Here is a 144179-nt window from a genome sequence, read left to right on the forward strand (position 1 = left end):
GATCTTGCATGGTGCACCAGACCTAGGGAGACTGACACTTGTTTTGTGTTTCTTCCATTTGTGAATGATTGCACCAACTGTTGTCACCTTCTCACCAAGCTGCTTGGTCATAGTTTGGTAGCCCAGTCCAGCCTTGTGTAGGTCTACCATCTTGTCCCTGACATCCTTGGACAGCTCTTTGGTCTTTGCCATGGTGGAGAGTTTGGAATCTGATTGTTTGATTGCTCCTGTGGACAGGTGTCTTTTATACAGGTAACACAATGAGATTAGCAGCACTCCCTTTAAGAGACTGCTTCTAATCTCAGCTTGTTACCTGTATGAGAGACACCTGGGAGCCAGAAATCCTGCTGAATGATAGGGGATCAAATCCTTATTGCCCTCCTGAACATGCAGATCAGTCATCATTTGTTAGACGCATTTCTGCTGAATTTGTTGTTGTATTCTGTCTCTCAGTGTTACACCGAACATTCCATTGTTAGACCGATCATTTCTTTGAGTGGGCGAACATTCAACATCAGCAGGGGAGCAAATATGCATTTCCTTCACTGTATTCTGCTACATGTCTTTGGTGAAAATAACCCAAATTAGTATTTATTATTTAGTCTGTAGGACATGTTACATGTTACACTATGACCAAAGTAGTATAATGTCACTAGAGTAACATTGTACTACTTTGGGGAAGTGATAAGTATTTTTTTTTTTTTTACACAATTTGATTGCTTATAGCAAAGAATTTCTTTGCTATAAGCAAGCATTTAACTGAATGAAATCGATTCATTCAGGGTTTATTTGTTGTGAGTAGCTGTGATTTGCCATGGCTAATCACATGACACAGAGGGCCTGTGACTGGCTCAGCCTGTGCATGTGATCGCTGTGACCATTCACAGCTAGACACACTTGTATACAATTGATGGCATGAAAGGAAGCCATCCATTGTATACAACTGTCATGTGACCTGCTGTGATTGGTCACAGCAGGTCACATGGTACTGGCAGTACACAGAACTGTTATCGGCCCTGTCCGAGGTACTCAGCTGGTGACAGGTCTCACCACAGCACGGCCCTGAGGGCATGTGCACATCGCAATCTGGGAAGGACGTCACATGACGTCCTACTGGAGGAATGAGAGGTTCGCCGTCATTTTACTATAGGCCGAATAGGAAGTAGTTAAAGGATATGTTCACCTTTAAAAAAAATGCACATCTTTTTTCAGGTAAAAAAAATGTGCATTTCTTATGTTTGTTTACTAGAAGCCTGTAAAGCATTGCACTCGCGATCAGCAGATCATGGGTGCAATCCAGGACTCCTGCAGGCTTGCCATGTATGTACTCATACATCGTACAGGCACACAGGTACACAATGACAGGAAGAGTCAATGAACTACCTAGAGTGCTCAACATTGCCCTGATAGTTCATTGAGAACTACAAGTCGATGGCCACAAAGGCTGCCGATACTTGAAGTTCATCCATTCAAAGAAATCTGTGAATGAAGGACGCGGCCGTGTGGGCAGAGACCGTGCTCTATTTAAAAATGGTGCCCATGTGCTATATTATAAAATGTTGCAAATAATTCATGTTTCTTCATAAATTTAGGATAACATTTATACTGCGACATTTCTTTGGTAAAACTAGCCAAATCAGTGTATATTATTCAGTCAGAAAGTAAAAGAGTCTACCAGCTATACTACGTAGCATTGACAATGATCAGTCCAGTTGACTGCCTGTCTCAATTCTTGAGGCCCTAAAATTCCAGGAAAGTACAAATACCCCCCAAATGACCCCTTTTTGGAAAGCAGACAGTCCATGGCGAGTTTTTTGTAGTTGGCATTTTTTTCCCACAATTCTTTAGAAAATAAATATTTTTTTCTTTCACAAACATGTCATATTAACAAGTTATTTTCTCACGCACGGCATAAGCATACTTGCAATTACACCCCAAACACATTCTGACATTCCTCCTCCACACGTTTTTGGAGAACATGGAAAGAAAATTTATTGCAATAAACAAATAAGTGTAGCACTGCCCCCTTAGGATTAGCTGAGTTTTTTGGGTCCCTCTAAAGCTCTGCCCAGCCAGGCAACACACATTTTCTTCCACGCTCTGCACACTGGAGTTAGAAAATAGTTTTTGAGCTTGGTTTTGTAATTTTATTTAGGGGTTTAGAACTCGGATGGGGTTGAGGGGTGCATGGCATGCCCAAGGGACAAACTCCTTAGAAACTATGTACAGATGGGGACAAAATAGTTTCTCCTTTAAGAGCATTCCAGCTGTCTATGGTGTACCTCCTCAGACTCAAGATGAATCCTCCTCTTCACCCAGCTGTACTGGGGGTATTCCCTGGGCAAGGGTACCCAGAAGCTGCCAATTTAGCACAACAGATGAGAAGCCAGTTGAGTTTTTCACCTGACTGCCCTCTCCCCTTATGCGGTCCAGGTGGTGTAAGAGTACTCACACTGTCCTCCTGTCAGCCTAGGAGGGTGGTGGCTGCCTTGAGCCCTTTCACTGGGCTGGCTCCTTCCCTGCTGATAAGGATGTCCCTCCTAGAACATGGTGGTGCAGTGGACACTCTCACATCCAGAATCCTGCCCATAGGTGAGCCCTCTTCCCTGGGCCTCCTCCCAGGCTCCACACTCCAGCTCCTCAGTCCATCTTCCACCAGACACTGACCAATTTCCACCCAGCCCTGTAATACTTAAAGTTTGCCTTGGTCACCATGCCCAGCCTCCTGCCAGGGGATTGGTCAGTGTCCCTCAAGTATGCAGATCTGAGCTTCCTCCCCCTCCTCTGCCCCTGTTCCAGAAAGTTCTGTAAGTCTCCATAACGGCGGGAGAGCTCCAGAAGCTCTGACCTTAAGAACCTCCCTAGCCTAGCCCAAGTTGAACTCACAGGTTGATTCATCCCAGGCTGCTACTCAGCCTCTATCTACAAAAAAAACAAAAACAAACCCAGCCTATCTGGCTAACCTGGAGGACATTAGATAACTAATAAAAAATAGTAATAAAAAATATTACACAAAGTTCTGAGTGTATAGTGATTATGCAATGAGCCCAACATTTCAACCTCAGTAACACAAAAACCCCTAACACTGTATAGAAACCAATGTACAGTAATGGTCGCCTCTGTAAGAGTGCTCAGTGAATATAACATAGTGTAGCTTTACCTACAGTAGTTCCTGGTCCTAAAAGCCAAGCAAGCCTAACCTATTGGTACATGGCTGCCCCCATAGTACAATGCTATGTTCACTGGCCAGGAAGTACAGGAGGCTGAACAAGGGGGAAACAAAAGAAAACCTGTAGTTTTAGTAAAGCAATTTTCTGCAGAGAAGAGCATTGGTCCAGGCAGCAGGCAGAGATTGGTCAGCAATAGAGATGAGCGAATCGAACCAGGCGAACCGGAATTCGAGTCGAATTTCAGGAAATATTCGATTTGCGTCGAATCCGAAATTTTGCCTACTTCGGGTGCGCGAATCGAACATTTCCCGATCAGCCGGTAAAAGTGTCCCTGCAGTGAGCTCCGCTATTTCTGACAGTTCTCTGACAGAAGGAACACATGTTTAGCGGTTGAAACATTGTATCTATTAGTTTCCATTTAGGATACAGATGTTTCAACCGCTGTACATGTGAAGAAGCTGTCAGAGAACTGTCAGAAATAGAGGAACTCTGCACATACACTTTTTGCCGGCTTGGAATTATTCTTCTTTTCATCCTACTTCTTCTTCTTCTTCTTCTTCTTCATCCTCATCCTCATCCTCTTCTTCTGAGGATGAGGATGAAGAAGAAGAAGTAGGATGAAAAGAAGAATAATTCCAAGCCGGCAAAAAGTGTATGTGCAGAGTTCCTCTATTCTGCAGATACACTTAGAGGAGCTCTGCAGATACACTTAGAGGAGCTCTGCAGATACACTTAGAGGAGCTCTGCACATACACTTTTTGCCGGCTTGGAATTAATCTTATTTTCATCCTACTTCTTCTTCTTCTTCATCCTCATCCTCAGAAGAAGAAGAAGAGGATGAGGATGAAGAAGAAGAAGTAGGATGAAAATAAGAATAATTCCAAGCCGGCAAAAAGTGTATGTGCAGAGCTCCTCTAAGTGTATCTGCAGAATAGAGGAACTCTGCACATACACTTTTTGCCGGAAACCGCTGTATGGAAGGACAGTCCCAGAACTGTCATTAATAGTCTATTTCTGACAGTTCTATGACATTCCCTCCATACAGCGGTTGAAACCGCTGTATGGAGTGAATGTCCCAGAACTGTCAGAAATAGACAGAAACTGTCACAGAACTGTCCTTCTTCTCATCCTTCTCCTTCTTCTCATCCTTCTCCTTCTTCTCATCCTTCTCCTTCTTCTCATCCTTCTCCTTCTCCTTCTTCTCATCCTTCTCCTTCTTCTCATCCTTCTCCTTCTTCTCATCCTTCTTCTCATCCTTCTCCTTCTTCTCATCCTTCTCCTTCTTCTCATCCTTCTCCTTCTCCTTCTTCTCATCCTTCTCCTTCTCCATCTTTTCATCCTTCTCCTTTTCCTTCTTCTCATCCTTCTCCTTCTGCTTCTCCTTCTCCTTCTTCTCATCCTTCTCCTTCTTCTCATCCTTCTCCTTCTCCTTCTTCTCATCCTTCTCCTTCTTCTCATCCTTCTCCTTCTTCTCATCCTTCTCCTTCTCCTTCTTCTCATCCTTCTCCTTCTTCTCATCCTTCTCCTTCTCCTCATCCTTCTCCTTCTTCTCATCCTTCTCCTTCTCCTTCTTCTCATCCTTCTCCTTCTTCTCATCCTTCTCCTTCTTCTCATCCTTCTCCTTCTTCTCATCCTTCTCCTTCTTCTCATCCTTCTCCTTCTCCTTCTTCTCATCCTTCTCCTTCTCCATCTTCTCATCCTTCTCCTTCTCCTTCTTCTCATCCTTCTCCTTCTCCTTCTCCTTCTCCTTCTTCTCATCCTTCTCCTTCTTCTCATCCTTCTCCTTCTTCTCATCCTTCTCCTTCTTCTCATCCTTCTCCTTCTTCTCATCCTTCTCCTTCTCCTTCTTCTCATCCTTCTCCTTCTTCTCATCCTTCTCCTTCTTCTCATCCTTCTCCTTCTTCTCATCCTTCTCCTTCTTCTCATCCTTCTCCTTCTCCTTCTTCTCATCCTTCTCCTTCTTCTCATCCTTCTCCTTCTCCTTCTTCTCATCCTTCTCCATCTTCTCATCCTTCTCCTTCTCCTTCTTCTCATCCTTCTCCTTCTTCTCATCCTTCTCCTTCTCCTTCTTCTCATCCTTCTCCTTCTCCATCTTCTCATCCTTCTCCTTTTCCTTCTTCTCATCCTTCTCCTTCTGCTTCTCCTTCTCCGTCTCCTTCTTCTCATCCTTCTCCTTCTTCTCATCCTTCTCCTTCTTCTCATCCTTCTCCTTCTCCTTCTTCTCATCCTTCTCCATCTTCTCATCCTTCTCCTTCTCCTTCTTCTCATCCTTCTCCTTCTTCTCATCCTTCTCCTTCTCCTTCTTCTCATCCTTCTCCTTCTCCATCTTCTCATCCTTCTCCTTTTCCTTCTTCTCATCCTTCTCCTTCTGCTTCTCCTTCTCCGTCTCCTTCTTCTCATCCTTCTCCTTCTTCTCATCCTTCTCCTTCTTCTCATCCTTCTCCTTCTCCTTCTTCTCATCCTTCTCCTTCTTCTCATCCTTCTCCTTCTTCTCATCCTTCTCCTTCTCCTTCTTCTCATCCTTCTCCTTCTTCTCATCCTTCTCCTTCTCCTCATCCTTCTCCTTCTCCTTCTTCTCATCCTTCTCCTTCTCCTTCTTCTCATCCTTCTCCTTCTCCTTCTTCTCATCCTTCTCCTTCTCCATCTTCTCATCCTTCTCCTTCTCCTTCTTCTCATCCTTCTCCTTCTCCTTCTTCTCATCCTTCTCCTTCTTCTCATCCTTCTCCTTCTTCTCATCCTTCTCCTTCTCCTCATCCTTCTCCTTCTCCTTCTTCTCATCCTTCTCCTTCTCCTTCTTCTCATCCTTCTCCTTCTCCTTCTTCTCATCCTTCTCCTCATCCTTCTCCTTCTCCTTCTTCTCATCCTTCTCCTTCTCCTTCTTCTCATCCTTCTCCTTCTTCTCATCCTTCTCCTTCTTCTCATCCTTCTCCTTCTCCTTCTTCTCATCCTTCTCCTTCTTCTCATCCTTCTCCTTCTCCATCTTCTCATCCTTCTCCTTCTCCTTCTTCTCATCCTTCTCCTTCTCCTTCTTCTCATCCTTCTCCTTCTCCTTCTTCTCATCCTTCTCCTTCTTCTCATCCTTCTCCTTCTTCTCATCCTTCTCCTTCTCCTCATCCTTCTCCTTCTTCTCATCCTTCTCCTTCTCCTCATCCTTCTCCTTCTTCTCATCCTTCTCCTTCTCCTTCTTCTCATCCTTCTCCTTCTTCTCATCCTTCTCCTTCTTCTCATCCTTCTCCTTCTTCTCATCCTTCTCCTTCTTCTCATCCTTCTCCTTCTTCTCATCCTTCTCCTTCTCCTCATCCTTCTCCTTCTTCTCATCCTTCTCCATCTTCTCATCCTTCTCCTTCTCCTTCTTCTCATCCTTCTCCTTCTCCTTCTTCTCATCCTTCTCCTTCTCCTTCTTCTCATCCTTCTCCTTCTCCTTCTTCTCATCCTTCTCCTTCTTCTCATCCTTCTCCTTCTCCTCATCCTTCTCCTTCTTCTCATCCTTCTCCTTCTCCTTCTTCTCATCCTTCTCCTTCTCCATCTTCTCATCCTTCTCCTTCTTCTCATCCTTCTCCTTCTTCTCATCCTTCTCATTCTCCTTCTTCTCATCCTTCTCCTTCTTCTCATCCTTCTCCTTCTCCTTCTTCTCATCCTTCTCCTTCTTCTCATCCTTCTCCTTCTCCTTCTTCTCATCCTTCTCCTTCTCCTTCTTCTCATCCTTCTCCTTCTTCTCATCCTTCTCCTTCTTCTCATCCTTCTCCTTCTTCTCATCCTTCTCCTTCTCCTTCCTCATCTCCAAGGGCATTTAAATTAAAGGTACAGTGTTCTGCACTAATTTAAAGGCTCTCTGAAGCCTAGAAACCCTTTTTATAAGTCATCTTCGTAGCGAAGAAATTCGCATCGAATCGAATTTCATACTGGAATTCGCCGAATCAGCCGAATCAAATTTTTGAGAAATTCGCTCATCTCTAGTCAGCAACACCCAAAGGAACTGTCCAGGCAGTAGGCAGGGATATGATTCAACAACAAGTCATGGTCAGTACAGGTATACAGTTCAGGGTCAGTACAGGCAGCAGGCAGAGATATGGTCAACACAGCCAAAGTATTGGTCCAGGCAGCAGGCAGGAACATGGTCTATAAACAGTTCAGGGTCAGTACAGGCAGCAGGCAGAGACCTGGTCAGCACAGTAGAAGTATTGGTCCAGGCAGCTATCAGGAACTTCTTCCATAACCGTTTGCTGCCTGCAATGTACAAGAGGACGGGCAGCAGCAAAAGACAAAGCAACCTACAAGTACATCACTCTGGCTGTACCAACACAGAAGGGCGCTGAATGCCCAAACGTGATGGAATACAGATTCTTGTAAATGGGACCTGGAGGTTATGTGATCGCTATGCAATCACATGATCACAATGATAGCAAAGCTGTTATGAATCAATCTGGAGAGCTGTGATTGGCCCTCGGCTCTCACATGGTACATGGGCCAGCACCATGTACCATGTGATCATTTCTAGTCAATCAAAGATCATTATTATTTTGAACTGTCATGAACTTAACCCATTTATGACAGCAAGCTTTGTATTGCAGGATCAATAATCTTTATTGCTCCGGCAAAGCAAAGTGTAATAAAAAAAAATAATCACTGATCACCTCCCCAGAGTAGTACAATGTTACCAACTGCATTAAAACAAAATAAAAAATATAAAAAAAAAAAATACTGTATTGAGAATTTTTTTTTTAAAAATGTAAGGTTTTTTTTTTTTTTTAAAACAACTTGCCAACTGCCTGCCCACAACCTGCGGGCGAGTGGTGGATCTGGGCAAAGCGACGTTCACTTTCGGGGAGCATCTGCACCCTCATTGCCCCCCTCACCCCTGTAGTTCCAGGGAAAGAAGAGAGAACGCCGCACTGTGAGTAAAAGCACTACATTTTACACACATTAGATTAGCACATTTAACCCTTTGATCACCCCTATTAAACCCTTTGATCACCCCATCACCCAGCCAATGCCATTAGTACAGCGTCAGTCTATAGAATTTATCACTGATCACTGTATTACTGCCATTAGCGGCATCAGATAGCATCAGGGTCTGTAAGCTCCCCTCCCAGCCAGGGTCAGCAACAAATGCCAGTCCCCCAATGTATTTCCACTGTCTTTATTGGTTTTATCTCGGTTCAATAAAGTGGATTGTTTGGAGTGCAGGCGATCAGACTTCCTTTGTTCTCATCTATGCAGCACACAAGCTGGGCTAGCACCTACAGGAGGAGTTGTGCTTGGAGATTGGGAGTCCCTCTACCTTGAGCAACAGTAACCACAGCTGCATCCAAGCCTCACATCACCAAGTGCAACAGAAAGCATAGAATGCAGTGGCCCCTTCCTGTTCCAACATGACTGCCCACCAGTACACAAAGCAAGGTCCATAAAGACATGGAGGTGTAAGCCGTGTACCGGGGTGGACTCCCCAGGATACAGTGAAGTCACAAATGAGGAAAGCAATCCCAACACCAGCTTTTGCCACAACAGAATTTTACTTAGATGTGGCAACTAAACACAACCTCAAATGCTGGGAACATACAATATATTTACATACACCCAACCCAAAGGCTGAGACCCTTGTGCTGCACAGCATGGCGCCTCCTGATGGATGAAGGTAGAAAGTGTAGTAATATACCTACTGGGGGCACAACTAAGCTGCCACACCTTACCTGTTATTACCCTACAGAGCAGGAATCAGTGTATGGGTGTATGGTATGGGCTAGCCTGCGGTGCAGCACAACAGCTTACAATCTTACACAAATCTACAGTATCCCCCCCCCCCATAACTGGTCCTGTAGCACGTGCCTGAGTATTCCTTCTGAGCAAAACGCCAGTCTGGCTTGAGTTTGTAGGATGTTATCAGTTCTCCAATGTGAAATGTCACTTTAAGTTGTGGAGTCCTTCCAATGATCAGTAATAACACTTGTGGCCTGACACAAACAGAGACCCTAACTAACTATAGGCCTGGACTCAGTCCTATGGGCGCCAACATTGAAATGAGGTGCGTGCACGATCTTACCAACCCGGGTCTGCTTTGCATCCGCTGATGACTCTGAACAGAACAAATGTCTCTCCAACAGGCATGCAATGTCATCAGCAGTACATGTTGCTTTGCTCCTCTGTCCTCATCAGCTTGCTGGCAACAAATATTCCTTTCTTTGAACAGGGTTAGCATCTTCAACACCATCAGCTTCACTCAATGGGATTCCTGATTCCGGAGGGCCATCATAAACAGCTGGATGGCAACAGATTTTCAAAGTAACTCAGACATCTTCTCTCTCTCCAGCATGGCTGCTCTCCTGTATTTTTCCTGTTCAGTCCCAGTGTCAAACCCCACCCCTTCATGAATATAGAAATCTCTATGCAGTCTGAGGCTGTTAGAATAAACAGTGACATCTTGTGGCCAAACTGCAGAATGTCAGTCAGAACATTTTCAATCTACTTCAATCAGTGTTCAAATAATGAAAACTGTTTCCCCATCTCACAGAGGAGCCAGTTTGGGGTGGAGAAACTGGACTGGCCTGCACAGAGTCCTGACCTCAACCCCATAGAACACCTTTGGGATGAATTAGAGCGGAGACTGCGAGCCAGGCCTCCTCCCCCGACATCAGTGCCTGACCTGACAAATGTGCTTCTGGAAGAATGGTCCAACCTTCCCATAGACACCCTCCTAAACCTTGTGGACGGCCTTCCCAGAAGACTTGAAGCTGTTATAGCTGCAAAAGGCGGGGCCAACTCAATATTGAACCCTACGGACTAAGACTATGATACCATCAGAGTTCATGTGTGTGTGAAGGCTGGTGGCCCAATAATTTTGCCGATATAGTGTAACACCTGTGACCGTATGAAAGGCGAGGTGATCGATGGACGCTGTGTCACCTCGCATGCGATCATAGCTGGGAAGATAAGGTGAAGTCCACTCTGGGTTTTCTGGGCCACAATGGCAGAGGTGGTTCTGGACTGGATTTAGTGGTCCACTGATGAGTACCAGCAGGTGGTATAAATAAGGCAGAGTTGGAGCAATAAGTTGCTCTTGGCCGGGACTCAGAGAGTCATATCTTAGTGAGCTGTGGATGAAAGGTTGAATTGTGCAAGAAAGGAAAAGGTTTTCATACTGGTTTCATTTTGTGGGCGACAGGGAGAAGCCCTTCACCTTTGAGAGAGGAATCTCCTATGTTTAGTCAGTGCCTGGATGGCGAGGGTTTATTTTCTGTTTTGTATGTTTATGATGCTTGCAACCTTTTAAATAAAACTGATCACAAGTCATATTTTGTTTAAGAATATTTATTGGGTTTTAACAAGGTAAAACAAATCAAAGTGGTGAGACAGTTATGACACAATTGCCACATCATATCCAGTCAGAGAGGTAATGGTGCGGCAAATGATATATACTTAGCATAATGAGAGCAGTTGCTAGAAGGCATTCATATAACACCAAGGTCTAAAGTTTGCATAAGTAAGTAATGAGGAAAGTAGTATATGAAAGTGGTGGGAAAATAGCTTATGTGTAGAGAAAGGGTAGATAATAGCCAGTAGAGAGTGTGCGTTCGGGAAGTAAGATGATGATGTGATTTGCCAGTAGTTGCTGTTAGATGTTTAAGATGTCACAGATGTCATCTGCTATCCACCAATAACATACCAAAAGAGAGGAAATGTCCATAAACTTGGGAGCTGGGATTAGATAAGAGGGTAAGGGAGGGGGAGAGAAAGAGGACAAAAAGTGTGAGGGGTGGGAATTAAGAGCAGATGAAATAGTCTGAGTGGTTAACTTTGTTGAGATTGTTGATGAATGATGAAGATATGAGAGCTGAAGAAAGGGAAGAGGAGTAGGGAGGTATTACCCGGGGACCTAGTTAGACTAGAGAGAGATGAGAAGGAGGGTATCAGGGAACGAGAAGATCGCCGCAGCGCATGAATCTGCGCAGGATTCCAACAAGGCATACAGGCAGGCGGGCACTAGGACCCAGGCGCGCCTGTCACCAATGACGGCGCTGAGCCAGCACTAAGACCCAGGTGCGCCTGTCGGCGCTGGGCAGGCTATTTCAAAAGCACCTCGGTGCTGATTCAGTGCTGACTGGTTTTCAGCTCCCCTTGTGTCCTGCTTGCTCCTGAACATTTCCTTGTTGCTGACCCAGCTCGTTCCTGACCCAACTCCGATTACTCTCCTGCTCCTGGTTCCTGACTTCAGCTCTGTTCCTGACTCTGGCTTCTCCTACTGATTCTGTACCTCGCTGCCTGACTGTTGATGACCCTGGCTACTCTATGACCCTGCTCCTGTCCTGTGTCCTGACTCTCTACATTGCCCTGCTGCACATCGGGCATTGCCACGAACCTGCTCTGTCTGCTACTCTGGTACCCAAATCAGAGGATACTCTGCCTATCAAAGTCATCATCTGCAAGAGCCGCAAGCAACCACCACTGGCGCTCTTGTCCCCCTGGTCCCTAGACTCCCTCTGTTCCAACCTCAGCGGGGTCAGGGCTAGTGACACAAGTGAGGCTGACTTGTCAATTCAGTCTCCTATCAGGTACATGACAGAGGGGAAAGGAGAAAAGGAAACCAGTGGTTTTGGGTTCCGCCATAAGTAATGTGGAGGAGATGTCATGCTTCAGTTGCCTAATGTAAGTCTATGTTATAATGATAGTGCCTAGTGGGTATATGATCCTGAGTTGAGAGGTTAAACATAGGGTCAAGATACAGTTGAAAATGGAGGTAGAGAGGAGATGAATGGAAGAAGAGGAGAAGGTCAGTAGAGATAGAACATTGCACTATAATAGCTTAGCAATTGATATCAAAGTCAACTAATCCAGTAGACAATGGCTCCGATACCACAGGATTCTTGGGAGGTTTCAATGGACGACTTAAGAAGCTGGGAGTCTGGAGAAAAAAATGCCTACTCCTGTGCCGAAAGGGATCCTGTGATATAGGATTCCAATTTACAGAAATAATAGGACTCCTTTGAGGAAGTCAGGGAGGTGATTAGATTGAGTCTGTCGAGGCGTAGAAGAGAGTTGAGCTCTTGTTTTTTGTCCGTCAGGGTTAAAGGACAGTTCGAGACCCATTTCCGGAGAATGGCCCGTCTTGCTATTAGGAGGATTGTGAATATCCAGGGTTTGTTATTTCTGAAAGATGACGTTTGAGAGGAGAAGAGACCAATGACTGGCTGCTCCACGTAGCCGAAGAGCAACGGTAGTGGGTCAATGGGTAGTTGGAAGGTAGTGATGACGGTTATGAAGTTGAATACTTGTTTCCAGAGCAGAGCCAGAATCTGTGGTGTAGTGATGGTTTTTGACTTCCACAGAGAGGGCAAGTAGATAGAGCCGGGTCATTTTTTGAGTAGAGACAGGGCATATAGGCACAGTGAAGAATCTTAAGTTGTTGTTCACGCCAGAATTCATTGCGATTGAAGGCACACGTGGAGTTGAAGCCTGATAGTAGTTGGTCAGCTGTAAATGCATTATCGAAATCTTTGACCCAGGATTTCACAGCATTGAATGTCTCAAAAGGTTTGGCATACAGTAGATTCAGAGCTCTGTATATGTTTGATAAGTTATACTTTCGAGAGTTCATCAAGACATCAATGAATGTTGTCTGAAATCTAATAGACTTATTAGGTGCCACGAAGATGACAAAGTTCCTTATTTAAAGAATATAGAAAAAGTGGTGTGCTGGTAATCCGTAGGTTTGTAGGACGCTGTTGAGAGGTTTTGGGGAACCCGTAGAGGTGTCATATAAGTGTTGTACCAAAGTTAATTCTTGAACCAGCCAAGTATCATAAGCATCATAGGATTGCGGGGGAGAAAAAGAAGGGTTATGATGGACAGGAAGAAAACGAGAGAGCCATGGAGAGACCCCCAGTTTATGCCTGACTTCCCTCCATGTAATAAGGGTATCGCGGATAAGCAAACTATGTTTCAAGTGGGGTGGAAGAGAGTTAACATTGGAATGTAGTAAGGCCGAGAGATCATAGGGATGTGCTAATGCATATTCAATGTGGTGATTGGAATATTTGGAAGACTGGGTGACCCAGTCTAGACACATACGGAGCAGACATGAAAGTGTCAGGGATCGCGGCGGCAAGTGACTCCGCGCATGCGCGGAGCACCGATCCATCTGATCCGACGGACTCTGAGACCTGTACGGCAGTGGCCGCGCATGCGCACTCGCGATTGCGGCCGCTCACCCGGCACCAATAGCAGGGCAGGGCGCACTATTTAAACCTGCCCTGCACTAACACCCATTGCCGTATGGTCTCTTCTCTGTGTTCCTGTGATCCTAGATTTGTTGCTGACCCTGCCTGAACCTGACCTCCGCTGACTTCTCCTGCTCTGATCCCCTGGCTAGTCTGACTTCTCTTCTGCATACTCCGTACCTGATCTGAACCCCTGTTGCCGACCCCTGCTAGTGACCTGACTATTCTTCCGCCTGCCGCCTTGTACTACGCTGACCCCACTGCTACTGACCCGGCTCGTTGACCACGCTTACTACTCTGCCATCCATCCATCCCGCTCGGATCCTGTCTTCCACCTCTTCACATCAGGCTCTCTACCTGCACATACCTCTGGTGGGTCCCGCTGCCACAGACAGGGGTACTCAGGGGTCGCGACCTGGTCCTTGTCTGCTCCAAGCCCATCCCCACCATCAGGGGCTCTGGTGAACAAGCAGACTGGGGCTTAGACTCCGCGCCCTGGGGAATCCTGTCCTGTGGACTGCTAGGGACCCCGCTAGGTGGTTTATAACAGAAAGATTATAGGCTCACACGTTTGGGAGACCGGATCCTCCTTCGCTTCGTGGCAGGAATAATTTGGCAAGTGCTATGTGGGAACATTTGCCTTTCCATAAAAATGTTGAAATTGCCCGATTTAGCCTCGTTATGTCACTGTGTTTAATGAGAAGAGGTATGGTCTGGAGTGGATAGAGACGTTTCGGAAAACTCACCATCTTAAAAAGGTGTGATCTGCCCAGGAGTGAGAGCGGTAGATCCTTCCACATTTCTAGTTCCCCAATGATTTTAGTAATCATGGGCACATAATTTAGCTCATATAGAGATGATTTTTTTTTTTACCTATCTTTATGCCTAGATAAGTGATATGCTTGGTAGCAATTTTATTGAATTTTGCGTCCAAGCCGGGAGGCGTAAATGGAATAGCGGAAGCACCTCACTTTTAGAGAAATTTATACGGAGCCCTGAACAAAGGCGGAAAGATGAGAAAATATGTTGAATGTATGGTAGGTCAAAAGAAGGGCACAAGGTAAAAATTAAAATGTTGTCTCCAAACAAAGCAAGTCTCAACTCCTGTTATCTAATTGTGATGCCATGGAGGTCAGAGTGAAATAATAGGAAGTGTGTTAATGGTTGCAGGGCCAAGTTAAAAAGTAAAGGGGATAGAAGGCAGCCCTGTCTAGTGCCCTTGTGAAGTTGGATGGGGTTAGAAATGTGGCCTGCTGCTATGACCTGGACTGTTGGAGATGAATACATGGCTTGGATCAGATGCATAAAAGGGCCCTCAAATCCAAACTTCCGTAGTGCTAAGCAAAACCATTCGAAGTTGACATTGTCCAATGCCTTTTTGGCATCTAATGAGACGATTGCTGCGTCTTGAGGTGTGTCGTTAGAGGCTTGACTCAGGACAGATATCACCTTGCGAATATTTGAAGCCGCCGATCGATCCTGCACCAACCCAGCTTGTGAAGGATGGATAAGAGTAGGTAGTATAGTTGCTAGGCGAGAGGTGGTCATTTTTGACAGGAGTTTTGCGTCGAGGTTTAGTAGGGATATTGGCCGATATGATCCAGGTTCCATCGGGTCTTTGTCTTTTTTGGCAATCAATTTAATGTGGGCTTGAAATCCGGCGGGAAGGTAGTCCCCTCCCCCCTGAATGGATTGGAACACTAATTGTAGGGCAGGGGAAAGGGTTTCGGCCATGAGTTTGTAAAATTCAACTGTATAGCCATCTGGCCCCGGGGCTTTACTGATCGTAAGTGATTTAATGGCTAGGGATATATCTGCCTGAGTGATGGGACCATTCAGAGCTTGTAGTGTGGTTGGGTCTAACTGTGGCAACGAAATAAGATCCAGGAAGGAAGTGGCCTTAGCAGTGTCTATAGGATCCGAGCCATATAGAGTTTGGTAGTAATTTTCGAAAATGGAAATAATGTCTAAAGGGTCGCTTTTTAATGTTCCCTGTGTACAGGGGCGGACTGACAACTCATGGGGCCCCCGGGCAATAGGGTATCATGGGGCCCCTGTGCCCTTGCCCAAACTCAAAAAAGCCTATGAAAAAGGTACCAGGGGCATCTTATGGGGCCCCCTACTGACCCCGGGCCCTCGGGCAGTGCCCAAGTTTCCAAATGGTCAGTCCGCCCCTGCCTGTGTATCCCTCAAAGATGCAAAGAGGGTAGGTGTGAATGGGTCTACATAACTGTGCTAACAGTTTGCCCGGCTTGTTGCCGAATTTATGAAATTGCAGGTCACTATGGGATTGGTGTGTGGCCTCTTGAGCTGCTGCCCATGTATCAAAGTGCTTTTTGGCCTCTGACCATGCTTTCCTAGTTTTGTGAGAGTTGAGACCTGCCAAGTCTTTTTGTGTCTGTCTTAGAGGCTTGCTTCTGTGTAATTTTGGAGAAGGTTTTTCTTGTAGGTGGATGTAAACGCTATGATTCTACCTCGTAAGACCACCTTGCCTGTCTACCAAAAGAGATTGGGGTTTGTTTGGTGCTCTGCATTTGTGTAACAGAACTCGCTCCAGGTGGTATTTAATACACGGAGTAAGTCCTGATTTTTTGCCAGGAAGGAAGGGAAATGCCATGTACGTGAGTGTTGGTTATGCTGTGCGTGTTGTATGGATATAGAAATCGGGGAGTGGTTGGAGATCGCTATGTCGTGTATATTAGAGTCCTTGATGTTTTGGAATAAAATATCGGTGATGAAGAAGTAATCAATCTTGGACAGAGTATGGTGGATGGGCAGGCAGAAGAAAGTAAGTTCTCTTCCTTCTGGATGAGTCAGACACCAAACGTCCGTGAGTTGTAATGCTTCTGTGAAGTTGTTCAATAGCGTGTGTGTTGGGGGGGAATGGGTAATTTGGGATAGAAGGTTTTAATTTATCTTCCTGTGCGTTCATATATTGGTCAAAGTCCCCTCCCAACACCAATGGAAGGTGCATAAAGTTCGATAATTTCGAGAACAGATCTTGGAAGAATGGCTTGGGTGAGGAGTTCGGGGCGTATATGTTAACCAATACCAGTGGGGAGGAGTCTATTTTATTGTGTGCAGCGATGTAACGTCCCTCCTCATCTGTAGCTAGCGTTATAATGTCAGGAGTAAGACGTTTATGTATGAGGAAAATTACTCCTGCTTTGCCACTGGGCGAGGGTGATCCCAGCACCTGTCCCACCCAGTTTTTTCATGAGCGTAAAGTCCGTTTGTTTTAAGTGAGTTTCTCAGAGAAACGCAATATCTGTTTTCATACATTTGAGATGGTGAAGGATAGCCATGCGTTTATGGGGCGATCTCAAACCCTTAACGTTCCATGATACTACACGAGTCATGAGAATGTGAATATGAGGGTGTTCAGAAGAGAATTAAAATCTTCTCTATGTGTTAGCAGTTCTGCGGACTCATCACCGTGGTCCATGTTCTCTCGTTGCATTGTAAGAGAGTAGGGTGTTGTGGGGTCTCCGGGTAAGGGGAGAATAGTGAAAAGAGAGGAAAGAGAGAGAAGGGAGAAGGGGAGAAATACAGATATCAGGGTGACCCAACAGGGTCTATTGTAACAATAAACTGCATAGGCATCATGAACTTCACATTATTCCGCATGTTGTCTCCTATCTTTGGCCTGCGTTACCAAAAATGATAGGGTGTAAATCCTGCACCGTGGGGTTGTATAGCCACGTACAAAGAGAGGAGGGCCCCGATAGTGGCACGGACCACCAGTGAAGGATGAGTCAGCTCACCCTATTATCAACAGCAGCGCAGCAGCCAAAGAATATACACCCTGTTCCAAATTATTATGCAAATTCTATTTAAGTGTCATAAAGATTAAATATTTTGTTTTTCAGTTTAACTCATGGATGGCATTGTGTGTCAGGGCTCTTTTGATCACTGAAAACAATCTGGGACACCTGTGATAATTAGACTGGCCGGTGAGCCCAATTTAAGGAAAATCTCCTAAAGGACGGCATTCCACATTATCAAGCAGAGCGCCATTTTCAAGCAATATGGGGAAGAAAAAGGATCTCTCTGCTGCCGAAAAGAGTGAAATAGCTTGATGTCTTGGACGAGGTATGAAAACATTCGATATTTCACGAAAACATAAGCGTGATCATCTTACTATGAAGAGATTTATGGCTGATTCAGAGCATAGACGGGTTGGTGCAGATAAAGGCACATTGAGGAAGATTTCTGCCAGATCCATGCATCGGATCAAGAGAGCAGCTGCTAAAATCCCATTACATAGCAGCAAACAGATATTTGAAGCTGCTGGTGCCTCTGGAGTCCCACGGACATCAAGGTGTAGAGTCCTCCAGAGTCCTGCAACTGTGCAGAAACCTTCTATTCGGCCACCACTAACCAATGCTCACAAGCAGAAACGGCTGCATTGGACAGAAAAATACATGAAGACTAATTTTCAAACAGTCCTGTTCACTGATGAGTGCCGTGCAACCCTGGATGGTCCAGATGGATGGAGTAGTGGATGGTTAGTGGACGGCCACCCTGTTTCAACAAGGCTGCAACGACTGCAAGGCGGTGGTGGAGTCATGATTTGGGCCAGAATCATGGGAACAGAACTGGTTGGCCCCTTTAGGGTCCCCAAAGGTGTAAAGATAATCTCTGCAAAGTATTTGGAGTTTATGACTGACCACTTTCTTCCCTGGTACAGAAGGAAGAACGATGCTTTCCGTAATAAAATCATCTTCATGCATGACAATGCACCATCTCATGTTGCAAAGAATACCTCTGTGCCAAGTACCTGATAGGTGACTGAATTGACAAGGTCGGCCTCACTTGTGTCACTAGCCCTGACCCCGCTGAGGTTGGAACAGAAGGAGTCTAGGGACCAGGGGGACAAGAGCGCCAGTGTTTGTTGCTTGCGGCTCTTGCATATGATGGCTTGGGAAGGCAGTGTATCCTCTGATTAGAATACTGTAGTAGCAGACAGAGCAGGTTCTGGGTAATGCCGGATGTGCAGCAGAGCAAGTAGGTAGCCAGGACACAGAACAGGAGCAGGGTCAAAGGAAGCCAAGGTCATCAACAGTCGGGCAGCGAGGTACAGAATCGGTAGAGAAGCCAAGGTCATGGGGCAGAGCCGAAGTCAGGAACCAGGAGCAGGAGAGTAATCAGAGTCGGGTCATGAACAAACCGGTTCAGCACCAAAGGAATCGCACAGGAAACAAGAAGGGCACTGGGAGTAGCTGAAGACCAGTCAGCACTGAATCATCACCAAGTTATCCTCTGGTCTGTAACCCTTCCATTTGATGAGGAACTGGGTCTGTCCACCCCTTTTCCTACAGTTCAGAATAGCCTCAACCTCATACTCTTCGTTCCCTTCAACCAGCAATGGCGCAGGCACCTCCGGATTCTGGTTGGGAAACCCACTTGGGATGTGTGATTTCAACAAGGAGCAATGGAATACTGGGTGAATCTTCAAGTTTTTAGGTAATTCTAGTTCAAACGCTACAGGGTTCACCTTTCTCTTGATAGAAAATGGTCCCAGAAACCTTGGACTAAGCTTCCTTGATGGACAACTTAGTTTCAGGTTGGCCATGGATAGCCAGACTTTGTCCCCTTGTTTCAAATCCAGCTTACCCCTTTTTTTCCTATTAAAAATTTTCTTGTTGCTCGCTTGAGCTTTGGAAATGGTCTTTTGTAGGATTTCACCATTCCTCCTGTGAAACTTCATCCTTTCTTGTACTACTGGCACAGCGGCCTCTACTGGTATTTCTGGAAGAAAGGTGGGGTGGTATCCATAGTTAGAGAAAAATGAAGATTGCTTGGTAGCGGAATGGATGGAATTGTTATAGGAAAATTCTGCTTATGGAAGGAGCGAAGCCCAGTCGTCTTGTGAATAGGAGGAGAAGCATCGGAGGTATTGCTCCAGAGTTTGGTTTGTCCTCTCCGTCTGTCCATTTGTTTGAGGATGGTAATCAGAGGAGAAGCATAACCTGATCTCTAATGCCTCACACAGAGCTTTCCAGAAGTTAGGTGTGAACTGCACTCCTCGGTCAGATACAATATTCAGGGGAACGCCATGTAATCTTATGATTTCCTTGATGAAAATGGAGGCAGTTTCTGTGGCCGATGGAGTCCCTTTCAAGGGGATGAAATGAGCCATCTTAGACAGACGATTAATCATTATGAAGATAGTGGTAAATCCTTCAAATGGTGGCAGTTTGATGATAAAATCCATTGAAATCATGCTCCAGGGTTTTTCCGGTACGGGCAAGGATTCCAACAGGCCCCAAGTCTTGGCTTTATCAGATTTATTTCTCAGGCAGACTGTGCAAGATCTCACATAGTCCTGGCAATCCTTCACTGTGTTTGGCCACCAGAAAGAACGGGAAACCAACTCAGAAGTTTTGTGACTCCCGAAATGACCTGCTAGTGGATGGTCATGACATCGCTGGAGAACAAGAGCCTGGAGTTCAGGCACAAAGATCTGCTCCTTGTGGAAGTACAGACCATCCTTAATTGCAAATGCATATTCATGGGTGGTGGATGACTATTCATGGCTTCCTTAATCTGTGTGACAAGGTCCGTCTGAAAGAGTAAGAAGTTTTTGGCAGGCAGGATTGTGTCGGGTTCAGGCTGCACAATTGGGTCGGGGAACATACGGGAGAGGGCATCAGGCTTGCCATTCTTAGATCCAGGATGGTATGTCAGATGGAAGGTGAAACAAGAGAAAAATAGTGCCCATCTAGCTTGTCGTGGCCTGAGACATTTTGCCATTTTCAGGTATTCAAGATTTTTATGGTCTGTGAAGATGAGAATGGGATGAGAAGCACCTTCCAGTAAATAGCGCCTTTCTTCCAATTCTGCCTTAATGGCGAGTAATTCTCTGTCTCCCACGTCATAGTTCCTTTTGGAAACACTCAATTTCTGGGAGAAAATGCAACAGGGTGCAGAAGGGATTTGAGTCCTTGTCTTTGGGATAATATGGCTCCAACTGCGTTCTCCGAAGCGTCAACTTCAAGGACAAAAGCGAAAGCAGGGTCCGGAGGCTTCAGAATGGGTGCGGATGTGAACATAGCCTTTAATTGCTTGAAGGCTGTTTGAGCTTCAGGAGTCCATTTAAAGGGGGTTTGCTGTCCGGTAAGCTGCGTTACTGGTGCGATAATTCCAGAAAAATTCTTGATAAATTTTCTATAAAAGTTAGCCATTCCTATAAAGCGCTGCACTGCTTTCCTGTCTCCTGGGATGGGCCATTCTAAGACGGCGGACACCTTTTGGGGGTCCATAGAGATGTCCTCAGAAGAGATCACTAGCTCAAGGAACTGGATGGATTGCCTCTCAAAATCGCATTTCTCGGCCTTTGCGTATAAGCAATGCTGGGTCAATCTATCCAGAGTCTTCTTTACATGCTCCCAGTGGCTTTCTATAGAATTAGAAAAAAACAGAATGTCATCCAGGTAGACGATAAGGAATAGATCCAGGTAGTCTTGAAAGATATAATTGACCAGGTGTTGGAAAGTTGCCAGGGCACTACAGAGGCCAAAGGGCATCACAAGATATTTAAAGTGTTCGAACCTGGTTCGGAAAGCCGTCTTCCACTCATCACCCTCCCGAATTCTCACCAGATTGTAAGCACCCCTGAGGTCCAGTTTTGTGAAGAAGCATGCTCCTTGCAGCCTTTGAAATAGTTTGGGGATCAACGGAAGGGAGTAACGATTTTTTACCGTTCTCTTGATTAAGTCTCGGTAGTCGATACAGGGTCTGAGAGTATGGTCTTTCTTCTCCAAGAAAAAGATACCGACTCCTGCTGGTGATGTAGAAGGCCAAATAAAGCCCTTTTCCAAGCTCTCATTTATATATTCCCGGAGGACCTCTAATTCAGCCTCGGATAAGGAATAGATTCTGCCGAAAGGGATTTTGGCACCAGGCAGGAGCTCAATAGGACAGTCGTATGAGCGATGGGGAGGAAGGCAGTTGGCACTTTTCTTATTGAAGACGTCCAGATATTCATGGTATGCTGCAGGAACAAGTTTCATGGTCTCAGGATCAGAGTGAATGCAGAGAAGAGGGGTTGCCTCAGTAGTTCCTTTGGGAGTACAGTGATTCAGACAATATTCTGAGGTAAAGGAGATTTCTCCGGTTGGGTTGTGGGGCCTTTACCCAAGGCATGCCGAGAATGACTGGAAAGATCGGAGAGGTAATGATGTCTAAACAGGAATTTCTGGTGTACCGAAGTAGAGTAGCAGAATATTGGCACGGTTTCCTGTGTCACAGGGCCAGAACTGATACCAGATCCATCTGCCAGGTGAACTGCAAGTCTATGTGCTTTGGTACAGAATGGAATCTGGTTTTGTGTAGCGAATTGAGCATCCATAAAGCAGCTACAGACACCTGAGTCTATAATGGCCAGGACCCTGATTGTCCTTTAGGCCAGTTGTAGCTGCAGATGAAAGGAGAGATGTGCTCGATTTGCCCCTTGAGGGTGCATCATGCAGAAACAGTTGGGAGAGGACTTGTGGGATTTGGCCAGACAGGTGGCCACGAAATGACCTGCATCACCACAGTAGAGGCAGAGGTCGGACTTCTGCCGGCGAAGGCGTTCCACTGCGCGATAATTGCGGCCTCCAGAAGCTTCTCCTAGTGGAGTTGGTGGATGATGCTGATGAGGCCACATTTGTAGGAGGCCCTATTTCAGAGCATATCAAAATCTTCCCATTGGACCTCTCGTTCTGCCTTTCCTGAATTCGGATGAATATGTCAATATGAATCGCTAGGTCTATCAGACCCTCCAACCCGGTTGGCACCCTTACTTGAGCCAACTCATCCTTCAGATTTTCTGACAGACTGAGACGGAACTGGTGGCGAAGAGCAGACTCGTTCCACTGGGTATCAGGACACCAGATATGGAAATCAGTGACATAGTCTTCCACAGGTCTCTGGCCTTCCTGTAGCTTACTGAGCATGACTTCAGCAGTTTGGCGCCGGAAGGGATCATCATAGATTTGTGCCATCGCTGTAAAGAATGAGTCCACAGAAGCTAAGGCCGGGTCATGTAGCTCACGGAGGTGGTAGGCCCAGGACTGGGGTTCATTTCTGAGGAGTGTGATAATGAATCCCACCTTAGTGTTAGGTGCCAAGAAGGTCCTGGGGAGCAGGGAAAAATATAACTCACAGGAGTTATGTAAAGTCCTGAACTTCCTGTGATCCCCTGTAAAGAACTCAGGCGTGGGCACCCGGGGTTCCTGCAGAGCAGAAGCTTCAATGGTTATACTGGTCTCTGTTTGTGTGACAGCATCAAAGGTAGTCTTGAGGTCTGTGTCTAAGAGGACATTAGAGTTGGTTCGCAGTTTACTCTCCAAGTGTTCAAAGTTTTTCTGTAACTCATGCATCACATGGGACAAGGTGGTTACTGCTTGGCGAATGTCCCCCAGTTGTGAGGCCTCCCTTTCAGACTCCATCATGGCTGACTGGTACTGTCACGTCCTAATTAAAAGGTATGCGCTAATAACAAACTTATACAAAGGTGTATATCATCATCCAAAAAAAACATTTAGTGTTTTAAATAAATAATCATAGTCTCCAAACATAAATTAGTGTCCAAAAAAAAAATATATTAGTGTCCAAAAATATATATATCTTCAGTGACTTGAACCAATTGTGAAAAATCCACCACCAAAGGAGATTAAATGAACTCACCTGAGCTAATGGCTGGTCAGATTATAAACCAGCAACAACGCTTGTGCTCTGGGAGCAATGAACCCGATGTCCAAACAGATATGGTGATGTTTCAGACAATTCCGGATAATAATAATCACAGACAAACAACTTTGCAGCCCAAGCTCTTATGATGAACTTCTCCACTCTTTCTCATACCTCCATGAGAGCATGCAGTACACTCAGGGACAAAAAAGAGAACATAATGGTGCAATACGTTTTTTTCATTTATCTCTTTAATAAAAAAGGTATAAGGAAACTCACAAACAAGGTGTCCAACAGACACCAGCTTCAATCGCAAACAAAGGTGAGATACAATTACCGCTCACCGCGGATCTCTCCCATACAGCACAGAACAGCAAGGCTCTCTAACGTCCACATCAAGTAGGCCACGCCCAACCGGTTTCGTCACACTGACGTTGGCCTCACTTGTGTCACTAGCCCTGACCCCGCTGAGGTTGGAACAGAGGGAGTCTAGGGACCAGGGGGACAAGAGCGTCAGTGTTTGTTGCTTGCGGCTCTTGCAGATGATGGCCTGGGAAGGCAGTGTATCCTCTGATTAGAATACTGTAGTAGCAGACAGAGCAGGTTCTGGGTAATGCCGGATGTGCAGCAGGGCAAGTAGGTAGCCAGGACACAGAACAGGAACAGGGTCAAAGGAAGCCAAGGTCATCAACAGTCAGGCAGCAAGGTACAGAATCAGTAGAGAAGCCAAGGTCAGGAGTAGAGATGAGCGAATTATTCAAAAATTCGATTCGGCTGATTCGCCGAATTTGCGGAATAAATTCGATTCGGTGCAAATTTATTCGCTGCAGATTTAACTTATTAAAAGAGTGTTTCTAGGCTTCAGAGAGCCTTTATATTAGTGCAGAACACTGTACCTTTAATTTAAATGCCCTTGGAGTCTGCTGGGGAAGAGAAATAATACTGTCAGTCAGTATGACATGCAGATGAGTGCCGTCGATCTTAGAATCACCGCACACTTCACTCATTTGGGCAGTCACGGGGCCAAAACCAGAGTGTGGAGCCACAGTGTGGCGGTGGAGGCAGCAGCAATGGGAGGCCATACAGCACCCTATGACAAAATGGAACCCACCAGCAGTGTGAGGAGACCTGAAAGTGGCACATGGCAGAGTGTGGCGATGGAGACAGCAGCAATGGGAGGCCGTACAGGGACCCATGACACACTCTGGACCTGGCAGCAGCATGAGGAGGCGGTACAGGGGCCCATGGCAGATTAGGGGCCTGGCAGCAGCATGAGGAGGCGGTACAGGGGCCCATGGCAGATTACGGGCCTGGCAGCAGCATGAGGAGGCGGTACAGGGGCCCATGGCAGAGTGGCGGAGCGTAAGCAGCTTAAATTGAAGGCCATACAGAGGCCTATGTTAAAAAGTCCCCCCAGCAGCAGTGTGGGGAGACGACTATCAAGAGTCCAATGGCAGAGTGGTGGAGCAGAAGCAGCTTCAATTGAAGAAGAAGAGGATGAAGAAGAAGAAGAAGAGGATGAAGAAGAAGATGAGGATGATGAAGAAGAAGAAGAAGAAGAAGAAGAGGATGAGGATGAAGAAGAAGATGAGGATGAGGAAGAAGAAGAAGAAGAAGAAGAAGAGGATGAGGATGAAGAAGAAGAAGAAGAAAAAGAGGATGAGGATGAAGAAGAAGAAGAAGAGGATGAGGATGAAGAAGAAGAAGATGAGGATGAAGATGAGGATGAGGATGAAGAAGAAGAGGAAGACGAAGAAGAGGATGAGGATGAAGAAGAAGAAGAGGATGAGGAAGAAGAAGAAGAAGAAGAAGAAGAAGAGGAGGATGAGGATGAAGAAGAAGAGGATGATGAGGATGAAGAAGAAGTAGAAGAATAGGATGAGGATGAAGAAGAAGAAGAAGAAGAGGATGAAGAAGAAGAAGAAGAGGATGAGGATGAAGAGGAAGAAGAAGAGGATGAGGATGAAGAAGAAGATGAGGATGAAGAGGAAGAAGAAGAAGAAGAAGAAGAAGAGGAAGAGGATGAGGATGAAGAAGAAGAAGAAGAAGAAGAGGATGAGGATGAAGAAGAAGAAGAAGAGGATGAGGATGAAGAAGAAGAGGATGAGGATGAAGAAGAGGATGAGGATGAGGATGAAGAAGAGGATGAGGATGAAGAAGAAGAAGAGGAGGATGAAGAAGAAGAGGATGAGGATGAAGAAGAAGAGGATGAGGATGAAGAAGAAGAAGGAAGAAGAGGATGAGGATGAGGAAGAAGAAGAAGAGGATGAGGAAGAAGAAGAAGAAGAAGAGGATGAGGATGAGGAAGAAGAAGAAGAAGAAGATGAAGAAGAAGATGATGAAGAAGAAGATGAGGAAGAAGAAGAAGAGGATGAGGAAGAAGAAGAAGAGAATGAGGATGAAGAAGAGGATGAGGATGAAGAAGAAGAAGAAGAAGAAGAAGAAGAAGATGAAGAAGAAGATGATGAAGAAGAAGATGAGGAAGAAGAAGATGATGAAGAAGAAGAAGAAGAAGATGAGGAAGAAGAAGAAGATGAGGAAGAAGAAGAAGATGAGAAGAAGAAGAAGAGAAGATGAGGAAGATGAGGAAGAAGATGAAGAAGAAGAGAAGAAGATGATGAAGAAGAAGATGAGGAAGAAGAAGAAGAAGAAGAAGAAGAAGAAGAGGATGAGGATGAAGAAGAAGAGGATGAGGATGAAGAAGAAGAAGAAGAGGATGAGGAAGAAGAAGAAGAAGAAGAAGAAGAAGAAGAAGAAGAAGAGGAGGATGAGGATGAAGAAGAAGAGGAGGATGAGGATGAAGAAGAAGAGGAGGATGAGGATGAAGAAGAAGAAGAAGAAGAGGATGAGGATGAGGAAGAAGAAGAAGAAGAAGAAGAAGAGGATGAGGAAGAAGAAGAAGAGGATGAGGAAGAAGAAGAGAATGAGGATGATGAAGAAGAGGATGAGGAAGAAGAAGAAGAAGAAGAAGAAGAAGAAGATGAGGAAGAAGAAGAAGAAGATGAAGAAGTAGAAGAAGAAGAAGAAGAAGAAGAAGAAGAAGAAGAGGATGAGGATGAAGAAGAAGAAGAGGAAGAGGATGAGGATAAAGAAGAAGAAGAAGAAGAAGAGGATGAGGATAAAGAAGAAGAAGAAGAAGAAGAGGATGAAGAAGAAGAAGAGGATGAAGAAGAAGAAGAAGAAGAAGAAGAAGAAGAAGAAGATGAGGATGAAGAAGAAGAGGATGAGGATGAGGAAGAAGAAGAAGAGGATGAGGAAGAAGAAGAAGAAGAGGATGAGGTGAGAAGAAGGAAGAAGAAGAAGGAAGAGGATGAGGATGAAGAAGAAGAAGAGGCTGAGGATGAAGAAGAGGATGAGGATGAGGATGAAGAAGAGGATGAGGATGAGGATGAAGAAGAGGATGAGGATGAGGATGAAGAAGAGGATGAGGATGAAGGAAGAGAGGATGAGGATGAAGAAGAAGAGGATGAGGATGAAGAAGAAGAGGATGAGGATGAAAGAAGAGGATGAGAAGAGAAGAAGAGGCTGAGGATGAAGAAGAAGAAGAAGAGGATGAGGAAGAAGAAGAAGAAGAGGATGAGGATGAGGAAGAAGAAGAAGAGGATGAGGAAGAAGAAGAAGAAGAGGATGAGGAAGAAGAAGAAGAAGAAGAGAAGATGATGAAGAAGAAGATGAGGAAGAAGAAGAAGAGGATGAGGAAGAAGAAGAAGAGAATGAGGATGAAGAAGAGGATGAGGATGAAGAAGAAGAAGAAGAAGATGAAGAAGAAGATGATGAAGAAGAAGATGAGGAAGAAGAAGAAGAAGAAGAAGATGATGAAGAAGAAGAAGAAGATGAGGAAGAAGAAGAAGATGAGGAAGAAGAAGAAGAAGAAGATGAGGAAGATGAGGAAGAAGATGAAGAAGAAGAAGAAGAAGATGATGAAGAAGAAGATGAGGAAGAAGAAGAAGAAGAAGAAGAAGAGGATGAGGATGAAGAAGAAGAGGATGAGGATGAAGAAGAAGAAGAAGAGGATGAGGAAGAAGAAGAAGAAGAAGAAGAAGAAGAAGAAGAGGAGGATGAGGATGAAGAAGAAGAGGAGGATGAGGATGAAGAAGAAGAGGAGGATGAGGATGAAGAAGAAGAAGAAGAGGATGAGGATGAGGAAGAAGAAGAAGAAGAAGAAGAGGATGAGGAAGAAGAAGAAGAGGATGAGGAAGAAGAAGAAGAGAATGAGGATGATGAAGAAGAGGATGAGGAAGAAGAAGAAGAAGAAGAAGAGGAAGAAGAGAAGAAGAAGAAGAAGAAGAAGAAGAAGAAGATGAGGAAGAAGAAGAAGAAGATGAAGAAGAAGAAGTAGAAGAAGAAGAAGAAGAAGAAGAAGAAGAGGATGAGGATGAAGAAGAAGAAGAGGAAGAGGATGAGGATAAAGAAGAAGAAGAAGAGGATGAGGATAAAGAAGAAGAAGAAGAAGAAGAGGATGAAGAAGAAGAAGAGGATGAAGAAGAAGAAGAGGATGAAGAAGAAGAAGAAGAAGAAGAAGAAGAAGAAGAAGATGAGGATGAAGAAGAAGAGGATGAGGATGAGGAAGAAGAAGAAGAGGATGAGGAAGAAGAAGAAGAAGAGGATGAGGATGAAGAAGAAGAAGAAGAGGATGAGGATGAAGAAGAAGAAGAAGAGGATGAGGATGAAGAAGAAGAGGATGAGGATGAAGAAGAGGATGAGGATGAGGATGAAGAAGAGGATGAGGATGAAGAAGAAGAAGAGGAGGATGAAGAAGAAGAGGATGAGGATGAAGAAGAAGAGGATGAGGATGAAGAAGAAGAAGAGGATGAGGATGAGGAAGAAGAAGAGGATGAGGAAGAAGAAGAAGAAGATGATGAGGATGAGGAAGAAGAAGAAGAAGAAGATGAAGAAGAAGATGATGAAGAAGAAGATGAGGAAGAAGAAGAAGAGGATGAGGAAGAAGAAGAAGAGAATGAGGATGAAGAAGAGGATGAGGATGAAGAAGAAGAAGAAGAAGAAGAAGAAGATGAAGAAGAAGATGATGAAGAAGAAGATGAGGAAGAAGAAGAAGAAGAAGAAGATGATGAAGAAGAAGAAGAAGAAGATGAGGAAGAAGAAGAAGATGAGGAAGAAGAAGATGAGGAAGATGAGGAAGAAGAAGAAGAGAATGAGGATGAAGAAGAGGATGAGGATGAAGAAGAAGAAGAAGAAGAAGAAGAAGATGAAGAAGAAGATGATGAAGAAGAAGATGAGGAAGAAGAAGAAGAAGAAGAAGATGATGAAGAAGAAGAAGAAGAAGATGAGGAAGAAGAAGAAGATGAGGAAGAAGAAGATGAGGAAGATGAGGAAGAAGATGAAGAAGAAGAAGAAGAAGAAGATGATGAAGAAGAAGATGAGGAAGAAGAAGAAGAAGAAGAGGATGAGGATGAAGAAGAAGAGGATGAGGATGAAGAAGAAGAAGAAGAGGATGAGGAAGAAGAAGAAGAAGAAGAAGAAGAAGAAGAAGAAGAAGAGGAGGATGAGGATGAAGAAGAAGAGGAGGATGAGGATGAAGAAGAAGAGGAGGATGAGGATGAAGAAGAAGAAGAAGAAGAGGATGAGGATGAGGAAGAAGAAGAAGAAGAGGATGAGGAAGAAGAAGAAGAGGATGAGGAAGAAGAAGAAGAGAATGAGGATGATGAAGAAGAGGATGAGGAAGAAGAAGAAGAAGAAGAAGAAGAAGAAGAAGAAGAGGAAGAAGAAGAAGAAGAAGAAGAAGAAGAAGAAGAAGAAGATGAGGAAGAAGAAGAAGAAGAAGATGAGGAAGAAGAAGAAGAAGAAGTAGAAGAAGAAGAAGAAGAAGAAGAAGAGGATGAGGATGAAGAAGAAGAAGAGGAAGAGGATGAGGATAAAGAAGAAGAAGAAGAAGAGGATGAGGATAAAGAAGAAGAAGAAGAAGAGGATGAAGAAGAAGAAGAGGATGAAGAAGAAGAAGAAGAAGAAGAAGAAGAAGAAGAAGATGAGGATGAAGAAGAAGAGGATGAGGATGAGGAAGAAGAAGAAGAGGATGAGGAAGAAGAAGAAGAAGAAGAAGAAGAAGAAGAAGAGGATGAGGATGAAGAAGAAGAAGAAGAAGAGGATGAGGAAGAAGAAGAAGAAGAAGAAGAAGAAGAAGAAGAAGAAGAAGAAGAAGAAGAAGAAGATGAGGATGAGGAGGAAGAAGAAGAGGATGAGGATGAGGATGAAGAAGAAGAAGAAGAGGAAGAAGAGGATGAGGATGAAGAAGAGAATGAGGATGAAGAAGAAGAGGATGAGGAAGAAGAAGAGGATGAGGAAGAAGAAGAAGAAGAGGATGAGGAAGAAGAAGAAGAAGAGGATGAGGATGAAGAAGAGGAAGAGGAAGAGGATGAGGATAAAGAAGAAGAAGAAGAGGATGAGGATGAAGAAGAAGAAGAAGAGGATGAGGATGAAGAAGAAGAAGAAGAGGATGAGGATGAAGAAGAAGAAGAAGAAGAAGAAGTAGGATGAAAATAAGAAGTATTCCAGTACAGCAAAAAGTGTATCTGCAGAGAGCTCCGCTATTTCTGACAGTTCTCTGACAGTTCCTTCACATTTACAGCGGTTTAAACATTGTATCTATTTGTTTCCGAATAAACATCTGTATCCTAAATGGAAACAAATAGATACAATGTTTCAACCGCTGTACATGTGAAGGAACTGTCAGAGAACTGTCAGAAATAGCGGAGCTCTCTGCAGGGACACTTTTTGCCTGCTGTAGAAGGGATGAAAATCGGCCGATCGGGGAAAATTCGATTCGTGCATCCGAAGTTTGCTAATTTTCGGATTCGGCGCGATTCAAATTTTTCCTAATATTCGAAACGAATTCCACTTCGCCAAGTTCGATTCGCTCATCTCTAGTCAGGAGCAAAGCTGAAGTCAGGAACCAGGAGCAGGAGAGTAATCAGAGTCGGGTGAAGAACAAGCCTGATCTGCACCAAAGGAATCGCACAGGAAACAAGCAGGACACGGGGGGAGGGGGGGTGGGTGGTAAGCTGAAGACCAGTTAGCACTGAATCATCACCGAAGTGATCTTTAAACAGCCCGCCCAGAGCTGACAGGCGCACCTGGGTCCTAGTGCCTGGCCGTTCCGTCATAGGTGACAGCCACGCCTGGGTCCTAGTGCCTGGTTCCCCATATGCCTTGTCGGGATCCTGCGCCTGCGCAGATTCATATGCTGCAGCGATCTTCTTGTTCCCTGACACTCTGCATCAATGGCTGCTATGGGGATAAAAGGAGAGAAAGTCATGGTGTGGCCTCCATCCTCCCCTGACCTCAATCCTATTGAGAACCTTTGGAGCATCCTCAAACAAAATATCTATGAGGGTGGGAAGCAGTTTACATCCAAACAGCAGCTCTGGGAGGCTATTCTGACATCTTGCAAACAAATTCAAGCAGAAACTGTCCAAAAACTCCCAAGTTCAATGGATGCCAGACTTGTGATCTGCTATCAGATAAGGGCTCCTATGTTACAATGTAACGTGACCGCTTCAAATGTTTACAAAGTTACAATGTTGTTAAAAGTTTGATTGAAATAGCTTTTGATTTCAGTAAATTTGCTGCAAACACAACAAATGACAATTTTCAGTTCTTTACAACCTATAAAGTGTTTGGAAACTTCCTGTGCGGAATAATCCGGAACACAAATCCTGTTATCATTAGGAGGTTTGTTCAATAAAATGTGAATTGTTCTCTTATAGTTGATAACATGAGAATTCTGCCGACTGTTATTTACATCAATTATTTAGGAAAATGAGAAAAATATAATTTGCATAATAATTTGGAACACGGTGTAGTAAGGCATTACACATACATCAATTTGTAATAGAAAGAACAAGAACCTGAGAACTTGAGAAATATCTGAACATCTCAGCTGGTTAAGATCAGTATGAGACAATGAAACACTTTAACATAAGGTATTAAATACCAGTAAGAGGGTATTGGAATGAGGTGGGCGTCGGCCGTCAGGATGGTCTTTGCTTTGCTTTGCCTTCTCGCGGGCTGGGGTCTCGTGGTGAATGCTGTGGTTGTTGGGGTCCCATGACATTGGATAGATTGTTTTGAAAGTAAAGAAGGGCTTCCTCTGGGTGTGGGAATGATTTGGGTTCCCCTGCGGATGTAGTAAAGCGGAGTGTAGCAGGGTATGGGAGGGTAAATTTGACCCCTTTTTGAAATAGTGTAGCACAAATTTGTTGGAATGCTTTTCTTTTGCGGGAGACTTCTTATGAATAGTCAGCAAACAGTAATAACTTATGACCGTCTAGCTGCAGGGAATGTGAATTGCGAAACGAATTGAGTATAGCTACCCGGTCCGCGTAGTTGAGATATTTGACGATTGTTGAGCGCGGCGTGCGTCTGTCATTTGAGGGTGCGCCTAAGCGATGTGCCCTCTTGACCTGCCATGATGCCCAGTGCTGCAGGAATGCGTTTAGAGCAGATATCAGATAATAAACCCGAGCTGTATGATTCTGAGAGGTCTACGACACGTAAGTTGTTCCTGCGTGAACGGTTTTCTGAATCATCTAGCTCATCCAATATATTCTGTTGCTCACGTTTGGATTGTGTAGCGCCCACCTGCATAGCTTGAAACTCATCCTCTAGGTCAGAGAGGCGATGTTCAACTTCGGTTATGCGTTTGGAGTTTTCCCCCAAGTCACTTCTGAGCTGCTCTATGCCCTGTGTTACTGCTCCGTCTACTGCCTGAGTAATGGTGGGTAGCAACAGAGAAGCAACAGCCTGTGCAATCTTTTCATATTGGTCCGTGGGACTACTATTGTCAGCATGCCTTACTGAGGGAATGTGGGGTAGCTGTGCTTCTCTCCTACCTGTTTCTGGGTCTGGCTCTGGTTCTGGGTCCTTGCTGGCCATCCTGTGAGTTGAGCTGCTGCTGATTTGAATTGAACTGTTGCTGCTGCCAGCAGCGTGGTCGGCGGCCATCTTGGCTGCAGTAGGGGGAGACCTGTCGCTCAGGGCTCGTGGAGCGGGATCAGGGCCAAGTGTCGCCGGCCGCAAGTACCGATCCATGCGGGATCGGGTGAGGTATGTTCAGGGGGCACTCCCATGCCACTTAGATGAGTCCTCTGGTGCAGGAGACTGAAGTTATATGCTTGGGAGTCCGGAGCCGCGGGATGCCGTCCCTATCTCATGCGGCACCAGAACCGGAAGTCAAGTCATATTTTAAGAAAGCCTGCTGTGTGGAGTACCTTTTTCCCAGGGAAGGTGATCCCCCACCTGGGCTACCCCTACATATGATGGATTTGGCGGCGACTCCGTGAGCAAGTGGGAAGATGGAAGAGGTGATAAGAGCCTTGCTGAAGGTCACTGCAACCCAGCTGGAAACCAATCGCCAGTTCGCAGAGGCGAATCGTCAGTTTGTGGAGGCCCAACAAGCAGACCGAGAGATCCTTAAGGAAGTGGCCCAACACCTGGTGCAATTAAAGAAGGAGCCTGCAGGTCCGCTGCCAGTGGAACAGAAAATGGTGCAGGCCAGTTATTTTTTACAAAAGTTGACACCTGCAGATGATGTGGAAGCCTACCTCACAACTTTTGAAAGAGTTGCTGTTCGGGAAGAGCAATGGGCATGGCTGCTTGCATCATTTTTGACAGGTGAACCATGAAAAGCCTATTATGACCTGGAACCAGATGCTGCCCAGGATTATGAGAAGCTGAAGGCTGAGGTCGTTGCACAACTGGGCGTCACCATTGCAGTCCAGGCTCAACGGGTACATCAGTGGTATTACATTACTGACATGCCACCCTGCTCCCAGATGTTTGACTTGATACATCTCACCAGGAAGTGGCTCCAGCCAGAGGTGTTGTCAGCCCCTCAGGTTGTGGAGCGTGTGGTCATGGACCGATATTTACGTGCGCTCCCTGTCACTTTGAGGAAGTGGGTCAGCCATGGAGACCCTAAGTCTGCAAACGAGCTGGTGGACCTGGTGGAGAGATATACAGCTGCTGAGGACTTGTTGCACTGATCCGTGCCCAACCCCAATGTTGCTAGGGGTGAAAAACTGGATCCAGTAAGACTGTTCCAGGGGTCAAAGGCTCAGGGAAACATTACAGGACTATTGCTCCAGAAAATGAGACTGTGGGCTTAGGACCTGGAGACAAGCCAAATAGCTCAGGAAAGTCCCTGAGGCCATTTAGTGGTCTGGGTGCAGAATCTATAAAGTGTTATCTTTGCCATGCATTAGGTCATATTGCTGCAAACTGAGGATATCCCAAAGATTCTTTTGGCCTGGTTTACATGCAGAGGTCAAAGAATATTGTGAGTCATGCCCAGAGTGTCAGTATGCTGCACCTTTGACCCATTTTCGCAGTCCACTGGTACCTTTACCCATGATTGAAGTGCCGTTTGAAAGAGTGGGCATGGATTTAGAGGGTCCAGTAGTAAAGATGATTATTTCAGTGAGAATAGTAATTTTTGTGCTAATCAGAACTTAATTTTAGGGCTTGTCGGCTTCCTTTTATTAAACCCCAAAGTAAAGGTTCAACAGTAAACTTGCCCTTGCAGGGGTTCTACCATCAAAACTAGTAACACCTGGCTCCCCCTTCAGCAGTACCAACATTCTCCTCACTGTGACTATTTCACCTAGCTCTCCTTGCTCAGTCAGTCTGTAGATAAAGCACCCTGCTGCACAGGCCCACTCCCTGGCCTCTTAATTCAGGATCTCTTGGCACTCCAGGCTCTCTCACTCCTCTCAGACCACCAGATTCCCTCAGTCCTCTGGACTTGTCTAGTCATCCTGGCTTTCCCAGACTTGTTTAGCTGCCTTGACCCCTCAGCCTGATGGGCATGGAATCTCTCTTCCAGAATGGACTGCTCTCTCTTGAGTGGATCACCTCTCCTAACGGGAACCCACACCTGTTCCCTGATAGGCCTACGCCTGTCTCCTGATTCACAGTTCAGGATAGACTTTGTTTAAAGCTAACATTCATGGATGGTGAGCTTCCATTTGGAAATAATGGTGGCACCCGGTGAGGATGCGAAACGACTGACTGATTACTCTATTGAGTTAAAATACTTCCTGTATAGATCTTCCACACACAATGCAATAATGTCGGCAGATGTCCAGATACATACAATTCTGACTGGTGTAATAACAACTACATAAAGGAGACTTCCACAAATGGCACAGCTTATTTTCTTACAGCTCCTTATTGCTGAGCTAATATTTTGGGCACTGGATCCAAAGGCAATTCTAAAAACCTACCAAACGAACATGCTGAGTTCATGCCACCTGGAGTGTTCTCTCATTCAAGCAACTAAACCTGTTAAACAAAACGGTGGACCCAGAAGGATTTGTGGATAATAATCATTGAATTTTCAAGTTGCAATGTTCTGTGAACCCCAATTATTCAGATTTCTGGTGTTCTGATCTGCACTCATTCTGGAAAAGTAAATCTAAAATATTCCACCCAGACTGTACAGAGTCATCTATTGAATACACCATAATACATATGTAGCCCCTTCTAGGCTAGCTAGATAGGATTTTTGTTAGAGAAGCAGCCTGGGATGAGCCAGCCTGGGAATGAGGTAGTGAGTTCACCTCAGGATAAGCTGGGAGGCTCTACAGGTCAGGGCTTCTAGAGCCTTCCCACCCATTCACAAATGTCTGGCACTTTCTGGAAGAGGGGTGGAGGAGGGGAGTAGGCCCGGATTTGCATATTTAGGTAACTTGGCCAATCCCCAGGCAAGAGGCCAGGTAGTGTGGTCAAGGACAGCCCTAAAATGTGGCAGAGCATGAGCAGCAGGGATTATTGTTGGAGTTGAGTCAGGTGGAAGATGGACTGAGAAAAGGTGCTGGAGTGTGTAGCCCAGGAGAAGGCCCCAGGGAGGGGAGCCTACCTACTGGCTGGATGCTGGACAGAAGGATCCCCACTGTGCCACAAGTCTCCTAGGGAGGACAACCTGTCAGCAGGGAAGGAGCTAGCCCAGCATAAGGCTTGAAAGCAGCTACCAACCCACCAAGCTACAGGACAGGACAGTATGAGAACTCCTCCACCCCCTGGGCCACAGAAGGGAGCGGGCGGTCAGGTGCAACACCCAACTCATCTGGGACTACTTAATTGCAGATCTTAGAAAACCTTGCCCAGAGATTCCCTCAGGACAGCCAGGTGCAAGAGGAAGGATTCATCTGGGGTCTGAGGAGGTATCTGGGGTCTGAGGAGATAAAACAAAGGGGACTCCTTAAATTAGCTGTTGCTGATGTTTGTTCCACATTTTGTACAGTGTGTGCTAAGAAGTTGTCCTCAAGTTCTACAGTTCCTTGGGCATCCCACATACCCCTAGACCCCATCCAAGTTGTTGTAGCGCTACACATACATAATATATGGAAGTGATCACTTACCTGTGTATACCGATACAGACTGAGCAATTGGGCCATCGCATTATTCGAATAGAAAGTACTGTCACCAATAAAACCGGCCACTTCTCCGTCTCCCTTACAGTAATAGTTGGGAGCTTCCTTCTCTCCAGACAATATCTTCATGACATATCCCAAAGTTTTCATTGGATCAGAACAAGTATTAAATATATGATAGCCCAGGGTGACATTGGGCAGGAGATCGAGGTTCTGGTTTATCTCATCGACAGCAGTAATCATCGCCAAGATGCTTTTGTACTCTTCAATGTCAACACTGCCAGATAATGAGAGGTTTTAAAAATGAAAATGGTTACTTCTGAGAGTACAGTTTGGTCACAGCCCACAAAACTAAAGCCCCGTATACACAATGAGAATATTGGACGAATGATCATCTGGTTTTTTGGGGGGGTTGCGTCCTAGTCTCATATCAAAAGTGAAGAGGCTGCCAACGTTACGAACATTCTTGTACAACAGAAAGAACATTCGGGAGTGATGTCATGTATTTGTATTGTATTATCTGATGAACACTGTACTGATTAAATCTTATGATCTGATATCATATGAGACACATTTCATCCCTTCATATAGCTGTGTACGGACGATTTGATTATCGTACGATCGCTTAAAAAGCGGGAATTTCCGTACGATTTTCTGATCATGTGTGCTAGGCTGAGCACTTCTTAGACAACCATAAAAAAAGTAATTTGATAGGCAACTGCAGATCACATAAATGACAAACAGCAGACTGCTGAGGATATCCGGTAAACATGTTCCGGTTCCCTGGAGTTGCAGAGTTGAAAAGTGCTGGAAGAGGGGTGCAGAGGGGGGAAGGGGAGCGCAGGGTTGCAAAACGAGTAATTTTGGAAGAGAGTGCATGATGAGCAGTGCTGGATCAGAAGTACTCGAAGAGGATTTTGGGGGGGATGGGATAGTACTGAAGGAGCATTGCAGCTTGTGCAGAGGTGAGAAGTGTTGGAAGTGGATTGCAGGGGGAGCAGTGTGGAATTAGGGCTCCAGGGAGTGCAGAGGTGAGAAGCGTTGGAAGAGGATTGCAGGGGGAGCAGTGTGGAATTAGGGTTCCAGGGAGTGCAGAGGTGAGAAACGTTGGAAGAGGATTGCAGGGGGAGCAGTGAGGAATTAGGGTTCCAGGGGGCGCAGAGGTGAGAAGCGTTGGAAGAGGATTGCAGGGGGAGCAGTGTGGAATTAGGGTTCCAGGGAGTGCAGAGGTGAGAAGTGTTGGAAGAGGATTGCAGGGGGAGCAGTGTGGAATTAGGGTTCCAGGGGGTGCAGAGGTGAGAAACGTTGGAAGAGGATTGCAGGGGGAGCCGTGTGGAATTAGGGTTCCAGGGGGTGCAGAGGTGAGAAGTGTTGGAGGCAGGAGGTACAAGGGTGAGCAGTTTTGCACAGTACATCACCGCTACTATTGTATGTTACATTCAGGTGTACCTCGGTTTACGAATTTAATGCGTTCTCCGGGATGTTTCATTTTGCGAAAAATTCATAAAACGAAACATGGTTCCCATAGGAATGCACTGAAAACCAATTAATCCGTTCTGAAGGTCAGAAAAATTTTTAAAAAAAGTTGCTGTCACTATAGGGCAGTGCCATTTTTTAACCCCTCGCCTACAGGGCACTTATACCCCCTTCCTGCCCAGGCTAATTTCCAGCTTTCAGCGGTGTTGCACTTTGAATGACAATTGCGCGGTCATGCAACACTGTACCCATTTGACATTTTTATAATTTTTTTGTGACAGATAGATTATTCTCCTTCACCGATGTGCACAAATGAGGCTGCAGTAATGGACACTGATAGGTGGCACTGATGGGCACTGATGAGGAGGCAGTGGTAGGTGGCACTGACAAGCATTGACAGGCATCACTGATGGGCACTGAAAAGCAGCACTGATAGGCGGCACTGATAGGCGGCACTGACTGGCATTGATAGGTTGCACCTACTGGCACTGTTAGGCAGCACTTATAGGCTCTGATAGGTGGCACTGACGGGCACTGAAAGGTGGCACTGATGCACACTGATAGGTGGCACTGATGCACACTGATAGGCGGCACTAACTGGCATTGATAGGTGTCACTGACTGGCACTGATGGGTGACACTGAAAGGCAGCTCAGATGGGCACTGATATGTGGCATTGATAAGGCACTGATGGGCACTGGCACGTGGCACTGAGGAGCACTGACAGGTGGCACTGCTGGGGCTACACTGATTATCAGGGCACACTGATCATCAGTGCCCTGATGATCAGTGTACATGTCCCCTCTGAGGAATGCCGATAACCGGCTCCCCTCTCCTCTCCTCTCCTCTGTCAGCGTAACAGCTCAAGAGGAGAGAAATGCCGATAACCGGCATTTCCCTGTTTACATGTGATCAGCTGTGATTGGACACAGCTGGTCACATGACCGAGCCGACATCTTCAGCTCTTTCCGTGATTAGTGATCCGCTGTGTCCGAGGGACACAGTGCACCACCGATCACCGTGCTGCGCGCTCCTGGAGCCGCGCATGCATGGTTAGAATGAGAGGACATCATATGACGTCCCCCCAGAACGAGAGAACCACCTTGCGCCCGTCATATCACTATATGGTGGGCGGGAGGCAGTTAAATGTAATTATCGGCTTTTTTTCTTCATTATAGCTCAGAGAATCAGCTATCACTTTCCCCCCAGATAAAAGAAAGAAAGTTTCCTTTTAGTTTATTTCCCAGAGTTAAAAGAAACAAAGTTTCCTTTAGCTCCTGGGAAAGTGACAGCTAATCCTGGAAGCTATAGTTAAGAGAAAAATAGCCGGCAATTGCATTTAAAAATTGTCACCGACAGACACTTCGCATTGCAAAAAAAAATCGTAAACCGAGGCGTTATTTTCAATGGACTTTCATTCTTAAACTGAAAATTAAGGTAACCGAGGCGTTGGTAAACCGAGGTACACCCGTACTTATATAAATTGTTTGGTATTTTTGCTGCTTCATTATAGACAGGTGTTTTTGGATTTGTTTTTTTCTGAATCGAAATTCAGATGAATTAAGCATTTTTCGGAGATTCAGATGTATCCAAATTTCTGAACTACAATAGTAATGAATTTAAATAAATCCAAAACAACAATTCAAAATTTTTGTCTGAAATTTGAATTCGAAAAACAAAATTGAATTTGAAAACAGGAATAAAATCAAATAGAATAGAGAAGAATATGATAGAAAAGAATGGAGGAAAACAGAGCAGAATAGAACAGAAAATAAAAGAATGTAATGAAACAGAATAGAAAAGAATAGAATAGAACATGAGGCTTCCATTCATTACTTAAATAATTAGTTTTGTTAAATTCGTTTCATTCATTTTTGGAATTTGTTTCATTTATTGATAAGCAGAGACATGACAAATAAACCAAAAACATTCCAAGCTAAAAGCAAAGCAGATTATTGTCAATCTATATGAAGCCAACATTTGTTAATGATTGTCACAAACTCATAAAAACAGCCTAGAGCATCGGCCGCCAATCGATGGTCCATGGACCACTGGTGGTCTGCAGAAAAATATGGACATTATTTGCATGTTTTATGTTTTATCAACCCCTCGCCTACCGGGCACTTCTACCCCCTTCCTGCCTACCGGACACTTCTACCCCCTTCCTGCCTACCAGACACTTCTACCCCCTTTCTGCCTACAGGATACTTCTACCCCCTTCCTGCCTACAGGGCACTTCTACCCCCTTCCTGCCTACCAGACACTTCTACCCCCTTTCTGCCTACAGGATACTTCTACCCCCTTCCTGCCTACCAGACACTTCTACCCCCTTTCTGCCTACAGGATACTTCTACCCCCTTCCTGCCTACAGGATACTTCTACCCCCTTCCTGCTTACAGGGCACTTCTACCCCCTTCCTGCCTACCGGGCACTTCTACCCCCTTCCTGCCTACCGGGCACTTCTACCCCCTTCCTGCTTACAGGGCACTTCTACCTTCTTCCTGCCTACCGGACACTTCTACCCCCTTCCTGTCTACTGGACACTTCTACCCCCTTCCTGCCTACAGGACACTTCTACCCCCTTCCTGCTTACAGGGCACTTCTACCCCCTTCCTGCCTACCGGGCACTTCTACCCCCTTCCTGCCTACCGGGCACTTCTACCCCCTTCCTGCTTACCAGGCACTTCTACCCCCTTCCTGCCTACCGGACACTTCTACCCCCTTCCTGTCTACCGGACACTTCTACCCCCTTCCTGCCTATTGGACACTTCTACCCCCTTCCTGCTTACAGGGCACTTCTACCCCCTTCCTGCCTACCGGACACTTCTACCCCTTTCCTGCCTACAGGGCACTTCTACCCCCTTCCTGCCTACCAGGCACTTCTACCCCCTTCCTGCCTACCGGACACTTCTACCCCCTTCCTGCCTACAGGACACTTCTACCCCCTTCCTGCCTACCGGACACTTCTACCCCCTTCCTGCCTACAGGGCACTTCTACCCCCTTCCTGCCTACCGGACACTTCTACCCCCTTCCTGCCTACCGGGCACTTCTACCCCCTCCCTGCCTACCGGGCACTTCTACCCCCTTCCTGCCCAGGCCAATTTTCAGGTTTCAGCGCTGTTGCATTTTGAATGACAATTGCGCGGTCATGCAACACTGTACTCATATGAAATTTTTATTATTTTTTTCACACAAATAGAGCTTTCTTTTGGTGGTATTTACTCCCCGCTGGGTGTTTTATTTTTTGCGCTATAAACAAAAAGAGAGCAAAAAAAAAAAAATAAAAAAAAAAGTTTCTTTGTTTCTATTATAAAATTTTGCAAACAGGTAACTTTTCTCCTTCACTGCTGTGCGTTAATAAGGCTGCACTGATTGGCAGCACTGATGGTCACTGATAGACAGAACTAATGAGGTGGCACTGATAGGCGGCACTGATAGGTAGCACTGACTGGTGGCACTGCTGGGCACAGGTGGGTGGCACTGATGGGCACTTGTGAGTGGCACTGCTTGGCACTGATCATCAGGACATTGATCATCAGTGTCAATCCCTGCTCTGAAAACTGCAGGTTCTTGGCAGGACTTTCCTCATGCTCTGACAGCATGAAGAAAGTGCAGCCGAGAACCAGCATTTCCTGGTGATCAGCGTGTCATTGGACACGGCTTGATCACGTGGTAAAAGGCTGTTGTGATTGGCCTTTTACAACATCACGTGATCAGCTGTGTCCATAGGACACAGCGATCACGGAGATCGCCGGCGGCACGCAGGAGAGCACGTTCTGGGAGGATGTCATATGACGCCCACCCAGAACTGGCCGGCCGCAGTGTAGTCATCATTCTGCTATCTGTGGTCAGCAACTGGTTTATAATAAAAACAGAAATAATATTGTAAGAAATTCTTATATTCTGAATGACAAGTTTCGCCTTCATATTGCGCTAAATTCACAAACTGTACTAGAGAGGGGGAAACAAGTGAGGCGCAGCATCGCATCAGGGTAGACTTAAATTGCATGAGGCAACCGCTGCCAAGCAGTACACTTCAGTATTGTCGGTACCGGTCTCAGCTTGAAGTAAAAACATCTCTCCGTCTCGCAGTAACGTCATTGCAGCCAAAAATCTGTAAACTTATTTCAATCAAGCAGGAACAAATATCACACCAAAAATGTGTAATACTTTAAATAAGATTCAATTATTATTTTGTAATAATTAAACTAACTTTAAGAATTTTGTTACAATTAAACAACCTTTGAAGATTTTGTTACGATTAAATAAGCATTTATAGTTTTGTTACATTAAAATGCATTTCACATTAATAAAATGGAAGTTCTCTGATCATTATTTTACAAATGTATTTATCTTTTTCAAAAATTCATATTAGTGTCTCTCTCACCTTGCCCGCACCTGCTAAATTCCCACCTGATTCCTGTCACTGGACATTAGAAAAGCTTTCCACACGGTCTCTTGGTCCTTTCTTGATTTTATCCTGCGCCGTTGGGGCTTTGGTCCCCACATCCTGACATGGATTCTTCCTTATACTGTAATCCCTCTGCTCAAGTTCGCTACCTGGGACACAAATCGGCCCCTTTTCCCGATTGCTCGGGGTACTCGCCAGGGTTGCCCGCTTTCGCCAATCCTTTTCGCCCTAGTAAGCGAACCCTAGCCCTTTTGATTAGAGCCGACCCAGATATACAAGGCCTAGAGGTTGGTGGGTCTCACCACAAACTTTGACTTTTTGTAGACGACGTTCTACTTTTCATGACTTTGCCACTTACCTCCACCCCACCTCTACTTCAGTTCCTACATGATTTTGGCCTTATCTCTGATCTTCAAGTCAAGCCCCAAAAATCTATGGTTCTGAATATCTCCCTCTCTCCCCAAGAGTCCCTGCATCTACAACAAGTTCTTCCCTTTTCGTGGTCCCAACATGCTATCCCATACCTAGGCATTAAGTTGACAGCCTCCTTATCTGATCTATATTCCGCTAATTATTTACCAAATGCTCGCTCACCTTACTGGTCTTATGCACATCTGGTCTTCTCTTCCTTTGACGTGGATGGGAAGAATCGTGATTAAAATGTCTATTTTACCAAAGATCCTTTATCTCTTTAGAGTTCTCCCCATACCTGTCCCGGATCACTACCTTCGCACGTTGCAGCGTCGTGCCCACGCATATACCTGGGGTTCTGTCCGCCCTCGAGTTTCCCGTATTACCGTCCACATGCCTAAGTTAAAGGGTGGTCTGGGTCTTCCTGATTTTGCAAAATACTACCAAGCAGCTCACCTAGTGCAGCTCCCTAAATATCATGCATCCCATGAGATCCCATTATGGGTTGCTCTAGAGTCAGTCAGTATTGATCCCTTCTCATTAGCCAACCTGGCTTCGTCCTTCAGATCGTTGCGTGATCCAGAACCCAGTCACCTCACAATTTGTTGCCCTTTGGGATAGACTAAACTCCTGATACCCCCTCCAATCACCACACAGTCCCCTTCTTTCCCATCTCCGCAATCTGGCTTTCCCTCCTGCCTGGTCTTCCCCGAGATCCTTCATACTTTGGTCCTCAGCTAATCTCCTTAGGGCCCATCATTTCTTGACCAACACAGGTATCAAATCCTTCCCATCCCTCTGAGAATCTTACTCCCTACCTGTGTCATAAATCTATCGCTACCTTCAACTTAAGCACTTTTACTCCCCCCTCTCCACTACCTCAAGCTCCGTTAGATCCATGACCCTCTTTGAAAGCGCTTGCAAGAAAAATCTGCACAGGCAGGGACTCGACTCTGTTCTTTACACCCTACTTATGACCCCAGAGTCTTCCCCCAGCCCCTCATATGTCACCAAGTGGGAAAGGGACCTAGGCTCCATGTTGAGCCCAGAAGAATGGGACCACATTTGGCAGGCAACTAAATCCTCCTCACAGAACATGGTAATGGTTGAGACTAATTACAAGGTCCTATCTTGGTGGTACTTAGTCCCGGCTAGGATCGCAAAATATACTCCAAGTTACTCCCCAAACTGCTTTCGGGGCTGCGTGATGACAGGAAAGTATCTTCACATTTGGTGGTCCTGCCCAGTAGTCCATACTTTCGGAGATGGTGTCTTCCACATGCTATATACCCTCTTTCAAAAGCCACTGTCACCTACTCCAGACACCGCTCTACTCAATCTGCGACCTCTTTCGATCTCTAAGCTCCAGTTTAGGCTTTTCTTGCAGATCACAACCGCAGCCAAACACATTATAGCAAAATCTTGGAAATCTCCATCACTATGCATATTGGCGGTTCGGAATAAGGTGACACAGGCCATGATACATGCCAAAGTGGAAGCTACAATCACAGACACAGTCCCCAAATTTAATGTCAGTCTGGTCTCCTTGGATTGATCACTTTCTCCCTCGGGGTTTTGATGAATAGTTGCTTCTTCCTTAATACCCTTCTTTACCAGAAGATTATCCGGTACCTTGGTCCGGTCCCATATCCCCCTTTCTGTCTTGGAAGTCACACACTCTGCCTGTCCCCCCCCTACTCTTTTATTCCTCCTCTTCTCCTCTTCTCCCTCCCTCATTATGGTTCTTTTTTTTCTACATTTGCAATACCCGTACTACTACTATAGGCCCTAAGGCCTCATGTCTTTATCTGTTATCCATATTGCATTTTGCTGTATGTTCCATACCCTTAAAATCCAATAAAATTGTTTGAACAAGAAAAAATTAATTTTAGTGGCCCGCAGGATTTAAAATGATGAATTTAGAAAAGGAAAAAAAAACATTCCCCATAAAGCTCAGTACTTTATACAGAGCACAGTGCTGTGAAAAAATATTTTCTCCCTTTCTGATATTTCTTTTTTGCATATTTGTCACACTTAAATTATTCAGATCATCAAACAAATTTTAATATTACACAAAGATAACCCGAGCAAATACAAAATGCAGTTTTTAAATGATGATTTAATTTATTAAGGGAAAAAAGCCGTCCAATCTTGACTGGCCCTTGCCTGTGAAAAAGTAATTGTCAGCCCCCCTCATATTAAACTATGAATGAACTGGGATTCACCAGATGTTTGGAAAGCTGAGTTACATTTGCCACACCAAGGCCTAATTACTGTCAGACTTGCTGAATCAAGAAATCACTTAAATAGAAGCTATCTGACAAAGTGAAGCACTCTAAAAGATCTCAAAAAAGCAACAAATCAAGCCTTGATCTAAAGATATTCAAGAACAGATGAGAAACAAAGTAAATGGCAGGTATCAGTCTGGAAAGAAATTGTGAGTGGCTTAAAAATAAAACCATTTCTAAGGCTTTGGGACTCCAGCGAACCACAGTGGAAGCCATTATCATAAATGGAGAAAACTTGCAACACTGGTGCCCCTTCCCAGGATTGGTTGGCCTACCAAAATTACTCCAAGTGCACAACGACAAAATATCCAGGAGGTCATAAAAGTGATTTAGTCAAGGACTAAAATTGTCCAGTGCTTATCTATTCCTGTCCTAATTTATGACGCTGGCTTGTTCTGGAATGTGCGCACATAAAGAAACTCACACTGACACGTTTGGTCTGTGAAAACTTCTTCTCTCATTTATTGAAATGAAACCGTGAGTTTATCTAGATTGTAAGCTTGAATCCCGGGCCCTCAATCCCCTCATGTTTTGCATTGTATTGGTATTGTTCTGTCGCATGTTCTGTCTCCCTTTGTAATGTACAGCGCTGAGTGAACTATTGGCGCTTTATAAATACTGTATAATAATCATAATATATGCCAAATGATGCCAACATCACGTGAGAACAGCATAAGCATTATATTAGTCTTTAATTGGTCATTTCCACACAAAAACAATCTCCGTCATGGTATAGGTGTGATCTTCTTCCAAGTCTTACCTATAGAAAAAAAAACATTTCTTTGTCTTCGAAACCACAAGATGGGAGGGGGGATTGGTGCGTGTGAGCAGACATTTCTTAAGCAAGGATTTCTTAAAGTACCACAAAGCCCAGCAGACAGAAAATATACACACAACATATGTATTCATACTAAACATTTAGAAATATGAAGAAAGAAATAGTATTAAAGTATAAAAGTAGATATGTATAAAATGTATAGAAATATGTATATATTCAATAGAAAACGAAATAGGCATTTTACCATATCCATCACAAAAGAACTCAGAACAACGTCTAAAGAACTGCAGGCCTCACTTTCCTCAGGTAAGGTAAGTGTTCATGATTCAACAATAAGAAAGAGACTGGGCAAAAATAGCCTCCATGGGAGAGTTCCAAGGCCAAAGCCAAGTGCTGACCAAAAAAGAACACAAAGGTTCATCTGACATTTGCAAAAAAAAAAATCTTGATTATCACTAAAACTTTGGGGAAAATATTCTGTGGAATGAGGAAGCAAAAGTTGAAATTTTTGGAAGGTGTGCATCCTGTTACATCTGGAGTAAAACAAGCACAGCATTCCATAAAAAGAACATCACACCAACAGTCACACATGGTGGTGGTAGGGTGATGGTCTGGGCCTGCTTTGCAGCTTCAGGACCTGGAAGACTTGCCATAATTGACGGAACCATGAATTCTGTGCTCTACCAGAAAATCCTGAATTACTATGACCAGCCATCAGTTCCTGACCTCATGCTCAAGCGCACTATGCAGTAGGACACGGGTTATGCAGCAGGACAATGATCCGAAACACACCAGCAAGTCCATCTCTGAATGGCTCAAACAAATCAAAATGAAGGTTTTGGAATGGCCTAGCCAAAGTCCGAGCTTAAATCCGATTGAGATGCTGTGGCTCCACCTTAAACAGGCCGGTCATGATAGAAAACTCTCCAGTGTGTCTGAACTAAAACAATTGTGCAATGAAGAGTGGGACAAAGTTCCTCCACAGCGACGTGAAAGACTCATCACCAGGTATCGCAGATGCGTGATTGCAGTTGTTGACACCAATGGTGGCACAGCCAGTTATTAGATTTAAGGGGCAATTACTTTTCACATAGGGCCAGGTGAATTTGGCAGCTTTTTTTTTTTTTATTAAATAAAATCATAATTTAAAACACTGCATTTGTACTTACTTGGGTTATCTTTGTGTAATATTAAAATTAGTTAATTCATTCACATGCTCTGCTGTCTTCTGTGTTCACCTATGGGCATCGCCTGCTCTACTGTGAATTAATATCCCCTTCCCTTCTATCACTTCCTGTCCTGCTACCCCCTGTATATAGGCATGCTCAGTGCAGCTGGCGTTGCCTGAGCGACTTCCTAGTTTCTCTGTGATTCTTATTTCACTTGTATTCTGTGCCTGACTACCCCTGTACTGACCCCAGCTTTGTCTACCATTTTCCTGACTTCGACTTGTCTCCTTGGATCCTCTTCTGTTTCCTTCCATCTGTACTTTGCACATGTGAGTGGTCTCTTCATCAGCTGGGCATACCCGGTTCCAGTTTTCTGCAAGTCCATCCCCACCATCAGGGGCCCTGGTAAAGAAGCAGACTGGGAACCCCGAGTTGGATTTCTACCACTCTACTGCTCACTACCATAGAAACCTGACATTAGCTTTCCAAAATGGGGTCATTCTGTAGGTGTTTCCTCTGTCCTGGTGCTCCAGTGCCTCCACAAATGTGAAAGGCAGTCAGGAAATAACATGCATAGTTTATGTTCCTTTAAGTCCAAAGGTGCTCCTTGGATTTTGAGTGTATTTTTAATAAACAATCTGGTTTTAAGAATTTCAATAGAGAGCACTATGGTTTGTTTGTTTTTTTTTCTTCTGAGTGGCAATGCTGTACATGTTCCCTGGAGCTGGCCCTGATGATAGGGAAGACCTTGTGGAAGATGGATTCAGTTTTTGTTGATGCTGAAGACTTTTAATAGAGTAGTGTGTTTTTTTTTGCACATCCACGTGCACTATTATTTTGCAATAGTATTTATTTTGTTAAAGCATGCACTCCTCTTTAAGTTTGTTCTATTAGACCTCCCCTCATGTGTTTGTTCTACATAACCAGGTATTGTAGAGTAGTGCAGGTTTCTTTGTTTCATACTGATGTACTTCTGCAGTGGACACTATGAGGAGCTGTCAGTTAGTAAGAGGCTCACTACCTCATCATCTGCTTACACAGATTCCAAAATTCTTTCTCTCCTCTTGAAGCCAAGTCAAGGTCAGGCAAACCACGATTGTCACCACAACTGCTAGAAGAATTGTTCAGGATAGAAAGAGAATCTCCCACAGGTGACCTCAGGAGATGGCTGCTCTTGTCATATTGTACTTCTTGGAACAACTACACTGTCTTTTTCCAGAGCAGCCTGTATTTCTCCTGAGACTGTAATTCTCACCCAGTGCTGCCCACTACTAAGCCACTGTGCTGCCCACCACTAAGCCAATGTGCTTCCAACCAGGGGTGAACTGACCATTTGAAAACTTGGGCACTGCCCGAGGGCCCGGGGTCAGTAGAGGGCCCCATGAGATGCCCCTGGTACCTTTTTCAGAGGCTTTTTTGAGTTTGGGCAAGGACACAGGGGCCCCATGATCCCCTATTGCCCGGGGGCCCCATGAGTTGTCAGCCTGCCCCTGCTTCCAACCACTAAGCAACTGAGCTGCCCACCACTAAGCCACTGTGCTTCCAACCACTAAGCCACTGTGCTGCCCACCACTAAGCCACTGTCCTGCCACCCACTAAGCCACTGTGCTGCCACCCACTAATCCACTGTGCTGCCCATCGCTAAGCCACTGTGCTGTCCATCACTAAGCGACTGTGCTGCCACTCACCAAGCCACTGTGCTTCCCCCCACTAAGCCACTGTGCTGCCCACCACTAAGCCACTGTGCTTCCAACCACTAAGCCACTGTGCTGTCCACCACTAAGCCACTGTGTGGCCCACCACTAAGCCACTGTGCTGTCCACCACTAAGCCACTGTGTGGCCCACCACTAAGCCACTGTGCTGCCCACCACTAAGCCGCTGTGCTTCCCCCCCACTAAGCCACTGTGCTGTCCACCATTAAACTACTGTGCTTCCCCCCACTAAGCCTCTGTGTTGCCCACCACTAAGCCACTGTGCTGCCTACCACTAAACTACTGTGCTTCCCACCACTAAGCCTCTGTTTTGCCCACCACTAAGCCTCTGTGTTGCCCACCACTAATTCACTGTGCTGTCCATCACTAATCCACTGTGCTGCCCACCACTAAGCCGCTGTGCTGTCCATCACTAAGCCACTGTGCTTCCCACCACTAAACTACTGTGCTTCCCACCACTAAGCCTCTGTGCTGTCCACCACTAAACTACTGTGCTTCCCACCACTAAGCCACTGTGCTGTCCACCACTAAGCTACTGTGCTTCCCCCCACTAAGCCACTGTGCTTCCCCCCACTAAGCCACTGTGCTGTCCACCATTAAACTACTGTGCTTCCCCCCACTAAGCCACTGTGCTGTCCACCACTAAGCCACTGTGCTGCCCACCATTAAGCCGCTGTGCTTCCCCCCACTAAGCCACTGTGCTGTCCACCATTAAACTACTGTGCTTCCCCCCACTAAGCCACTGTGTTGTTAACCACAAAGCCACTGTGCTGCCCACCACTAAGCCGCTGTGCTTCCCCCCACTAAACCTCTGTGCTTCCCCCCACTAAGCCACTGTGCTGTTCACCACTAAGCCACTGTGCTGCCTACCACTAAGCCACTGTGCTGCCAACCAGGGGCGGACTGACCATTTGAAAACTCGGGCACCGCCCGAGGGCCCGGGGTCAGTAGGGGGCCCCATGAGTTGCCCCTGGTTTTGAGTTTGGGCAAGGACACAGGGGCCCTATGATCCCCTATTGCCCGGGGGCCCCATGAGTTGTCAGCCCACCCCTGCTTCCAACGACTAAGCAACTGTGCTGCCCACCACTAAGCTACTGGGCTTCCAACCACTAAGCCACTGTGCTGCGCACCACTAAGCCACTGTCCTGCCAACCACTAAGCCACTGTGCTGCCACCCACTAAGCCACTGTGCTGCCTATCGCTAAGCCACTGTGCTGTCCATCACTAAGCCACTGTTCTGCCACCCACTAAGCCACTGTGCTTCCCCCCACTAAGTCACTGTGCTGTCCATCACTAAGCCACTGTGCTTCCAACAACTAAGCCACTGTGCTGCCCACCACTAAGCCACCGTGCTTCCAACCACTAAGCCACTGTCCTGCCCACCACTAAGCCACTGTGCTTCCAACCATTAAGCCACTGTTCTTCCAACCACTAAGCCACTGTGCTACCCACCACTAAGTCACTGTGTTGTCCATCACTAAGCCGCTATGCTGTCCATCACTAAACTACTGTGCTTCCCACCACTAAGCCTCTGTGTTGCCCACCACTAAGTCACTGTGCTGCCCACCACTAAACTACTGTGCTTCCCACCACTAAGCCTCTGTGTTGCCCACCACTAAGCCACTGTGCTGTCCACCACTAAACTACTGTGCTTTCCACCACTAAGCCTCTGTGTTGCCCACCACTAAGTCACTGTGCTGCCCACCACTAAGCCGCTATGCTGTCCGTCACTAAGCCACTGTGCTGTCCACCACTAAACTACTGTGCTTTCCACCACTAAGCCTCTGTGTTGCCCACCACTATGCCACTGTGCTGTCCACCACTAAGCCACTGTGTGGCCCACCACTAAGCCACTGTGCTGTTCACCACTAAGCCACTGTGCTGTCCACCAATAAGCCACTGTGTGGCCCACCACTAAGCCACTGTGTGGCCCACCACTAAGCCACTGTGCTGTTCACCACTAAGCCACTGTGCTGTCCACCAATAAGCCACTGTGTGGCCCACCACTAAGCCACTGTGTGGCCCACCACTAAGCCACTGTGCTGTTCACCACTAAGCCACTGTGCTGCCCACCACTAAGCCACTGTACTTCCCCCTACTAAGCCACTGTGCTGCCCACCACTAAGCCACTGTGCTGTCCACCATTAAGCTCCCTGGAGGTATGATTATTTCAGATTTTTGGTGCTGAAAGCGGTACCATTATATTGCATGGAAATATGTATTTTTTTTATTGTCGGCCTGTCATTTTTAGGAATAACTCACTGAAATCTGTCCGAACAAGAGTCTAGTAAACATCCCGGATATGATAAAACTTGAAACACGAAATCATAAATTATAATTTAATAAATAATCATAAAAAATAATAATATAATAATAAATTTAATTCAATAATATAATCAAACCAAAAACACTGAAATGTGAAATAGAGCGCCAAGTTTGCACATCGCTGAGCTCAGTCGCAGAATCGTTTTCAGTGTCTGATGATGAATTTCCCCCACCAATCATTATCACTCAATTCTGCAAGTGGTTCTGATTTACTATCGCTGTTCTCTAGCCGGTCTAAAACCGCGTCTGACCTAAAGGGACGCTTTTTGGACGCCATGGACGTTTCTCAGTTTTCAGGCAGAAAGAACAGTAACAATGCAGGCAGGGCGCCGGACAAAGCACTCGGGACAAAATGTATGTGAAATGGTTGGATACAGCAATGTTTTGCTGTATCCAACCGTAAACATTAAACGTAATATTCGTTTACAAAAAATGACAGCTTTTGCCATTTTTAAATTTGCCGCCGGTTCTGGCCCCCATACGTCCCAACATCACAGGGACCGGAACATGGAAACCAGATGCTGGCATTGGCCGGAGGAGATGGCCGGGGGCGCTGCAGGGACTCCCTGAGCAACGCCGCATGGTAAGCCCGAGTGTAGCTCGGGGTTACCGCTTGTGGTACTGAAACTTTACCCCAAGCTACACTCGGGAATACTGCCAGGGGGGTTAAACTACTGTGCTTCCCACCACTAACCACTGTGATTCCCACTACTAAGCCACTATGCTGTCCATCACTAATCCACTGTGCTTTCCACCACTAATCCACTATGCTGTCCATCACTAATCCACTGTGCTTTCCACCACTAATCCACTATGCTGTCCACCACTAATCCACTATGCTGTCCATCACTAATCCACTGTGCTTTCCACCACTAATCCACTGTGCTGCCCACCACTAATCCATTGTGCTTTCCACCACTAATCCATTGTGCTTTCCACCACTAATCCATTGTGCTTTCCACCACTAATTCATTGTGTTGCCCACAACTAATATATTGTTCTGCCCACCACTAAACCACTGTGCTGTCCACCATTAAACTACTGTGCTGCCCACCACTAATCCATTGTGCTGCCCACCACTAAGCCACTATGTTGCCCATGTTATAGCAAAATATAAAAATGGTTAGATGGTTATAATAATACAAATAAATAAGTGTATAACCACCTCCACCCCAAAATTTCCAAAAAGTCACACTTTCTCCCCAGAAAGCAATTCAATATTATAACCTTTTTGTGATAGAATTACAAAAACATATTAATATTCAAATTACATAATGATAAATACTCAAAAACCAAAAAAAGTCCAATAAAAAAGTGTCCCAATAAAAAACAGTAATGTCCAAAAAATAAGTCCCAAATATTCAAACTTTATCATCCAGTAGGAAGAAATCCTATTTCATCCCGTGGTACCTCAAAAAAACAAAATTGAATAATCTAGTGCATTACCTTTGTAAACAATATATATTCACTCAGTGCAAAAAAACACAAAAAACACAAAAACTGTGCAAAAACTATATATATATATATCTCGTGCACATATGGATTAACTGTGACCACTCCGTGAACACTGCAACACTGTGTATCCACCGACACCAATAGTATTACATACTATTACCCTCTGTATCAATATAACCAGCATCCAGTCAGAGATCTTCTATTTCCTCTCCAAAGAAATTTTTCCAAGGTCCTCAAAAGACAAGAAGGGTCTCAAGGCTCATATTCAAGGTATATATAAAAGGTTTTAATAGCCACTTACATTAAAATTCCACATATCCAGCTCCCAACATGGTTCCTATGCAAGTTCTGCCAAACAAATGCAGTAAGCCATGTGAAAACAACCCACAAAATGGCCGCGGCGACACTTCCGGTCTGCGTGCGTGCGTATCGACGTCACACCCTTAACGCGTTTCGTCACTTCCGGACTTCGTCTGAAGGGATACGGACGTCCCACATCTCTCTCCTTATAAGTTAATGTCTCTTAATGGTATGAGGCCACCGCCGCCATTTTACAAAAGGGAAACCAGGCAATAACGATTCCTCTATCACTCTAATGGGTACACAGAACCAAACATATATCGGTCTGATCAAATTACAATACCCAAAGGGTAACAGAGGACTACAAATTACTAATACATATAATAAAATACAATAATTAAAATGTTTTTAAATATGGGGGTGAGTATAGGTAATATATATATATATATATTTTTAGTATATGGTGTAATGTTTTATTTTATTATATTTTTATTAATTTTCGGCTAATATTAAGGCAAGGATGTATAGAGTTATATTTGTATATTGTATTTTATTATATGTAATAGGAATTTGAAGTCCTCTGTTACCCTTTGGGTATTGTAATTTGATCAGACCGATATATGTTTGGTTCTGTGTACCCATTAGAGTGATAGAGGAATCGTTATTGCCTGGTTTCCCTTTTGTAAAATGGCGGCGGTGGCCTCATACCATTAAGAGACATTAACTTATAAGGAGAGAGATGTGGGACGTCCGTATCCCTTCAGACGAAGTCCGGAAGTGACGAAACGCGTTAAGGGTGTGACGTCGATACGCACGCACGCAGACCGGAAGTGTCGCCGCGGCCATTTTGTGGGTTGTTTTCACATGGCTTACTGCATTTGTTTGGCAGAACTTGCATAGGAACCATGTTGGGAGCTGGATATGTGGAATTTTAATGTAAGTGGCTATTAAAACCTTTTATATATACCTTGAATATGAGCCTTGAGACCCTTCTTGTCTTTTGAGGACCTTGGAAAAATTTCTTTGGAGAGGAAATAGAAGATCTCTGACTGGATGCTGGTTATATTGATACAGAGGGTAATAGTATGTAATACTATTGGTGTCGGTGGATACACAGTGTTGCAGTGTTCACGGAGTGGTCACAGTTAATCCATATGTGCACGAGATATATATATATATAGTTTTTGCACAGTTTTTGTGTTTTTTGTGTTTTTTTGCACTGAGTGAATATATATTGTTTACAAAGGTAATGCACTAGATTATTCAATTTTGTTTTTTTGAGGTACCACGGGATGAAATAGGATTTCTTCCTACTGGATGATAAAGTTTGAATATTTGGGACTTATTTTTTGGACATTACTGTTTTTTATTGGGACACTTTTTTATTGGACTTTTTTTGGTTTTTGAGTATTTATCATTATGTAATTTGAATATTAATATGTTTTTGTAATTCTATCACAAAAAGGTTATAATATTTTTTATAATAATACGTTTGCAGACTTATAGACTTCCTCTGTGGCCTTTGGTTCATGAAACACATTGAGAATCCATCATTTATTTTCATTTTTTCTACAGCATATTGTATATTATATTTGACATATTTGATTACTGTAGTCACATTGCTGGATTGATGCATTATATATATATATATATGGTGGATAAATAGGTATACATATCATTAAGTACACAAGATGTTCCGTGAAAATGGAGGGCATAAAGAATAGTAAATCCCATCATCACCATGCACAGAATCCCACAAACCCAACTATGGACCCAAAACTACACTGAAATCAATGGGAGCCAAATCTGTGAAATGTAAAGTGGCAATGTTCTCGACTAATAGGCAAGGGGATATACAAATAGCATGGGGGAGGGGGACCAATTACCCCACCAAAAAATTATATTAGTGCAGCAGCAGTAATTTTTTAAATGCTGAACCTTTAAAAATGCCCAATTCCATAAGATACCATGCTGGGGGGGTCCTAATCCTTCCTGTGAAGTGACGCATTTTAGTGATGGACAAAAACTGAGACAGCAGCACTGACATTTATTAAGGAAAACAGTGTTAAAGGATAAGTTCCCCTTTTGTAACATGTTACAGCCATATTCAGGGGGTAACATGTAACATGTCATGATCAGACTGGCCCCCGCATGCCTCAATCCCTGCTGTGACAACCAGTAGGGGATCCTCTCCCCCTCGCTAGCTGTCAAATTTAAAAAGCAAACATGCCCATGCGGGGCCCTGCCCACCTGGCCGCATTACTCATTTACAGTCCTCTGTGAAGGAGAGGCTACAAGTCCTAAAATCCTTAGTGGCTGTCGGCTCGTAGTCCTCAATGAACTCACAGCTCCATGGTAGTTCATTCATTCTTCCTGTCAGTATATCTGCTTGTATCTCATACATCCAGTACACCCCGTACATCCAGTACACCCCGTACATCCCATACACCCCCTACATCCCTGTACATCCCATACACCCCGTACATCCCATACACCCATACAACCCGTACATTCAGTACACCCCCTACATCCTGTACATTCCAGTACACCCCATACACCCCCTACATTCTGTACATTCCCGTACACCCCATACAACCCCTACATCCCGTACATTCCCTACATCCCATACACCCCGTACATCCCCATACATCCCATACACCCCCTACATCCTGTACATTCCCGTACACCCCATACACCCCCTACATCCTGTACATTCCCGTACACCCCATACAACCCCTACATCCCGTACATTCCCTACATCCCATACACCCCGTACATCCCCATACATCCCATACACCCCGTACATCCCCATACATCCCATACACCCCCTACATCCCGTACATTCCCATACACCCCGTACATCCCATACATCCTGTACATTATATTACTATTATTATACAGGATTTATATAGCGCCAACAGTTTTCTCAGCACTGTACATTATAAAGGGAGACAATACACGAGACAATACAGTAACAATATTTCATTTCATACACGAGGGGTTTGAGTGCCCTGCTCCTTGGTGCTTACAATCTAGGAGGGAGGGGATAGTGGTACAGGGGGAAATAGCTGTGGGGGATGGAGTGGAGGAGTTCAGTAATTATCTGAGGGCGGGGTAGGCTTCCCTGAAGAAGGGTTCACCTAAAGGTGAGGAGAGTAGGTGACAGTCTGATGGATTGGGGTAGGGAGTTCCAGAGAATGGGGGAGCTCTGGAGAAGTCCTAGAGATGGGCATGGGAGGAGGAGACCAGGGAACTAGAGAGTAGGAGGTCTTGTGAGGAGTGGAGAAGAAGGTTTGGGTGGTATATGGATACCAGATTGTTGATGTAGTTTGGGGCAGTGTTATGAACAGCTTTACACGTCAATGTTAGTAATTTGAATTTGATCCGTTGCAAATCGGAAGCCAGTGGAGAGATTGGCAGAGGGGGGTGGCAGATACGGAGCAATTAGTAAGGTGGATGAGTCTGCCCACAGCATTCAAGATAGACTAAAGCGGGGATAGCCTGCAGTGGGGTAAGCCGATGAGGGAGTTACAATAGTCGAGGAGTGATATAATTAGGGAGTGAATAAATTGCTTAGTGGTTTCCGGGGTTAGGAACGGGCATGTTTTGGAGATGTTGCGGAGGTGAAGTCTGCATGAGTCTGTCAGCGAACGGACTTGGGCCTAGAAGGACAGGTTGGAGTCTAGGATGACACCTAGTATTCTGGCTTGAGGGAAGGGACTGATGGTGGTGTTGATGGTCTTGATGGAGAAGTTGGGGGGGTGTGGGCTGGGGGGAAAACTAGGAGCTCGGTTTTGGACAGATTTAGTTTGAGGAAGTGGAGCGACATCCAGTCCGACATTTTGCTCAGTAGGCTTGTGATACGAGCGGAGACTTAAGGGGTGAGGTGAGGGGTAGAGAGATAGATTTGCGTGTCGTCGGCATAGAGATGGTAGTTGAAGCCGTGAGAGTGTATTAGTTAGCCAAGGGAGGAGGTGTAGATGGAGAAGAGAAGGGGCCCGAGGACAGAACCTTGGGGGACCCCAACAGAGAGGGGGAGAGAGGGGGAGGTGGCAGTATTATAGGTGACAGTGAAGGAGCGCTGGGATAGATAGGAAGAGAGCCAGGAGAGAGTGGAGTCTGTGAGGCCAAAAGAGTATAGTCTTTTGAGGAGGAGGGGGTGGTCGACCGTGTCGAAAGCTGCAGAGAGGTCCAGGAGTAGTAGCGCTGAGTAGTGTCCATTGGCTTTGGCGATTAGCAGGTTGTTGGTGAGTTTGAGTAGGGCGGTTTTGGTGGAGTGTAGCGGGTGGAAGCCAGACTGTAGGGGGTCGAGGAGGTTGTTGTCGGTGAGGTGGGAACACAGGCAATTATAGACTAAGTGCTCTAGGAGTTTGGATGTAAATGGCAGCAGGGAGATGGGTCTAAGGTTGTTCGGGTCGGTGGGATCCAGGGAGGGTTTTTTAAGTATGGGAGTGATGTGCACGTGCTTTAGAAGGGAGGGGAATGTGCCAGTAGAGAGGGAGAGATTAAAGATTAAAAATCCGCGTACATCCCATACATCCCCATACACCCCGATAATTCCTTGTACATCCTGTACATTCCTTACATCCCCGTACATCCCATACATCCCCATACACCCTGTACACCCCATACAGCCCCTACATCCCGTACACCCCATACACCCCGTACAGACTTAACAAGAATATGTGAGAAAATGTATTAAAATTTTAGATCAGGTTGAAAGAAATGTTGCTCACACCTCTCCTTTATCTTTTCAGGAACCAACACACCCTTTCCAAGTGGGAGATGTCGTAGTGGTCCGCCAACTCGCTAAAGACAAGAAGCAAGGCTACTCCTTTGGACCACCTACTACGATGTTACCAGAATGGCTGCTCTGGTGGAGAATTCCCAGTCCTGGATCTATGCTAGTCGAGTGAAGGTGAACCAAACACCTGAGAAACACGAGACTGAATAAGGAGGTGAAGTACAAGCGGAAAATCCGCAAAGAGTGGGTGAAGTAAGTAAAAAAGACTCTGAAGATTACATTCCTTACTGCCCCTCATGGTGCTTTGAAGATCTGGGTCATATTGGTCATACTGACTGTGCTCTTTTTCCTGCCAGTATGGATCTTAACTAACTGTATTTATCACCCTGAGGACTTGGGCCTAATAAAAGGTATCTGTGGTCAAGGACTAAATTTAAATGAGACCCAGATAACCAAAAGTGAAAGAAAGTCAAAAAGAAGTTTTGAAGAGAACAATCCTTTTTCAGGAAAAATGTTGATGATGCAGTTTAAATCTGCTTATGCTCAAAAGTCAGGTTCTGATAAATGTTGGATATGTAGTAAGTTACATCCGAGCACATATGAAATTCCTCTTCTGGCCGCTCCAGTCAAAATATTTTTGTTAATAACAGGGAATGTAAGTATTGGTTTGACCAATATTACTTCTAATGCCACCATATCTTATCCAACTCTGGGAGTCACTCAACTCCCCGATTGGTGTTTTAGACTGGGGAATACTTCCCAAAAGGGAAAGGGAATGTGCTCTCAGTCCATAATAACATATCTGATCCTGGAAGGAGGGATGGAACTTCTTCTGTGAAACTCTGGCAAGTAAATGGTAGAGCCCTGAATGAAAGTTTAGAAGGGATACAAGATAATGTGGGGAAAACTATGTTTGGAAAACGTCTTTTTTATTTCACATTGTTGTCACCCCTGAATTACGCTCTGCAATACAAAAATTGCCAATCTCCTTGGGAAACAATACCTATATTTGTTGTGGTAAGATCTGTTACCCTTGGATACCGAGTATTGTCCAGGGCTGGTGCTATGTAGCCCAATTAGTGCCAATCATGGCAGCTATAGACCAAAAGGAACACCAGGTAAAATCCAGTACATACCCAAAACACCAACTAACTCTGAGACAGAGAAGGGAAACCAAACAAGAAAAGGTAGATCTATTCTCTACAGGTGATAAGGTTTGGTCATGGTTCCCTACCTACACGGGATGGGGAATAACACTTATGAACAAAATAAATAATTACACAAACATTATTGATGAAATACTGGAGAGGAACTCTAAGGACATGGGGTTGCTAAATACCGAGACCAGAGCTATTAGAGAACAGCTGGAGATGCAAGAATTAGTTATTGAATGCATGAGTGCTGCTCTGACAGGTCTGTGTGAGATGACAGAGGATTCTGAATGTTGTACTTGGATATATAATACCACAATGACTGTTCCAGATTATTATGAAATAATAAAGCAACACAGGGAACAGGTAGATGGTTTAATGGAAGAAGCTAGAGCTATAGGAAAAGATGGATGGACTCCTTTTGATTGGTTAGGATCAGGATTTGGTTCTGTCTTTTCATGGATGAAAGGTATCGCTGTAAGCATAGTCATGATATTGCTTTTTGTTTTATTTTTATACCTATGTTTTAAGTGCTTATTATATTGCATTGCTAGAGCTACCAAGCCGCAAAATACAAATGAAGGTTATCTGGCTATGTACAAAAAGATGAATGAGGTAAAGAATTGAGATCATGTTCATGATCTAAGAGGGGATTGAAAGGATCTAGATAACCTCCATTTTGTTAATGTACGCCATTTTAAGTATTAAGTTAGCTTTTTGCAGATATATTAGAAGTTTAATGAAACTGTTTTAGTTGCTCAAGGATGTATAAACAAAAGATAACATGACCATGAAACTTTCTTTGTTCAACTAATTCTCAGAAAGCTAGCAAAAACAATTTATACCAAGAAATGTATATGTCATGTTTCATGTAGTTAGCTCATGATGGAAATTTACAAGTTACAGTTTGAAACTTGCTCCAACCTCTTTTATTTTTTATGTATTCTATATAATCTTAGTAATGTCTAGTAAACTTTGAACATCTCTGAACATAAGCTGCTGTTATTTCCGTGTTCAAGGGGTGTTCCCAGAATTCTGCTGATAAACCAGGAATCTCTCCACAGACCGGGGGTCTCTGAGGGGATAAAGAAAATCATCCTTTCACCACCCCTCTGAGGATTTCAGTAATCTATCGGCCTCCTGAACCCGTATCCCGCTTCCTCGATGATTTTTCCAACTGGCTACCCTTCTTCCTCTCCTCTAAGCTACCCACCATCATCCTTGGTGACTTCAATATCCCTATCAACGTCAACAACCCAGCTACATCCCAACCCCTCCACCTAACCTCTTCTTTTGCACTCACACAGTGTACACAGTCCCCCACCCACACCGACGGGAACACCCTGAACCGTGTTTTCTCTCATCTCTGCACCCCCCACAACCTCCCAAACACCCCTTTCCCTCTCTCTGACCACAACCTCATTACGTTCTCCATCTCCCCATTCTCAAACACCTCCCCCCAAACGTCAAACCATCACCAGCCATAACCTCCTTAACCTGAACCCTGCCCCCCTCCACTCTGCAGCTGACCGACTTTATGACAGTATCCTTCCACTGTCATGCCCTGACCTGGCCACTACTGCGTATAACAACTCGCTGTCAGCTGCCTTAGACTCCCTAGCACCCCTAATCACACGTAGCATTAGACCACGACCACTTCAACCCTGGCAGAATGACCACACCAAAAATCTTAAACAATGCAGTCGTGTGCTGGAGCGATTATGGCGCAAAACCAGATCCCCTCAAGCATTCACCCTTTACAAATCCGCCTTCCTCACCTACACCTCCTCCCTCCATGCCTCCAAACAAGCTTACTTCGTAACCCTCATCAACGCCCTCTCCTCCTGTCCTCGCCAGCTCTTCTACACTTTCAACTCCCTACTCTCTCCCCCCCACCTCCACCCAGTACCTCACTCACTGCCCACGAGATTGCCAACCACTTCCAAAACAAGATCGACGCAATCACCAATGCTCAACCTACCTCCCCACCTAGCCTCCCTCCCACAATAACCCCCTCAACTCTCCCCTCCTCTGACCCCACAACCGCCCTGACCCCCACCACACCTAACATCCCGCACACTAAACCCCCCCCCAACACTCCACTCCTTCGGCCTTGCTACCACTGAAGAGGTCACTAAGATCTTCTCAAACCCATCTCCCTGCTGCCATTTACATCCACACTCCTCGAGCGCTTAATCTATAATCGCCTAAGCTCCCACCTCAACGACAACAACCTCCTTGATCCCCTACAGTCTGGCTTCCGTCCCCTACACTCCACTGAAAGCACCCTACTCAAAATCACCAACGACGTGCTAACCGGCAAAGCTAATGGCCATTACTCAGTCCTCCTACTCCTCGACCTCTCCGCGGCCTTTGACACAGTTGACCCCCCCTCCTTCTTAATAAACTACACTCCCTTGGCATCAGAGACTCCGCTCTCTCCTGGCTCTCCTCCTATCTATCCCAACGCTCCTTCAGCGTTACCTATAACCTCCCTCTCTCTCCCCCTCTCTGTTGGGATCCCCCAAGGCTCTGTCCTCGGGCCCCTTCTTTTCTCCATCTACACCTCCTCCCTTGGCCAACTGATACACTCCCACGGCTTCAACTATCACCTCTACGCCGATGACATGCAAATCTACCTCTCTACCACTCGCCTCACCCCTTCAGTCTCCGCCCAAATCACCAGCCTACTGAACGACATATCAGACTGGATGTCACTCCACTTCCTCAAATTAAACCTTTCCAAAACCGAGCTCCTAGTTTTCACCCCAGCCCACACCCCCCCCCCCCTCTCCATTAAGACCAATACCGGCACCATCAGTCCCACCCCGCAAGCCAAAGTCCTAGGTGTCACTCTAGACTCAAATCTGTCCTTCCAACCCCATGTCCAATTGCTGGCAAATTCATGCAGGCTCCACCTCTTCAACATCTCCAAAATACTGACCCCAGAGACCACTAAACAACTCATACACTCCATTATTATCTCACGACTCGTATACTGCAACTCCCTCCTCACCGGCCTACCTCATCACAGACTATCCCCGCTTCAGTCTATCCTGAACTCAGCGGCCAGACTCATCCACCTTACCAACTGCTCCGCTTCTGCCACCCCCTTCTGTCATTCCCTCCACTGGCCTCCACTCAGTGTCCTCCACCCCCCTCTGTCATTCCCTCCATTGGCTCCGGATTGCCCAACACATAAAATTCAAACTTCTAACACTGACATACATAGCTATTCATAACACTGCCCCAAACTACCTCACCGACCTGATACCCAAATACCACCCTACCCGAACTCTTCGCTCCTCACAAGACCTCCTACTTTCTAGCTCCCTGGTCTCCTCCTCCCATGCCCGACTACAGGACGTCTCCAGGACTTCCCCCATCCCCTGGAACTCACTAACCCAATCCATCAGACTGTCACCTACCCTCCTCACCTTTAGGCGCACCCTGAAAACCCATCTCTTCAGGGAAGCCTACACCACCCTCACCTAACAGCTGATCTCCTCCACTCCTCCTACCACTCCATCCCCCACAGCCACTTCCTCCTGTACCACTATCCCCTCCCTCCTAGATTGTAAGCTTGAAAGAGCAGAGCCCTCGAACCCCTCATGTATTGTTTTGTTACTGTATTGTCTCATGTTCTGTCCCCCACTATAATGCACATTCCAATACACCCCGTACATCCCATACACCCCATACACCCCCTACATCCCCATACACCCCATACATCCCGTACATCCCCATACATCCCCGTACAACCCATACACCCCATACATCCCAGTACATCCCATACATCCCCTACATCATGTACACCCCACACATCCTGTACATCCCATACACCTCATGCATACCATACACTCCCATACATCCTGTACACCTCATACAGCCCATACATCCCATACACCTTTTACATCCCAGTACACCTCATAAATCTCCATACAACCCCATACATCCCATACTTCCTGTACATTCCGTACACCCTGTAGAATTCGTACATCCCTGTATACCTCATACATCACATACACCTCATACATCCACCTTAACCTCCGCAACCTTAACCCTGCCCTCCTCCACTCTGCAGCTGATCAACTCCATGACAGCATCCTCCCCCTGTCCTGCCCCGACTTGGCTATGACTGCCTACAACAAGGCGCTGTCAACAGCCCTTGACTCACTAGCGCCTTTAACCACATGCAACATCAGACAATGATCGCTCCAGCCCTGGCAGACTGATCACACCAAAACCTTCAAATGACACAGTCGTTCCCTGGAGCGACTATGGCGCAAAACCAAATCCCAACAAGCCTTCACCCGCTACAAATCTGCCTTCCACACCTACACCACCTCCCTCCATGCAGCCAAACAAGCCTACTTCCTGACCCTCATCAAGGCCCTCTCCTCCAATCCTCGCCGACTCTTCTCCACCTTCAACTCTCTACTCTCGCCACCCCCACCTCCACCCAGCACCTCACTCACTGCCCTTGAGATTGCCAATCACTTCAAAAACAAGATTGACACAATTCGCAAGGACATCGCCGCAACTCACACGCTCTCTCAACCCGTCCCCTCTCACACAGCTACCCCCTCATCCCCCCTCTCCCTTGACATAACCCGCAGGGACTTCATCGCTGCTCAAACTCCCTCCAACCCAGTTCCCCCTCACTCAGATACCCCCTCATCACCCCTCTCCCACGGCTCCACCACTGCTCTGACCTCCACTTCCACCCCACCCTACATTCCTCATACTGAAGCCCCCCCAACACTCCGCACCTTTGACCTTACTACCATCGAGGAAGTCTCCAAGATCCTTTCTGATGCCCGCCTCACCACCTGCCCCCACGACCCTATCCCCTCACAACTCCTACGACCTCCCTCCCCCTCCATCCTATGCTCCCTCACCCACATCTTTAATCTCTTTCTCTCCTCTGACACTTTCCCCTCCCCTCTGAAACATGCACACATCACCCCCATGCTTAAAAAGCCCTCCCTGGACCCCAATGACCCGAACAACCTCAGACCCATCTCCCTGCTCCCATTTACATATAAACTCCTCGAGCGCCTAGTCTACACCCGTCTATGCTCTCACCTCAACGACAACCACCTACTCGATCCCCTACAGTCTGGCTTCCGTCCCCTACACTCCACCGAAACTGCCTTACTCAAACTCTCCAACGACCTGCTAACCGCCAAAGCTAATGGCCACTATTCAGTGCTCCTACTCCTTGTCCTCTCTGCGGCCTTCGACACAGTTGACCGCCCCCTCCTCCTCAAAAAGCTACACTCCCTCGGCCTCAGAGATTCTGCTCTCTCCTGGCTCTCATCCTACCTGTCACAACGCTCTTTCAGCGTTACCTATAATGCTACCACCTCCCCCTCACTCCTCCTCTCTTTTGGGGTCCCTCAAGGCTCCGTCCTTGGGCCCCTTCTCTTCTCCATCTACACCTCCTCCCTTGGCCAACTCATACACTCTCACGGCTTCAACTACCAGCTCTATGCCGACGACACACAAATCTATCTCTCAACCCCCCACCTCAGTCTCTGCCCGAATCACACACCTACTGAGCGACATATCAGACTGGATGTCGCTCCACTTCCTTAAACTGAACCTTTCCAAGACCGAGTTTCTTGTCTTCCCCCCAGCCCGGACCCCCCCCCATTGACTTCTTCGTCACATCCAACAACGCTACCATCAAACCTGCCCCGCAGGCCAGAGTACTTGGTGTCATTCTGGACTCCAACCTATCCTTCCAGCCCCAAGTCCAATCTTTAACAAACTCGTGCAGACTCCACCTCCGCAACATGCAGACTCCACCTCTGCAACATCACCAAAATCCGCACGTTCCTAACCCCAGAAACCACTAAACAGCTCATCCACTCCCTCATCATATCACGACTCGACTACTGCAACTCCCTCCTCACTGGCCTGCCTCACCGCTGGCTATCCCCGCTTCAGTCGATCCTGAACACGGCTGCCAGACTCATTCACTTTTCCAACTGCTCCGTTTCCGCCACCCCCCTCTGCCAATCCCTCCACTGGCTTCCGATTGCGCAACGGATCAAATTCAAAATCCTAATGCTGACGTACAAAGCTGTCCACCATACTGCCCCGAACTACATCACCGACCTAATATCCAAGTACCGCCCAGCACGCACACTCCGCTCCTCACAAGACCTCCTTCTCTCTAGTTCCCTGGTCTCCTCCTCCCATGCCCGCCTCCAGGATTTCTCCAGGGTGTCACCCATCCTCTGGAACTCCCTGCCCCAACCCATCAGATTATCACATACTCTCCTCTCCTTTAGGTGCACCCTGTAAACCCATCTCTTCAGGGAAGCCTACCCCACCCCCTGCTAACTTGCCGACCTCCTCCACTCTTCCTACCACTCCATCCCCCACAGCTATCTCCTCCTGTACCACCATCCCCTCCCTCCTAGATTGTAAGCTCGAAAGAGCAGGGCCCTCAATCCCCTCATGTTTTGCATTGTATTGGTATTGCTCTGTCACATGTTCTGTCCCCCTTTGTAATATACAGCGCTGAGCGAACTATTGGCACTTTATAAATACTGTATAATAATAAGGACAGGGCCAACGATTCCTAGGAAGGTGGCAGGAGCCAGCACCCACTGCTTCCTTAGTGACCATTAAAAGAGAGAAGCGGCCATATAGAAGCAATAGAAATACCACGTCTGTGTATGATGCTTGGCTCCAGCTGAACAGGGGGCTGACCAGTCTGAACCTAGATTTGCTCATCCATAGTGAAAGCAAATAGTGAGCATGAGGAACAAGAAGCCATACTTATAAAGCAGTAAATGTGACTTTGCCAATCTTTCACTGCTGGTGAATCAATCACTGTCATTTAAAGCAAATTTAGCAGGGAGAATTACCTGCAGTGAATATTTGTTGAATGTCATATTCATTGCTTTATACGTACAGGTGAAACTCAAAACATTAGAATATGGTGCAAAAGTTCATTTATTTCAGTAATGCAACTTAAAAAGTGAAACTAATATATGTGATAGACCAGGGGCAGACTGATAACTCATGGGGCCCCCGGGCAATAGGGGATTATGGGGCCCCTGTGTCCTTGCCCAAACTCATAAAAGCCTATGAAAAAGGTACCAGGGGCATCTCATGGGGCCCCCTACTGACCCCGGGCCCTTGGGCAGTGCCCGAGTTTCCAAATGATCAGTCCGCCCCTGCGATAGACTCATTTCATGAAAAGCAAGATAGTTCACTGCAGCGCCGCATTTCTTCCTATGTTTGGGGCAATACTCGTCCTCGTATACTCCGCTCCACCTTATATCGCCCTAAGCTCCATGGAGATCTAGGCCTACCTGATATCGGCAAATACTACCAAGCAGCAAATCTAGCACAGTTGCCTAAATACCACGCGACCTTTGAAATCCCTCAATGGGTTGCCCTTGAATCAATAGAGTGCAACCCCCTTTCTACCGCTAACTTACTTTGTTTAAGGCCAATGGACCGCCATTCTATAACCAACCCCGTCACCTCCCACTTCTTATCTTTATGGGACAAACTGAAAACCTGCTATCTCCTCCAATCGCTACATAATCCTCTGCTCTCATTTCTTCGAAACCCAGCTTTTCCCCCGGCCTGGCAGACACCTCTTTCATTCAAGGCATGGACCTCTGCTAACCTGCTCCATATGCATAATTTTCTACAGAGGAATATGTTTAAGTCCTTTGCCTTGCTACGGGAAACGCAGTCTTCCAGCTTCCGAAATATTTAGATACTTACAGCTACAACACTTCTATGCCCCTTACGCAACAATAACCAATCAGCCAGCCGCCATGTCTCTCTTTGAACGGGCGTGTTACAAAGACCCACACAGACGTGGTCTCATTTCAAGCCTATACTCCCTCCTCGCGACTTCGGCTGTCACATCCCCCCCTCCTTATACCCATAGGTGGGAGACTGATTTAGATAAGCAATTAGATTCATCTGATTGGGACCACATCTGGGCCAACACAAAATCATCTTCGCAGAACACAGTTGCACTAGAAACAAATTATAAAGTCTTAACACGCTGGTATCTGGTCCCAGCGAGAATTGCAAAATATACCCCTGATTACTCGCCCAACTGTTTTAAAGGCTGTAAGGACCCAGGAACATACTACCATATGTGGTGGGATTGCCCAGTAGCCCGTACCTTCTGGGTTGAAATTTTCACTATGTTATCCACACTTAGTGCTACCACACTGCGACCCGACCCGACAACAGCTTTACTTAATCAACGCCCTCCTGGCATCTCCAATTCGCAATTCAAACTCCTTATGCAAGTCACTATGGCAGCCAAGCAGGTTATAGCGAAATCCTGGAAATCCCCCTCCGTAAGCGTCACAGCCGTTAAAACCAGAATAACACAAGCTATGATACACGCAAAGGTGGAAGCCACAATTCTTGACACGATCCCTAAATTCTTACATATTTGGAGTCCCTGGGTAGAGTGTTTCCTCCCGCCTAACTTTGATGAATCACTCCTTCTCCCTTGATCTGTATACTGTGCACCCTAGGTATTGTCATTGACCTTCCTTACGCAGTGCATAGGTTTTGCAGTACACTTACTTAACATTCATGGAGTCATCGTTGCTGTTCCTCCCTCCCCTTTCCCACCCCTGTTTGTCCCTCCTCTTAATTTCTCCAACCTTCTTTAATGCCCCAGTGAGCCATTACCCCGATTGGCCGAAACTACAATGTCTTTTGTTAACAACTTCTAACCACTTGTTTTTATTAGATATGTAATGACATTGGTACTGTGACCTTTATTCCTTATGTCTTGTTGTCACCACAATGTCCAATGTACATTGGTAATGTCTCCTTGTCCTTGTCATTTTGCTTTACTGTTAATAAAATGTTTGAACAAGAAAAGCAAGATAGTTCAAGCCGTGATTTGTCATCATTATGATGATTATGGCTTACAGCTCATGAAAACCCCAAATCCACAATCTCAGAAAATGAGAATATTCCATGCAATCAATAAAACAAGGATTGTACATAGAACAATATCGCACCTCTGAAAAGTAGAAGCTGCATATGTACTCAGTACTTGGTTTGGGCCCCTTTTGCAGCAATTACTGCCTCAATGCGGCGTGGCATGGAAGCTATCAGCCTGTGGCACTGCTGAGGTGTTATGGAAGACCAGGATGCTTCAGTAGCATGTAATGAGTCTATCTCATATGTTACTTTCACCTTTTAAGTTGCATTACTGAACTGACTTACTGCTGTGTTGTGAATAGGCTTGACTGTGACAATGTCAAACAACAAAAAAGACAAATTCCCGGCTCTAACTTGCCAGCCAGCCTGCAAACAAACCGAATTAACCTGTCTAGCAGTATGCGTTAAAAACAGGGGTTGTTAGCACACATTTGCACACATTTGCAAGCTACAGAGCCTCGTCATGGCATCCCAGTATTCTGTAGTTCCTAACTCTCTAATTTTAAGAGCCCCCATACTAGAGGCACATATATTTAATGGATAGACCAAGGGCAGGTGAACCTGAAGGAGCCCACCCCCCCTTAAAAGGTACAGGAGCGCACTGGACACTCAGCATGTAGCACAATGGCAGCCAAGGTGTCCAGTGCACTCCCTCACCAACAATTCAACAGTACAAACAGTAAACTACAGAGCCTCGTCATGGCACCTCAGTCCACCTGCCCTTGGTCTATCCATTAAAATACATGTGCCTCTACTATGGGGGCTCTTAAAATTGGAGAGTTAGGAACTACAGAATACTGGGGTGCCGTGACGAGGCTCTGCAGCTTACGCATGTATTTGCAAATGTGTGATAACTAAACCCCTGATTTTAATGCATACTGCTAGACAGGTTAATTTGGTTTGTTTGCAGGCTGGCTGGCAAATTAGAGCCGGGAATTGTTCTGTTTTTTTGTTTGACATGCGTTGCCCTTCCATGTGCTCCTTGCTGTGAAGGCCAGTTATGGACTGGGGCTGCGGCCATTTTTTGTACTGTTGACTGTGACCATCCCTGAATAGTAGGAGACTATACAAATAAGCTATTAAATGACAGCACACCTCATTCCCTCCTGGCAGAAAGAGAGACATCAAGATTTTCATTCTGCAGGAGCCATCAATAGGCACATGATATGACCAGGGGTGGACTGACAACTCATGGGACACCCGGGCAATAGGGGATCATGGGGCCCTTGTGTCAAAGCACACCCTAAAAAGTTTATAAAAAAGGTAACGGGGCATTTCATGGGGCCCCCTACTGACCCCGAGCCCTCGGGCAGTGCCAGAGTGCTCAAATGGTCAGTCCGTCCCTGGACATGACTATCTATCAGAAATCCCAGCATGGCCTGAAGACAAAGTATTATGCAAGTCATAGTTATTAAATGTATTTTTTGGTGAAACACAGACTGGAATCAAGTAATGAGAAAATGTATAAAACATCATCAGAAACATTTGTACATTTTCATAACATATTACAGTGAAAATGAAGACAAAGCATTATATTTTCTCTTTGTTGAGTCATACAGACAGAGCAAAGATGATGAAAAGATACTTACAGGTAACAATAAGAGAAGCATAAAAATGAATTAGATATACTGCCTTCATCTAAATGTTTAAAAAAGTGACTACTAAAGTGAGCAGAAATCAGTCCTCCGATAATCACGTCTCCCTTCTGGTAATATTCAGACTCAAACAATGGCTTTTGCATGTTAAGTCTACAACGAGGTGCTGAGCTTCGGGTCAATACGATGCCATAGTATGTGATGTGAAGGACGAGGATGAGCAGGTAACAGACACAGAAGAGCAGAGAACATCTCATGTCACACAGCAGATCCTCTCAGTCACCGGCAGATCTGCCCAGGAGGAGACACAATCACCAGAACTTTATACACATCGACTGAGACCGATTTACACTACAGAACAAAGAAGAGAAGAATAGAAACATCGACTGAGACCGATTTACACTACAGAACAAAGAAGAGAAGAATAGAAACATCGACTGAGACCGATTTACACTACAGAACAAAGAAGGGAAGAATAGAAACATGGACTGAGACCGATTTACACTACAGAACAAAGAACGGAAGAATAGAAACATCGACTGAGACCGATTTACACTACAGAACAAAGAAGGGAAGAATAGAAACATCGACTGAGACCGATTTACACTACAGAACAAAGAACGGAAGAATAGAAACATCGACTGAGACCGATTTACTCTACAGAACAAAGAACGGTAATAGTAACATCAATCTGAAAATATGAAATCTATATCCAGCAGTGTAGCTGATCTAACAAAGTTGGTTTATTCTTATATTTCTTACTCAGTACACCTTCAGTAGTTCAGAATTACAATTAATCAATTATAAGATATATTTCCCTAAATATATATATTTTTTCTAGTACAATATTTTACATCCCAGGGTGGGGATGTCCAATAGGGGTGAATGAGTCATATATGATTTGATTTGTTGGGTGTTTGGACACAAGACCCACTCTTCTAGAAAAAATCCACAACAGAAATTGGTCAGTAGAATGAGCTATGGTGTTTAATGAGTTGGAGGGACATGCTGATTAGGATCTGTATTGGTACAGAATTATTGAACCCCTTAGCACTCCGTTGTACAGGATTGGTAGATCCTTTCTGCAGTCTTTCTAGCTGTTTCAAAATGTTCTCACCAATTTACCTTTACTCTCTATTTTATTAGCAATGCTTATCGGAACACGATATTCAGAAAACTCCCCAACAGGGTTAAAGCACTAAAACATTTCACGATTGTCTACACCAGCCTCTCAACCTTTTCAACATAGAAGAACTCTTGAAGTAACTTTCCGGTCTCAGGGAACCCCGGCTAAAAATGACTATATCTATATTATTATACAGTATTTATATAGCGCCAAAAGGTTTGCTCAGCGCTGTACATTATAGTGGGGGACAGTACATGAGACAATACAGTAACAAAACAAAAACACGAGGGGTTCAAGGGCCCTGCCCTTTCAAGCTTACAATCTAGGAGGGAGGGGATAGTGGTACAGGAGGAAGTGGCTGTGGGAGATGGAGTGGTAGGAGGAGTGGAGGAGATCGGCTGTTAGGTGAGGGTGGGGTAGACTTCCCTGAAGAGATGGGTTTTCAGGGTGCGCTTAAAGGTGAGGAGGGTAGGTGACAGTCTAATGGATTGGGGTAGTGAGTTCCAGAGGATGGGGGAAGTCCTGGAGAAGTCCTGCAGTCGGGCGTAGGAGGAGGAGACCAGGGAGCTAGAGAGTAGGAGGTCTTGTGAGGAGCGAAGATTACGGGTTGGGTGGTATTTGGGTATCAGGTCGGTGAGGTAGTTTGGGGCGGCGGTATGAATGGCTTTGTATGTCAGTGTTAGTAGTTTGAATTTAATGCGTTGGGCAATCGGAAACCAGTGGAGGGAATGACAGAGGGGGGTAGAGGACACTGAGTGGAGGCCAGTGGAGGGAATGACAGAGGGGGGTGGCGGATACGGACCGGTTGGTAAGGTGGATGAGTCTGGCCGCTGAGTTCAGGATAGACTGAAGCGGGGATAGTCTATGATGAGGTAAGCCCGGAGAGAAGGGAGTTGCAGTAGTCCAGACGTGAGATAATAAGGGAGTGAACGAGTTGTTTAGTAGTGTCTGGGGTTAGGAACGAACGTATTTTGGAGATGTTGCAGAGGTGGAGTCTGCATGAGGCTGCCAACGATTGGACGTGGGGTTGGAAGGACAGGTCTGAGTTTAGAGTGACACCTAGGACTTTGGGTTGCGGAGTGAGACTGATGGTGGCGTTGTTGGTCATGATGGAGAGTGTGGGGAGGACGTGGGCTGGGGGGAAGATTAGGAGATCAGTTTTGGAAAGGTTCAAATTGAGGAAATGGAGCGACATCCAGTCTGATATGTTGTTCAGTAGGTGGGTGATACGGGCAGAGACTGAAGGGGTGAGGCAAGGGGTGGAGATGTAAATTTGCGTGTCATCGGCGTAGTTGAAGCCGTGGGAGTGTATCAGTTTGCCGAGGGAGGAGGTGTAGATGAAGAAGAGAAGGGGCCTGAGGACAGAGCCTTGGGGGACCCCAGCAGAGAGGGGGAGGTGGTAGCGTTATAGGTAACGCTGAAGGAGCGCTGGGATAGATAGGAGGAGAGCCAGGAGAGAGCGGAGTCTCTGATGCCGAGGGAGTGTAGTTTATTAAGGAGGAGGGGTTGGTCAACTGTGTCGAAGGCCGCGGAAAGGTCAAGGAGTAAGAGGACTGAGTAGTGGCCAATAGCTATCACAAGCTTTTAGCATCAGAGCAGGAGTTTAATACCATTGTGGAGCAAGAGGACGGGTCCAAGTGGAAAGCTAGAATGTCTTAAAAAAGTCCCTGGTGGAAGCAAAACATTTTCTCTAAATGGTAACTGGTACCAACTGTCTTGGAAATTCGCTTTTAACGAATTTCTCCTTACCGTGAGTACTCGCAGTTGGATGCGCAGCAATCCTCCATAAAGCTGTGCGAATCTCGCTTACCACGACTGCAGCTAAACTACAAGATTCCTGCGCCCCCAACTGGGTTAGCTTCTGTTGAGATGTGGGGAGTTGGAGCTCCGTTACCCAGGAATGATCACACGACACTCTCAGGTTGCTGTTGGAATTCACATAGACAAAGTTTTCATTCTCAGCCTCTGGTTTTATTACAAACACACACACGCCCCCCACATGAATAAGGTCAATCCCCTCCCACAGAACAATGCAATGGGGAGTGCCTATACACAGGATGTACATTCTGATTGGAGCATAGTCTTTCCTTTTATCTATCACCAGTCCTCCCCCATGAGCCCTCTGAGGTCAGCAGGCTTCCTCCCCTCCCCCCATGAACTCTCTATGGAGAGCATATTTCCTGTCCTAATAGCTCCTAGTGATATGTAAATTCTCTGTAAAAGCATTCCCTAGAAACATCAGTCTGTACCTGGATGGGCCCGGTACGATCTTTATTAAAACACATCCATCCAGACACAGTTTCAGGTTGGTAATGGTTTGTAAGATATGCATAAGCCTACATGCGGAGTTCACACCGCTTGGCGCCTTGCGTTATGAAGTCCATGTGGTACTATGCTGCTGATATGTGGATACAGGCCCGCGGCCTACCGCCGGCGGCATTTGAATGCCGTGGTGGTATACACACCGGTCTATAAGAGCAGATCTGCCATCTCATCCATTACCGAGCTGAGTACTGTAATACATACATTGTACATGCGCATGGCCCAATTGCAGCCTTCAGAGCTTTAATTAAGCCACACGAGAGACATATGAATAACACTCATATATGACACATTTAAAGTTCAAACAACAATACAAAATTTCCATGACATTCCCTCCTGTTTTATCATATTCTCCTGGTGTCCCTTCTTGATCTTCTTCAGCTTGATGGGTGTAGTCTCAAAACCTCAAAGAGTTGGTCTTAGATCCTGTAGTTTTCCCTGAGAATAAAGCTCCACGGGGTACCTGAAACAACAAGACCCGACGCAGACTCGACGCAAACAGGCTTGATTGAAGCGATGATCCTCAAGAGCTTTGGAACCTTCACTACAGGAAGGCTCTTGCAAAAACCACAAACAGACTTGTGGTATGAATAAGGCTTGTGATCCCATGGTGGTCTGGGGAGATCCAGCAGCAGATTCTCAAATTGCCCCTGCAGACGGGCCACACAAGGCTGGTCTCGACCCAGACAGTTTTCCAAATCACAGACACAAACCATGATGAGGCTTGAAGCTTGCTTGGAGGTCTTGGAGAATGTGGTCTTCAGGGAGATAAATTAGAGGGAAGCCAGGACGTAATCTGCAGAGAAGGTAGTTGGTTGGTGAGGTCTTCCTCCGATCAGTGGTTGGAGTGGGATCCCAGGAGCAGGCATGGAGATGTGGTCGTCTGCCCGAGCTTGGTTTACACGGTCGATGAGGCAACAGGAACATCTCACCGCGGCATATAAGAGGCAGAGGAAAAAGAGAAGCATCAGGACATACACTCCCACTTCCTTCAACCAAGATCCGATGGAGAACAGGAAATCTCCCAATCCTCCCAAACCCTTCAACGGATTCCAACCCTCACTAGCTATAGCTCTAGCTTTTCCCTGTAGTTCACTAACTTTGTCCATATGGGCATGGACCTTGTCATCGGTGTCTTCTATCCAAGTACAACAATCCTCTCCGATGAACTCACAGAACCTCCCTTTGGCGGCTAAAAGGTAATCAAGGGCCATCTTCTCCTGAAGCACTAAAATTCCCATCTGCCGTTGTTCTTGGGCAATTTCTCTGACAGCCTCTACGGTCTCGTTAAACATACTATCCACGATGACAGAAAAATTGTTCAGGTGCTTCATAAGTTCTATTCCCCAACCTGTCCATGAGGGGAACCAAGCCCATGCCTGGTCGCCCTCAGAGAACAGCTCCCTGCGAACTCTCCCTGCCATCCTTACCTTCTTGTGGACCATCAACTCTTCATGATCCATCACTACATAGGATGCGGGGACTAGCTTTGTGAAGGCACATGAACCTTTTGCGTTCTGGGGAAATGTTCTATAGGCTGCTGAACCACACAGAAAATAGTATGGACCTGTCAGAGCAGAGCAGGAGGAGTTCCTCATTCGGCCTCTGGCACTGAGCAACAGTTGCACAGACTGGGGGATTGCTCCCTCAGTCTGCACATCACATCCGTCCTTCCAACAAACGTGGTCTGGTCGGTCAGTGTGGTTACTCAGAAGGGAAGTCTGGTTAGTCAGATTGACAGTTATACCTCCCTCACAGGTGGTAGTCCCAACAAACTTGTTACCTGTGCCAAAGCTGATGTTAAAGCACACCTGAGGGCTGCCTAGCTGTCCAGTTACCCATAATGGACTGGTGAGGGCCCTACAGGAGCTAGAGCTAATATTGGTGCTAAAACTGATGTTACCTGCTAAAAATGTGTCATTAAGTTCTACAGACAAATGTCTACGTGGGGGCTGACCAGGGGTCCCTTGTTTTTTCATGCCGACACGGATGTCATATAGGGCATGAACAGCGGCCATTGCGGACATGTGATGACTGGGTGGGGGCTTAGAGCCTACCCAACAGTTGGTTTTGTTGGCGGTTCTGGCTAAACGCAGATGCATTTTAAATAAAAGGTTGGGATATCTGCCGTCTTTTCCTCCGTTCACACACATGTAAGACATACAAACAAAAAGAAAAAGGAAAATGACACCCCTCATTCTCTGGTGTAGCTGAAAAGCTTCTTGCAGTGGCTTGCGTGCACCCAGTTGTCTCGTCCCTCGAGTTTGAGTGAGGTAGGTGTCGTCAGCTGGACTTGGTATGGTCCGGTGAACCGTGGCTCGAGTCCAGTTCTTTGATGTTTCTTTAGGACGACCCAATCACCTGGCTCAATAGAAAGAACACCTGTTATTGCATTTGGATCGGGGAGAGATTTGCGAACCCGATGGTGTATCTTCTGCAGCTCCCGTTGCAGAGATTGCACGTAACCTGTAAGCTGTGAATGCAAAGACGACAACTGTTGAGGAAAGTACAACCCTGTTTTGGGAGGTCCCCCAAACAACACCTCGTAGGGTGACAGCCCATGTGGTTGCCGAGGGGCATTCCGGATGGAATAGAGGGCAATGGGGAGACACTCAGGCCAAGGTTTTTTGGTATCGGCCATGGTGTTGGAGATCCTGTTTTTAAGGATTCCGTTGAGACGTTCAACCTTACCGCTACTCTCGGGGTGATACGGGGTGTGTAGCCCTTGGTTGATGTGAAGGGCTTTACATACCTCTGCAAAGATCTGTCCAGTGAAGTGTGACCCCCCTATCGGACTCGATGGTTTCAGGTAGACCCCAGCGGCACACAACCTCAGACAGGATTTTCTTCGCCGTGGTACTAGCGTTGGCACACGTGACGGGCCACGCTTCAGGCCAGCCTGAAAACATATCTACACAGACCAAGGCATATTCGTACGACCCACTCTTTGGTAACGAGATGTAATCGATCTGGATGCGTTGGAAGGGGCGTTCAGGTTTTGGTGAGTGCCTTTGGGGTATTACTACCGTTCTGCCAGGGTTGTGTAGGGCACAAACTAGGCAAGAAGCTGCAAAGGTAGCTGCAGCAGTACTGAACCCAGGTGCAATCCAATGCTCGTCTACCAACGCACACATAGCCATCTTAAATTGGTGCCCAGGGTAATGAGCCAAGTGGGCCATCATGGGGAAAAGGGACTTTGGCAAACACCATCTTTTGTTCAGGCACCAAATGTCATTCGACCCTTGGGAGGCTCCTGCTGCTGTCCATCTAGCCTTCTCCTGCAAACCCGCCTGCGATTGCAGTTTTTTAAACTCATCTAATGAAACCTCTGAAGGAATGGCCAGCATCAGAATCCCCCTTTCCTGAACCAGTGCACCGGCCTTTGCGGACCGATCTGCCAAAGTGTTTCCACATGCTTCCACACTAGTCTCAGTGGTATGAGCCTTCACCTTAAGAACAGCTATCTCCCGTGGCAGGCCGAAGGCAATGAACAACCTGTCAATCAGTTCTGCATGCTTCACCGGTTTACCTGAACTTGTGAGGAATCCCCTCGCTTTCCAGATGGGACCAAAGTCATGTGCAATACCAAACGCATACCTCGAATCCGTATAAACATTAATCCTCTGACCTTCATTCAACTCACATGCCCTGGCCAGTGCCCACAGCTCAGCTTCCTGAGCTGACATATGTGCGTTCAAAGAGCCCTTTTCCACAACGTCACTTTCAGTCGTGACTGCGTAACCAGTGTGTGGCTTACCGTCTTGGGTCTAGTACATGGACCCATCGACAAAAAGATTTTTCGCTTCCGGTAGTGGCGTTTCCTTCACTGGGCTGATCGCCGCTGACTCCAGTTCCATCAAAGAAATGCAGTCGTGTCCTTTGGAGGAGAGGTTAGTAGTGGACAAAGAAGACATGTTAGTAGAAGAGGTGTTAGTATTGTTAGTCGGGTTGCAAGATTCAGCACTGTCGTTGTTGTCCTCCCCCCCTTCTCGTCTTCCAACACAGGAAGAAGAGAAGCTGGGTTAAGAATAGTGTATCGTTTGATAGAGAGTAGAGATGAGCGAATCGAACTCGGCGAAGTGGAATTCGTTTCGAAGATTAGGAAAAATCGATTTGCGCCGAATCCGAAAATTAGCAAACTTCGGATGCACGAATCGAATTTTCCCAAAAATGGCGGCGACATGTGTGGCGACGGAGCGGGGATCTCTGGGAAGGCGCGCAGACAAGGCGCGCTTACCCATAATGCATTCATTTATGACATGTGATCGCATTAGCCAATCAGCAGCCAGCCAGCCAGCCAGCACTGTGTAATGGTGGAGCTATAAATCGCGGCCATCTTAGAATTCTCCATTAGCCTCCGGTCATTCAAGAGAGACAGACCTGTCTGTATTAGGGACAGAGTTAGGGCCACAGAGACTTTAGGGCCACAGAATCGTTACTCAGGGACACAGAATCGTTACTCAGGGACACAGAATTGTTACTCAGGGACACAGAATCGTTACTCAGGGACACAGAATCGTTACTCAGGGACAGACACAGAATTGTTACTTAGTAAGAAAAAGCATAACATCATCAGCATACATGCTCATTTTAAATTGTGAGACTAACAATGGGTAGCCTGAAATATCCGGGTGTGATCTGATCGCTACTGCCAAGGGTTCCAACACCAGTGCAAATAAAAGGGGTGAAAGGGGACAGCCCTGACGGGTACCTCTACCCAATGTGAAAAAGTCTGAATTGCAGCCAGGGAGCCGTATTCTTGTCTTCGGAGAGTCATATAAGGCGTGTATACCGGCTAAAAATTCGTTATTAAAGCCCATTTTTCGTAGCAAGGAAAACATATAGGGCCAAAGAACACTGTGAAAGGCCTTGTTTATATCCAGACTCATCAGCAAGACCTCTTTAGAATGTAAATTAGCATCTTGAATAACGTTGAGCGTGAGGCGAATATTATCAGTGATAAATCTGTCTGGGATAAATCCAGATTGGTCCGGAGAGACCAAAGAGGAGATAATAGGGGCCAACCTGTCTGCCAAGATGCGGCTAAATATTTTCAGATCATTATTCATTACTGAGATTGGTCTATAATTTTGTGGTAAGCTGTGATCTTTCTGTGGTTTGGGTATTAAAGACATGTTAGCCAACAGCATCTCCTCCGGGAACCTACCCCCCTGCAAAACATCATTAAATAAAGTTATCAGATAGGGAGCCAAAGTAGAGGCAAAATGTTTGTAATAACTAGCAGTGAACCCGTCTGGACCTGGCGCAGTAGAGCTTTTCAGGGCGCTAATTACACGAGTTATCTCCTCCAGAGTGCAGGGGGCATTAAGAGAAGCAACTTGAGAAGGTGTGAGAGCAGGGAGGGGTATAGAATCCAGCCACGAGGCTGCTGGTGAAACAGAGTCCGACCGTGGAGGGGCTAATAGGTTAGAATAAAAGTTTTCAAAAATGCCCAAAACCTCCTGAGGCAGAGATGAGATAGTACCCGAGTTAGTATGCAATTTATAAATATGTGGGGGACGCATGGAGTGATTCAGTTTCCTTGCAAACATAGTGGAAGCCGAGTTGCTATGTAACAAAAACGAGGCTTTTGACCAGCGGAGAGCTTTTTCAGTTTTTTGGGATAGCAGAGTATTCAATTCTAAGCGCTTTTGAGATAGCAACTGTTTATTAAGAAAAGATGGGTTAGCAATATGACTTCGGTAATGTGCTTCCAACTCTCGGGTAAGAAGCAGAATTTGCTGCCATCGTTTTCTATTTCTGGATGAAGCCATAGAAATAAGGCGGCCTCGTAGGACCGCCTTATGGGCTACCCATAATGTGGCTGGAGAAATATCAGGAGTCGAATTAGATTGAAAATATTCCAAAATAGATGCAGCTACTTCATGGCGGGAGTCAACATCCGTAAGCATAGAATCATTGAGTCTCCATGAGAAGGGAGTGGGTGCAAGTCCCATACATGTGATAGACAAGGCTATAATATTGTGATCCGACCAAGGACTCAAGTGGATGTTCGCTATCCTAGAATTTGCTAATAAAATAGGGGTGCAATAAATATAGTCTAATCTAGCATAAGAGTCATGTGGGTGAGAATAAAATGAATATTCTCTAGCTCCTACATTATGCGCCCTCCAGGCATCTACTAACTGGAAGGCCTCTAGTCTTTTAGTAAGTGATTTTGGGAAGGCGTGGGAAGAGTGCAAGAGTGAGCTACGGTCCAAAAGAGGATTTGCTACCAGGTTGAAATCACCACCCACCAATAGATGGGGTGACAAAAATCTATCAAGAACATCAAAAAATTTTGAGAAAAAGGTAGCTTGTGCCGAATTCGGTGCGTAAACATTTGCTATTGTAAGTTCTCGGCCTGAAAGGGTGCCCTTAAGAATAATAAACCTACTGTCTGGATCACGGTACACATGTTGAACCTCAAAGGGGATTGAATTATGCAGAAAAATGGCCACCCCTCTACTCTTGGAGGAGTGTAAAGTATAATACCCTTGTCTATAGGATTTGTGAAAATATGTCGGGTGTTTTGCGGCTGCAAAATGTGTTTCCTGCAATAAAATAATTTTAGCCCCTAATCGCCTATACTGGAGAAAGGCTGTTTTGCGTTTGTTTGGCGAATTGAAACCCTGGACATTATGCGAGATACATTGAATTACCATAATATGCAAAAATTATTACCATCAGCAAAAAAATACACATTGACAAGACATATACTCGAATTATTTGGCTAGATGTAAGGACCTTCAAGTCCATAACAAATAGATTTACGGGTAGCATTACCAGTCTGGGGGACATCCAGACCCCAAAATGGGGGTCGTGACGTCCACACACCGGCATCAAGCCAACATCATGTACGAAATTTTTAAGGAAAAAAGAGACAAAAAACAGTAAAAGTGAAGCAATGATAGCTGCGACAATGAAAAGAGTAACTGAGAGACATGGATCAGGTATGCAATTAGCTGTACCTGAAAAAACAAAAAATTTCAACATCAAAGGGCCAATCGGGCCCAAACCCTGTCTCCATAACACATGAAAAACGGAGCCGTCACCCCACATTCGGGCGGTGATTCCTCCGGTCATGTCAGGAGGCAGGGTGGGGTAACGTGTCCAAGAGTTGTGAGGCCATGAATCAGTGGGCGATATTCAGAGGGCCCGAAGACCCTTGTTAGACTTAAACACATCCAGTTATCAACGAGAGAGCATATATAGTCTATATAAACACAGAAACAGCTCAACAGCGTCCACAAAAACACATATATATACCCCAAGGTGTAGGGGGTGCTGAAAAATAGACACCCCGTGGGTTGCCTCCTATCCCAGTATGTCTTCTTTGGTCAGGAAATCCTTTAGACACAGAACAATGTCCCTAGGCGGTTTATCACTAGGGGGTTTAGGGCGCAGGGCTCTATGGATGCGATCACAGGCAAAGGACCCGGGGCTGCGATCCGGAAGGAGAGATTTGAATAGCTTGGTAACGGTTTGTGAGAGATCAGAAACAGATTCCGGAATTCCCCTGACTCGCAGATTATTTCTGCGGTTGCGATTATCAAGGTCTTCAACCTGTGCCTGCAATTGTAAAAAGGCCGTTTGTAGATGATCATGTTCTCTGGAAAGGTCCCCATAGGCTAGGCTAAGTTCATCATGTTTAGTTTCCAAGCGATCGGTTCTAGAGCCCAATGTGGCTATTTCTTGAGAGAGAACATTAGTGCTTTTGTGTAATTCTGATTGGAATTTGGCGGCCAATTTGGTGTACATGGTTTCCAAGCAAGATTCCAGGTCACCCTTTGTAAGTTGCTGTGCATCTTCACTGACCAGAGTTAATGAAGGAGCTGTGATATCCCGCATGGGTTCGGATGGGGATGCTCGTTCTGCGTCACCTAGAGACATGTTGCAAATCTCGTGTGTCTTAAGTAGATATGTAGTGAGGGACTTTTGAGCTTGTCCCTTCTTTTTTTTGGTGGACGGCATACAGAGAGTCTCCCGGGGGTGATCAACTGGAAATTGGATGATAAAAGGAGATAATGACCCCAGGGGACCTATAACGCCCGAATCAGGTTTAGGGTTGTATTTACATAAACGCTGTCAAGCTTATCCGAAAAAACTTTATATTGTAAATACAGTTAGCAAGCTGTGAGGATGTAGAGTGGACATAGGCCGTGGTGCACCCCATTAATAGCTCCAGGATCTGGGAGGAACGGGGGGGCAAGTATAGGACAGAGGATCCCTCATGATGGCCTAAGAATCCTCCAGGGCAAATATAGTCAGCCCATGCACCCCTCCAGGGCAGTATATAGGCCTCAGTGGGTTTCTGGGCCCAGCAAAGGCCTCAATCACAGAGGAAAGGGGTCCCTGGAGTGGTGGGCGGGAGCCCCGTCTCCCGAGTCGTCAAAGGGGGATAGGATGGTCAGTATCTACCAGCCTCCTGCACTCACCGTGGCTCGGATGTGAGGGGGAGGAGGTCCGGTCCGGATGCAGTAGGCCGCAGCCACAGGGAACGGCAATATGCTGCGCCGTCTCTTCCCCAGGTCCAGGGGATGCAGAGGATGTCACCGATGTCTCAGGAGGATCTGCCGCCGCCCGGATGGTAGCGGATGCAGACAGAAGCCTCCGGAGTCACAGACCATGCGGCCGCGCTAGGCCGCGCGCATCCACCGCCACAGATGGCGGAGATATCCGGAGATGGCCTCTCTCCCAGGCACAGGGGAAGCACCTAAGGATCCAGCTGCTCCGCCGTGGTCCGCAGCAGCACGGATGGCGGTGGATTGTGTAGGTCGGCGACGGAGCTCCGGATTATGCGGCTGCTCCGGTCGCCATCTTGGACACGCCCCGGTGCTCAGGAATTATTGAGTGAAATGGGTGGTTTTTCCACTCAGCGGACAGGAGTGGAGGAGCAGGAGCATCTGGTAGAGGAGGAGGAGGAGACAGAGGACCCAGACGCACCGTGGCAGTATGCTGCGGAGATGGAGGCAGGGAGTCCCTCGCATTCCTTGGCACAAATGGCCCATAGCATGCTCGGTTGCTTGCGTAGCGACAGCCGAATAATAACCATCAGACAGAGGGATGACTTTTGGCTGTCCACCTTGTTGGACCCTCGCTACCGTTCAAAAATGGTGGCCTTTTTCACACCTGCTGAGAGGGAGGCCAAAATAAAGTACTATAAAAACCACCTATGTAGTCAGTTGGTCTCTGCCTTTCTGCGCCAACGTCCATCCTCAGACACTGTGGGCCCTGTGCGCTCGCGTTCCGCTGCCATGGCAGCAGGGGAGGGGTGGGGTAGTAGGAGCAGTGGCAGCTCCACCAGCAGCGGCTGCCTCAGTCTGCAGTCGATGATGAGTAGCTTTCTTCACCAGCTGCAGCAGCAGCAGCATCAGGTGGACCTGGAGCAGGACCTCAAACAACAGGCTCGGGCCTACTTGGACAGCACCCTGCCAACCGAGGTAGACAATCCCCTTGACTACTGGGCAACGAAACTTGACCTTTGGCCCCAACTAGCTGAATTTGCCCTTGAAAGGCTGTCATGCCCGGCCAGTAGCATGGCATCGGAGCGCGTGTTTAGTCCGGCAGGAGGTATTGTAACTCCGCAGAGGACACGACTGTCCACCCAAAGTGTGGAGAGACTCACGTTTGTGAAAATGAATCAGGCGTGGATTAGTCTGGATTTCAAACCACCAGTTCCTGACACAACTGACTAAATCCGCCATGAATCATGCCCCAAACATGTTATTATTTTTAACATAGGCCTCTGTATGGCCTTCAATTTAAGCTGCTTACGCTTCGCCACTCTGCCATGGGCCCCTGTACCGCCTCCTCTTGCTGCTGCCAGGTCCAGAGTGTGTCATGGGTCCCTGTACGGCCTCCCATTGCTGCTGACTTCATCGCCAGACTCTGCCATGTGCCACTTTCAGGTCTCCTTACACTGTTGGTGGGTTCCATTTTGTGATAGGGTGCTGTATGGCCTTCCATTGCTGCTGCCTCCACCGCCACCCTGCGCCATGTGCCTCTGTCGTCTGCTCACGCTGCTGACGGCTTCCGCTTTTTAACCTAGACCTGTGTATGGCTTCAGAATAATGCTGCCTACACCGCCACCCTGCGCCATGTGCCTCTGTCGTCTGCTCACACTGCTGCCAGGTCCATACTGATTCATGGCCCCCTGTACCGGCTCCTCATGAACGTGGTTCAGCGGGTTTGCATCACTTAACGGCAAATCGTTGACAAACGCTGGGACGTTCAGTGTTGTGCGCATTAAGCCAGACACCAAAGGGCAGCACAGACCTGTTATTACTCGCTCAAGCATGGCTGAACAAAACCAGTCTCTACCACAAATTGGACCCAGACCTGCCCAGGGTCTCGTAAGTAGATTGCACGGAGGAGTAGAGTTCGTTATTGGAATTAACTGTGAGGGACTTTTAAACCTAGGCCTGTGTATGGCCTTCAATTGAAGCTGCTTCTGCTCCGCCACTCTGCCATTGGACTCTTGATAGTCATCTCTCCACGCTGCTGCTGGGGGGACTTTTTAACATAGGCCTCTGTATGGCCTTCAATTTTAGCTGCTTACGCTCCGCCACTCTGCCATGGGCCCCTGTACCGCCTCATGCTGCTGCCAGGCCCGTAATCTGCCATGGGCCCCCGTACCGACTCCTCATGCTGCTGCCAGGCCCGTAATCTGTCATGGGCCCCTGTACCGCCTCCTCATGCTGCTGCCAGGTCCAGAGTGTGTCATGGGTCCCTGTACGGCCTCCCATTGCTGCTGTCTCCATCGCCACACTCTGCCATGTGCCACTTTCAGGTCTCCTCACACTGCTGGTGGGTTCCATTTTGTCATAGGGTGCTGTATGGCCTCCCATTGCTGCTGCCTCCACCGCCACCCTGCGCCATGTGCCTGTCGTCTGCTCACGCTGCTGACGGCTTCCGCTTTTTAACCGAGGCCTGTGTTTGGCTTCCGAATACTGCTGCATCCACCGCCACCCTGCGCCATGTGTCTCTGTCGTCTGCTCACGCTGCTGACGGCTTCCGCTTTTTAACCTAGGCCTGTGTATGGCTTCCGAATACTGCTGCCTCCACCGCCACCCTGTGCCATGTGCCACTTTCAGGTCTCCTTACACTGTTGGTGGGTTCCATTTTGTGATAGGGTGCTGTATGGCCTTCCATTGCTGCTGCCTCCACCGCCACCCTGCGCCATGTGCCTCTGTCGTCTGCTCACGCTGCTGACGGCTTCCGCTTTTTAACCGAGGCCTGTGTTTGGCTTCCGAATACTGCTGCATCCACCGCCCGCCCACTGCTGCTGCCAGGCCCGTAATCTGTCATGGGCTCCTGTACCGCCTCCTCATGCTGCTGCCAGGTCCAGAGTGTGTCATGGGTCCCTGTACGGCCTCCCATTGCTGCTGTCTCCATCGCCACACTCTGCCATGTGCCACTTTCAGGTCTCCTCACACTGCTGGTGGGTTCCATTTTGTCATAGGGTGCTGTATGGCCTCCCATTGCTGCTGCCTCCACCGCCACACTGTGGCTCCACACTCTGGTTTTGGCCCCGTGACTGCCCAAATGAGTGAAGTGTGCGGTGATTCTAAGATCGACGGCACTCATCTGCATGTCATACTGACTGACAGTATTATTTCTCTTCCCCAGCAGACTCCAAGGGCATTTAAATTAAAGGTATAGTGTTCTGCACTAATATAAAGGCTCTCTGAAGCCTAGAAACACCCTTTTTATAAGTTAAATTCGCAGCGAATATATTCGCCTCGAATCGAATTTATTCCGCGAATTCGGTGAATCAGCCGAATCGAATTTTTGAATAATTCGCTCATCTCTAATAGAGAGTTTAGTAGGAGTTAGGAGGGCTACCTCGTATTTGGTCAATCTTGCTGCAGAGAGATGTTTAGTTTGGACCTGGTTTAGGATCTCTTGCACCGAGTGCGGAGTGTAGAGTGTGAGGGGTGAATCCAAAACAATGTCACCCACTTTTTGGACAAGGACAGCACAAGCAGCCACTGCCCTCACACAACCCGGGGACCCTTTGATGACTGGGTCCAGAGCGGTCGATAGGTACATGATGGGGCGGTACTTGGTTCTGTGAAGTTGGGTTAGTACTCCGGTTGCATGGCCCTGACTTTCGTGACAGAAAAGGTAGAAAGGTAGGTCATAGTTGGGTAGACCTAGGGCTGGTGCTATTGAGAGTTCCTGGGTCAAATCTTGAAGAGTTGACCAGTCGTCGTCTGACATTTGAAACGGTGTTTTGGATGTCAGCTCATACAGGGGTCCAAGTCTGACCGAGATGTTGGGGACCCAATCTCTGCAGTAGTTGATAAGGCCGAGGACGGCTCTCAGCTGACGGTGGTTTTTGGGTCTCTTTAGGTCTTGCAATGTCTGCACTCTTTGGGTTGTTAGGTGCCTGGTGCCCTGAGAAATACAATGCCCCTGTCAGGAATGGACTCAGCACTGGTGGTGGGACTCACCTGCCGTGTGGGCTGCAGTGCCAGAGCTGACCAGCGGGTGCTCTCAGCAGCCAGAAGCTCACTTTTGCAATCAGCCAAACCTGGGGCTGATTGCAGAAAGGTGTATTTAAGGCATGGCCAGGCCTGTGATCTGGGCCTTGGTGTATGTTTTCCCATGAGCCTCTGTACCTGGTATCCTGTGTTCCTGCTTTGTTGCTGACCCTGCTTGATCCTGACCTCTGCTGACCGTCTCCTGTTGAACCCCTGGCTTGCCTGACCATCCTTCTGCCTGATCCCCTGTATCGCGCTGCCCGTGAGTTACTGAACCCGGCTTGTGACCCTGACCATTCTCTGCCTGCTCCTTTGGTACCCTGCTGCCCGCACATTGCTGACCCGGCTCGTCTGACCATGCTAACTACTCTGCCATCCATCCATCCATCCTGCACGGATCCAGCCGTCCCTGCTCACACCTTCTGCCTCTTCACATCAGGCTTCCTACCAGCACATACCTCTGGCGGATCCCTCTACCACTAGCAGGTGTACTCAGGGGCCACGACCTGGTTCCTGTCTGCTCCAAGTCCATCCCCACCATCAGGGGCCCTAGTGAATAAGCAGACTGGGACTTAGACTCCGCGCCCTGGGGAATCCTGTCCTGAGGACCGCTAGAGGTACCACCAAACAGTCATTACAGAACCCTTCGGCCGGCCTGACCATTCCACCTCTCCAGCCCTGACTACGCCTGTGTTCCTGCACCTACTAAGATTAGTGGAAGGTTGGTTTGTTCACTGTGCGTTTATATATATATCTGGGTGGCTAATAATAAACTGTATTATTATACTATACCTGAAACCTGCGTTTCCCTGTGTCAGTCCACACCTTTCTGGTCACTCCTAGATTCCTGACAGCCCCAAGAAGATGACTTTCTCCTGGCAGAGTTGTAATTTCTCCTTGCTGGCCTTGTTGCCCGTTTACGCCAGATGGTTGAGTAATGAAACAGTATGTTGATAACAATCCTTTTTAGTGGGACAGCAGAGTAGCAACTCATCAGCATACTGTAACAACACCACCTCTGGATTCATTGTGGTGCACTGATCTAACACGATTTTCAGCTTGCAGCTGTATTCCGAGGGACTGGTTACCGCCCCCTGGGGGAGACGGGTCCAGGTAAGTTGTCGGCCCTGGAAGGAGAAGGCAAAAAGGTACTGACACTGGGGATCCAGGGGTACCGAGAAAAACGTGTTTGATAGATCAATGACGGTAAAAAATTTTGCATTGGGTGGTACGGTTGCCAGCAGGGTGTGTGGATTGGGCACCAAAGGGGCATCACTGATGATGATTTTGTTTATCGCTCTCAGGTCATGTACCAGCCGGTAGGTGGTCGGTTGACCCGGTGCTGTCTTTTTGGCTACTGGGAATAATGGTGTGTTACACGGCGACTGGGTTGGGGTGAGGACCTTTATCTGTAGATAATGGTCGATCTGGGTTTTTAGGCTGTCCATTTGGGCTACACTTAAAGGGTATTGTGGTAGTTGTGGTAATACGCTTCCTGGTCTGATGTTGACTGTAGTTGGAGGTACCGGCAAGAGACCCACATCATATTTATCAGCCGCCCAAACTTTGGGGTCAACTTCAGCCAATACGTCCAACTCCAGACAATATGTAGCCTCGGTGAGATAAGGTAGGGCCAACAATGTGCACAGTCTTTCTTCCGACAGGGCACTACTCACCACAACACCCGATGGGGTGAACTCAATGACAGCTTGAATGTCTGACAAGATGTCCGCTCCCAAAAGATTGATGGGGACGTCATCTGAGACCAGCACTGACCTGACAGCCTCAGTGTGCAGACCTAACCTGCAATGGAGTGGTTTGGTGGACTGTAGAGACACCGTTTGACCTGTGAGACCTACCGTCGGTGTGCTTTCCCCTGAGAGGGGTACCTTGCCTTGGATGTCCTGTTTTCGCAAGACTGTTCTGGCTGCACCGGTGTCGATGAGGCAAGGGAGGGGATATTTTAATTCCTCGAGAAAAAGATGGACCTGGGCCGACACCGATTTGCCAACTTCCTATGAGGATTCATAGGAGTTACTTACCATTGTGGTGACAGGGGCGGAGGACTCATCAGGAATGAACTGCCACCGACCTTTAGGTAATTGGGGACAGCTTCTCCTTATGTGCCCCGTTTGGTTGCACTGAAAACACCTGGGTGGGGGCCTATCCTTCCTGTGACCCGGATCCCTTGGTTTTTCGTGTGGGGTCTGGGACATAAGAACTTTGGCCTTGTCCTGTTTTCTTCTATCCATTTCCCTCTCTATTGCCGCAAGAGTGGAAAGGATAGCAGGGATAGACATCTCATTATATTCGGGTTGGGCCAGAACCAGCCTTTTCCGAATTTTAGTATTGATGCCTTCCAAAAATTTGTCCCGCAACAGAATGTGCGTCGCGGTCACCTTTACCCCTTCAGTTGTAGCATCAGGTCCAACTTCCAGATCCGCATTTAGTGCCGTCTGCTTGAGAAGCAGGCGCTTTCCTCATTAGGAGCCTGGGTGAGCTTCATCATGTCCGTAGTAGAGGTAGCACCATACATTTCTGGAAGCTTTGCCTTTAGCTGTGTACAGAACTCTTTGCCCCCTGAAGTCATCTCCTCATGAGTGGTTATAAAGCACCCTGCAATCACTGTACTGGCCACTTCCATGCCCTCCTTTGCCCGCAGGATCTGCACACAATCTGACCCGCTCATACCATAGCTGAACTGGTTTTGTCCAAACATTCGAGCAAATCCTCTCGGATTGACTCGATAGTCCGGGAGCTCAGCCAGAATAGTGCAGATCTCTGCCGGGGTGAAGGGGACATGCCAAACTACTCGTTCCCCTAAAGTCCTTTCCCCCTGTGCATTGGGAGGACCTTCAAATTGCTGCACCCTGACTGGATAGGCCTCGGTCCGGAAGGAGTGCAAGGGCTGGCCCAGCTTCATCGGTGGGCTTAGATTAACCACCTCGCTTACTGCACCTTCAGGTTTGAGGTCCCTCAGATCAGGGTATAGCTGGGGGGCAGGGGTCTGATCAGTGGTTCGTAGCGCTTTGATGCAATCCGCCCTGTTTCTTAACCGGGTGTCTATTCCCCTTGATTCGCAGATAGTCTGCAAATCGGTTGTTGAGAAGACTTCGTAGTTGGAAACAGAAGGAGCTGGGGTGAAGCAGGGAGAAGGGAGAGGCTGAGGCATAGATATAATAGACATGAAAGGTACGTCAAGAGTGACATCACTAGCAGAAGAGACAGGTGCAGTTATACTTATCTCTGCCACTGTTGGTTGTTCGGGAACCCCAGCAGACCCTGATCCTGCCTGCCTTAGTAGAGTCAGCCCTGAAAGAGCTTCCTCCACCTCTGACACCGGATCCTCCTGTTTTATTCCCTCTGGAGGCCAGGTATACATCACCTGGTTCTTCCGGACAGACACCAGTTTATGTATGCCCTGCTTCCCTAATTGGATTGACCTGTGAAGCCATAGCTGTGCGATCTCTAGTTCTGACGCCTGCATCCGTGGTCCAAATTCAGAGATGAATTTTTCCCACCTCCATGCGTCAAATGTACCTTCCTGGGGAATTTCCCATCTGGTACCCTTCGACCATTTATTCCATCTTTTGAGGGGTTCTGTAGACTTCCCCCCCAAACTCACCTTCATCAGTTGTGCAGCTGTCCTTACCCTGAAGAGGGCTGGTTCCCCCTCTCTCTTCATGGACTGACTACTGCCCATCGTGACTAGTCACTGGTATATATCCCGCGTTTACCCCCTGGAGCACTCGGTGGGATCCTACCGAGAGGCCTGATTCCACCACTTTCCCAGCACAGCGTAATTTATGTGATTCTTATCGATCACCCGAAGCGCATCAAGTGGCGGTCAGACTGAGAGCACACCTCCCACAGCGCAATTTATGTGATCCTGACCACCCAAAGTGTTTGTGGTAACCAGGCTAAGCGTTACACTTCCCTGGACCGCCCACTCGCACAGCGCAATTTATGTGATCCTGACCACCCAAAGTGTTTGTGGTAACCAGGCTAAGCGTTACACTTCCCTGTACCGCCTACTCCCACAGCGCAATTTATGTGATCCTGACCACCCGAAGTGTTTTTGGTAACCAGGCTAAGCGTTACACTTCCCTGGACCGCCCACTCGCACAGCGCAATTTATGTGATCCTGACCACCCGAAGTGTTTGTGGTAACCAGGCTAAGCGTTACACTTCCCTGGACCGCCCACTCGCACAGCGCAATTTATGTGATCCTGACCACCCGAAGTGTTTGTGGTAACCAGGCTAAGCGTTACACTTCCCTGGACCGCCCACTCGCACAGCGCAATTTATGTGATCCTGACCACCCAAAGTGTTTGTGGTAACCAGGCTAAGCGTTACACTTGACAAAGCGCATGCGCGCGAAACATGTTGTCCCAGCAACCGGCCTCTTCCTTCTAAAGCTGCGGCTCCAGCAAGAGTTCCCCCCCTCTGTCTCTCCACATCGTGGTGACGTCATCCAGGACGCTGGGACGTCGGGTAAACGTGGTCCCTGCACTGACAGGCATTCTACTCCACTGCTTCCCTCTGAGCGGACGGGCCGTCCATCTTGGAACCTGGCTTCCTAAAGCCACAGGCTGGTTATTTATTATTGTTTTACCATATGACTTATTAAAGACACACCTCCATACAAGGTGTATTATTTCTATCACAAAACTACACAGCGCCTGGCTCCTGTTCATACCTCCCACAAACCGATGTGTTTTTACCATGGCAGCAGTGAGTTTTTTCCCCACCAATCATAGTTGACATATACCATTCACTTATTTCCTTTGGGACACATCTGTGCGCTTTTATCCAGACCGCACTTCCCTGGACCGCCCACTCGCACAGCGCAATTTATGTGATCCTGACCACCCGAAGTGTTTTTGGTAACCAGGCTAAGCGTTACACTTCCCTGGACCGCCCACTCGCACAGCGTAATTTATGTGGTTCTCATCACCCACTGTGTTTGGCAGGCCACACCGCACAATGATGAAAGTGGCTTTTCTCTCTCTGCACACAGTAGCTAACACAAGTCAAAACAAAAAGAGGGGTTCTTGGATGTTACTTAGGGGTCACTGGTTGGCCGGAAACCTGCTAACTGACCTTTAGGAAATTTGTGTAAAGAAAAAAACTTTCCTAAAACACACAGAAAAAACCCTTTTCATCCTGAAAAACCGTTAAAAAGGACAAAGTGGATCCTTATGAAAAACACGGGACGCTTCGCAGTAAAACAATTACACAGAGGTGAACCAAAAAACTGTGCCAAAAATAACCCCTGTTGCTAACGCGAAAATCGCTCCTACCTGGCTCGCCAAACTGTCTTGGAAATTCGCTTTTAACGAATTTCTCCTTACCGTGAGTACTCGCAGTTGGATGCGCAGCAATCCCCCATAAAGCTGTGCGAATCTCGCTTACCACGACTGCAGCTAAACTACACGATTCCTGCCCATCCAACTGGGTTAGCTCTGTTGAAATGTGGGGGATGGAGCTCCGTTACCCAGGACTGATCACACGACACTCTCAGGTTGCTGTTGGAATTCACATAGAGGAAGTTTTCATTCTCAGCCTCTGGTTTTATTACAAACACACACACGCCCCCCACATGAATAAGGTCAATCCCCTCCCACAGAACAATGCAATGGGGAGTGCCTATACACAGGATGTACATTCTGATTGGAGCATAGCCTTTCCTTTTATCTATCACCCGTCCTCCCCCATGAGCCCTCTGAGGTCAGCAGGCTTCCTCCCCTCCCCCCATGAACTCTCTATGGAGAGCATATTTCCTGTCCTAGTAGCTCCTAGTGATATGTAAATTCTCTGTACAAGCATTCCCTAGAAACATCAGTCTGTACCTGGATGGGCCCGATACGATCTTTATTAAAACACATCCATCCAGATACAGTTTCAGGTTGGTAATGGTTTGTAAGATATGCATAAGCCTACACACAGAGTTCACACCGCTTGGCGCCTTGCGTTATGAAGTCCATGTGGTACTATGCTGCTGATATGTGGATACAGGCCCGCGGCCTACCGCCGGCGGCATTCGCATCGAATGCCGTGGTGGTATACACACCGGTCTATAAGCGCAGATCTGCCATCTCATCCATTACCAAGCTGAGTACTGTAATACATACATTGTACATGCGCATGGCCCAATTGCAGCCTTCAGAGCTTTAATTAAGCCACACGAGAGACATATGAATAACACTCATATATGACACATTTAAAGTTCAACCAACCATACAAAATTTCCATGACACAACTAAACTGGGGAAATATTTCCTGACTCCTCCCTCAGTTGCAAATGAGAGTGCGACAAAAAGGGGATGTGTTAAATGTATGGGGATGTAACAGAAAGTAATGTTACTGGCGCTGCAGGACTCCCTTTCATCCACAAGATGGCAGCAGCAGGTGTGCTCTTTAGCTTGTGATTGTCTTTAGGCTGCGGCATTCTGGGAGATGTAGTTTGGAGGAGGATTAGAATCATTGCCGTTGACTACAGCATCCAGTGATGCCTGAGATCAGGAGAAGTCTTAAGAATAGAAAAGCCCAGGAAAGAGTAAGGCAGTTGTAGAGAACACCAACCAGTGGCTGAGAGAAAGAGGTGCTGTTCTGAGTCTCGCTGGGAGTGGCAAGAGCCGCTGATCTGCAGTATGCTGATCACTGATGTACCCTGACCCAGCAAGCTAGGCTTTGTTTTGACATCAGCTGTTCCAGTACCCTTTCTGGATCAAAAGTCTGTGAACCAGGCTGCTGCTATTCAGACCCACTTAAGGAATCACAAAGGTGAACTGCCAGAGTGTTGTCATCTTTCCTGCCACAAGTAAGAGTCACCAAATAAAGGAGGGTCCCCCCAACATTCAGCCAACCGATACAGGAGGATTCCAGACATAGAGAGTGGTGAGTGGGTCACAGACCTACAGTTAGTCTGAGCCTTTGATGGTGTCCACTTGCAAGAAGTTGACATGTCCTTCTCCCAATGTCTTCAAGGGCCCCAACCTAGCCGGTAGAAGATTCACTTTAAGGACTATAGTTAGACAACTTTATCCTGAAGGCATAAAGTTTAACTTTAAATTCTTCTCCTCGGGACTAACCCTAGTCCCCTTGTCTGAGAGCTCTCAAGTGGCATAGCCTGATCTCTGTTATTACTTTTGTGGTCACTTGGGGCAAATCATCTCATATAGAGAACTACTGTTTATGCCGTTGGGGATCACAGTATATATAAGGTCCACAGAAAGATAAACTGGTGGTGTCAGTGGGACTGAGGCCTCACGTGGGGCTAAACAAGAGCAGAGCACCAAAATCAAACATGGGCCCCTGAGGGTGTAGCACTACATGTGGGGGCTGGTCCAGGATTCCTCTGCTGTATGTGCCAGTAAGTCATTTAATGAGCCAGAAGATAACATGGAGCCCACAACAGCTGATAAGTGGTACCAAGAACAAAAACTGGAATTGTGTGGTGATTGGTACCTGGGGGAACATGGTCTGAAGAACAGGTGTGACAGACACCAGTAACATTGGTCCCTGGCCAACAAGTATTCATCCTTAAATGTGAAGACAAATCCATACACTCGTCACACCTGTGTCCTGACAGAATGGAAGAAAGGGATTCCTGCTGTGCTGCAAGGGGGAAGACTCCAACTGGCTGATTCAATTGAAGTCCAGTTAATCCAATTAGGCAGACCAAGAGCAAATTCAGAAAGCTCTGGGCGAGCCACATCTGACCCAAAAGTAGTCACCTCCACTTCTGCCTTTATTAAAGGACTCTCAGTTTCTCTTGTGGCTGAGTTTGGAAAGCCATTAGAAGGTCTTCAATTCAAGCCATCGAGGAGTGGGAGGTGGTTGGCAATGTCAAGAGTCAGAGAGTAATCAAGAGGCTACGGGGTCCATATTTAGACACGATCTAGAATCTAAAGAATGATAAGATGCACTGCACCTGAATGCCTGGAGGCTCTTTGCGAAATCTATGTGAGAGTCAAAAATTGTACTGAGTTTATATATCTCTCCAAGCATACTTGACAACAAGAGAATGAGAAGCTGTCAGACTATGTCAGGTGACTAGGCAAAATTCTTCACCAAGTTATAGTGAAAGGTGGTATGGAAGTGGAAGCTGCCATTAAGGCCTTTTATAGCAAGTTCAGAAAGGGGCCCAGCCTTTAGATCCCATTCAGTCCCAGCTTAGGGCTGGAGATCCAAATGACTCACTGATGTACTTTAAATTAATAAAGACTATCAGGGAGGAAGAAGTTCTCATTGCCACTGAGTCAGAGACCCCCAAAAGATATAAATCTTGTGCCACTACTTATTTCTCTCAAGTTAGCTTGAACACTGGTCCCAGAAAAGGGGTATCTGCACTTACAGACATGATGACTTTGGCCATAGCCCAAATGTTGCAGAAGAAAACTACTCTACAGCAGGATTTATGTAAAATCCAAAAGACTGTAGACAAGTGGTGGAAGCTCATACTAATATGCAACAGTCACTGACTGAAGTGAAGCAGATAGTGATGACATTGGCTCAGACAGAGAGGAACCTAGTCTATGCCCAGTTAGAAAGTGCTATCATTGCTGAGAAAAGAGATACATCTAGAGCCCAAAGCACTAGCGGGAAGACCATGGCCGAACTCACAGCTGAAGTTGTGAAAGTACTATTGAAACTATCCTTTGGTTTGGAGGAAGGAAACTCCAAAGAAGCTAGCTAAGGCTTGGAAACTATCAAAAGCTCCATATCCCAAGAAACTTAAAAATAGGGGCTGGGGACAATGGAGACAGTCCCCAGTGACCCTCCTGGAGAGCAGGGCAATCCTGCTTACTGGCACCCAGGCACAGGGAGTTGGTGCACACCCTCATTCCAGAATTACTAATACATCTCAAGAGAAACCAGCACCAAAGAAGAAAGGTAGCCATATTTGTACTACCGAACCTGGCCCAAACAAACTTCTTGATGACCTAGGGCAGGGGTAGGCAACCTGAGAGCCGCAGGACTACACGTTCCATCATGCTTCTGCAAGTCATAGCTGTAACTGTCAGTTTTGTAATCTTTGCAATGCCTCATGGGAAATGTAGTTCTACAACAGCTAGAGAGCCACAGGTCCTGTTATCTCCATCCAGGTAGAAGGAGTCTACACTAAGGCACTGATGAATACTGGAACTTAAGTGACCCTATTCTATCTAGACTTCTATGGAAAGTAATTGAAGCCTATATCACTCCAGTAATTGGATGAATTAAATGTCTGGGGAATCAGGACTCAAACGTTCCTGTATGATGGGCATGTCTCTGTCAGGTAAGGGCATGTCTCTATCAGGTAAGGTCTCTATCAGGTAAGTCCTTTATTAAAAATAAAAAAAAATACCCTGAAGTAGATCCAGCGTCAATCACAATGCCTGCCACCACAGCCAACCCTGAAAAAAAAATCTGCTCTGCCACCGCTGCTGGAAAAAAGAAGAGGATAGATATGATTTGGGGACAGCCCCCACGTTATTTTGAGTTGTACAATGAGAAGGAGTGATTGTGGTAATACCAGGTTGTGCCCAACTCATTGCCACGTTACCCTGTGTCCCTCCACCAGAATGACGCCCTCCGTGTGTCCCAGCCAAATTTTGGATGCCCTCATGTGTTGTTACCACCCTCAATTGATTCTAAAAGGTAGGTGGTTTCTTGTCCTATGTATGTGTAAGTGGCCCATCACCATAATGACATATTGCTTTTCCTTTTATTTTTGTTGGCAGAAAAAAATATGAGAAGATTGATAAAGAAATGACAAATATGAGGTAGGAGAGAGCAGAGTCACGGAGGCCAAGGGAGTGGAGTTTATTGAGGAGGAGTGGGTGGTCAACTGTGCCAAAGGCAGCAGAGAGTCTAAAAGTATAAGTATGGAGTAATGGTGTCATTAGTCTATTGGTTTTAGCAACTAGTAGGTCATTAGTAAGTTTTACAAACAAAGGATTTCCCAGCAACACTTACCAGCCAGCCTGCAAAACAACCAATTAGGCCCATTCTTACAGTTTGTGTTAAAGCGGAGCTCCACCCAAAAGGGGAAGTTCCGCTTTATGGATTGCTCCCCCGCTCCCCATTAAGGATTGACACCTTTGGGGGGAGGGTACCCGAATTTGACAGGCACCCGCTCCCACTTCCGGTCCTCCCTCCCTGTAGTCTTTTTGGACACGTGACAGGTCCCAGAAGACTACAGGACCATTCATGAAGCGCATCGCTACTCGTGCATGCGCAGTGGGTACCCGGCTGTGAAGCCGCAAGCTGCACAGCCGGGTGCCCACACTGAAGATGCCAACCTCCTGGAATACAGGACAGCCAGTGAAACGAGCTGTGAGGGACACACTGCGGGACCGAGGGACAGGTAAGTGGCTGTTTTTTAAAAGTCAGCAGCTACAGCTTTTGTAGCTGCTGACTTTTATTTTTTGACAGCGTGAGTGGAACTCTGCTTTAAAAACAGAGGGTTGTGTTTGCACACATTTGCAAATACATGTGTAAGCCGCAGTCCTCTGTATGCTGTGGATCTAACTCTACAATTTCCAAAGCCGCCATAGTAGGAGCACATATATCAATGTGACTTTAGTCATAAAGGCAGTCAGTAGAAGAGTGAAGAAGGGAAGGGTTGAGTCTGCAAAGGTTTTTATGGGTAACTGTTTGCTGGTTGGTGACATTGGCAGTTGGAGACAGGGAGAGTGTAAAGCAGATAAGATTGTGATAAGAGAGAGGAAAAGGGGTATTAGAGAGGTTGCAGGAAGTGCACAGGGGAAGAACACAAGATCAAGGGTGTTGCCATTGGAGTGAGTGGTGGTTTGTGTCCATTTAGTTAGGTTAAAAGTTGAGGTTAAGTTGAGTAGCTGAGAGGAGGCTGAGGTGTTAGCATTGACTGGAATGTTAAAGTCACCAAGGATGATGGAGGGCACTTCAGAAGAAAGAAAGTAGGTTAGGGCAGCACAGTGGCTAAATGGTTAGCACTTCCACCTGGCTAGTACTAGGATCACTGGATCAAATCCTGACCACGGCACCACCTGCCTGGAGTTTACATGTTCTCTCTGTGCCTGCGTGGGTTTCCTCCGGGTATTCCGGTTTCCTCCCACTCTCTAAAGACATGCTGGTAGGTTAAGTGTCTCCTGTCTAAATTGGACCTAATATGTGTATGTATGGATGTGAGTTAGGGACCTTAGATTGTACACCCCTTGAGGGTTAGGGACTGATGTGAATGTACAATATATATGTAAAGTGTGGAGTACATTGACGGAGCTATATAAGTACCTGAAATAAATAAATAAGTAGGGTAGCCATGCAGAGAAGTCATCAAGAAAGCATGACATTGGTCCAGGAGGTGATAAATGACTGCAATCCTCAGACAAACTGTAGAGAAAAGACAAATATGGTGCACTTCCAAAAAGCAGAGGGACAGAGAGGGAGGTGTAGGAAGAACCTGGAAGGTGCTTTGTGAGGAAAGAAGAAGTCCAACTCTGCCTTCTTTTCATCCTCTGGGTCTGGGTAAGTGAGTCCAGAGGAGGCCGCCATGGGAGAGGGCAACTAGAGAGGCATTCCTGGAGCCAGGTTTCAGTAACAGAGAAGGGTTTGTTAGAGACTGAGAGAGCATTCCAAAGGACTCATAAAGGAGGGACTAGCTTATATAGTTACATAGTTAGTCTGGCTGAAAAAAGACAAAAGTCCATCCAGTTCAACCAACTGAAAGCAGGGGAATTGTGGGTGAGGATTGTGGCTGCTGCCAGAGAGGAGAGACTGCCAGTTCTGGGCAGGGAGACGTTTATGGTGGAGGACCAGGGTCTGGGGCGATATCCCTGGAAGTTAGGAATATTGGGGGAGGGAGTGAGGAAGGCGAGAGGAGAAATATGAGGGCAAATTCCCCAGTGATTGGGAAGAGATGACATTATATGGGTTCAGAAAGAGCAGGAGATGACAATTGCATCCATTTTGAATGTGCAGAAGTGAGGGTGATATGTATAGGTTGTGGGGTGGAGGAGAGGGGTAAAGAAACGAGAGTCTGAGGAGAGTGGACATTATTACAAAAAAGAAGGTCAGTGTGAGCATGTTAGAGGGGAAAGAGAGGGGAAAAGCAGGCTGAGGAAGAGAGATACTGTAAGAGATGAAAGGACACTTGCAGACTGTTTGGAGTGGAGCATGAATGCTTCTACTTGTGTTTATTGATGCGCCTTTGTCAAAGTACTGTATTAAATGTTCCAAACACTTAAGGCAGAAAATAGCACTTTACACAAAAATGGCCGTGCTTACCCCTCATCTGCCACCCCAAAGAGTTTTATTGAATTTATCAGTAGATGGGGGTGGGGGAGGTTTGAATAATTAATACATTAAGAGCTAATAAAAAGTACACATTGATGAAAGTGGAGGTTTTCTACCCTAAACAAATTGCAAAGCAGGATGAAGACAACAAGATAAGGGTCTGGAGAAAGGAAAATACAAAAGTATCAGATAAGGAATCATTACGCACATGTCTGTCTATTGCTTCTGTAGCACCCCCCTAGGTATGTAGGGGGAGCTGGCTGATTGATTTTAGTTAGAACAGCCCAGTCAAATTTTGGTCAGAGCTGAGAAGCTCTGCAGACAAGCACTCTGGCACTTCCCCTTGATCTGGAGAAGTCTCTAGAAGTCAGTGGGCGCGGGGGTGAGGAGTGGCTGGTTTGCACTCTCAAAGGATCCTGGCAAATTCGCAAGAACGAGGCTTGGCATGGGGTCAGGACATCCCTTAAGAGTGATCAAGTCTGCTCAGCAACAGAACAGATGGGTGGAAGATGGAGTGAGCAGGATGGAGTGTGGAGCCTGGGAGGGGGTCAATGCAGAGGGGCTACCTACAGGTAGAGGAGCTGGGAGGATCTCTCAGCCTCACCGTCCCCTGAGAGAGGACAGCCTGGGAAGCAGGGAAGGAGCCAGCCCAGCAAAAGGCCTTGAAGGCAGCCACCAACCCACAAGATTACAGGACACACTGAGTGTGTAACCCCACACCCCCTGGGTGGCATAAGGGGAAAGGGAATTTGGGAAACCTGACTATCCCCCATATGGGACTGCTTTCATTTAAGTTAGCAGCTTGGCCAGGGATTCTGTCAGGGATCGCCGCGGCGCTGGTCCCGGCGCATGCGCATTAGGCCTTCTCATGCGGGGATACGGGCGCTAGGGCTCGGTCCACCGCGGCGACGAGGTTTGCGCATGCGTACTAGCGTGCACGAGTGCGCGCCTGGCACCAATGACAGCACAGGGAACGGTATTTAAATCGCCCTGTGCTGTCACTTGTTGCCGAATGGTCTTTCTGCGATTCCTGCTTCCTGAAACCTGTGTTGTGAACACTACTGACCCGGATTGTCTGACCTCTGCTGCCTTCTCCTGTCCTGACCCCTGGCTTGCCTCACTTTGCTCCTGGATGTTCCCCTTTAGATCTGATCTCCTGTTATTGACCTGGCGTGTGACCCGACCATTCTTTGCCCGCTGCTTTGTACCGCACCGACCCCCCGGCTACCGACTCGGCTTGTTTGACCTAGCTTTAGCTCATCCATCCCACTGGGACCATCTGGTCTCCTCACATCAGACTCTCACCCTGCGGGAGCCTCTGGCAGGCTCCTCTACCACTGGTGGGTATACCCGATACCCGGTAGTCACGACCTGGTCTCGGAGCGCTCCAAGTCCATCCCCACCATCAGGGGCTCTGGTGAACAAGTGCTCCGGGACTTAGACTCCTCGCTCTGGGGAGGCCTGACCAGTGGGTTGCTAGAGGTGCTGTCAGGTGGTCCGTTACAGTATCATTCGACCATGACTGAGTCTGGAGGAAGACCTTCCCCACTGGAGGATATATGCAGGCATTTATCGGCCCTGACCCAAGCCGTCACAGCACTACAAGACAAATGAACCCATCTAGAGAATCGTTTTGAGACTTTGACCATGTCTGACACCACCTCCCAGGCCCCTGTCACTACCTCCAGGCCTGGGGAGACCCCTGAGCCCGCCATGGGAGCTGCCACCGCATTCCCTCTGACCGAACCCCGTGTTCCTCTACCGGAATGATTTCGGGGAGACCGTGCACGTTTTAGGGCTTTCCGGAAGTCATGCCTCCTCTACTGTGACTTACAGCCCCGCACGTTCACTACCGAGTCGGTTGAACTGGGGTTCATAATCTCACTGCTTCAGGATGGACCCCAGGACTGGGCCCATCGATTGATGGAGAACCATGATTCTCATTTGGAATCAGTAAACAATTTTTTTGAAGCGATGGCCATACTTTGTGACGACCCGCAGCGGGCAGCTTCCGCTGAATCAGTCCTATACTCCCTTCGACAAGGTCGCCAGGCAGTGGAAGAATATGCTTCCGAATTCAGGCGGTGGATGGGGGACACACGCTGGAACGACGCTGCTCTGCGTCACCAATTCCGGGTCGGACTCTCGGAGGCCCTAAAAGACGAATTGGCCCGAGTGGGCCTACCAGAGTCCCTGGAGGATCTTATCTCCCTGGCGATCCAAATTGATCGCAGGTTGCGGGAACGCAGGTTCGAGAGGTCTAGCCAGGGTCAGGGGATTACATGGGCCCCAGTCATAGGGGCAGGTCAGCCCGTTCCAATGGATAACCGATCTTCTGTTCCGGCGGACACCCAGGAGCCCATGCAGCTGGGCCTGGCTCGGCATTCCTTGTCTCCCGAGGAGCGCCAATGAAGACGATCTAAGAATCTATGTCTCTAATGTCGAGAAGCCGGTCACATAGTACGGTCCTGTCTTCTGAAAGCGCTTAAGTCAACTTCTTTATTTTCTTCTTGTTCTATTGGGAATATTAGTCAGTCCAGTTACTTAGCTGTACCCCTCTTCTTCCAGCTCCCAGGAAGAACCGTGGAAACGACGGCTATAATTGACTCAGGGGCATGCAGTTGTTTTTTGGATCTTGAATACGCATGTCAGCAGGAGATTCCTCTACAGCCTAGAAAATGGGGTCTTAACTTATTTCTAGCTGATGGCTCCCGGATTAGATCAGGGTTAGTTGATCAGGAAACCCCCCCTATTCTCACCGCCATAGCGGGTCAACACCGGGAACATTTACGTTTGACGCCATCGCGTCACCCCTTTTCCCAGTTATCTTGGGGCTTCCGTGGCTACAGGCCCACAACCCTCAAGTCGACTGGGAGACCGGGTCAATTAGGTTCCTTTCGACATACTGTCAGGAACACTGTCACGCTTTGGGCCCCGGAACCCCCCAGATTCTCCTGTGCTCAGAAGAGGACCCCAGTCTAAGACAAGCCATACCAGCGGCCTACCATGGCTATCTGGATGTCTTTAGCAAGCGCGGGGCAGATACCCTGCCTCCTCACCGCCCATACGACTGTCCCATCGATCTGTTACCCGGTTCCGAGATTCCTTTTGGCCAAATCTTTCCTCTGTCTGAATTAGAGTTGGGGGTTCTCAAAGAATATATTGATGAGAATCTTCAAAAAGGGTTCATCCACCCTTCCACCTCACCAGCAGGAGCAGGGATTTTCTTTGTGGAAAAGAAAGATAAGTCCCTAAGACCCTGTGTTGACTACTGTGAATTGAATAGGATCAAGATTAAAAATCGCTATCCCTTGCCTCTGGTCCCAGAGCTTTTTCAAAGCTTAAAGTCTGCAGCCTTCTTTACTAAATTAGATCTGCAAGGGGCATATAATCTGGTTCGCATAAGAGAGGGGGACGAGTGGAAGACTGCATTTCGCACTCGTTTCGGCCATTTCGAGTACTCGGTCATGCCTTTTGGATTCTGCAACGCCCCGGCCACTTTCCAACATTTTGTCAACGACATATTCAGAGACTACCTTGACATCTTCGTCATTGTGTATCTTGATGACATATTGATATTCTCACCCTCACTGGAGACTCATAGGGATCATGTGACAAGGGTCCTGGAGCGTTTACACCTGCACGGCCTATATGCCAGAGCTGACAAGTGCAGCTTCGAACAACATAGCATTTCCTTCCTGGGTTTGATCATCTCCACCGCGGGGGTCGCGATGGATCCCCAAAAAGTCTCAGCAATTCTCGATTGGCCAATTCCTACTGACAAAAAGGGCGTCCAGCGGTTCACTGGATTTGCTAACTTCTATAGGAAATTTATCAGGAACTTTTCAGGTCTGGTCTCCCCCATTACGCAATTAACCAAACAAGGAACCCGCTTTAAATGGATGCCGGAGGCCCAGGCGACCTTCGAGTCCCTGAAAAGCTTGTTCACCACGGCACCCATTCTGGGCCACCCGGACACTGCGCTAACTTATGTCCTAGAAGTAGACGCATCTGAAAATACAGTAGGGTCGATTCTGTCCCAGAGAAAGGGCACGAAGGAACTTCTGCACCCGGTGGCATTCTTTTCAAGGAAGCTTACCCCAGCTGAAAGAAACTATGACATTGGTGACCGAGAATTATTGGCCATCAAGACAGCTTTGGAGGAATGGAGATATTTGTTAGAAGGGGCCGCACATCCGATCTTAATTTTCACAAACCATAAAAACTTTAAAATATTTGAGAACGGCAAAATGCCTACGACCACGCCAGGCGAGATGGGTGCTCTTCTTCTCCCGATTCTCATTCCACATCACCTACAGACCAGGATCCAAGAACACGAAGCCGGATGCTCTTTCGCGCATGTTTGAGGACCCTAAGAAAGAACCAAGACCTGATACCATCCTTTCGTCAGGAAACTTTCTGGCTCTCCAGACTACACACTAAGCTGCAGGATGCATCAGTAACTATGCCCATCCCGCCTGGGGCACCACTCCTGAACAAAGGGGGACTGATATGGAAAGAGGGGTGGATCGTGGTGCCAGAGGAGGTCCAGACGCTGGTCCTGGGACATTGCCATGATCATCTGATGGCAGGACACTTCAGACTGGCGAAGACCCTCGAGCTGCTCAGACGCACCTTTTGGTGGCCTAACATGGCCGGAGACTGCGAACTGTACATCAAGTCATATACCACTTGTCAAAGGAACAAGCTGCCTAGAAGCAAGGCCTGGGGGCTACTACGCCTACTACCTATACCCGTTCGACCTTGGCAAATGATTGCTATGGACTTCATAGTTGAACTTCCTCCGTCCCAGGGCCATACCGCTATCTTCGTGATTATTGACCGCCTGTCAAAAATGGCCCATTTCTTACCCCTGAAGAGTACCCCATCGGCGCTGGAGACCGCTCAGATCTTCATTTGAGAAGTGGTTAGGCTACACGGAGTCCCGGAAGATATCGTTTCGGATCGAGGAGTCCAATTTACCTCCAAATTCTGGAAGGCCTTATGTAAGGCACTTGGTATCAAACTGTCCCTCTCCTCTGCATTTCATCCACAGACCAACGGGCAGACAGAAAGGACCAACCAGATGCTAGAACAATATTTAAGATGTTACACATCCTTCCTACAGGATGATTGGTTGACGCTCTTACCTTTGGCGGAATTTGCCTATAATAATGCAAATCATGCAACCACAGGACAATCCCCGTTTTTCGCAAATTATGGGTTTCACCCCACCTTCTTGCAGATCTGATTGCCAAAAGTGCAGTCCCAGCCACCCAAAGCACTATCAGTTTTTTTTCAAACAATAATAAATTGCTTCAGGAAGCCATGGCTAAGGCCCAGGAAGACAATAAGAAGGCCTTTGACAAGAAGCGAAGGGGGGAATGGTGCTGCAACCTGGGGATAAAGTCTGGTTGGCAACAACAAACCTGAAGATGTTGTGTCCCTCGAAGAAACTAGGACCCAAATTTTTGGGGCCATTCCATGTTAAGCGCATGATTAATAAGGTGGCATACGAGCTCATTCTTCTGGAGACCTTTAAGATTCACACGGTATTTCATGTCTCTCTGCTAAAACCAGTCGTACCAGACCCATTCCCGGACCGAGAATCCAGACCCGCTGAAGCCATCACCATTGAAGAACAAGAGGAATTTGAAGTGGAAGCAATCCTAAATTGCCTAAAGAGGGAGGGCCAGACCCAGTTCTTGATCAAATGGAAAGGCTATGGTCCAGAGGAGAACTCTTGGGAACCAGCACAAAATGTCCATGCCCCTAGACTTGTCCGGGAGTTTTTTTGTAGCCACCCGCGGTGGAGAGATCAGTTGGGCACCCGGAGGTTGCCCGTAAGGGGGGGGCAATGTCAGGGATTGGTCCTGGTCCTGGCGCATGCGCATTAGGCCTTCTCATGCAGGGATACGGGCGCTAGGGCTCGGTCCGGCGCAGCAACGAGGTTCGTGCATGCGCACTTGCGTGCGCGAGTGCGCACCTGGCACCAATGACAGCGCAGGGCGCTGTATTCAAATCGCCCTGTGCTGTCACTTGTTGCCGAATGGTCTTTCTGTGATTCCTGCTTCCTGAAACCTGTGTTGTGAGTACTACTGACCCGGATTGTCTGACCCCTGCCATCTTTCTCGTGTCCTGACCCCTGGCTTGCCTGACTTCGCTCCTGGATGTTCCCCTTTAGATCTGATCTCCTGTTATTGACCTGGCCTGTGACCTGACCATTCTTTGCCCACTGCTTTGTACTGCACCGACCCCCCGGCTACCGACTCGGCTTGTTTGACCTAGCTTTAGCTCATCCATCCATCCCACTGGGACCCTCCGGTCTCCTCACATCAGACTCTCACCCTGCGGGAGCCTCTGGCAGACTCCTCTACCACTGGTGGGTATACCCAGTAGTCGCGACCTGGTCTCGGACCGCTCCAAGTCCATCCCCACCATCAGGGGCTCTGGTGAACAAGTGCTCCGGGACTTAGACTCCGTGCTCCGGGGAGGCCTGACCAGTGGGTTGCTAGAGTTGCTGTCAGGTGGTCCGTTACAGATTCCCTCTGGCAGCTGGGTGAAGAGGAGATTTCATCTGGGGTCTGAGGAGATACACCAGGAGAGGCTGGATAGCTCTTCACAGAAGAGAAAACATGTAAGGGATTTCCGGCAAGATGAATCATGATTAGAAATGCGCATGCGCATAGGAACTCCCGGAGAAGAGTTGTCAGTTGTGCACACGCACGGCAAAGATTGGCACCAGACAGGCTATTTAAAGAGAGTCTCTGCCCATGTTAGATGCTGACTGGTCTTCAGCTCCCCCATGTCCTGCTTGTTCCTGTGTGATTCTTTTGTTGCTGACCCGGCTTGTTCCTCACCTGACTCTGATTGCTCTCCTGATTGATACTGGTTCCTGACTTCGGCTCTGTTCCTGACCTTGGCTTTCCTTCTGATTCTATACCACGCTGCAAGACTGTTGATGACCCATGACACTGCTGTTGGCTATTCCCATGACACTGCTCCTGTCTCTTACCCTCACTACCTGCCTTGCTCTGGTGCACTCCTGGCAATCTACAAGACCCGCTCTGCTTGTTACTACTGTGCCTGAATCAAAGGATCATCGGTCTTCCAGAGTCATCATCTGCAAGAGCTGCAAACAACAACTACTGGCACTCTTGTTCCCCTGGGTCCTAGACTCCCTCTGTTCCAACTCCAGTGGGGTCAGGGCTAGTGACACAAGTGAGGCCAACCTCGTCACTTCAGTCTCCCATCAGTTACGTGACACAACCATTGTTACTGAATGAAACCGATTCATTTAGTCTTTTGTTGTGAATAACTGTGACTGGGCAAAGCTCATCACATGATACAGATGGGCTGTGATTGGCCCTGTCTGTACCATGTGACCGTGTAGCATGTGACCAAAACCAAATATTTTTTTCAAAATTTTTCATTTTTATTAAATTTTTTTCTTTTTTTTATACTATTTTTTTTTTCAACACACTGTGACCAGAGCAATACAGTGTTACCATAGTGAGATTGTACTACTCTGGGCAAGTGATCAGGATTTTTTTTTACACATTATAATTGCCAATACCAATGTATTTAATTGATATTAGCAATCATTGTTACTGAATGAAACCGATTCATTCAGTCTTTTGTTGTAATTAGCTGTGATTGGGCAAAGCTCATCACATGATACAGATGGGCTGTGATTGGCCCTGTCTGTACCCTATGACCGTGTACCATGTAACCTTTGTGACCAAAACCAAACTTTTTTTTTTTTTCATTTTTCTACTTTAATTTGTATTAAATTTTTTTACCATGTGAGGCCTGAAAAGCCAGGATAGTACAAATACCCCCCACATGACTCATTTGTGGACAATTCAAACGATTTTTGTTTTTACATATTATCACCAGTCCAGTACAGTGTTATCATATCACTGGTGTGGTGGTGATCAGGGGCACTGACTGGTGTGTAAAAAAAAAAAAAACTAAGATGAAGAAGAATTTAATTTAATTTTTTTTAATTTTTTTATTATTTTTATCTTTTTTATTAAATTATTTTTCTACTAATTCTTTTCAATACACTGTAACTGGAGCAATACAATGTTACCATAGTAACATTGTACTGCTCTGGGCGAGTGATCAGGATTTTTTTTTACACATTATGATTGCTAAGATCGATGTATTTAATTGATATTTGCAATCATTGTTACTGAATGAAACCGATTCATTCAGTCTTTTGTTGTGATTAGCTGTGATTGGACAAAGCTCATCACATGATACAGATGGGTGTGATTAGCCCTGTCTGTACCATGTGACCGTTGTGACCCAAACCAAATGGTTTTTTCACATTTTTCTTATTTTTATTACATTTTTTTCTTTTTTTTTTTACAATTTTATTTTTCAACACACTGTGACCAGAGCAACACACTGTGACCAGAGTAATACACTGTGACCAGAGTAATACAGTATTACCATTGTAAGATTGTACTACTCTGTGCGGCTCCGTGGCCACATGGGCGGCACCTTCTGATGGGACATCATATGACGTTCGCTCAGCAGGAGGACCGTCCCGCCCGGCTGTCAATCTGCTATAGGGCAGGCGGGAAGGTGGTAAAGATTATTGGGCAAATTTGGGGCCAACATCAAATACATTGGCCATGAAATTCTTACAGACTCCCTTTCATAACACTTTTTTTTCGTTTTTTAATTATCACTGGTCAATTTTTTATTTTTTTTGTAATATTATCAGTGGTCAAACTTAAGTATTTTTTTGCTTCTTTTGCCTTTTAAATATACAAATAATTAGTTCACTCTTGTCAGACAATATCACCAAATGAAAGCATTGCTCCCCCAATAACTAAATAAATAAATGACTCCGATTTGTATCATAACTAATAAAATGTATCGTCGAGTTATTAGGTCTGTAAATGAAATGTGAAACTTTAATTGTATCTGTGTAATGGCATTCCTATAAATTTGATCAGAAATGTCATTTTCTATAAACTTTTTTTTTTTTATCTCATAGGGATGTCTACTGTAAGTCATCTGTATATTCTGGGAAAAGAATTGTGTTAGCATCTGCCAGACTGCGCTCCCCCTCCCGTCATCCTCCCCCTCCCTCCATCCTCACCTGGCTCTATCAGTATACAGTAGTTGTATCCATACACAGAGGATGTTGTCACCTGGAGACATAATTACAGAGGGGGACACATTCATAGAAAGACAGATCACAGCTGCTGAACCTCCTCACACCCCTCCCTGCAGAGACGCCCCTACCAGCTAAGTGATGATTATTGATTACAATGATGGCAATGTGATGGTTTTCATAGCTATACTGAGCTGCAGAATACAATGATTTTATTATAGTATCATCTGTACCTTCCCGGGGGACACCGACACCCAACACACAGCACATGAGAGACACAAGAAAAGTATCTTAACCAAGGAAACAGTTTTACACAAGTTATGTCTCATCAAATCATTTAGTAAAATAGATCAATTTTAATAGATAGATAGATAGATAGATAGATAGATAGATAGATAGATAGATAGATAGATAATAGATAGATAGATAATAGATAGATAATAGATAGATAGATAGATAGATAGATAGATAGATAGATAGATAGATAGATAGATAGATAGATAGATAGATAGATAATAGATAGATAGATAATAGATAGATAGATAGATAGATAGATAGATAGATAGATAGATAATAGATAGATAGATAGATAGATAGATAGATAGATAGATAATAGATAGATAGATAGATAGATAGATAGATAATAGATAGATAGATAGATAATAGATAGATAGATGATAGATAGATAGATAGATAGATAGATAGATAATAGATAGATAGATAGATAGATAGATAGATAGATAGATGATAGATAGATAGATAGATAGATAGATAGATAGATAGATAGATAGATAGATAATAGATAGATAGATAGATAGATAATAGATAGATAGATAATAGATAGATAGATAGATAGATAGATAATAGATAGATAGATGATAGATAGATAGATAGATAGATAGATAGATAGATAGATAGATAATAGATAGATAGATAGATAGATAGATAATAGATAGATAGATAGATAGATAGATAGATAGATAATAGATAGATAGATAGATAGATAGATAGATAGATAGATAATAGATAGATAGATAGATAGATAGATAGATAGATAATAGATAGATAATAGATAGATAGATAGATAGATAGATAGATAGATAGATGATAGATAGATAGATGATAGATAGATAGATAGATAGATAGATAGATAGATAGATAGATAGATAGATAGATAGATAATAGATAGATAGATAGATAGATAATAGATAGATAGATAGATAGATAGATAGATAGATAGATAGATAGATAGATAGATAGATAGATAGATAGATAGATAGATAATAGATAGATAGATAGATGATAGATAGATAGATAGATAGATAGATAGATAGATAGATAATAGATAGATAGATAGATAGATAATAGATAGATAGATAATAGATAGATAGATAGATAGATAGATAATAGATAGATAGATGATAGATAGATAGATAGATAGATAGATAGATAGATAGATAGATAGATAATAGATAGATAGATAGATAGATAGATAATAGATAGATAGATAGATAGATAGATAGATAGATAATAGATAGATAGATAGATAGATAGATAGATAGATAGATAGATAGATAGATAGATAATAGATAGATAATAGATAGATAGATAGATAGATAGATGATAGATAGATAGATAGATAGATAATAGATAGATAGATAGATAGATAGATAGATAGATAATAGATAGATAATAGATAGATAGATAGATAGATAGATAGATAATAGATAGATAGATAATAGATAGATAGATAGATAGATAGATAGATAGATAGATAGATAGATAGATAGATAGATAGATAATAGATAGATAATAGATAGATAGATAATAGATAGATAGATAGATAGATAGATAGATAGATAGATAGATAATAGATAGATAGATAATAGATAGATAGATAATAGATAGATAGATAGATAGATAGATAGATAGATAGATAGATAGATAGATAATAGATAGATAGATAATAGATAGATAGATAGATAGATAGATAGATAGATAGATAGATAGATAATAGATAGATAGATAGATAGATAGATAATAGATAGATAGATAGATAGATAATAGATAATAGATAGATAGATAATAGATAGATAATAGATAGATAATAGATAGATAGATAGATAGATAGATAATAGATAGATAGATAGATAGATAATAGATAGATAGATAGATAGATAGATAGATAGATAGATAGATAGATAATAGATAGATAGATAATAGATAGATAGATAGATAGATAGATAGATAGATAGATAGATAATAGATAGATAGATAGATAGATAATAGATAATAGATAGATAGATAATAGATAGATAATAGATAGATAATAGATAGATAGATAGATAGATAGATAATAGATAGATAGATAGATAGATAATAGATAGATAGATAGATAGATAGATAGATAGATAGATAGATAGATAATAGATAGATAGATAATAGATAGATAGATAGATAGATAGATAGATAGATAGATAGATAATAGATAGATAGATAGATAGATAGATAGATAGATAGATAGATAGATTAATAGATAGATAGATAGATTAATAGATAGATAGATAGATTATAGATTTCTCCATAGATAGATATCGTGGCATTTTTCTATCATTTTGTATGAATATGTACGTTTGTCTAGGATGTTTCCAGTCCCAGCTGGTAGTTGCTACATCACCCACCATTGATGAGCCGTACTTCCAAGAATGTGTGCGAGGGGAACATAGATAAAGTCCTCCCCAAGGCGAGCTGGAAAGCCGCACTCTCCACTATATACCTGCTAACTGCCAAAGCTAATGGACACTATTCAGTGCTCTTTCTCCTTGACCTCTCTGCGGCCTTCGACACAGTTGACCACCCCCTCCTCCTCAAAAACTACACTCCCTCGGCCTCAGAGATTCTGCTCTCTCCTGGCTCTCATCCTACCTGTCACAACGCTCTTTCAGCTTTACCTATATTGCTACCACCTCCCCCTCTCTCCCCCTCTCTGTTGGGGTCCCTCAAGGCTCTGTCCTCGGGCCCCTTCTCTTCTCCATCTACACCTCCTCCCTTGGCCAACTCATACACTCTCACGGCTTCAACTACCACCTCTATGCCGACGACACACAAATCTATCTCTCAACCCCCACCTCACCCCCTCGGTCTCTGCCCGAATCACACACCTACTCAGCGACATATCAGATTGGATGTCGCTCCACTTCCTTAACCACTTGAGCTCCTGAGGATTTACCCCCCTTAATGACCACGCCTTTTTTTGCTGTTTGGCGCTGCACTAATTCAAATGATAATTGCGCTTTCATGCAATGCTGCACCCAAACGAAATTTACGTTTTTTTTTTACACAAATAGAGCTTTCTTTTGATGATTTTTTTTATCACCTGTGCACTTTTTATTTTTTGCGCTATAAAAAAACACAAAAAGTTTGAAAAAAAAAATATTTTCTTCTTTCAGCTATAAAAAATATATCGTAAACTCAAAGTTAGTCATAAATTTAAGCCAAAATGTATTCTGCTCCATGTTTTTGGTAAAAAAAATCCCAATAAGTGTATATTGATTGGTTTGTGTGATAGTTATATAGATACAAACTATGGGAGAGATACTGTAATTTATGGCTTTTTTGCTATACAGCGCTGCACTAATTCAAATGATAATTGCGCGGTCATGCAATGCTGTACCCAAACTAAATTTACGTCCTTTTTTTCACACAAATAGAGCTTTCTTTTGGTGGTATTTTATCACCTGTGCACTTTTTTTTTTGCGCTATAAACAAAAAAAACACAAACATTTTTAAAAAAAAACTATATTTTCTACTTTCAGCTATAAAAAATATATCGCAAACTCAAAGTTAGTCATAAATTGAAGCCAAAATGTATTCTGCTCCATGTTTTTGGTAAAAAAAAAATCCTGTGCATTAGCGGACAAACTGGCGCTATCTGGGAGGGGCGCTAACACTATTGGAAGTCACCAGTGACACTAATACAGTGATCAGTAAAAATCGGTTCACTGATCAGTGACACTGGTGACAGGGCAGTGAAGGGGTTAACAGGGGGGGAGAGAGATTAAGGGGATAAATGGGATTACTGGTGTACTAGCGGGCAAACTGGCGCTATCTGGGAGGGGCGCTAACCCTATCGGAAGTCACCAGCGACACTGATACAGTGATCAGTAAAAATCGGTTCACTGATCAGTGACACTGGTGACAGGGCAGTGAAGGGGTTCACTGGGGGGGGGGGCGATCAAGGGGTTAAACGGGATTACTGGTGTACTGGCGGGCAATCTGGCGCTATCTGGGAGGGGCGCTAACACTATCGGAAGTCGCCAGCGACACTGATACAGTGATCAGTAAAAGTCGGTTCACTGATCAATGACACTGGTGACAGGGCAGTGAAGGGGTTAACTGGGGGGGGGGATTAAGGGGTTAACGGGATTACTGGCAGGCAAACTGCCGCTATCTGGGATTGGCGCTAACACTATTGGAAGTCGCCAGCGACACTGATACAGTGATCAGTAAAAATCGGTTCACTGATCAGTGACATTGGTGACAGGGCAGTGAAGGGGTGAACTGGGGGGGGGGGAGAGATTAAGGGGTTAAATGGGATTACTGGTGTACTAGCAGGCAAACTGGCGCTATCTGGGAGGGGCGCTAACCCTATCGGAAGTCGCCAGCGACACTGATACAGTGATCAGTAAAAATCGGTTCACTGATCAGTGACACGGGTGAGAGGGCAGTGAAGGAGTTAACTGGGGGGGGCGATCAAGGGGTTAAACGGGATTACTGGTGTACTGGCGGGCAATCTGGCACTATCTGGGAGGGGCGCTAACACTATCGGAAGTCGCCAGCGACACTGATACAGTGATCAGTAAAAATCGGTTCACTGATCAGTGACACTGGTGACAGGGCAGTGAAGGGGTTAACTGGAGGGGTGATCAGGGGGTTAAATGTGTCTTAGGTGTGTTCTAACCTGTGGGTATGTGCTGTTTTACTCACTGTTTGTATGTCTTCTTCTCTGTCTGGAACGGAATGTGTCCAGGCAGAGAAGAATGACATCATATCCTGTCCTGTGTAAATGTCAACACAGGACAGGATAGGACAGGGACCGATCATCTGATTTCAGCCAGACATCACTGGCTGAAATCGAATGATTGATCCCTCCGGGATCGAATGGTGTCACCCGCGGGTCATCGTGAGCGTGCGCGCGCCCCCTGCCGGCGAAAATGTCGGGAGCGCGGAACCCATTTTAAAATGAGGTTTTGAGCCTGAATGCCACCCTGCACACGTATATATACAGTGGCAGGGCGGCAAGCAGTTAAACTGAACCTCTCCAAAACTGAGTTTCTTGTCTTTCCCCCAGCCCGGGCACCACCCCCCATTGACTTCTCCATCACATCCAACAATGCCACCATCAAACCCGCCCTGCAGGCCAGAGTACTTGGTGTCATTCTGGACTCCAACCTATCCTTCCAGCCCCAAGTCCAATCTTTAACAAACTCGTGCAGACTCCACCTCCGCAACATCGCCAAAATCCGCACGTTCCTAACCCCAGAAACCACAAAACAGCTCATCCACTCCCTCATCATATCACGACTCGACTACTGCAACTCCATCCTCACTGGCCTGCCTCGCCGCTGGCTATCCCCGCTTCAGTCCATCCTGAATACGGCTGCCAGACTCATCCACCTTACCAACCGCTCCATCTCTGCCACCCCCCTCTGCCAATCCCTCCACTGGCCTCCACTCAGTGTCCTCCACCCCCCTCTGCCAATCCCTCCAATGGCTTCTGATTGCGCAATGGATAAAATTCAAAATCCTAACACTGACGTACAAAGCCGTCCACCATACTGCCCCGAACTACATCACTGACCTAATATCCAAGTACCACCCAACACGAACACTCCGCTCCTCACAAGACCTCCTTCTCTCTAGTTCCCTGGTCTCCTCCTCCCATGCCCGCCTCCAGGACTTCTCCAGGGTGTCACCCATCCTCTGGAACTCCCTGCCCCAACCCATCAGATTATCACCTACTCTCCTCTCCTTTAGGCGCACCCTGAAAACCCATCTCTTCAGGGAAGCCTACCCCACCCCCTGCTAACTTGCCGACCTCCTCCACTCTTCCTACCACTCCATCCCCCACAGCTATCTCCTCCTGTGCCACCATCCCCTCCCTCCTAGATTGTAAGCTCCAAAGAGCAGGGCCCTCAATCCCCTCATGTTTTGCATTGTATTGGTATTGTTCTGTCACATGTTCTGTCCCTCTTTGTAATGTACAGCGCTGAGCAAACTATTGGCGCTTTATAAATACTGTATTATAATAATAATAATAATAATAATAATAATATGCAAGCTCTACTCTTTCAGTCACCGAGAACTTGACCAAAAAACACTCCATCATTGGTATTCTACCCCCTTCACATTACCTAAATTATACCTGACATGGTCCCCTAGGTGCTGGTGACTATGTGGAGAAACGGGATTTTCCCCATATTTTATGCACCCTTACTGGAATGCTATCTACTTCCTAGCCTCTAATATTATAGGGCACTTAGATCTTACCTGACACTGTCCTTACATTACTGAATTTAGGTACTTTACAAATACCCATTAATATTACATTTTGTGGTTCTCTACCTACTTTTTGCAGCTGAACGCACCATTGTTAGAATATGGAATTCCTTTCACAGCCAAGTATGGTCAACACTCTTAGAGATTTAAACTACCAATGTGAAATGGAATAAATACCAGAATTAAATAAAAATAATTGGCACAAAAATTCATTCTAATTTGGTCCATATGGCTAAATAATGCAGATTGTACTTTATAAGATTGATGACATGTACTTACATTGCCTTGTATTGCTGACTGGAACTATTTCCTTGTATTGTTAGTCCACTCCCGTGTTTGATTACCCTCCTCCAACATTTCTCCTCCTTCTACCCTGCCTTAACCGTAAAGCGGAGTTCCACCTGGAAAAAAATAACAAAAACTGTAGCTTCTGACTTTTAAAATACGGCCACTTACCTGTCCTTGGGTCCAGAGATGTCCTCACCACCACCGCTGATTTCACCGGCCGTCTTCTTTCTCCAGCGCCGGCATCTTCAGTGTGGGCACCCGGCTGTGAAAGCTTGCGGCTTCACAGCCGGGGTGCCCACTGAGCATATGCGAGAAGCGTTGCGCTTCGTGAATGGCCCCATAGTCTTCTGGGACCTGTCACGTGACACAAAAGACTACGGGGAGGGAGGGGGAGGACAACTTCCGCTTCCGATCGCCCAGGCGATTGCAGGGGAAGTGGGAGCGGGTACCTGTCAAATTCGGGCAATCGCTCCCCAAAGGTGCCAATCCTTAATGAGGAGCGGGGGACAAAGGCTTCAAGTGGAGCTTCCCCTTTTGGGTGGAGCTCCACTTTAACTTCCCTCTCTATACTCCCTTTTCCTTCCCTCTTACATCCCCAAGATGAAGACATTTGTTCTCCACCATTACTATGGCTGTAAACTTCCTTTCAGTCTACTAATTCTATGTGACCTGCTGTTTGCATTACTGTTTTTCTTCGTGTCATTTATGCTCCTGTAATTTGTATGACTTCATTCTTCTGTACACCTTTACTGCTTTATGAATTTATTGATATAGTCAGATACATCTACATACAATGATAAATATAATGAATGTGACACTGACAAATGACATCACAATCATCTTCTAAGAGAACGTGTTTAATATTTACCTTTATGGAAGGTGATGACAGAAATCTTCCCTCTCTTGAGTGATGGGTGGTTTTGGTATCTGACGCTTTAGGATGTTTTTGATACTTTGTCCCCCTCTGGTTACTGTGGTTCCTCCTCAATAAGAGACTACATTGTTCTGTAGTGATGTAACGGCTGATGGGAGGAATCACTACACCCAGCAGGGGACAAGGTTTCCAACAAACCCAAAGTATCTGATACTAGTGGCGTCCATAGCTCTTCAAGAGAGACTCAATTAGACTGACCATGTCCTGAAGAGGTAAGTATTAAATATTTAAATTCCCAAACACGAGTACAATACTAAAATATATATATAATAATAGAGATAATGCCATAACTACAGGTAGCCCAGTGTTGCTCCATACATATTAGTGGATAACTGTCTTTGTATTCAGGTCAGGTCTGAACAGAATTATGTAACATTTTGGGAAAAATATACAGCCAAGAAGTCCAGAACTTGATGCTATTATAGCAAAGACCTCCACAGCCACCATGTATTTCCCTCTGGTGCTCAGATAGGCCGGGATCATGGCAATCCAGACACTGCAGAACACCAGCATGCTGAAGGTGATGTACTTGGCCTCATTAAAACTGTCCGGTAATGTCCTGGCTATAAAAGCGATAATGAAGCTCACAGCTGCCAGAAGCCCCATATATCCCAGGACAGAGTAGAAGCCGATAACTGAACCCTCATTACACTGAATGATGATCTTCCCCTGATAAGAGTGAGTGTCTCGATCCTGGAAGGGGGGAGAAATAGACAACCAAGTGACACAGATTATGACTTGGACCAGTGAGAAGACACAAATGATACAATTGGGCAGTTTGGTTCCCATCCATTTCCTCCAGGGACTCCCAGGTTTGGTGGCCTTAAAGGCAATACACACCATGATACTTTTGGCAAGTAGAGAAGAGACGGCAACTGAGAAGATGACACCAAAAGAGGTGACACGCAGCATGCAGGTTACATCTATTGGATGGCCGAGGAACAAGAAGACACAGAGGAAGCTCAGCATGATGGAGACCAGGAGAAGGTAGCTCAGGTTCCGGTTATTGGCTTTAACAATGGGGGTGTCCTGGTAATGTATAAATATCCCCAATATTAAACCAGTCAGAAGGCAACAGAGGATGGAGACGGCTGAAAATACTGCAACAATGGTGTCATCAGTGTAGGAGAGAAATTCCACCACTCTTGGAACACACCGATCCTTCTTCTCATTTGGCCATTCATTGTCAGGACATTTTATGCAATCTTCACTGTCTGCAAGAAGAACAATACAAACACAATGAGCATCGGGGTCAGAGCTTCTGAGGAAATGAACTGTCTTGTGTTGTCTCCCAGCTAGCAATGGGATTTCCATCAGAGAATTGTGGGAGATAGATAGATAGATAGATAGATAGATAGATAGATAGATAGATAGATAGATAGATAGATAGGTAGATAATAGATAGATAGATAATAGATAGATAGATAGATAGATAGATAGATAGATAGATAGATAGATAGATAGATAATAGATAGATAGATAGATAATAGATAGATAGATGATAGATAGATAGATAGATAGATAGATAGATAGATAGATAGATAGATAGATAATAGATATCACACAGTTGAACTCCTATGTGTAGAGGCTGCACATTATGTACATTGGTATGTGCTTAAAATTTTTTGGAAAAGAATAAAAAAAGATATGTAAAATAAATAGGCAAAAAGTGATAATGGGGAATTTCAATTTAATTGTCTGAAAACCCTGAAAATGAACATCTATTTTTTCCTACCGTTTGGCCTGTTAAATATACCATTGTAAACATTTTGTTTTAACCACTTGCCGCCCGGCCACTGTAGAAATACGGCGGCAGGGTGGCACGGGCAGGCAAAACCACGTTCTAAAACGTGTGTTTTGTAAACAGGTAGGGGGCGAGCGCGAGGCGCGCCACCGCCCTGCCTGTCCCTCCAAACACAGCCGTGGATGTCAGTCGCCGGGTCACAGCCGGTCCTTACCGGTTATGACCCGGCGATCGGCGGCAATAGCTGACCGAGAGCACAGCTGCAGTAGCTGTGCTTTCTGTCAGTTCCCTGACAGCTCCTGACAAGCTGGTCAAGACAGAAGAGTTTCTCTTCCCGATCAGCGGTGTTCCCTTCAGCCCCCACACCCCCGCACCGCCCCCTAGTAAAACACTCCCCCTCACACAGATAACCCTTCCCTGAAAAATAAAGTTAACCCCTTCCTCCCCAGTGCCATTAGTACAGTGTCAGTATTTTTTTTTTGCACTGATCTCTGTATTGGTGTCACTGGGGACGTCAGTGACCCCAAGTCAGTACCCCCCAATGTCAGAATGACCGCTGCAGTCCCGCCATAAGTCGCTGAACACCGCCATAAGTCCCTTATCGCCGCCATTATTAGTATAAAGAAAACCTAAAAATCCCAGTATCTTTACCGCCATTTGTAAACGCTATAACTTTCACGTAAACCAATTAATTTACACGTATTGTTTTTTTTTTACCAAAGACATGTTGCAGAATGCATTTTGGCAGAAATTTATGACTAAATGTGATTTTTACATTTTTTTTTACTGGACATGTTTTATAGCAAAAATTCCAAAATATTGTTTTTTTTCCTCAAAATTGTCAGCCTTTTTTTGTAGCGCAAAAATAAAAACCGCACAAGCGATCAAATACCACCAAAAGAAAGCTCAATTTGTGGGAAAAAAAGGATGTAAATTTCATGTATGTACCGTATTGCATGACCGCGCAATTGTCTGTTAAACTAGCACAGCGCTGTATAGCAAAAAAATGTCGTAAATTGCAGTATCTATACCATAGTTTGTAGACGCTATAACTTCCACACAAAGCAATCAATATACATTTATTGGGATTTTTTTACCAAAAACATGGAGCAGAATACATTTTGGCCTAAATTTATAACCAACTTTGAGTTTACTATATATTTTTTATAGCTGAAAGTAAAATATATTGTTTTTCATCAAAATTTTTGGGATTTTTTTGTTTATAGCGAAAAAAATAAAAAGCGAACAGATTATCAAATACCACCAAAAGAAAGCTCTATTTGTGTAAAAAAAAGGACGTAAATTTTGTTTGGGTGCAGCATTGCATGACCGCGCAATTATCAGTTGAATTAGTGCAGCGCCGAGTAGCAAAAAGAGGCGTGGTCATTAAGGGGGGTAAATCCTCAGGAAGGCAAGTGGTACAAAAGGTTATAACTGTGGGGGTAGAGCTGATGGAAGTGATAAATGTGTAATTGGAGTCGTATTGTTACATAGTTACATAGTTAGTCTGACTGAAAAAAGACAAAAGTCCATCCAGTTCAACCATAGAAAAAAAAAGTTATAATCCTACACCCACAGTGGATCCAGAGGAAGGCAAAAAAAAAAAACAGCAAAGCACGATCCAATTTGCTCCTGTAGGGGAAAAAAATTCCTTCCTGATCCCCAGAGAGGCACCCGGATATTCCCTGGATCAACTTTCCCTATAAATGTTATATCCAGTTATATTCTGTGTATCCAAGAAAGGATCCAGGACTTTCCTACAGCAATCCACTGAGCTGGCCACAACCAACTCTGGAGGGAGTCTATTCCACATTCTCACAGCTCTTACTGTGAAGAAACCTTTCCGTGTTTGAAGATTACATTTCTTTTCCTCCAGACGTAGATAGTCCTCTGTGATGACCTCAGGGTGAATAACTACACCGAGTTCACTATATGAACCACTGATGTATTTATACATGGAGATTATACCCCCCCTTATGTATTATACATGGAGATCATACCCCCCCTTATGTATTATACATGGAGATCATATCCCCCCTTATGTATTATACATGGAGATCATATCCCCCCTTATGTCTTATACATGGAGATCATATCCCCCCCTTATGTATTATACATGGAGATCATATCCCCCTTATGTATTATACATGGAGATCATATCCCCCCCTTATGTATTATACATGGAGATCATATCCCCCCTTATGTATTATACATGGAGATCATATCCCCCCTTATGTATTATACATGGAGATCATATCCCCCCTTATGTATTATACATGGAGATCATATGGCCCCCCTTATGTATTATACATGGAGATCATATCCCCCTTATGTATTATACATGGAGATCATATCCCCCCTTATGTATTATACATGGAGATCATATCCCCCTTATGTATTATACATGGAGATCATATCCCCCCTTATGTATTATACATGGAGATCATATCCCCCTTATGTATTATACATGGAGATCATATGGCCCCCCCTTATGTATTATACATGGATCCATTTATGGAAACAAATAGATACAATGTTTCAACTGCTGTATGGAAGGACAGTCCCAGAACTGTCATTAATAGTCTATTTCTGACAGTTCTATGACATTCCCTCCATACAGCGGTTGAAACAGCTGTATGGAGTGAATGTCCCAGAACTGTCAGAAATAGACAGAAACTGTCACAGAACTGTCCTTCTTCTCATCCTTCTCCTTCTTCTCATCCTTCTTCTCATCCTTCTTCTCATCCTTCTTCTTCTCATCCTTCTCCTTCTTCTCATCCTTCTCCTTCTCCTTCTTCTCATCCTTCTCCTTCTCCTTCTTCTCATCCTTCTCCTTCTTCTCATCCTTCTCCTTCTCCTTCTTCTCATCCTTCTCCTTCTCCTTCTTCTCATCCTTCTCCTTCTCCTTCTTCTCATCCTTCTCCTTCTCCTTCTTCTCATCCTTCTCCTTCTCCTTCTTCTCATCCTTCTCCTTCTTCTCATCCTTCTCCTTCTCCTTCTTCTCATCCTTCTCCTTCTCCATCTTCTCATCCTTCTCCTTCTCCTTCTTCTCATCCTTCTCCTTCTCCATCTTCTCATCCTTCTCCTTTTCCTTCTTCTCATCCTTCTCCTTCTGCTTCTCCTTCTCCTTCTCCTTCTTCTCATCCTTCTCCTTCTTCTCATCCTTCTCCTTCTTCTCATCCTTCTCCTTCTCCTTCTTCTCATCCTTCTCCTTCTTCTCATCCTTCTCCTTCTTCTCATCCTTCTCCTTCTTCTCATCCTTCTCCTTCTTCTCATCCTTCTCCTCATCCTTCTCCTTCTTCTCATCCTTCTCCTTCTCCTTCTTCTCATCCTTCTCCTTCTCCTTCTTCTCATCCTTCTCCTTCTCCATCTTCTCATCCTTCTCCTTCTCCTTCTTCTCATCCTTCTCCTTCTTCTCATCCTTCTCCTTCTCCTTCTTCTCATCCTTCTCCTTCTTCTCATCCTTCTCCTTCTTCTCATCCTTCTCCTTCTCCTTCTTCTCATCCTTCTCCTTCTTCTCATCCTTCTCCTTCTCCTCATCCTTCTCCTTCTCCTTCTTCTCATCCTTCTCCTTCTCCTTCTTCTCATCCTTCTCCTTCTTCTCATCCTTCTCCTTCTCCTCATCCTTCTCCTTCTCCTTCTTCTCATCCTTCTCCTTCTCCTTCTTCTCATCCTTCTCCTTCTCCTTCTTCTCATCCTTCTTCTCATCCTTCTCCTTCTTCTCATCCTTCTCCTTCTCCTTCTTCTCATCCTTCTCCTTCTCCATCTTCTCATCCTTCTCCTTCTCCATCTTCTCATCCTTCTCCTTTTCCTTCTTCTCATCCTTCTCCTTCTGCTTCTCCTTCTCCTTCTCCGTCTTCTCATCCTTCTCCTTCTCATCCTTCTCCTTCTTCTCATCCTTCTCCTTCTTCTCATCCTTCTTCTCATCCTTCTCCTTCTTCTCATCCTTCTCCTTCTTCTCATCCTTCTCCTTCTTCTCATCCTTCTCCTTCTTCTCATCCTTCTTCTCATCCTTCTCCTTCTTCTCATCCTTCTCCTTCTCCTTCTTCTCATCCTTCTCCTTCTCCTTCTTCTCATCCTTCTCCTTCTTCTCATCCTTCTCCTTCTCATCCTTCTCCTTCTCCTTCTTCTCATCCTTCTCCTTCTTCTCATCCTTCTTCTCATCCTTCTTCTCATCCTTCTCCTTCTTCTCATCCTTCTCCTTCTTCTCATCCTTCTTCTCATCCTTCTCCTTCTTCTCATCCTTCTCCTTCTTCTCATCCTTCTCCTTCTCCTTCTTCTCATCCTTCTCCTTCTCATCCTTCTCTTTCTTCTCACCCTTCTCCTTCTTCTCATCCTTCTCCTTCTCCTTCTTCTCATCCTTCTTCTCCTTCTCCTTCTCCTTCTTCTCATCCTTCTCCTTCTCCTTCTTCTCATCCTTCTCCTTCTCCTTCTTCTCATCCTTCTCCTTCTCCTTCTTCTCATCCTTCTCCTTCTTCTCATCCTTCTCCTTCTCCTTCTCCTTCTCTTTCCTCATCTCCAAGGGCATTTAAATTAAAGGTACAGTGTTCTGCACTAATTTAAAGGCTCTCTGAAGCCTAGAAACCCTTTTTATAAGTCATCTTCGTAGCGAAGAAATTCGCATCGAATCGAATTTCACACTGGAATTCGCCGAATCAGCCGAATCGAATTTTTGAGAAATTCGCTCATCTCTAATCATATCCCCCCTTATGTATTATACATGGAGATCATATCCCCCCTTATGTATTATACATGGAGATCATATCCCCCCTTATGTATTATACATGGAGATCATATCCCCCTTATGTATTATACATGGTGATCATATCCCCCCCTTATGTATTATACATGGTGATCATATCCCCCCTTATGTATTATACATGGAGATCATATCCCCCTTTATGTATTATACATGGAGATCATATCCCCCCCTTTATGTATTATACATGGAGATCATATCCCCCTTATGTATTATACATGGAGATCATATCCCCCCCTTATGTATTATACATGGTGATCATATCCCCCCTTATGTATTATACATGGAGATCATATCCCCCTTTATGTATTATACATGGAGATCATATCCCCCCCTTTATGTATTATACATGGTGATCATACCCCCCCCCCCTTATGTATTATACATGGTGATCATATCCCCCATTATGTATTATACATGGAGATCATATCCCCCCTTATGTATTATACATGGAGATCATATCCCCCCTTATGTATTATACATGGAGATCATATCCCCCCTTATGTATTATACATGGAGATCATATCCCCCTTATGTATTATACATGGTGATCATATCCCCCCTTATGTATTATACATGGAGATCATATCCCCCCTTATGTATTATACATGGAGATCATATCCCCCCTTATGTATTATACATGGAGATCATATCCCCCTTATGTATTATACATGGAGATCATATCCCCCCATATGTATTATACATGGAGATCATATCCCCCCTTATGTATTATACATGGAGATCATATTCCCCTTATGTATTATACATGGAGATCATATCCCCCCTTATGTATTATACATGGAGATTAGAGATGAGCGAATTATTCAAAAATTTGGTTCGGCTGATTCGCCAAATTCGCCGAATATATTCGCTGCGAATTTAACTTATAAAAAGGGTGTTTCTAGGCTTCAGAGAGCCTTTATATTAGTGCAGAACACTGTACCTTTAATTTAAATGCCCTTGGAGTCTGCTGGGGAAGAGAAATAATACTGTCACTCAGTATGACATGCAGATGAGTGCCGTCGATCTCAGAATCACCGCACACTTCACTCATTTGGGCAGTCACGGGGCCAAAACCAGAGTGTGGAGCCACAGTGTGGCGGTGGAGGCAGCAGCAATGGGAGGCCATACAGCAACCTATGACAAAATGGAACCCACCAGCAGTGTGAGGAGACCTGAAAGTGGCACATGGCAGAGTGTGGCGATGGAGACAGCAGCAATGGGAGGCCGTACAGGGACCCATGAGAGACTCTGGACCTGGCAGCAGCATGAGGAGGCGGTACAGGGGCCCATGACAGATTACGGGCCTGGCAGCAGCATGAGGAGTCGGTACGGGGGCCCATGGCAGATTACGGGCCTGGCAGCAGCATGAGGAGGTGGTACAGGGGCCCATGGCAGAGTGGCGGAGCGTAAGCAGCTAAAATTGAAGGCCATACAGAGGCCTATGTTAAAAAGTCCCCCCAGCAGCAGCGTGGGGAGACGACTATCAAGAGTCCAATGGCAGAGTGGCGGAGCAGAAGCAGCTTCAATTGAAGGCCATACACAGGCCTAGGTTTAAAAGTCCCTCACAGTTAATTCCAATAACGAACTCTACTCCTCCGTGCAATCTACTTACGAGACCCTGGGCAGGTCTGGGTCCAATTTGTGGTAGAGACTGGTTTTGTTCAGCCATGCTTGAGCGAGTAATAACAGGTCTGTGCTGCCCTTTGGTGTCTGGCTTAATGCGCACAACACTGAACGTCCCAGCGTTTGTCAACGATTTGCCGTTAAGTGATGCAAACCCGCTGAACCACGTTCATGAGGAGCCGGTACAGGGGGCCATGAATCAGTATGGACCTGGCAGCAGCGTGAGCAGACGACAGAGGCACATGGCTCAGGGTGGCGGTGGAGGCAGCAGCAATGGAAGGCCATACAGCACCCTATCACAAAATGGAACCCACCAACAGTGTAAGGAGACCTGAAAGTGGCACATGGCAGAGTCTGGCGATGAAGTCAGCAGCAATGGGAGGCCATACAGGGACCCATGACACACTCTGGACCTGGCAGCAGCAAGAGGAGGCGGTACAGTGGCCCATGGCAGAGTGGCGATCCGGGAAGTCAGTGTTGTGATTGCAGATGCAATGCAGAAATTCTACGAAGTAATGCCGTGGGTGCGAAGAAGATCATATACCGTCGTACTTCCATCCATAAGACGGAACAACCTGCGAACCGGGAGCTTTATTGCCCTGACCCGCTGAGCAGCTTCTGGGATACCCAAGAGGCCCATGGCAGAGTGGCGGAGCGTAAGCAGCTTCAATTAAAGGCCATACAGAGGCCTATGTTAAAAAGTCCCCCCAGCAGCAGCGTGGGGAGACGACTATCAAGAGTCCAATGGCAGAGTGGCGGAGCGGAAGCAGCTTCAATTGAAGGCCATACACAGGCCTAGGTTAAAAAGTCCCCCCGCCATGCTTGAGCGAGTAATAACAGGTCTGTGCTGCCCTTTGGTGTCTGGCTTAATGCGCACAACACTGAACGTCCCAGCGTTTGTCAACGATTTGCCGTTAAGTGATGCAAACCCGCTGAACCACGTTCATGAGGAGCCGGTACAGGGGGCCATGAATCAGTATGGACCTGGCAGCAGTGTGAGGAGACCCGAAAGTGGCACATGGCGCAGGGTGGCGGTGGAGGCAGCAGTATTCGGAAGACATACACAGGACTAGTTTAAAACTGGAACCCAGCAGCGTGAGCAGACGACAAAGACGCACATGGCAGAGGATGGATCTGGCAGCAGTATGAGAAGGCGGTACAGGGGCCCGTGGCACAGTGTGGTGATTGACGTCGGGTGACGGAGCAAGTAACGGAGCGGGTGATGGAGCGGGGGCTGGGGCAGGCAGAACCGCCGTATCTTTATCACGGATTTCCCAGGCCACCGAATGGCGACGCTGCATATGCTGCCGCAACGCTGTAGTCCCAACATTGGCCCCCTGGCCACGCTTGACTTTCTGGCCACATAGTCGACATACGGCTACGTTTACTTCCTCGGGCGGCTTGACGAAAAATTGCCACACCGCCGAGTAGGAAACTTTGCCCCCGCTACTCCTCACTGGCTGACTGCTACTTCCTCCGTGCGCACCGGCACCACTACTGGCCGTGGTGGTAGGCTGCAGTGGAGCTGGTGCTCTACTCCGTGGCCGTTTGCCTCCACTGACACTGCTGCGACCCTGCTGCCTCCTGGGCAACCCACCGACTGTTTTGCTCGCTGCCAAGCTGGCACCCTCTTCTCCTGATGATGCGGAAGCAATAGCCTGATGACGACGAGGCTGCCAAGTGCGATCAGCCTCATCATCATCAATTAGGGTCTCCGCCTCACTACTAGCCCCCTCGGCTGCGTCTGGGTCAGGAGACAGACCTGTCTCTAGACCGGCTACCGAGCCACTCTCCTCGCCAGTACTTCTTCGCCTGGCTGCTGAAGAGGCGGATGTCTCCCCCGTTCCTGACCGCCCTCTGTTAGCTCTTCCTCACTGTACAGTGGGGCTGAGCCCACAGCATGCGATACTTCGCTTGGTGAGGGAACACCAAAGGACAGGGGCAGGTCGAGGACACGTGATTTCAGTGGGCTTGCTCCCGGGCCATGCCAACTAACGGTTGTGTCTGACGTACCCACCGACCGTTGGCTGTAGGTGTCAGAGGTGACCTGGGAAGAGGAAGACGACCGAGCCAACCAATCAATGACGGCAGGGTTGTCGGTGGAGACACGACCGCTGGATGACACCGGGAGCACTGGCCTCTGGCTGCGACTAGTGCTGTCTCGACCCCTTCCTCTGCTGCCACGTCTGCTCGCTCCTGAAACATTGCCTCCTCTGCCACTCCTCTGCATGTTGTCTGACATACTCTTTAATTCAATAAGCACCCCAAAAATAAAACCGGATTTAACTCTTTGAACGTACAATAGTGGTTGTGAAGCAGAAAGTCAGTTTATTTTGCACAATCGGCAAACTGCAGCACCAACTGTGCACGACAGCCACCAAAAAAAAAAAGGGTGTATGTCACTTTAAATTTTCGATTCTTTGATAGCTGTGGCCCTAAGTAACGATTCTGTGTCCCTGAGTAACGATTCTGTGTCCCTGAGTAACGATTCTGTGTCCCTGAGTAACGATTCTGTGGCCCTAAAGTCTCTGTGGCCCTAACTCTGTCCCTTAATACACACAGGTCTGTCTCTCTTGAATGACCGGAGGCTAATGGAGAATTCTAAGATGGCCGCGATTTATAGCTCCACCATTACACAGTGCTGGCTGGCTGCTGATTGGCTAATGCGATCACATGTCATGAATGCATTATGGGTCAGCGCGCCTTGTCTGCGCGCCTTCCCAGAGATCCCCGCTCCATCTTCTCTGTCCATTTTCTCCGTCGCCACACATGTCGCCGCCATTTTTGGGAAAATTTGATTCGTGCATCCGAAGTTTGCTACTCTTCGGATTCGTCGCGAATAGAATTTTTCCAAATCTTCGGAACGAATTCCACTTCGTCATGTTCGATTCGCTCATCTTTAATTAGGACAGATCACCCTGTACCCCTAACAGGCACAGGATGACTTAGATATAAGAGGGATATGGGGAGCTGAGACAGGGGTCTCCCCACCCCTCCAAAGTAAGTTGAGTTCCATGGACCCCCCACCCAAGGTGACTCCCGTCACATAGTGCATTTGCGTTTACAAGCGTTTTTTAAAGATAAGCACAGGAGAACCTCCCAAATGCCCGGATTGCACTGAAAAGTGGTAAATTATTAACTATTTCAGACTGTTTCAGAGAAATACAGAGAGTAGAAGCAGAGACCGCAGTATGTGTTGAGATTAGCTTAGGTGTGAGTTGCTCATTAACATTTCTTTTGTTTCCAAGGGTGGGAAAGGTGGCTGGTGGAGGGAGTCATTAAGGCCACCTGGCAGGAATTTGAGGTGTGAATGGTCATTAACATATCTTTTATTTCCAAGGGTGGGAGAGGTCTGAGGTGTGAATGGTCATTAACCTATCTTTTGTTTCCAAGAGTGGGAGAGGTCTGAGGTGTGAATTGGTCATTACAATGTGTGGCAAGATTGGTGGGAACATCCTGTGTTCAGTGTTTTGTCCATCTGAGTACCTTGAAAACGCTTTGCATTCATTTTTCATGATGAAAAAAGGCCCTGGACAGCATTGGGAACTGGAAGATTCAATTTGCAGCGTTTACAAGCGTTCACAAGCATTTTTCATTTGAAACGCTGATAAAATCGACTGCTAAACGCAAGTTTTCTGCGTTCGTAAAAACGACTGTAAACTCAAATGCCTGTAAACGACTGTAAACGAAGATGTGTACATGGACACATAGGAGGACATTAGGGGGAGTTCAGGAGCTGCTGAAAAACAACGCTGACCAGCTCCTAAATGTGAGTTTATCACCCGCAGTGTACATGAGCCCTAATACTGAGCACATTACTTGGGTATCTACCAAGGTAGCCTCATCACATTAAGTGACTGAATTAAACTGACAAGAAGTCATCTGTGTCATATGGTGACCTGATACGGAATAAAGTGTAACATTTGTATGAGATAGTACCAATCATCCCAGAATGGGAGAATTGTTAGATGGACAAGTACTAAGTCCACAAAAACGCAATTCAAACCGTCCAGCACATGTGAAGATCAGTAATAGAGATCAGATGAAATAATGGCGCTGAAAGTCAAATGTTGCGGGAATTAACCCCGTGGATTTCCACTGGTATGCAGACCTTAGTCGGTATATGCTTCAAATGGCACCGGGGTATAGAAGTGCCAGCATGTAAAAAATGTGAAATACGGCATAAATCATACATTGAAAGTCAAATGTTGCAGGATAAAACCCCGGGAATACCCGGAAGTACAACAATGGTGGGTGATGTAGCAACTACCAGCTGGGACTGGAATCATCCTAGACAAACGTTCACATTCACCAGCACACCATTCACTTTCTTTTGGGATGTAATCTTTTTGCAATAAAAACCTTTTTTGGACCATATTGGAGATCCATGGTGTGCTGGCGACTATGTACGTTGCCCTTGGTGAAGAGCCGCCCATTTTGGTTTCCCATTTGTGCCTATTATTGCATTATTTTAGATTAGATCGCTATTTTCTTTTTTTGTGGTGCTTCTGATCATTGAACAATGACTATACAAAGGAAGGAGGTTCTACATATTAATGGTGAGGGGTTTTGTTTTTATAAAACCGTTTATCGAGATCCCAGCAAAAGGAATCCAATATTATACAAAGTACAGTAATGTGAGCGTGTTTACATAGTAGGGATTACATATAGAAACTGTAGAAAGCTTGTACAGGGATAACACAGCAAGGCCTCTCAGAATCTCAGCAGCATTCAGTACCCCAATACACTGGCCTCTTGTGGTATACTACCAGCTCTGATTGGACCGATCTGGGTAAGAAGGCCATCTATATGGGACTGAACAGAGAAGAGAGGGCGCTTAAGATATCAAATAGCCAAACAGAAACCTGAACGGGAGGAGAACAAAGAAGAACACGTATAGGACCAAAAGGTAAGAGAAGAAAAGAAGAAAGGGAGAAAAAAAAGGGGGGATGTGTCAAATGATAGGGGGGGAGGGAATGGGTCAGCTCTGGTCTTCCCTCCTACCCTCCAAAATGGTGGGGGGAGAGAAGTCCGGTTGTTTCCCTCCTGAAGACGGGGGAGCTAAGAGTCATCCCAGCGTGCAAGAAATGGGCCATGTCTAGTGTGGCATTTTATAGGTATGATTTGTATTGTGGTGTGGTTTTAAAGTGGATCCAGCTGGCCCATGTGGTGACAAATTTGGAACTCATATGAATGACTTATTATTTCTCTTCTCTCATTGAAGTAGATCTCGCCTCCGTCTGGGTCGGTGTAATGAACATTTCTCACATATTTGTGCAGCTTTTCATGGAAGACAGAAATACTCACATTACTATATACAGGTATAAAGGTTGTGAAATTAAAGTCTAATTACAAAATACAAAGTGGTTAGATCCAAGTTATTATTATTATTATACAGGATTTATGGCGCCAACAGTTTGCTCAGCACTTTACAATATAACGGGAGACAATACAGCAACAATACAGTTCAATACAAGAGGGGTAGGAGGGCCCTGATCCTGGGAGCTTACAATCTAGGAGGGAGGGGCTAGTGGTACAAAAGGTATTAACTGTGGGGGATGGACTGGTAGGAGGAGTAGAAGATTCCATTACTAGCTGAGGGCAGGATAGGCTTCCCTGAAGAGAGAGGTTTTCAGAGATCGCCTAAAAGTGAGCAGAGTAGGCGATAGTCTGATAAATTGGGGTAGAGAGTTCCAGAAGATGGGGGAAGCTCCTGGAGACAAGCATGGGAGGAGGAGACAAGAGAGCTAGAGAGCAGGAGGTCATGCGAGGAGCGGAGAGTACGGTTTGGGTGATATTTGGAGACAAGATTTCTTCAATGTTGGTCAATCTGGTCAAGCATTCCCTGACCGTCAGAACGCGTGTGGAACGCCAGTGCACTGGTATGCAGAGTCTGTCAGCGGTAACCATAAATATAGCTAAGGATTTATGGTGGGATTCCTCACATAAGGAAGTGTAATATAAAAGGTATTGGGCTGGTTTATAGTCCAAAGGTAGTGCAGACACTTCTGTGGTAATCTAGTGGAGAAAAATGAGAGATGTGTAAGTAGAAGTTCTGGTGTTAGAAAATTAAATTTGGTGTATAATGTTTTGAACATTTGAAATGCTTAATTAGAGAATAGTTGGATTATTAACTGCTTGCCGTCCAGCCACTGTATTAAAATGGCCACAGGGCGCACCATGCGCAAAGTCACGTTTTAAAACGTCATTTTGCAAAACAGGTAGGGGCACTTGTGAGGCGCGCACATGCCCTACCCGCACCACCGATTGTGGCCGCGGCTGTCAATCACCGGGTCCTGGCCGGTCATTACCCGTCAGATCCTGGCAATTACCGGAAATCATTGACAGGGAGCTCAGCTGCAGTGTTTACACTGCAGCTCTGCTCCCTGTCAGTTCCCAACACACTGTTCCTGAGAGCGGTGTTTAGCTCTCAGGATCAGTGTGTTCCTATGAAGTACAACCCCCCCGCCCCCTAGTAAAACACTCCCTTCACACAGTTAACCCTTTCATTGAATAAAAATGTTAACCCCTTCCTCCCCAGTGCCATTAGTACAGTGTCAGTGTTTTTTTTTTTCACTGATCACTGTATTGGTGTCACTGGGGATGTCAGTGATCCCAAGTCACTTCCCCCCAGTGTCAAAATGTCCGCCGCAGTCCTGCCATAAGTCGCTGATCACTGTCATAAATCTCTGATCACCGCCATAAGTCGCTGATCACCGCCATTATTATTATTAAAAAAACAAATCCCAGTATCTTTCCCGCCATTTGTAGACGCTATAACTTTCACGTAAACCAATTAATTTACACGTATTGGGATTTTTTAGCAAAGACACGGAACAGAATACATTTTGGTTGAGATTTAAGACAAAATTTGATTTTTACATTTTTTTACTGGACATTTTTATAGCAAAAAGTCCAAAATATAGTTTTTTTCTCAAAATTGTCAGACTTTTTTTTTTATAGCGCAAAAAATAAAAACCGCACAGACGATAAAATACCACCAAAAGAAAGCTCAATTTGTGGGAAAAAAGGATGTAAATTTATTTTGGGTGCAGTGTTGCATGACCGCGCAATTGTCAGTTAAAGTAATGCAGCGACGTAACACAAACCACTTCTGTAACCGCTTCCTGACCGCCCTATAGCAGAAATACTGCTACAGGGTGGCATGGGTGCGCAAAATCACACACATATATATATATACGTCACGGTATAGGGACCCGGCCAATTATTAATTCCTGATTAATGATCCGGAGTGTTATAAGTTCTCTGCCAGCCCAGTTATTAATTCCCAATTATTAATTCCTGGTTCCTTTAATCCCTCCTGGCCATAGGAAGAGCATCCTCCAATGATTGTGTTTCTTTGTCCATCCTGTCTTGTGCCCAGATGTCCTACATCCCTGATTAGTGCCCTCCACAAAAGGTCCCAAATTCAATTAGTGTATACTCCCCATTGTTATCCTGTTTACAGCTACAAATCCAACTATTGTGTTTCTTTGTCCATCCTGTCTTGTGCCCAGATGTCCTACATCCCTAATTAGTGCCTTACTTTTGTATTAATGTATTGTGTTTCCTTGTCCATCCTGTCCAACCAGTCGTTTGCCTAAATATAATATCCTCCCCACTGTCCTCCTGTTTACAGCTACAAATTAAATTATTGTAGTTCCCTTCCTGTCCATTCTCTCCATTGTCATCCAAAATGTCCCTAAACTCCATTGTCATCCTGCTAATGACCCCCCTCCACCTCTCGTCCTGCTCAGGGGGTTTAAGAGGTCAGTGTTGGTCTCTCCTGTTGAGCCATTTTGCTGTGCAACCACTGAGGAGTCCAGCTGCGGCTCGACTCTAGTGGCTCCGACTCTGCCTGAGCCCCATTGGAAGAAGGGGGACCCCAGACTCTACATCAGCTTTACCTGAGACTACCACATCAGCTTTGCCTGAGACTACCGCATCAGCTCTGCCTGAGACTACCGCATCAGCTCTGCCTGAGACTACCGCATCAGCTCTGCCTGAGACCACCGCATCAGCTCTGCCTGAGACCACCGCATCAGCTCTGCCTGAGACCACCGCATCAGCTCTGCCTGAGACTACCGCATCAGCTCTGCCTGAGACTACCGCATCAGCTTTGCCTGAGACCACCGCATCAGCTCTGCCTGAGACTACCGCATCAGCTTTGCCTGAGACCACCTCATCAGCTTTGCCTGAGACCACCTCATCAGCTTTGCCTGAGACTACCGCATCAGCTCTGCCTGAGACCACCGCATCAGCTTTGCCTGAGACCACCTCATCAGCTTTGCCTGAGACTACCGCATCAGCTCTGCCTGAGACCACCGCATCAGCTCTGCCTGAGACCACCGCATCAGCTCTGCCTGAGACCACCGCATCAGCTCTGCCTGAGACCACCGCATCAGCTCTGCCTGAGACCACCGCATCAGCTCTGCCTGAGACCATCGCATCAGCTCTGCCTGAGACTACCGCATCAGCTCTGCCTGAGACCACCGCATCAGCTCTGCCTGAGACCACCGCATCAGCTCTGCCTGAGGCCACCGCATCAGCTCTGCCTGAGACCACCGCATCAGCTCTGCCTGAGACTACCGCATCAGCTCTGCCTGAGACCACCGCATCAGCTTTGCCTGAGACTACCGCATCAGCTCTGCCTGAGACCACCGCATCAGCTTTGCCTGAGACCACCTCATCAGCTTTGCCTGAGACTACCGCATCAGCTCTGCCTGAGACCACCGCATCAGCTCTGCCTGAGACTACCGCATCAGCTCTGCCTGAGACCACCGCATCAGCTCTGCCTGAGACTACCGCATCAGCTCTGCCTGAGACTACCGCATCAGCTCTGCCTGAGACCACCGCATCAGCTCTGCCTGAGACCACCGCATCAGCTCTGCCTGAGGCCACCGCATCAGCTCTGCCTGAGACCACCGCATCAGCTCTGCCTGAGACTACCGCATCAGCTCTGCCTGAGACTACCGCATCAGCTTTGCCTGAGACTACCGCATCAGCTCTGCCTGAGACTACCGCATCAGCTCTGCCTGAGACTACCGCATCAGCTTTGCCTGAGACTACCGCATCAGCTCTGCCTGAGACCACCGCATCAGCTCTGCCTGAGACTACCGCATCAGCTTTGCCTGAGACTACCGCATCAGCTCTGTCTGAGACTACCGCATCAGCTCTGCCTGAGACTACCGCATCAGCTTTGCCTGAGACTACCGCATCAGCTCTGTCTGAGACTACCGCATCAGCTCTGCCTGAGACTACCGCATCAGTTCTGCCTGGGACTACCGCATCAGCTCTGCCTGACACTACCTCATCAGCTCTGCCTGAGACTACCGCATCAGCTTTGCCTGAGACTACCGCATCAGCTCTGCCTGAGACTACCGCATCAGCTCTGCCTGAGACTACCGCATCAGCTCTGCCTGAGACTACCGCATCAGCTCTGCCTGAGACTACCGCATCAGCTCTGCCTGAGACTACCGCATCAGCTCTGCCTGAGACCACCGCATCAGCTCTGCCTGAGACCACCGCATCAGCTCTGCCTGAGACCACCGCATCAGCTCTGCCTGAGGCCACCGCATTAGCTCTGCCTGAGACCACCGCATCAGCTCTGCTTGAGACCACCGCATCAGCTCTGCCTGAGGCCACCGCATCAGCTCTGCCTGAGACCACCGCATCAGCTCTGCCTGAGACTACCGCATCAGCTCTGCCTGAGACTACCGCATCAGCTTTGCCTGAGACTACCGCATCAGCTCTGTCTGAGACTACCGCATCAGCTCTGTCTGAGACTACCGCATCAGCTCTGCCTGACACTACCTCATCAGCTCTGCCTGACACTACCGCATCAGCTCTGCCTGAGACTACCGCATCAGCTTTGCCTGAGACTACCGCATCAGCTCTGTCTGAGACTACCGCATCAGCTTTGCCTGAGACTACCGCATCAGCTCTGTCTGAGACTACCGCATCAGCTCTGCCTGAGACTACCGCATCAGCTCTGCCTGAGACTACCGCATCAGCTCTGCCTGAGACTACCGCATCAGCTCTGCCTGAGACTACCGCATCAGCTCTGCCTGAGACTACCGCATCAGCTCTGCCTGAGACTACCGCATCAGCTCTGCCTGACACTACCTCATCAGCTCTGCCTGAGACTACCGCATCAGCTCTGCCTGAGACTACCGCATCAGCTCTGCCTGAGACTACCGCATCAGCTCTGCCTGAGACTACCGCATCAGCTCTGCCTGAGACTACCGCATCAGCTCTGCCTGAGACTACCGCATCAGCTCTGCCTGAGACCACCGCATCAGCTCTGCCTGAGACCACCGCATCAGCTCTGCCTGAGACCACCGCATCAGCTCTGCCTGAGACCACCGCATCAGCTCTGCCTGAGGCCACCGCATTAGCTCTGCCTGAGACCACCGCATCAGCTCTGCTTGAGACCACCGCATCAGCTCTGCCTGAGGCCACCGCATCAGCTCTGCCTGAGACCACCGCATCAGCTCTGTCTGAGACTACCGCATCAGCTCTGTCTGAGACTACCGCATCAGCTCTGCCTGACACTACCTCATCAGCTCTGCCTGACACTACCGCATCAGCTCTGCCTGAGACTACCGCATCAGCTTTGCCTGAGACTACCGCATCAGCTTTGCCTGAGACTACCGCATCAGCTCTGTCTGAGACTACCGCATCAGCTTTGCCTGAGACTACCGCATCAGCTCTGTCTGAGACTACCGCATCAGCTCTGCCTGAGACCACCGCATCAGCTCTGCCTGAGACCACCGCATCAGCTTTGCCTGAGACTACTGCATCAGCTCTGTCTGAGACTACCGCATCAGCTTTGCCTGAGACTACTGCATCAGCTCTGTCTGAGACTACCGCATCAGCTCTGCCTGAGACTACCGCATCAGCTTTGCCTGAGACTACTGCATCAGCTCTGTCTGAGACTACCGCATCAGCTCTGCCTGAGACCACCGCATCAGCTCTGCCTGAGACCACCGCATCAGCTTTGCCTGAGACTACTGCATCAGCTCTGTCTGAGACTACCGCATCAGCTCTGCCTGAGACTACCGCATCAGCTCTGCCTGAGACTACCGCATCAGCTCTGCCTGGGACTACCGCATCAGCTCTGCCTGAGACTACCGCATCAGCTCTGCCTGAGACTACCGCATCAGCTCTGCCTGAAACTACCGCATCAGCTCTGCTTGAGACTACCGCATCAGCTCTGCCTGAGACCACCGCATCAGCTCTGCCTGAGACCACCGCATCAGCTCTGCCTGAGACCACCGCATCAGCTCTGCCTGAGGCCACCGCATTAGCTCTGCCTGAGACCACCGCATCAGCTCTGCCTGAGACCACCGCATCAGCTCTGCCTGAGGCCACCGCATCAGCTCTGCCTGAGACCACCCCATCAGCTCTGCCTGAGACTACCGCATCAGCTCTGCCTGAGACTACCGCATCAGCTCTGCCTGAGACTACCGCATCAGCTTTGCCTGAGACTACCGCATCAGCTCTGTCTGAGACTACCGCATCAGCTTTGCCTGAGACTACCGCATCAGCTCTGTCTGAGACTACCGCATCAGCTCTGTCTGAGACTACCGCATCAGCTCTGCCTGAGACTACCGCATCAGCTCTGCCTGGGACTACCGCATCAGCTCTGCCTGACACTACCTCATCAGCTCTGCCTGAGACTACCGCATCAGCTTTGCCTGAGACTACCGCATCAGCTTTGCCTGAGACTACCGCATCAGCTCTGCCTGAGACTACCGCATCAGCTCTGCCTGAGACTACCGCATCAGCTCTGTCTGAGACCACCGCATCAGCTCTGCCTGAGACTACCGCATCAGCTCTGCCTGAGACTACCGCATCAGCTCTGTCTGAGACCACCGCATCAGCTCTGCCTGAGACTACCGCATCAGCTCTGCCTGAGACTACCGCATTAGCTCTGTCTGAGACCACCGCATCAGCTCTGCCTGAGACTACCGCATCAGCTCTGCCTGAGACTACCGCATCAGCTTTGCCTGAGACTACCGCATCAGCTCTGTCTGAGACCACCGCATCAGCTCTGCCTGAGACTACCGCATCAGCTCTGCCTGAGACTACCGCATCAGCTCTGCATGAGTGTATGCTTCCCTTGTGTTATCTAACTGCTTATGAACTGCCTCTTGGATTACAAATTGCTGTAGAGACTTTAACTTTGCCCACCGGGGCTGGATTACAAGTATTTTGGACTCTCTCTCCCTGCACTACTCCCCATTGAGTGACTGTTGTCTGGTTTAATAAAGCTTTAAGTGTTTGCCGTCTGCCTTGTGTGTTCTGTCCTGCCTACCCTCCGTCACAATACATATACATGATTCGCGCTCCCGTGGTTTTCATGCCCCTCCCAGATGGCGTCAGATTGCCCGTCAGTACACCAGTCATCACATTTAACCCCTTGACTGCCAGGAAGACGCTCATACACATTAAAACCCCATTGCTAGTATAGTGTCTGAACGGATCAATATCTTTGATCAGATCAGCACTATACCAGCGTTCACATTAGTATAGCATCCCGAAAAATGCAGCGTTAGTGAGATCAGCCCCGGCACTTGCCAGCACCTGCGTTTAGTCTAGACGCTTACCCCCCCTTCTCCCCCAGCAAGTGCAGTGTCAGTAGGTCACTGTCACTGATACATTGCACACAAAACTGCAGTGTTGGCAGAATCAGGCCTGATCTCTGTTAGCACTTGCCGGTAAATTTTGAGGACTCTCATATGCAGCAGAGTGCCAGTACTAGTGCCGCGCTACCTTTTGGTGAACTGGCGAGCACCAGCAGTCTAGTACATCCTGGTCTTTCACATATCTCTTAGATTGCAAGCTCCCAGAATCAGGCCCTCCTAACTCTCTTGTATTGTTGCTGTATTGTCTCCCGTTATATTGTAAAGCGCTGAGCAAACTGTTGGCACCATAAATCCTGTATAATAATAATACCAGCCCTGCAGTATGACTTGGTGACGTGGCAAGTCCCATAAGTCCAGTACAAGCCGATGCGATGGCGAGCACAAGTATTGTCCCGCGGCCACCAAGAATTCACACACAGGCCCACAGAGCTCCTAGTATCCTTCCGGATGTGCTTGCAAATCCCAATTGACAGCCCACAAATTCTGCAGCACCCGTACTTCCCCCATTCACTGCCAAACCCGGAATTCAGGTGGAAATAGCAAATTGAAATACTCCCCTTGATTTTTGGAGCTGTTTTTCACAGAATATCTGGATGCGTTGATTGTGGATCAAAGCATTTTATATGCACAACAATTTATCGCCACCAACCCAAATTCAAACCTTGCCAGACCATTCGCATGGAAACTCATTACGGTTTCCGAATTTACTTTTTTTTGCCCTTAGTAATACCCTCAACATGGGCATTACTAAGAAGAATGAATTGCGGTTGTATTGGTCCGCAGACCCGATTCATCATATGCCGTGTTCTCTGCTGCCATGGCCAGGCATAGATATGAGAGTATAATGTGTTTTATGCATTTCAACAACAATACACTCTGTCATCCTCGGGGTGACCCTGAATTTGACCGGCTCCACAAAATTCAGCCCCTCGCAAATCACCTTAACCAAAAATTTGCAGATGTCTATACTCCCCAGCAAAACATCTGCGTTGAGGAGTCCCTCATTCATTTTTCTGGCCGCCTTGCATTCAAACAATTTCTACCCAGCAAGCATGCCAGATATGGGGTCAAAATGTAGAAGACCTGTGAGAGGACAACAGGCTATACTTATAAGTTTCAGATTTACGAGGGAAAAGATAGTCACGTGGAGCCCCCCGGATACCCAGACTACATGAGGAGCAGTGACAAGATAGTTTGGGACTTGGTGTCATCATTTTTCTATATGGGGTACCACTTATACGTGGACAATTTTTATTCAAGCGTGCCACTATTTAGACATTTGTACAATCTTGGAATTGGCTCATGTGGCACCGTGCGACCTAATGTGTGCCCACCATTAGAAGTGGGTGGATGCAGGGTGGTATATTCTAATGGTGGGCATACCACACACTTTTTCTGGCAGAGATTTATTCTCTTTTTTCACAGGCTGCATGCAAAAAAAAAAAAGAACATAGCATACATACTCAACAAGGACCAGCGACGTACTGGTACATCACTGGACTTTGAATGGTTATACCAGGATGATGCTACAGCTGCAGGCATCATTCTGGTATCGTTTTTTCAGCTGGCGATCGGCTTTCATGTAAAAGCAATCCTAGTGGCTAATTAGATGCAAGATTGCTTTTACAAGCAGCGGGAGATGATCCTCCCCTCCCCCACTGCCTTCCACGGCCTTCTCGGGCAGTCCCGTGCCATCAGGGCAACCTGAGAATGCATCCGGTGTCTCTGCCAGCTGACCATAGAGCTGATTGGAGACCAGAATGTTGCCAATCATCTCTATAGTCTAAGAATTTGAAAGCTACAAGCATTTCATCACTTTAGTTTTGCAGGATATAAACAGCGCCATTTGGAAATTGGGAAAGCATCTGATCACTGATCTTGGTGACATGAGATGATGTAAGGGCAGAGGAGAGATCCAGAGTCTGATAGACCCCAGATTTCTCAACAAAGAATATATGACGATGCCCATTGAAGTTATAGGGGATATTTACATTCCCTGTGATAGCATTAAAAGTGATCCAGAAAAAAAAGAAAGGTACAATGTAAAAATAATTTAAAAAATTGAAATAACTAAAAAAATAATTAAAAGAATCGCCCCTCCCATGCGCGCACACCTGTGTGCACAAGCCTTGACCCTGTGCCGGTATATAAAAAGCAGCTGTACCATGCATGTGAGGTATTGCCACGAACGTCAGATGAAGGGCAGTAATTCTAACACTAGACCTCCTCTGTAAATCTAAAATGGTGGCTTTTAAAGGCTTTTAAAGCGCTGCCTATGGGTATTAAACATGTATGCAGTTTGTCGCCATTGCACGAGGCATGCGCAGTTTTAAAGCATGTCATGTTTGGTATCTATTTACTCAGCATACCATCATCTTTTATATTTTACCAAATAATTGGCCAATATATTGTGTTTTTGTGCATTAAAAGTAAAAAAAGTGTATTTAAAAAAAAAAATGCTTTTGAAAAATCGCTGCACGAGTACTATGGGCCATAAAAATTGTAGTACCCACCATTGTATTCACTAGAGTGTTTGCTTTAAAATATATATAATGTTTGGGGGTTTAAATTAGTTTCCTAGCAAAAAATACTGATTTTTTCATGTGAACAAAAAGTGTCAGAAAAGGCTTGGTCTTCAGGTGGTTAGAAGAGTGATGTGTGGCATAAACTTCTAATGCTGGGCATAGAATGCCCCCACCCCCCAAAATGACCCCTTTTTGGAAAGTAGACACCCCAAATTATTTGCTGAGAGGCATGTTGAATCAATAGAAGAATTTATTTTTTTACCACAAGTTTTTGAAAAATTACATTTTTTTTTTTTTTACACAAAATTGTCACTTAAATGATTTACTGCTCAGCAGTGGGAGCCAATGGTAAGTATAAGGAGGGGGCTGGGGGGCTGCATGCAGAAAGTTTTTTACCTTAATGCATAGAATGCCTTAAAGTAAGAAACCTTCTCCCTTTAGAACCACCTTCACCATACAATGATCTGCTGGAAGCTCTGTCTGTAACACCACGGATCCCTATGAAGTGTCTCTGCCAGGTTTTATGGCTGGAATGTAGCCGAGATATGGAGTCACATGTCTGCCATGCTCCATCACATGTACCGTAGGTGTCCCCTTCTGTCAGGTTTTAATTCTTTCCAAGTCCTAGTTGGGGAAATTTCCCTTTATTTCCTGCCTTTGTGAGAATGATGATTGGGAAATAAAGAGAAAGGTAATCACTCCTACAGGGACATGGACAGCAATGAAAACCCATTTTTTCATACAGTATAGACCAGGGTTTCTCAACCAGGGTTCCATGGAACCACAGGGTTCCTTCAAAGGTTAAGCAATGTGCAATTTTTTCCTATCAGGTTTCCACTGACACCACTGATCTTTAGCTACCTGTAAGGGGGGAAATTCTTCCCAATGACCTCAGGTGTAAGGAGCATTCTTCCCACTGACCATCACACTAATGTATCATGAGTTGTAGATATAGTCATTTTTAGCCGGGGTTCCCTGAGACCGGAAAGTTACTTCAAGAGTTCTTCTATGTTGAAAAGGTTGAGAAAGGCTGGTGTAGACAATCGTGAAATGTTTTAGTGCTTTGCCCCTGTTGGGGAGTGTCACAGACTGCCAGTGCCTCTCCCATCCCCCGTCATATCCCTACACCCCTCCCTTCCCCCTGGCACATTCCGATGTCTGGGGAGCTTCCATGGACAATGGACAATGCTGGGCTGGCTGTTGCCGAGGCAACCTAGCCGCGTCCCACTTGGTTTTAAAAAGTCTTGCAGAGGAAGCAGCCCCCCTCTCTCTGTTCCTGTCCATGCTGCTGGAATCATCTTGCTCCCAGAAAGATGCTGGGAGGCTTGGGTGAGGGGGATCGAGCCTCCCCAGCCACCCCCCCCTGCGCACTCTGCAGACCCCCAAAAGGTCAGGACTGTAGCCCTCTGCCATACCACAGGGTTGGGAGTCTCCACAGCTCTGCATGAGCCTTCTCTGCTGAGTGCCCTGGGAGTTGCTGCTGAGGGATCCTGCACACTATCCGTGGCTGCGTGTCCCTGGAGGTTGTCTGCTGCTGAGTGCTCTGGGAGCTGCTGCTGAGGGACCCTGCACACTGTCTGTGGCTGCGTGTCCCTGGAAGCCGTCCGCTGTTGAGTACCCGGGGAGCTGTTGCTGTCTGCTGATCGCTGGTTGTCCCTGGAACGCTGACCGCTGGTCATTCCTGTCTGGAGCCGCTTGCCGCTGAGGGTCTGCAAGCTGCTTACCGTGAGTGTCCCTGTTGTGCGCACTGACCACCTGTGTCCTGAACTGTCCCCGCTGTGTGCACCGACCACCTGTGTCCTGAACTGTCATGTTGTGCGCACTGACCACCAGTGTCCTAAACTGTGTCTGCTGTGTGCACCGACCACCCGTGTTCTGAACTGTCCCCGCTGTGTGCACCGACCACCCGTGTCCTGAACTGTCCCTGTTGTGCGCACTGTCCACCTGTGTCCTGAACTGTGTCTGCTGTGTGCACCGACCACCCGTGTTCTGAACTGTCCTCGGTGTGTGCACCGACCACTCGTGTCCTGAACTGTCCCCACCTTCTCCGTGTGCTCTGTCCTGCCTACGATTCCGTTACAGGGAGTTTTCTGAATATCGTGTTCCGATAGGCATTGCTAATAAAATAGAGAGTAAAGGTAAATTGGTGAGAACATTTTGATACAGCTAGAAAGACTGCAGAAAGGATCTACCAATCCTGTACAACGGAGTGCTAAGGGGTTCAATAATTCTGTACCAATACAGATCCTAATCAGCATGTCCCTCCAACTCATTAAACACCATAGCTCATTCTACTGACCAATTTTTGTTGTGGATTCTCCCTAGAAGAGTGGGTCTTGTGTCCAAACACCCAACAAATCAAATCATAAATGACTCATTCGCCCCTATTGGACATCCCCACCCTGGGATGTAAAATATTTTACTAGAAAAAATATATATATTTCTAGGGAGATATATCTTATAATTGAATAATTGTAATTCTGAACTACTGAAGGTGTACTGAGTAAGAAATATAAGAATAAACCAACTTTGTTAGATCAGCTACACTGCTGGATATAGATTTCATATTTTCAGACTGATGGTACTATTACCGTTCTTTGTTCTGTAGTGTAAATCGGTCTCAGTCGATGTTTCTATTCTTCCATTCTTTGTTCTGTAGTGTAAATCAGTCTCAGTCGATGTTTCTATTCTTCCCTTCTTTGTTCTGTAGTGTAAATCGGTCTCAGTCGATGTTTCTATTCTTCCCTTCTTTGTTCTGTAGTGTAAATCGGTCTCAGTCGATGTTTCTATTCTTCCATTCTTTGTTCTGTAGTGTAAATCGGTCTCAGTCGATGTTTCTATTCTTTCCTTCTTTGTTCTGTATTGTAAATCGGTCTCAGTCGATGTTTCTATTCTTCCCTTCTTTGTTCTGTAGTGTAAATCGGTCTCAGTCGATGTTTCTATTCTTCCGTTCTTTGTTCTGTAGTGTAAATCGGTCTCAGTCGATGTGTATAAAGTTCTGGTGATTGTGTCTCCTCCTGGGCAGATCTGCCGGTGACTGAGAGGATCTGCTGTGTGCCATGAGATGTTCTCTGCTCTTCTGTGTCTGTTACCTGCTCATCCTCATCCTTCCCATCACATCCTATGGAGAAGTATTGACCTGGATGTCAGCACCTCGTTGTAGACTTAACATGCAAAAGCCATTGTTTGAGTATGAATATTACCAGAAGGGAGACATGATTATCGGAGGACTGATTTCAACTCACTTTACTAGTCAAATTCAGACAAATTTAAATGAAGGCAGTCTTTCTAATTCAGATGTATGCTTCTCTTTGTGTTACCAGTAAGTCTCTTTTCATCATCTTTGCTCTGTCTGTATGACTCAACAAAGAGAAAAAATAATGCTTTGTCTTTATTTTCACTGTAATATTTTATGAAAATGTACAAATGTTTTAAACATTTTCTGATTACTTGAGTCCAGTCTGTGTTTCACCAAAAAATAAATGTGATAACTATGGCTTGCATAATACATTGTCTTCAGGCCGTGCTGGGATTTCTGATAGATAGTCATGTCATGTGCCTATTGACGGCTCCTGCAGAATGAAAATCTTGATGTCTCTCTTTCTGCCAGGAGGGAATGAGGTGTGCTGTCATTTAATAGCTTATTTGTATAGTCTCCTACTATTCAGGGATGGTCACAGTCAACAGTACAACAAATGGCCGCTGCCCCAGTCTATTACTGGCCTTCACAGCAAGGAGCACATGGAAGGGCGACGCATGTCAAACAACAAAACAGAAAAATTCCCGGCTCTTTTTTTGCCAGCCAGCCTGCAAACAAACCGAATTAACCTGTGTAACAGTATGCATTAAAAACAGGGGTTTAGTTAGCACACATTTGCAAATACATGCGTAAGCTGCAGAGCCTCGTCACGGCACCCCGATATTCTGTAGTTCCTAACTCTCCAATTTTAAGAGCCCCCGTAGTAGAGGCACATGTATTTTAATGGATAGACCAAGGGCAGGTGGACTGGGGTGCCATGAGGAGGCTCTGTAGCTTACTGTTTGTACTGTTGTATTGTTGGTCGAGGGGGCACACTGGACACCTTAGCTGCCATTGTGCTACATGCTGGGTGTCCAGTGTGCTCCTGTACCTTTTAAGGAGGGGTGGGCTCCTTCATGTTCACCTGCCCTTGGTCTATCCATTAAATACATGTGCCTCTACTATGGGGGCTCTTAAAATTGGAGAGTTAGGAACTACAGAATACTGGGATGCCATGATGAGGCTCTGTAGCTTGCAAATGTGTGCTAACAACCCGTTTATAACGCATACTGCTAGACAGGTTAATTCGGTTTGTTTGCAGGCTGGCTGGTAACTTAGAGCCGGGAATTTGTCTTTTTTGTTGTTTGACATGGTCACAGTCAAGCCTATTCACAACACAGCAGTAAGTCAGCCTGGTGAAAACTTAGGGGTATACGTATAAAGCAATGAATATGACATTCAACAAATATTCACTGCAGGTGATTCTCCCTGCTAAATTTGCTTTAAATGACAGTGATTGATTCACCAGCAGTGAAAGATTGGCAAAGTCACATTTACTGCTTTATAAGTATGGCTTCTTGTTCCTCATGCTCACTATTTGCTTTCACTATGGATGAGCAAATCTAGGTTCAGACTGGTCAGCCCCCTGTTCAGCTGGAGCCAAGCATCATACACAGACGTGGTATTTCTATTGCTTCTATATGGCCGCTTCTCTCTGTTAATGGTCACTAAGGAAGCAGTGGGTGCTGGCTGCTGCTACCTTCCTAGGAACCGTTGGCCCTGTCCTCATCAACATGGTGACACGATACTTTGCCAGGGGGTGGTATGGTTCTGGCCCACTCTCTTTTGTATGGTTCTGGAGGGCCTCCACCACCTTTCCTGGCCAACCAGGCTGCATGCTTTGATTAGGGGTTTGGATTTTTAGGGGTAACCCTGTCAAGAGAACCAGAGAGCACAGAGACAGATTGCACGGAACCCAGCGTGCTTTTATTGGGGAGGTTTTTGGGGCACAGACAACAGTTCCTTTAGTCCACAGATCCACACCAGACACAGCAAAACAGTACAGTTCTCTGGAAGGCAATATGGAACAACAGGCATATGGTAATCCACAAGGTAATCCACACAGGAGGCTCCAGGCAGGGATGGGTTAAGTCCAGGCAGGTTCACGGAGAACAAGGGGTTAAGTGCAGGCAGGTTCACGGAGAACAAGGGGTTAAGTGCAGGCAGGTTCACGGAGAACAAGGGGTTAAGTGCAGGCAGGTTCAAGGAGAACGAGGGGTTATGTCCAGGCAGGTTCACGGAGAACAAGGGGTTAAGTCCAGACAGGTTCACGGAGAACAAGGGGTTAAGTCCAGGCAGGTTCACGGAGAACAAGGGGTTAAGTCCAGGCAGGTTCACGGAGAACAAGGGGTTAAGTCCAGGCAGGTTGACAGAGATTAAGGGGTTAAGTCCAGGCAGGTTCATGGAGAACAAGGGGTTAAGTCCAGGCAGGTTCACAGAGAACAAGGGGTTAAGTCCAGGCAGGGGATAGATCCAGCCATGCAGATTCACGGGGACAGCAGAAGATTCTTCCACAGTGCAGGGATTCCAGGCAGCACAGACAGTCCAGGAGATGAGGAGGAGGACGGGGGATGGTCGGATGAGAGAAGCTGTCCCTCAGCACAGCCTTCCCTCACACACACAGCCAGGAGAACACATGGAGATTTTTCTGCTCACCCTTAAGTATAGAGCTGGTAACCGGAGACTTCCTGTCGGGTTACCATGGCAATGGGTCCTGTCTCCCAGGTCTCCAGACCTGTCCAGGGAGCCCAGGAATTTGTGCATGAGGCGGAAGGGAGGAGATGGCCTGTTTGTGGATTCCTTCAGCAGGAGGCCAGGCTGCAAGCCAGGGGGGTGAGGGGCTGCTGAGGGCTGCCTGTGTCAGGGACAAAGAGGACTAGAAGTACCAGCATGGATGGGACAGAAGCGCGAGGGGCTGCTGAGGAGTGGGGGGTGGCAGCCAGCAAACCTGGAGGATAGGGAAGGAAGGACCAGCTCCGCGACAAGATTTATTATAAATAGTAAAATACTCATAAGAGAAATAAAATCAAATAGAAAGCATGTCGCAAAGGATGCAATGTGGTCCAAAACCCCTGGAAGTGGTCTGGTGGGGGACTGTAGACCTCTAGATAGCTCGTGACTGACGTGTTTCGAGGTTGTACCTCTTCCTCAGAGCCAGTGGACACTAGGTAATGCACTAGTGCCGTGCGCCCTCTCTCTGTTTCTTATATACAGTTCTCTTTGGATTCTCCTGGTCCATTGAGGGCAGCAAGGCTTGCATTCCTTTCATACTCATGTGGGGATTTTGACATTGTGGAGTCCACTGTCCAGCGCAGGAGTACATGCATTCAGTTACTTTATTCTTCTTTACAGAATACAAGTGATACAAGGAAAACAAGAATCACAAAGAAACTAGGAAGTTGCTCAGGCAACGCCAGCTGCACTGAGCATGCCTATTGTCACGTACCTGATTGGAGACTAAAATGACAAGGTAGGCCTCACTTGTGTCACTTGCCCTGACCCCACTGGAGTTGGAACAGAGGGTGCCTAGGGACTAGGGGGACAAGAGCGTCAGCAGATGTTGTTTGCAGCTCTTGCAGTTGGAGACTTTGGAAGACTGATGGACATCCGATTCAGGAACAGTAGCAATATGTAGAGCTGGTATGGTAGGTCGCCAGGTGTGCACCAGAGCAAGGCAGGAAGCTGGGATAGGAGACAGGAGCAATGTCATATGAATAGCCAGGGTGATCAATGGGCGGACAGCGAGGTACCAAATCAGAAGCAAGCCAAAGTCAGGAACAGAGCCGAAGTCAGGAAAAAGTATCAATCAGGAGAGTAATCAGAGTCAGGTAAGGAACAAGCCGGGTCAGAAACAAAGAAATCACACAGGAACAAGCAGGAAACAGGGATGAGCTGAAGACCAGTCAGCACTCAGCACAGGCAGAGGTACCTCTTAAATAGTCCGTCTGGTGACAATCTTCGCTGTGCGTGTGCGTGATCGTGCATTTCTGTGCGCATGCACACGTCTATTCACCAGCCGTCACACGGGAATTCCCTTACACCTACAGTGGGGCAAAAAAGTATTTAGTCCGCCACCAATTGTGCAAGTTCTCCCACTTACAAAGATGAGAGAGGCCTGTAATTGGCATCATAGGTAGACCTCAACTATGAGAGACAAAATGAGAAAACAAATCCAGACAATCACATTGGCTGATCTGGAAAGAATTGATTTGCAAATTATGGTGGAAAATAAGCATTTGGTCACCTACAAACAAGCAAGATTTCTGGCTCTCACAGACCTGTACCTTCTTCTTTAAGAGGCTCCTCTGTCCTGCACTCATTACCTGTATCAATGGCAACTGTTTGAACTTATCAGTATATGGTGAAGAGTCAAGAGAATTGACATATTGCTTACTACTCTTCATGTGATCACTGATTGGCCAATCAGTGATCACATGATCGGGACCTTGCACAGAGGTCCCATACAACAAT

General features: G+C 46.3%; 1 pseudogene; it reads right to left on the reverse strand.

The window, feature by feature from the left end:
- Positions 1-113647: 113647 nt before the first annotated feature.
- LOC149442379 (vomeronasal type-2 receptor 26-like) lies at positions 113648-114573 on the reverse strand (annotated as a pseudogene).
- Between the last annotated feature and the right edge of the window lie 29606 nt (positions 114574-144179).

The sequence above is a fragment of the Staurois parvus genome, unplaced genomic scaffold (assembly GCF_062004578.1).
Source record: "Staurois parvus isolate SC_StPar_1 unplaced genomic scaffold, SC_StPar_1.0 ptg000893l, whole genome shotgun sequence".
Taxonomy (NCBI): Eukaryota; Metazoa; Chordata; class Amphibia; order Anura; family Ranidae; genus Staurois; species Staurois parvus.